General features: G+C 39.0%; 1 protein-coding gene and 1 non-coding gene across 2 annotated transcripts; one reads left to right on the top strand and one right to left on the bottom strand.

Annotated features, from left to right (window-relative positions):
• Positions 1-4,402: 4,402 nt before the first annotated feature.
• STRBP (spermatid perinuclear RNA binding protein) lies at positions 4,403-68,610 on the bottom strand. The gene is made up of 17 exons (XM_068986647.1): positions 68,533-68,610; positions 65,983-66,203; positions 61,203-61,368; positions 57,585-57,729; positions 49,216-49,307; positions 48,593-48,688; positions 47,261-47,372; positions 46,501-46,598; positions 46,196-46,307; positions 31,803-31,895; positions 30,994-31,193; positions 23,664-23,822; positions 18,012-18,146; positions 17,661-17,801; positions 14,694-14,817; positions 10,424-10,468; positions 4,403-4,506 (listed from the first exon to the last, which is right to left on the bottom strand). Exons 1-17 carry the CDS (start codon positions 68,533-68,535, stop codon positions 4,502-4,504), a joined length of 1,947 nt encoding a protein of 648 aa, XP_068842748.1. The 5' UTR covers positions 68,536-68,610; the 3' UTR covers positions 4,403-4,501.
• A 42,520-nt stretch (positions 68,611-111,130) lies between these two features.
• On the top strand, positions 111,131-111,237 carry LOC138093337 (U6 spliceosomal RNA). Its single transcript, XR_011146070.1, has one exon. It is a non-coding gene; the product is annotated as a U6 spliceosomal RNA (small nuclear RNA).
• The last annotated feature ends 10,659 nt before the right edge of the window (positions 111,238-121,896 follow it).

Genomic DNA, 121,896 nt, shown 5'->3' with positions numbered 1-121,896 from the left:
CACCTCAGCCTTCCAATCTATCTTTCCAGTTTGTTGATCTTTTCCAGTCACTCTAAAAGAAAATAGCCCTATTTTCAGCCAGGATACTGGTCTAAAATGACCTCAAGTTAAGGCTTAGACTCCCAGCACAGATCCAAGGGTTGGCCTGAGCCTGTGAGCTCCAAAGACCCTATGACAGTGAGGCCCCTGGCTTGGCTTGTGTTCAGGCCCTGTAGAGGCTCCACATGGCCCTGCCTCGCTGCCCACACACCACCTTCCTGTCACCCAGCGTGCTTTCTGCAGAAAAAGGCACTGGCACTTAAAGCATCTGGGTTTCATGCTTGACTCTAGCCCTTCACTCTGAGCGTCAGTCTTTTTCACCTGTAAGATATACCACTTTGAAGAGGGCTGAGAAGTAAGAAAAATGTCCAAGTGCCTGGCACACACAAGATACCAATTTTAGCATCTTTCCCCCTGCTCTTTCTTCCATCCACTGCTGCCCAGAGGCCCCCCAGATGAACTGACCTGAGGGCTAACACTTGGGACATTCAGCTAACATGTGAATGCAGAGCTGTTCTTCCATATCCAGCTAACATGTGAATGCAGAGCTGTTCTTCCATATGGCACAAAAGGATCAAGGGAGGAGAAACTGAAGCAAAGCCTAGAGAAACCAGGCCCCTAGGCAGCGCTAAGAGAACACCCTCCCGGCAGTGGCTCATTCCCTCACCTCCTTGGGGCCATAAGCAGCGAAAAGATGACTCGGGACCACATCTCCAGCTAAGAGACGCTAATCTGACTCTCAAGCAGCCCGGGCAGATGGTGGCAATCCCCATGCTACCCACCACCAGAGACAGCGGGGTTCTGCCAAGAAAGACCCTCCTGAGAAGGGCCAAGTAATTAAGGTGTTACCTACTGATTGGTTAAGACAAGATGAAAGAAACAAAAGCCCGAGGCCTTCCCACAGAGTTTATTAATGAGGCATAGATACCACTCAACAGCCACAGCAGTGGAGTGGGGTCACTTCTGCCAAGACATCACTTACACAAATATTTCTTGAATTTAAGAAAGACCTCCTGACTATACTGCAAATCTATCTTATTGGCCTTTAGAAGTAACAGTTCTGTCGACACAGTTTTTGTAACCTCAGAGCATCACCAAACTCAGTCTGCATTCCCCACTCAGCTCACCTCCACCAGCAGAGAGGTGCGGCCACAACCTCCAGAGGCTCCCGAGGTTCAATGCAGACGTGTGTGAGCCAGAGACACAAAGATGCTCACCCTTTATTCAGTCCAGCCATCTATATCTATATATATATATTTCTTTTTTCTGAAAAGCAACTTCCCAGCTGTGTCCAGACAGATAAATGGGTAGGTGGACAGAGAGACAGATGTGTAACAGGCAGAAGGGAGGCCTTATGTGGTGACAAGCACAGGGCTTTTAAAGCCCAAAGTGTTGCAGGACACTGTAAAGAGAAGCTAGAATGCTGTTGAGAGCAGCGTCTGCGCCACCGGCCTGCTAAGCCTGCCTCCCAGTCTCCTTTCTCTTTTCTGTGCTTTATGATAACTTAGCTTCTACCTGCCAAATAAATGGTGAGCTCTGAATGTCAGATTCTGGGGCTAACTGTAGTCACACAGTTTTTTCTTACTAATGCAAAGACAGGGAACTTGGAATCAGCTGGCTGACATTGTAAGCTGAACCCCTTTGAAGTTCCAAGCTCACCTAAATCCCAAAGCAAGTATTACAAACTCCTGGCAGCAGACTGTCCAATGATTGACTACCACACAAAAACACAAGCATCTTTATCCAGCATGGATCTGCAGCCACCTCCCACGCCACGTCTCACCAAGTGTTTGCTCTGTGTCTATCTGACCCTAAGATGCTAGAAGTCCTCTCGCAAAGCCAGGGAGCACCCCAAACCTGTGTACACGAAGCAACCCACACAGTCCCATCTGAGCAGACCACGCACCTGCTTCTCCACTCCCTGTCAGCACAGCCTGGCCAACCACGGTAAAAACAGTCAACATTTACTGAGCACTTCCTATGTACCAGGTACTATTCAAAGCACTCTGTGTATTAACTCATTTAATTCCCAGACCCTACAGGAATTTGCTGGAGGGTGAGGAATATACTCTGGCCCAGAGTCCCACATGGTTTCTAGTCTCTATTTCTAGCTGTGCTGTAAAGCTTACATAACCTAATCTGCATTACAGTGCTATTTTAAAAAATCTCCAAAGATCACTGCCTCAAGCATCAATGGAAGCTGTTAGCTCTTACCTAAAATGATAATGTGGAAAAGGATATCTATTCTTACAACTAAGTCAACTTCAATCCTTGACTTAAAACAGACTTTCTGGAAGATGCTATTAGGAAAGGAAGGAACTTACATAAGAAGTACTAGCTCTGTAAATAACTGCTAGAGAGGAACAAATCAAAACTGAACTCACCTCAGCGGTAGGCAGTTTCTTGGCTCTGCAGGTGGTTACTCATTTACCACCCATCTCCCTTCTCGGCCTCCCAGTAACACTGAGAAATCTCTGGTCACTGAATGGCATGGCCTCACATGGTTACAAAGAAAAGTCTGCATACGACAGAAGCTTTCTTGTTCTGGGCAACCTCACAGGGACCACCCCCACCCCAGCACCACCACCAGGCAGGCAGTGGCATACGCTGAATAGGAGTTACTTCAGGAGGCCGTTCGCAGAGCAGGCGGTTCTCAGATGAGGACTCTAGACTGCTAGAAATCTAATTTTGGGGGGAAAGGGGAGCAAATCTCCTTAGTTCACTCCTCTCTCTCACTACTAAAGATTTACCTTCCCCTGCAGTTATTAACGAAATCCAAGACAGGGAAATAATAATGAATGACTGAATGTAAGAGTAAAATTCCCCTCATTTGTCACTGAAAAATGCTTAGTGTTTAAATTAACCACTATTATTCTTTGCTACACTATAAAAACTGCTTTAAAAGGACTGGGCTATTTGTTATTCATTTCACTCATTTATGTGAATAGAGGTCCATGAACATAAACCAGAGTAGATTTCAGGCTCTCAAAACTGTCAGGGAAATATTTTAAATGAATCAGTTTCCAAATAACATCCATTTCAATGATATCAGAGGGCGCATATTATTAAATAATTTACAAATAAACTATTAACTAAGTTAATTATCTCCTGACACTGCTATGTGTTGTCTCCCAACCTAGGAGATTTATAGTCAGCCCAACTCCACCAAAAAGAAACCCCCCAACCTAAAAGGTTCCAGTGGGTGGAGCCTGTGTCACCAGAATCCAGAGAAGAACCTAGCACGTAAGGTGCTCTCGGTTGCTTCTTCAGGACTGGAATGTTCTTGGTACTAGTCACCTAGGCCTCATACAACCTTTTATAGATGCCAAAGCCACATTCAACATACATACAGATTCTGTATGGGAAAAAAGTTGTCCCAGCAACCTTCAAAGTTAGTAGTAAAAAGAAAACTGCTACTTAGAGACAAATATAAAACATAAGCTTCATTTTAATCTATATATATATATATATGTATATATCAAATACAACCTTAGCACAGAACATCTAATACAAATGAAATGCATTTATGGAATACACTAAATGAAGCAAATCCTTTTCAAAATATTTGGCCTAACCTTCATATTTTGTAAATGAACCCCATGATGGTGAATAGGTGGGAAATAAATCATCTATCTAACCTGGAAAAGATGGAATTCCTTACATCTATTTGGTCTCTGCACACCAGGTATTTACTACTCTTGAGTCTTGACATACTTGGTTCTGGAAATACTTAGTTTAACTCAGTCAATTATATATTTTTCCATAGTTACCTTAATATTTTGGTTTTTTTCATTTTCTATTGCTTTTTTTTTATGGCTTCTTGCTGCTGTTGTATTAGGGCATACAACACAGATCAGAGATATTCCTTTCTCAGAGAACTCTCTGAGAAATTGGCACTTTGAGCCTCAGCTTCTGTTGCAGCTACACATAAATGGGTCCTGTGGCACTGCTACCAATCTTGCTGCTTACGAAATTCTAGCACTTTGGCTGAAAGAGTGCCCTGATGTTAAAATCTTCTTAGGTGAACACATCCCACCACCAAATTATTTTATTTAAACAGATAAGTGTGTGTAATTCGCACATGTTATATCATAATTTCTATACACATACACACACTTAAAAGTGAAATGTCTCTTGAATAGAAATTACAAGGGTATTATTAAAAAACAAAATGCTGAAAATAACTATTTTACATTTAGATCATAAAACATTCGAAAGTAATGTGATGACAGAAGACCCAGGAGATCAAATGCATCATATATGATTGTCATATATGCATGTTGTGTCCATTGGTTTTTAACTTTCTCTTTAATCAGAAAATAAAAGAGCTTACCTTTGTATACTGAGCCCACAGCTTACAGTCACTATATCTCAGCCTATTTTATACAAGTGATATGGCTACGAAGGTCCGAGGAGAACGAGAATAAAGTGAGATAAACGTGCTGAAAACTGCTTAAAAGTATTAACCTGAAATACACAGAGGGTCCAACACCAGTTTTAAAAATACATTAACGAGGTATTCCCAGCTCTTCAATTAATAACGGTGACTGACTGACTCATGATTTTCAAACATTTCACCCAAATTTTAAAAAAGAAGAAAAGGCTAATACCAGCAAAATCTATCAGTGGTTTGTTCCCCAGGTTAACAATTTGAGAGCCTACAAACGACTCAAGGAGCCCTCGCGCCCCCGCACCATGCACTGCATCTAGTCAGCGTGAGGTATGTTGGGAATCTACTGGACCAATTACCTTGCACAAGACATGGGGGACACCCGCAGCCTCAAGAAACACGGCTGCAGGCCACCTCCCTGGCTGGGTGCCAGCCCCCATGCAAAGAAATATGGCTTCAAGGAGGACCCCTATCTCTGAGGAATTATAATAGCGCTAACTGACACAGTCAGGAATGCAACTATTCAGTTTATGTGCTAAAAAAGTTTAAAAACTGTCAGAAGATAGCACAGCTCATACACTAATTCTAAGTTCTACACTGGTCTGTAGACTCCCTGACAAAAGACTAGGCTAGGAGGGGTTAAGTATATCCAGGTATTGCTAGGTTTCCAAAGGAAAAGTTTTCAAACAGACACCGTGGCTTTGAATAAAGTATTGCTCTTCTTTAAAATGCTCAGTCACTGCTTTCCAAAAGGAGGTGTCAAGAGTGCTGTGTCTGAAAGCTGGAAAGCCTCAGGGGGTCACATTGCTCTTAAGATCAAGACATAGAAATTGCCATTTCAAGCCAGACAACCTGATGGTTCTAGAAGTCAGAGAAGAAATCTTGAGGGCCCAAGTGAATAATAAATGGTGCGACGCTCAGAGGCTGGCAATAGGGGCTGTCAATGAAAAAACCACCTACAGTGGAGAAAAGAGCAGAGAAGCAAAACTTGGTGTTAATGTCACAGAATTTGGTGAAGCCAAAAGCTTCATTTATATTTCTCTGCTCTTTCAGCTGTAAGTGGAATTTTCATTACAAAATGAAGGGGTGGGAAGGGCAAAGGGGGGTGGGGGTGGGGGGAGGACACTTAATCCATTACAAAATTTAAACAGTTCAACTTGCATGGTTACCACTTCTAACAAAGGACTGACAGCTCGATTATTTTAAGTAAAGCAGAGAAATGTCAAAGTTTGCAGCAACTGGGTAGGTTTACAAAACATGGTTAGTAACTTCCAACAAACAACAAATTAAAAAAAAAAAAAAAGACTTGGTAGAAACCATTTGAAATGACTGCCATCATGGTGGAAAAGAGCACAGCTCCCTTTGCACCGTTACAGAGGGGTTGAGTTGCGTTACAAGTCAGCTACTTTGAAAGAATTTTCTAAAGAGAAATCTCCAGAGAGATTCCAACTTGGAATGCAAATTTGACAATCAATTTCAAATAACAATACAGCTGCAGCTGCCAATTAATAGTATTCCATAAACAAAGAGGGCTGTTGTAAATACTTAATTAAGAAAAACTGGACACTACCAGCCATGCTTTTTCTTCTCAGTGATGGCTCTGTTTCATCCATAGGTCAGCAAAACAAATCAATGAAACATGAGAACTCCCAGCGGAGATGGGCCCTCTAGTGTAGGTCTAGCCACTAATGCACAGGATGAGAATGTAAGTTCACAGCTACTTCCGCAAGTGATGAGGTTTTATTAAAGTATCACCCACCACTGATACAGACAAAAGGTCAAGGAGCTGAAGGAACAGACAAGCTGTGGTGTAAAAATCATGTATGTGATTAAGTAACACTAACATTTATTTTCAACTGCCTCTTTCATGCTTGTTTAGTGGTCCCAGAGAAACTGGGTACATAAATTTGCCATATTTTGAAGCCCACTCTCAGCGATGAGCACTATTCAGCTCCAAAAGACAGAAATGAAGAAAGAAGAGGAAAGCTAATTCAAACTAAAAATGGACAATTTTAAGACACAGCAACTTGTAGATATCAACACAGGACCACAATGTTGCCTTCATGGGGGTGAGTACCTTAATGAGACCATTACCTTCTAGTAACATCATAGGCTTCCAAAGGAGGTGAGAATGCAAGTGGAAGACTTAGGTCTGCACCCTTTACAGCACAGCACAATGTTACCAACTGATCATTTTTCACCAGCTTAATCAGGTGTCTTAAAAATAAATGCTGACCCATGGCTGAAACCTGTCACTTTTCACAGCAGCACTCAACAAGAACTGGGACAATCGAAGAGCAAGTTTTTATGGGGACCCTGTTGCTGCTTTAGATTCTGATTAATTGAAGAGGATAAGAGACCCTTCAATGAATTCCAGAAAAATCGCTAATCTTCTATCTACATGAAAAAAGCCAGGGAGTGAACACAGTATCTTACAGAGTGAAGAAGGCCACAAGAACGAGAGGGTCATTGATGGATTAATTTATTATTTTTTAAAACTTGGAAATTCGGAAACTAAAATAATCACATTCCTCCTTCCCCATCTCTGGGTAGTGCCATCATTTTAATAAGCCATTGTCGGATAACAGAATAAACCTTTATCAGGGGGATGCCCTTGTACAGCAGGAGTACAAAGGGCTTACAAAGTAAATAGACGGGCTCAAACTAACAATTGTCTTTGCTTTGTTTTATCAGTTTACTTACAAATGAATGGGTTTCTAGGGCTAAGTTATTATTAGTTCTCAATTCTTTATAATTTGATACCAAAACATATCAAAAATAATAAGCTAAAACAATATTCAAACCCATATTTTATTGGCTTTAATTACACACTTCAGTATTTACAAAGTTAAAGTTTAAATGAAAAGTCTCTATTGTATTAAAAAAAAATAACTACAGCCCGAATTAAAGTGCCCTGGGGCAAATACAGATCAATCAGCTAAGCGTCAGTGACTGCGTCAGGAACCAGGCAGTACTCTGTGTTACAACAAAGCAGTTTATTTGTGATCAGTGTTTGAGACTCTATACATCCTTCACAAATTTAATTTTACATAATCTGATATTCCTCTTAAAACTTAAACTTTGAACTGCTAGACTTATTTCCCTAGAACAGAAGGGCTGGTATAAGTTATTTTCCGGAAATGAGGTACCGTTTCACAGAACTAGTTTCTTTTTTGTTTGTTTTCAAGTTTTAGAGAACTAAATTTGCATTTGTTAAAATCAAAAAGTAGGAAAAGATGTTCTTTACAAATAATTTTGATCAAGTATGTGTTCAAAGAAAGCAGGATAAAAAGGCTTTTTCGCTAACATTCTGTATGTACTGGGTTGTTGTTGGAATAGGAATTAGCTTCTGTCATTTGCTAAAAGAATGAGTAGTGGGGAACAGGATATGTTGGGAATTTCATAACGGGTAACAGAACCATTCTCTTGGGTAAACCTACAGAGAAAAGAAACGGAGAGGACTGCAAATAAGTTTAATAATCCAATAAAAATTTCAGGTTAAAAAAAAGAATCTTACAGAGATTATCATTAACCTTTTCCAGATTAGTCAGTCAACATGTACCATTATGAAAGAGGCCCACTAACTTTGAAATTACTCTTAATAGTGTGACAATATTTTCCACTCAAAATTAAGATGGCTACATCACAGGAAGAATGATATCTAAAAAGGGATTTCATTTGAGTGAGCTGCCATCAATTATAAAGCTCAAGAGCAATGCCATTGATTGATATTCTAAAGTGACTCTCAATTTGGCACATCACATATTACAGGAGAAACAGGGATTGTCAAGATTCAAACACAGTTATCTGTGCAGGCCTCAGCTCCCCAGAAAGACAGTTCCAACTGGAGTTGTGACCAGGTATTTATCTTAACGGCTACTGCCAATATTGGCATGGCAAATCTGGAAAGATTAATTACTTTCTAAATTTTGTAATTAATGAGTTCTTGTGGCCTCACAAACTTCTGCATACTCAAGCATGATTTGAAATCTGCTCCTTGTTTCTGTTCTAATGTTTAACCTATGGAGAAATCACAAAGCAGCAACAGCAGGTATCTGAGAGCACCAGATGATCAGAGGGAAACTACCCCACATGCAACAGCTTTACGAAGGCCAGAGACATGTTTACCTTACAGCCAAAATCAAGCATCGTTTTAGTAGGCTGGCATCACAGTAACACTTAAAAACCGTATCTTTTATGTGAAAAATGGGGGCATTAAATTTCACCAGCTTTGGAAGTCAGTTATATGACACATGGAAGAGAGAAGCCTTCTGAAGAGCGGGCTCGGAGTCCGCAGGGTGGAAGTTTAATGTTAGAAGAAAGGGAAGAACGAGAAAGAAATTAAAAAGATTGAGGAAAAACATGAATGTACCTTAAAGCCTAGATATGTAAGTGTTTTAAAGAAAAAAAGCTCTTGCAAACCTACACTAAAGAACATGGGTCTTACTATGTCTAAAAGAAAGGCACCGACTTAAGGACCTGCCCTAGAAGGCAGATGCTTTGGCTTTCATACAAGACATATCACAATGAGTCCAGTGAGTCAAAATGTATTTGGATAAACTGACCGGACCTAATTCACAGGAAGGAGAGGTGGTCGAGAGATGCAGAAGTTGGCTGAATGGTAAAAGCAAATGGCCAAATCAAAAGAAGCTAGAGAGTTTGAATTTAAAATAAATTCTAAAAGACAGCATATTCCTGAATGAGCCCCCAGTTCCTAACCCCCTCCCCGTATCTAAGAATAAGCAGAATACAGGGAGCCCCTGGCCATAGCTGAGTATGCCAATGGAGACAGGCAGGTAAGGCTGAAACTCCAGACTCTGTTCTCAACCTTAGAGAAAACCTACCCCAAATGTCAGTCTTCCAGCTTCCCCACATCTTCCAGGTTGTAAATGATCTATCTTAATGGGGAAAGTGCTCAAATTGTTCACTTTCTACTTATTTCTATAGTTATGAAATCAAATGAAGCTTCAATTTAGCAGTGTCTTAAAGACCCATAATTTCCATCTATGGGAAAGCTGATGTATGAAGAGAAAAAGCACAAGGAAAGGCCTGAGGCTCGTGTGAAGGACTAACACCACAAGTAGCAACACAGGCAAGGTCCTTCTCTTCCGTGTGCACGCATGCCCAGCCTAGGGTCCCACTGGGGCACACGCACTCATGTGTACACGCATGCTCTCACACACTCACGTAGGCACATACGCACTGGTGCTCTTTTTGCTCTAAGTGACAAACATTCTGCAGATGGCTGATTCTATACCATGTAGCACCCTAGATAGGAAAAATGTCTAAGAGAGCATATCACTGACTCCAAACCTACTGCCTCCATTGCCACATAAACCTCATTCAAAAGTTATCCAAAGGGCCACTGAGGTTCATTTCTGCATTTGCCTTTATTTTTATTTTTGAAGGGAGAAGAGATATTCCTATGACTTTCTCACATGTACTACACAGACTTTCTGCAGTAAGAACTTCGGTAACACTGCTGTGGATAACCCTGCATCACTCTCTGGGACCTGTTCCCTTCACCTCCACAGCAAAATTCACAACAAAGCATAACACTGCCAATGTGAAGTGAGTACGTCCTATCCCTAACTCAAATCACCTGCAGTTCATACAGTTTCTAACCAGAAACTTAAACGTGGCTCTGTAACTGGCAGGCAGCCAAGCTAGGAACTGGGTATGGCCCTTCAGTAGCCTTTGAATGGAGTGTAAGTTGGCTGTAAGAAGAACTACTTAGAATATTTAATTTCAATATGGTCAGAAACAGGCAATTAGAACAAGCAGTCCTTCAATCAGGCAAAGCAGAGAGAAGAGCAACTCCAACCAAACCAAGAACCACAAGGTTGTGGCATTTTCAAAGGGAATTTAAGTTGGGTCACTAGAATGAGTAGGTCTGAGATCCTCCAAGTCATTTAAAGAAACCCTAGATACAAACTGTGCTTTGGATTGCTGTGCAGAGGCTAAGAGGAGAAATCAGTAAGACAGTGTACATACCATAGGCAGGGGCAGCTGTGCTGTAGCCATAGGGTGTTCCATAGCCTGGTGCAAAGAAGGAGAAAGCAGGTCAGTCAGGACAAAGGGCAGTCAGCACTGGCCCGATTCACAAGGAACGTCGGGCCCGGCACCTTGGACCCTGCCTGAGGACTTCTTCCAGGTGTGGCTGAACAAGAACCCTTCCCAGGATGGCCCTAGTCCACCAATTCCTCCATGCCTAAGCAGATTGGAAGCTTTTTATTATGGCCTACTAGGTACTGACTACACTTACTTCTCACTACACTTACCACATTACATTGTATTTATCAATTCTACCTGCATTCCCCACTAGAATGGCAGAGACTCAAGTCTTATACATCTTTGTATCACCAGAACCTAGCAGAATGGCATGTAGTAACCACTCACTAAACATAATTTGTTCAACAAAACTATACTCAGAACCACTCAAATTACCAATTTCTCAAAGTTGGATAATAGAAATTTCCAAGTCTTTTTTTCAGAAAGCAGTAACAGAGTAGACTAAACCCTCAAATGCCAGTAAAGAGGCACACACATCAGGCTGCAGGCTTGAGGCCAAGTTCCATGCCTTGCTTATATCCCAATTCTGGGCCCCAGCACAGGGTCTCTCAATAAATGTTGCTAAAATTGACATTAGCATCTGGTGCCTATGAAAAAGGCTCATACTGTCAATATAAAACTTGTACAAAGAACAGTTTTTGAACCAATTAGTTCTACCACTAGTTTCTTCTATGTCCTTAGATATCCAACTTTTGAGCTGCCACTTTCATCTATAAAATGGGAAACCCTCCAAGCTACTTTATAGTTTTATAGGGATTAGAAATAGTATGTTAACAGAAACAATCTTTAACCTTTTAGTAAAATGACTTTAAAACATATAAATATTGAAACACTTGGGTAAATCTCTAGGAAAAACAGAATAAGGGCACAAAATCTACACAGGCCCTTCACATTGTACCCAAAACAAATCCAGCCTTTTTACCCTACAGCCCCTTTTCCTACAATCATTTCTGCTGCTAAAATAATTTTTTTTTCCATCTTCTTTAGCTGACCAACTGCAACTCATCCTCTAGGAATCACCTCCTCTGTGAAGTCCCCTAGGCTTGCGGTTCACTTGGCCCACCCCATACCATCGCTTGTTTTGTATTTCATGGTGCTTTCTGAAGTGTCCCATCCCAAGTGACCCCAAGCATTCCCTGGGGCAGACGCTAAATCTTAAGTCATCTTTGAATGCTCAGTTCCAAATCTCTTGAAAAAATAAAAAAAACTCTTGAGACAAAATATTCAAACACATGTTGAAAAAAAAAAGTAAACTGCTTTTGGGGACTAATTGAAACATTTTTATAAGAGATAAAATTTTTCACTTTTTAGTCTACACGTAAGTCATAAACCTAGGGGCTGTACAACTGAGTCTTTAGTGCTCACTACATCATATAATTCAAGAGGACAAAAGACAGCTGAAATAAGCAGTAGGAAATGAACAGTAGGAAAAGTATCAGAAGCCAAAAAAGAAGTTAATGCTTAAAAAAGAATGCTATATATCAAATTTATTCCAGGAAAAGGCAGTTGGTTGACAAAGGTTATAGTTTCAAAGGCTTTACTAAAACCTCCTTAAAGAGAGAAACTAGAACTGCTGAGCTGGCCAGTAGTTGCACCCCAATACAGACCACTGGCTTCTAATCCTGACTTCCCATCCTACTAAGCAAGGTGACTTTGAATTGCACGCACTGTTTAATATTTACCCTCTCAGAGCCTCAGTCTTCTGCAGAAACTGACAGCAGAGGAATGCATTTAAAAACGTATGTAAAAATACTACAGTCCCTGCTGCAAGGAATACGCTCTGCAAAAGGCATATAACCTATTCATAATCTAATCTGACCTCCTCTGAATGTTCTCTAGGCTATAAAAGAACTTCCTTTTGAAAGCCTTCAGGAGACAGGCCTTTCGCAGAGGTCAGGGCAATGATCTAAGAGAAGTTACTAGGATTCCCTCACAATCACTGCCACTAGTAGATGGTGGCTGGCCACCTGAGTGAGAACATCCCATGACCCAGTAGCTGGACACACCTGGACAAGCACATCACCAAAGGCAAGACAGTTCACCTCAAACTGCCTACTACTGTTTAATGAAAGCTGCTTCCTTTAACAAGACATTAAACAAGGCAAAAAAAAAAAAAATTTAATTTCCATAAAATAGTGAGATGTACAGAAAAAGGTCTTAATTTTGGACACACAAACTGTATCAAACTGTAACCATCCTCCTTCCTCCCCTGGTCCCACTGCCACTGGTTTTTCAGCCTCTGTCTCTTTCAATGGCACCACCTCCAGCCTACCTCCTCCAGCTGAAGATCCTGGAGGGACACTTGAAATCTTCCTCTGTTTCATTCTCCACAATAAACCAATCAATTGCTTCTCAAGTTGTTCCATCTGCTCACTTCCTGCCACCCATCTACTTCTCTACATCCATAGGATGTGCCTCCACTGCCTCCTATCTGGGCTCTGAGCTTACAAAAACCTTCTACTGTGTCTTGGCATGCCAACTTCTGCCCCTACAAGTCATTCTTCATACAACAGAGGGTGATTTTTACAAAGTCTGATCTAGTCACTTCTCTTAGAACCCTTCACGACTTCCCACTGCACTTAGGTTCTAAGACCAAAACCCAAACCAAGAAAGACCTCCAGGACTGGGACTGAACATCCAGCTTCAGCTCAAGTCCACCCTAGCCCCTCCCTGGGCTCTCCACACTACAGACTGGCCTCCTCCTCATTCTTCAAAGGAGCTGAGTGCCCTCCCACCAGCACCGCAGGGCGCTGGTGTGCTGCTCCCTCTGCAGGCAGCGCTCTCGGGCCTGAATCCGCACCAACTCCTACTCATTCTTCAAAGCTCAGTTCGAGTGTCACGTCTTCAGGAAAACCTTCGAGTCCCCAGCAGACTAGACCAGGTTTCCCTGTCACGTTCCCTCACAACACTGTACCTTTCTCCTTTATCACAGCAGCTCGGTCAGTCGTGAGCATTCCATTAGTATATCTCACCTTTATGCCAAACACTTCAGGAGAACAAAATGCCATGCCTGCTCTGTGTCAGAGCCGGCACACAATATTTGAATGAGAGAGTACATTCTTTATATGACACATTTTTGAGCTATGCCCCTAGTGGGATCAACTTCTAGAAGCTTAACTCCAAAGCCACATTATACACAAAACTTCCCAAAAAGCCTATTCTAATTCTTTCTTGGGGTGGCAGGGGTGGGGGGGTGAGGGGGGGAATAACCCAGAATCTAAGTGAACCTCTTATGATTGTCACACAGTTACGCAAAACATAATGCAAGACCCAATCTTTACGACAATTTATCTGATCAACAACTGCAAGAGGTTTACTTGTTAAGTTCAAAGTTCCATGTTTGCAAGATTACAGGAATTTAACTTCAACGAGACAGCTGTACAGCTACTGCTAAAATTATATAAAGATTGGAACAGAAGACAGAAAGAAGGCTTCTTTCCTCATCTTCCTCAAACCATGCTGTGAAATGGAAAGAATACCAACTTTGGAACTAGAAACTCTTATTACATTCAGATCTCTGCTCTGCTGTTTACAAGATGTCTCACACTGAGCTCACTGCCTTACCTCCCTAAACTGTAGTTTTTCCTCATCTGGAAAAAAACAGAAATAATTTCTACTTGAGGAAACACTGTGAAGACTAAAATCAAGTAACTGAAATCATTTATATGCAAGTATCTACTGTTTACTCAGCACTGAATAAGAAAGCTCCCCCTTTCCTTTTTATGTAATTCTCCAGCCCTCCATGATTCACCAGACACTGAGTTAAAGAAATGCTAACACGGTCAGGCTTCACCTCAATTGAGCAGCCTCTTACCAATCCAAAGGCTTTTCTCACCTGTGATATGCAACCTGTCATCTGTGTCCCTAATGAATACACCCTGCTCAGTATCCAAACTCCCCAGTGTGTGGAATATCTCTGAGCTTTCTCATTGTCAAAATATGTCCCCTCCACCAAGTGCAACATTCTTCGTCTGTCACCTCCCTCCAAAAGGCCTCTAGTCATTCAGCAGATTCCAGGAGAAAACCTAGTAACATTCTACAGACTCTCTTCTTGCAAATTTCAGTGCACACGCACCCTATACCTGTATTATGTTCCCAGAAACCCTGTGCAACCCTGGAAAATAAAGGAGACACTATTCTTGGAAACTGTGGCACAGAAAAGGAGGCAGACATCTCTCAGGTTGTACTATACCTGGAGCTATGTAGCCGGGAGCAGCTGTGGCCCCAACAAAAGCCCCCCTTGTTAGAGTTCCTCTTCCTCTGCCCCGAACAGCTTGGACTGCTGCGGACACAGCTGTATTCACAACACCCTTTGCCTGTTAAAAATAACACATTTCATTACTGAGAGAAATAAGATCATCTCATCAACCCTGTAACGTATATAACCTCTATGCAAAACTTGAGCCTGTACATGGCACAATCCATCTAAAGCTGTGATGACTTCAGCTTATCATCTGTAAAATGAAAATGACATATTACAGAGTTGGTCCAGAAAATATGCTGGCATACAGAAGTATGCTGGGCTTCCCTGGTGACTCAAACAGTAAAGAATCTCCCTGCAGGAAACCGAGGTTCGATCCCTGGCTCAGGAAGCTCCCCTGGAGAAGGAAATGAATGGCAATCCACTCCAGTATTCCTGCCTGGAGAATCCCATGGACAGAGGGTCGTGGAGGGCTGTAGTCCATGGGGTTGCAGCGTTGGACACAACTGAGCGACTAACACACACACACACACAGAAGTATGCAGATAAAGTGTTCTTTTCACTTGAAGTTTATCCAGAAACAGTTCATTTTCTACACACTTTCAGCAGACACATTACAGACACCCGATATCTAGGTTCAAAATCCACTGAATTCTCTTCCAACAAACAAAAAAACACAGCAAACCTCCTACAATTAGCTATGAACCTGAGTCAGGTTTAAAAAGAAAGAGGTGGGGAAGATTATGACAGGAAGACCAAAGATGTGGATGCCAGCCCCTGCTCCAAGTAGCTGAGACCTCAGGAAGCAGATTCCTCTGGCAGCAGGGGTGGGGGCTGCAGGGTGGGATTATGGGGGTGTGTGTGTGTGGGGGTGTGTGTGTGTGTATCACCTCTGAAGTCCCTTCTTGCTCTAAAATGCCACAGGACTCTGGTAAAGTCGCAGAATCTCTATGGCAGTCTCCCTGCTAACTGTAAAATGGGGATTATGACATCTACTTTGTTTTCCTTACTGAAGAGTAGAAAGAGCAACTGAGAAAACAGATATAAAACTGAAAAGTAGGCAAGGAGTAACAGTATACAGGAATGCAAAACCATTCCTTTCGGAAACTGAAATTTTAAGAAATAAGAAAACATCTAGATTTAAATTAAATATTATGTCTACTTTTTAATATAATAATGCAACAAAAACTCAAGCTCAGGAAACTTAAGGAACTAGTAACATTCCCTGCTATAACCAAGCTTCAGGGAAGGAGGTTCAGAGCCTCAAAAGCATTGCAGAGCAAGTCAGCAGCACTACACACAGTTTAAACAGTCAGTGCATATACACGTTCATGTCTCATTGAAAAATCCCCAGCTTTTTTCCTCCTAGGATAGCCTCTATCGCTAGTATGACTGAGTAGAAGACAGCTTCCAGGTCACATGTATCATGAACAGAGAACAGCCATCTTCCCTTCTGGCTGAGAAAAAAAATCCAACCCACAAATCCAAAATAGACTGCTTCTTGGCTGTCAAGCACATTGAACACATGAGTTTTATATCTTCTAGTATGGAAAATTTCTAAAAATGAGTGAACTTCAAGCAGACTTTTTTTTTTAAACACAGCTTAGTCAAATGCAGTCAGGAATTAGCAATCTGGCGGCAGCACAGTGACTCCACACAAATCAAACTCCTGTCTCCTAGAACCAAAGCTAACTACCTAATAAGTCATCTGCACACAGGCTTTATAAACACTAAAATTAACTGACCATATACAAGATGTATGCACAAGAAAAACACACCAAAACAAACAAGGTCACAATTATCTTTCTACTAATTTAGAACATCTTATAAAAGATTTTAGAAAAAGAAAATCCATTTATCCTTTCTCTACACATGTACCAATACAACTTAAATGCTTTATTTGTATTTCATCTCAGTAACAGTTTTGTTTATATTTTGAATTCTAGAATACAAGCAGTGTTTATTATAGTAAATACAAAAAATGTAAATGAACACAAAACATATTTCTAAGATGGATATCATATACAATGGGAGCATGACCACAGTCTTTGGAACGAGAAGAATCAGGTTTCAAAGGGAACCTTTACTGTCAGCTGTGTTACTACAAGCAGTGTCAATGCGTCCAAAGTGTTCTACTGTGATCTATTCTACTCTGTTAACAATGGACTTTGCATATGCATATTTAACACAGAATCTTAATCTATGCTTCCTTCTATTGGTCTAAAGATTTTTACTTGACTTTTCCCTATCACTTTTCCCTATCAATATATTCAGATATTATTATACCAGTATTCTCCACCAGAGAGAGAATGTGTCTTATAGTTAGTTACATGTCTCTTTTCCCCTCACAATCATGCACATGGTGTATGTCTAGAAAATATTTTTGAATATGTACATGAATGCATGGGAGAATCTGTTATTCAAAAGCGTGCAATTAGGAAGCCATCTTTTCTTACTGCGATCCTTGCTACAATCCTGGACCTTCTGCAGCTCTGACATTTCCAGTGTGAGTAATGAACAAAAGCAACACAGGGTCAATTTCTACTGTGCTGCCCTCAAAGAAACCCCAAACTAAACAATGTAAAAGGACAAAACTGGAAAGGAAATAGAAGAACAACTGCAGGATGGGATGAGAATAAGCCCAACACTCTCGGCAGCTTCCCTAAACAAACACAGGATCTCATTAGAGTCCCAGCCCTTCAACACTGCTTCAAGAGGACTTGAAGCCCCTAATATTTAAAGCCAACCATCTCGTTTTAACATAGGATTTGCCTGAAAGACCACAAAACAGGGGACCAGTAATCATATTTCTATTATGCATGATCAACCCAACAGAAAAAGTTGCCAAGTCCAAGCAAGAAAAATAAATAACTTCAGAAAAATCTCAAGTGGCACAAAGATATGAAAGGAGATTTCACTCTGGTGGTATCTTTCTAAGGTTTAATGCTTAACTCATACCTGAGGGATAATCTTCTTTTTCTTATTATTTGCTGCATTGGGTCCAGAAAACAGTTTCTCCAGGGCAGCTAAAGCTGCACTTGCCTTTGCCACTTTCTTATTTGGACCTGCACCTCTGAATTTTTGTCCATCCACTTCTACCTAAAATCAAGAACAACACTCTGCAGTTATCCCATGCAATTCCTCTGTGTAGTTTTAATTTAAATGTATCATAACACAGAAAACAAAAACACCAAAAGTCAAGAAGTGCCATAAGAACTGACTGAGTCTAAGTCTTTTTTTAAAAGTAAGCTCAGAACAACCTATGACTTTGAGGGGAAAAATAAGGTTGCCTTGTATCTAGGTACATACCTCCATCACAAAGCGTTTGTCATGGCTTCCACCTGTCTCCGAGATGAGTTCATACTTGAGACCTCTTCTTTTTTCATTGAGCTCCATGACAGGATTTTTGCCACTTGCTGTGAGAATAGGGCCCTGAGTTCTTACCTAAAAGGAGGTTCAACCAAGGAAGATTTTAAAGTATTAGATTTCTTATTAATACAAGTATACTATATCTCTACTGAAAAAGAGGCTCAAAAATCATACTTTAAAGCATTTGGGAGCTAAAATGCATGATTACTTCTACGTATGAATGACAAAACATCTCTAAAGGGACAGAAATCCTACATACAGTGAGCACTGTAGGAAGCCATCTTGCCAGCCTGTCATGGAAGCAAGGAGGTCTCCACAAAGCAGGATGCTAGAGCAGTGGAGCCTGGCCATTACCTGACACTCCAGGGTCTGATCTAGTGTGTTCAAGATCTAAGAACAAAACTATAAATGACTAACAATGTAGGTAGAAGAGTAAAGATTCACATTCAATGTTTTTTACCTTTAGGATTAGGCTTAAACAGCTCTCAATTTGGGAGATGGAAAGAAAATGTGCCTATACACCTCTCAGTCTCTAAAGAGATTCGAGGGAACCAACAGTAAAAACAGCAGGCTACAGACTATGAATTCAGAAATTAAAAAATAAAAGCAGTCATTCCCTGCCCTCAAGGATCTAGAGTACAGTGGGAGGGACTGATCTAATCACTATGAAATAATGAACACTCAATGGCACTCCACTCCAGTACTCTTGCCTGGAAAATCCCATGGACGGAGGAGCCTGGTGGGCTGCAGTCCATGGGGTCGCTAAGAGTCAGACACGACTGAGCGACATCACTTTCACTTTTCACTTTCATGCATTGGAAAAGGAAATGGCAACCCACTCCAGTGTTCTTGCCTGGAGAACCCCAGGGACGGGGGAGCCTGGTGGGCTGCCGTCTATGGGGTTGCACAGAGTCGGACACGACTGAAGTGACTTAACAACAGAGCAGGTGCATGTTATGGAAACATAGTACAAGTAATCATTTTCTAGGGCAAACAGCATAGCTTTCCTAGAAGTGAAAGTGAAAGTGAAGTCACTCAGTCGTGTCCAACTCTTTGCGACCCTGTGGACTGTAGCCTACCAGGCTCCTCTGTCCATGAGATTCTCCAGGCAAGAGTATTGGAGAGGGTCGCCATTTCCTTCTCCAGGGGATCTTCCCGACCCAGGGATCGAAGCCGGGTCTCCTGCATTGGAGTCAGACGCTTTAACCTCTGAGCCACCAGGGAAGCCCAGAAGTGACATACAAAACTGATCTTAAAAGCAGTACCAGACCATGGTAAGGAGGAAACATAGAAGGGCATTCTGGACAGAAGAAACAGCCATGCAGAAGTCCAAGAGAAGGAAAGAATGTTTCGGAAATGTAAATAAATTCTATTTGGCTATATTAAGGGAGTGAGGAGACAAAAACAGAACCAGATTAGAAACACCCTTGATGTAGCCAAGCCATAAAGGACTTCAAATGTCACGCAAATGAGCTTCAACCTTTTTATGGACACCAGGGAGCCATTGGAGGATTTAAATCTGAAAACCAGAGCCATTACTTTGCTGACAAAGGTCCGTATAGTCAAAGCTATGAGTTGGTTCATTTTCATATGCACTGTACTATCAACCACAGTACCAAGTACAGAATAGATGATAAGTAAGTCTGTATTTACTAGTAAATCCCTTTATCTTAAACTAATCCTCTTGGTATATCAATGAGATGTCTTTTTCTGATTTTATATTTGCCCATCTTTAATATAGTGGACAATAATGACAAATCTAGACAGTGTATTAAAAAGCAGAGACATCACTTTGCCCACAAGTGACATACAGTATAGTTTATGGTTCTTCCAGTAGTCACGTATGGACGTGAGAGCTGGACCATAAAGAAGGCTGAGCATCGAAGAATTGATGCTTTCAAACTATGGTGTTGGAGAGGACTCTTGAGAGTCCGTTGGACAGCAAGGAGATCAAACTAATCAATCCTAAAGGAAATCAATCCTGAATATTCATTGGAAGGACTGATGCTGAGGCTGAAAACCAATACTTCGGCCATCTGATGCGAAGAGCCAACTCACTGGAAAAGACACTGATGCTGGGAATGATAAAAGACAGGAGGAGAAGGGGACGAGAGAAGATGAAATGGTTAGACGGCATCACCTACTCGACAGATATGAGTCTGAGCAAGCTCTGGAAGATGGTGAAGGACAGGGAAGCCTGGCATACTGCAGTCTATGGGGTCTCAAAGAGAAAAATCATGATTAAATTAGAAAACAACTCTAGAGGTGGTAGAAAGAACTGACACAAAGATAAACTAGCAGTGAGGAAGAAAAGTAATTCATGTAAGAGTGCAAAGGTTAGGACTGAAAATAAATCACAAAATACCACATAACCACAATTTTAGAAAGACCCAATGATTGAGCACTTTTTGAGGTTAGAGATCATGTCTATAATTCTGCCACAGTAACTGCTCAAGAAATGGTGAACAACAAGTATATATAATAGGACTTTAATATATATAAACCTAATGGACAGCAAGATTCTCTTAAAATACTCTATGCTGATTTAATAAGTAGTTGATATTATCAAAGTGGAACACTGGACAATTTTAAAAGATAATATTAATAAACATTCCTGGATCATTTTGTTAAAAACATCATTTCTTGAAGAATTTTTAACAATCTATATTTTTTTAAGTTTCAAGGCAAATTTCCGGTCTCCGTCTTTTAAAGGTAATGAGTAATTTCTGAAACTATTCTATGTGGTAATCACTCTCTGTTTTCAAACCCGGAATTACTTTTTTAAAATATTGAATTTTTTTTTTATTTGGCTGTACTGGATCTTAGTTGCAGCATGCAAGATCTAGTTCCCTGAACAGGGGTTGAACCCAAGCCCCCTGCACTGGGAACGTGGAGTTTTAGCCACTGGACCAACAGGGAAGTCCCCTGAAATCACTTCTATAAAAATGAGTCAAGACAAAAATAAAAGTTTTCTCCCCTCTCCATTACTACATTTTACGGAAGCAAAGCAGAGATGGATTCACTACCAGAACTTCCACATACTCTCCTCCTGCTGCTGCTGCTGCTAAGTCACTTCAGGCGTGTCCAACTCTGTGTGACCCCATAGACAGCAGCCCACCAGGCTCCCCCATCCCTGGGATTCTCCAGGCAAGAACACTGGAGTGGGTTGCCATTTCCTTCTCCAATGCGTGAAAGTGTAAAGTGAAAGTGAAGTCGCTCAGTCATGTCCGACTCTTCACGACCCCATGGACTGCAGCCTACCAGGCTCCTCCATCCATGGGATTTTCCAGGCAAGGGTACTGGAGTGGGTCGCCAGTGCCTTCTCCGACATACTCTCTTAACTGCTGCTAATTCAGCCCACAATGCTCTGCTCTCTTAATTTCCTTTGAACTTAACAGTCTGAACCTTATAATTAATGAGCTCTTTTTCTCTTAGTGAGCTTCCCAGGTGTGCTGTGGTAAAGAAAGTAAGTCAAGTCAAGTCACTCAGTCGTGTCCAACTCTTTGCAACCCCATGGACTGTAGCCCACCAAGCTCCTCCGTCCATGGGATTCTCCAGGCAGGAATACTAGAGGTCACCATTTCCTTCTCCAGGGCATCTTCCCAACCCAGGGATCGAGCCCAGGTCTCCTTCATTGCAGGCAGACGCTTTAACCTCTGAGCCACCAGCGAAGCTGTGGTAAAGAACCCACCTACAAAGCAGGAGGCATAAGACACTTGGGTTCAATCCCTGGGTCAGGAAGATCTCCTGGAAGAGGGCATGGCAATCCATTCCAGTATTCTTGCTGGAGAATCCCATGAACAGAGGAGCCTGATGGGCTACAGTCCATGAGTCACAAAGAGTTGGACACGAGTATTTATAACACTGCCAGCAAACCATCTTTGCCTGCCTGTGACAACCACTTATGAATGACTGGTCCTCTCCAAAGGCAGGTGCCATGGCTTCTATCCACCACATCACAAGTGGAATCAGGAATGGCTTTCACAGGCCTCAGCCCTAATCCGTTCCCTCCATACAGGCCTACCTGGTACTTCTCAGACATCTACTTTCACAATTCCAGATCTCTGGTGGCCCAGACGGTAAAGAATCTGCCTGCTGTGCAGGAGACTGGGAGACCTGGGTTCAATCCCTGGGTCGGGAAGATCTCCTGTAGAAGGGAATAGCTACCCACTCTAGTATTCTTACCTAGAGAATTCCATGGACAGAGGAGCTTGGCAGGCTACAGTCCATGGGGGTCACAAAGAGTCGGACATCACTGAGTGGCTAACATTTTCACTTTCCTTGTCCCAGAATGTCTTCTTTCCATCTCTTCCCCACAGAGCAAAATCCTCTTCATTATCTCAAATCAAGCTCATATATTACTCTGATTTTACATGTGTGTATGTTTCATTTTGCAATCATGGCGCTTATCACATCATATCATAATAATGAATATATTTTGCCCTTCTATCCTCAGAATACTTTAAGGCTCTGGACACAATTTCTGTAGCATCTAGTAATATGCAGATACTAAAAGGAGTTTAGTCCCTCATAGCTCAGTGGGTAAAGAATCTGCCTGAAAAGCAGGTAGGAGACCTGGGTTTGATTCCTAGGTCGGGACGACCCTCTGGAGAAGGAAATGGCAACCCACTCCAGTATTCTTGCCTGGAGAATTCCATGAACAGAGAAGTCCGGCCATGGGGTCTCAAGAGTTGGACACGACTTAGCGACTAAACCACCACCAAAAGGAGTTTAGTACTAAGTCCCTGATAAATATTCATTCTTAGAAAAGACAAATTTTTTAAAAAATGTCATATAAGCTCTTGCTAAGTTAATTTTCCTTATGTAAAATGCTACAAGCAAGGGCCCCTTGAATGTCCAATTAAGCCATGTATCATTTCTACTTGGATTTTTGTAAAATTCTATTATCTGTGACAATGTGTCTTAGGTCAGGACTACTCAAGAGTCTGAGGAACAGGCTATGCCCTCTTTAGGGCTGGCCCAACTCAATGATGACCTGACCCCCACAGCTTAGAACAAATTTCAAATAATCCTAAATTTCCCTCATTAGCTTTTTTTTTTAAGTTTACATACATAAACACATTCATTCACTGATAGCCAAGCAGCTTGCAGGATCTTGGTTCCCCTACCAGAGACTGAACCTAGGTCCCTGTAGTGGAAGCATGGGGTACTATCCACTGGACTAGGGAATTCACTAGATCTTTTTGCTTTTCACACTTCAGTTATTTGTTTACATTCTTGATATACTGTAATTGTGAGATGCTGGACGTGATTCCCATGGCCAGCAAAAGAGAAACGCTAGTTAAATTAGGATACATCCGTACATTACAGTTATGCTTACAAATATTTTTAGAGTTAAGCGAAAAAAAACAAGATGTAAAACTGTATGAAAGTATCATTGCCTTCATAAAAAAATAACCAAAGAAAAAAGGCTGGATAGAAATAAACAAAAATATTAATAATGGCTGCCTCTTAAGTACATACACCTGTATATGCTTTTGATTATCTCACAGGTACTTTTCCAGACCTCTCAAATTTTTGACATTAAACATACATTATTTTTATTTCTGAGAAAAAAATATATAAGCATACCTCTAAGGTACTGGAGGTTTCAGTTGTAGAATTTCCAGTATTATTGCTTGAGTTTGAAGACACTGTTTCATTTTTGCCTTCGTTATCTGACTTTTCATCGGAACTCATACATTCAATATCTGCATCAAAGCCCGTTGGGTATCCCATTGCCTGCAGCACCTGTAAAAATTACATTAAGATTCAGTTTTATTCAAATACCAGACACCTCAGAGAATAGACGAAATACTGAGAACAACAGTTTCAAACCCAAAGCATTTGAATCCATGGAACACCTTGCAGGAAAAGCAAGATGTTGCTCATCTACAAATCCTTGGTTAAACAAGCTTTACCTACAAACAAATGGGTATCACCACAAAAAAATGGAGGAAACCTCCTCAGAGTAATTAGGTTTAAATAACAGATAACAGAAATGCAAACCTGAGGCTACTCCAAGTTCACTTAATTTGGAGATGAGGACTTCTCTGATGGCACAGTGAATAAGTATCTGCCTGCCAGTGTGGGGGACATGAGTTCCACTCACGGTCCAGGAAGATTCCATATGCCAAGGAGCAACTAGGCCTGGCATCACAACTACTGAGCCCGTGCACTGCAACCAATGAAGCCCACATACCTGGCTCCTGTGCTCCGTGAGAGAAGCCACCCGAGTGAGAAGCTTGCTCACTGAAATGAAGAGTAGCCCCCACTCACCACAACCAGAGAAAGTCCATGCAAAGCAACGAAGATGCTACACAACCAAAAATTAATAAAGTACATAAATAATTTGGAAATGAAAGATAGAGAAACAGAATAGCCAAATTCAGGCAATGAGGTGGCAGTAATTAAAAGTAGAGTGGCACACTATGAAAAGTACACTGGGCTAGAAAGGAAAAGATCTGATGGTCTAACCCTTTTCTCCTCTGATCCTCAATTTTCTAATTTGCAAAACAAAAGGCTAATTGACCTAAGTTTTATGACTCAATCCAATAGAGGAAATTACCACAGAAAGGAAATCAAGACATTTTCTTTACTTTGGAGCCAGTTTGCCTGTAGTTACGAAATTACAGCTGTAGCTTCCTACTATCATCCGTTCCTTTGGTTTTCAACTTAAACCATAATCAAGACTTGAAAGAAAAGATTCAGTCCTTGGGTTTATCCTCTTCTGCTAAGTGAACCAGGAACAAATCTAGGTGTCTATCTCCTTCCTGCCTATCAAGGAGTGATTACTCTATGGCTCCCTCCCATGTTTACTCTTGTGTATTTCCATTCATGTTTGGCACTTCTCATCTTTTTTAAAATAGTTTTCCAAACAGTGTATGTGTGTGCATGTGTGTGTTTGCAAGCCTTTTAAAACCTCCTTCCAGGTTAAACTGCTTTAGATGTTTGCAAAAGAATATGTTCACGAGCACTTTTATAAGCCTCTTTCAAACAGGCTGACACTGAATTATCAGTCACTGACTTAAAGGTCTGTACCAAAGTTAGGTTCCTAAAGATCCCTGTGTTTGTCTCAGCTTTTGAGTATGTTTTAAGTTGCTTGAGTGTAAAAGCGATGGCATATTTCTTTATTACCTGAACTATACCTAATAGCTTTCTTAAAAACCTGTAATGGTCGCCTCACAAATGAGAAAGAAGTCAAACAGCCTAGTCTTTATAAATGATGGCATCCTGTACAAAGGATTTTGCTAACATACATGAAATTACGCTAAACAAAAAATGGGCAGAAGTAGAATTCTAAATCAAGAGAACCTGAAATTAATTCACCCAGTTCATATGGAGAACTTGGCATTCTGTTGAACATCTCAAATTGTAAATAAATTTTCTGTATTCAATGGGAGTAAGGCCAAGAATACTTTAACATCGTAATTCTAAAAGGACTCAAATAGTACTTCACACTAAGTACACTAACATCACTTGGTTATATTCTCATCAATGTTTGTAAAGAAAACACCTTCTCTACTGCCCAAGTCCTGCAAATACACTCTCTCTGAGACATTCCATCTCTGAAAGAGCAGTTATTAGTCTGGAATTAATACCAGGTTAACTGAGGCTGCAAGTCAAAAGCCGTGAGTCCCAAAGAAATTTGATTTGTTTACTCCAATAAAAACTAAAGACGTGCAGTTTCTCCAAATTTAACACGGACAGTTAAAAGAGAATAATGTAAATTATTTAACACCACTTCTCTCTGCCTTTTTTTCACATATCACATTCGTTTTTGTAGCAACATACTTCAATACATTTATAAATATTTCATATAAACGGATAACCTCAAAGGATATTACAAATGTACTTACAACACAGCACAACAAAAACATTTTCAAATTACATCATATTTCTATGAACACATATTCTGAAATTATTAAATAGCATAAGCCACAAAAGTTAAAAAAAAAAGTGTGGAGTTCTTAAACTCTAGAACAATTTGTTTAGAATCAGTATTAAGGTCAAAAAAACTGTTATACAAAGAAAAGTGAGTTACAAAGAAAAGTGAGTTTCAAACGTCTGACAAACAAATCAAACCTAATAAATCAATTGAGCTGAAAATCACAAGATAAGGTGAATAGAAAATCCAGGGTAATCATGCCTGTTCTCTTCTGGCAGGGGGTTAAGGCTGAGACAGTCGATAGCCTCAAAGATGAGGGACCAAGAGTGAAAACATGAAACACCCTATCCATGGCTCTCCGCTCAGGAGAAAGCCATACGCACAGCTTACGATGGTAGAGAAGTGATGGCTCCAGAACTTCTGCAGAGGGTCTTTATTCCTTGTCCCCTTCACCTGATCTTTTGTCTACAATGACTAAGACTCTTTTCATGGAATATGGCTGATTATGTCCGTAAAGATGTTCTTTGTGAGGGACTGTCAGGAAAAACGAAGGGAAGACTGGCCATTAATCTTCATTACTTTAGGGTATGTGCTGCTAGGCAGCCAGGCTCCTTGAGCAAAACTGGTTTCTTCTTGTCTCATTTTGATTTCAGTGCTGTTCTTAACAGGTACAGAGGTTTACCAAGTTACTGAGTAAAGAATGCAAGAATTTTTATCTGGTGGGACCTACTTTTATAAACACGTTACATATAAAACACACTCCGAAATTCACTTATAACAGAATCTATAATGAGATATAACCTTTACAGAAGGCAATTTAGCAATATATGCCTGACATCTAATAAGAAATCCTAATCCTTTGCTAAAGACAAGAGAGAAAAGGAAAGATACACCCATGTGAATGCAAGTTCCAGAGAACAGCAAGGAGAAATAAGAAAGCCTTCCTCAGTGATCAGTGCAAAGAAATAGAGGAAAACAACAGAATGGGAAAGACTAGAGATCTCTTCAAGAAAATTAGAGATACCAAGGGAACAATCACGCAAAGATGAGCACAATAAAGGACAGAAATTGTATGACCCAACAGAAGCAGAAGATATTAAGAAGAGGTGACAAGAATACACAGAAGAACTATACAAAAAAGATCTTCATGACCCAGATAACCACAATGGTGTCATCACTCACCTAGAGCCAGACACCCTAGAATGCGAAGTCAAGTGGGCCTTAGGAAACATCACTACGAACAAAGCTAGCGGAGGAGATGGAATTCCACTTGAGCTATTTCAAATCCTGGAAGATGATGCTATGAAAGTGCTACATTCAATATGCCAGCAATTTGGAAAACTCAGCAGTTGGCCGGCCACAGGACTGGAAAAGGTCAGTTTTCATTCCAATCTCAAAGAAAGGCAATGTCAAAGAATGTTCAAACTATCACACAATTGCACTCAACTCACATGATAACAAAGTAATGTTCAAAATTCTCCAAGCCACGCTTCAACAGTATGTGAACCATGAACTTCTAGATGTTCAAGCTGGATTTCGAAAAGGCAGAGGAACCAGAGATTAAATTGCCAACATCCGTTGGATCATAGAAAAATAAGAGATTCAGAAAAACATCTGCTTTATTGATTACGCCAAAGCCTTTGACTGTGTGGATCACAACAAACTGTGGAAAATTCTTCAAAAGATGGGAATACCAGACCACCTTGTCTGCCTCCTGAGAAATATTTTATGCAGGTCAAGAAGCAACAGTTAGAACTGGACATGGAACAGCAGACTGGTTCCAAATTGGGAAAGGAGTACATCAAGGCTGTATATTGTCACCCTGTTTATTTAACTTCTATGCAGAGTACATCATGTGAAATGGTAGGGTGAATGAAGCACAAGCTAGAATCAAGACTGCCAAGAGAAATATCAATAACCTCAGATACCCAGATGACACCACACTTAAGGCAGAAAGCAAAGAATAAAGAGTCTCTTGATGAAATTGAAAGAGGAGAGTGAAAAGGTTGGCTTAAAACTCAACATTCAGAAAACTAAGATCATTTCACCCAGTCCCATCATGTCACAGTAAACAGATGGGGAAACAATGGAAACAGTAAAAGACTATATTTTGGGGCTCCAAAATCAATGCAGATGGTGACTGCAGCCATGAAATTAAAGTACACTTGCTCCTTGGGAAAAAAGCTGTGACCAACCTAGACAGTATATTAAAAAGCAGAGGCATTACTTTACCAACAAAGGTCCGTCTAGTCAAAGCTATGCTTTTTCCAGTAGTCATTTATGGATGTCAGAGTTGGACTATAAAGAAAGCTGAGCTCAAGAGAATTGATGCTTTTGAACTGTGGTATTGGAGAAGACTCTTGAGAGTCCCTTGGACTGCAAGGAGATCCAACCAGTCCATCCTAAAGGAAATCAGTCCTGAATATTCACTGGAAGGACTGATGCTGAAGCTGCAACTCCAATACTCTGGCCACCTGATACAAAGAAACCTACTCATTAGAAAAGACCCTGATGCTGGGAAAGATTGAAGGCAGGAGAAGAAGGGGACCACAGAAGATGAGATGATCGGATGGCATCACCAACACGATGGACATAAGTCTGAACAAGCTCCGGGAGTTGATGATGGACAGGGAAATGGGGTCGCAAAGAGTCGGACAGGACTGAGCTACTGAACTGAATACATGTTTAGCGAATTAACAGATCACTCAAATGTGCTTTCTTCTTATTTATTTTTGGCTCTGATGGGTCTTGGTTGCTGTGTGGGCTTTTCTCTAGTTGTGGTGAGTGGGAGCTACTCTCTAGCTATGGTGTGTGGCCCTCTCATTGCAGTGCTTTCTCTTATAGAACATGGGCGCTAAGGTTCGAGGGTTTCAGTAGTTGTGGCTTTCCAGCCCTAGAACCAGACTCTATAGTTGTGCCACATGGGTTTAGCAATGTTATAGCATCTTCCCAGATCAGGGATCACACCAGTGTCTCCTGCCTTGGCAGGCAGATTCTTTACCACTGAGCCACTAGGAAAGCCCTGTGCTTTCTTCTTAACCTAGCAATTCCATCTCTAGAATGTATCATAAAGGATAATCAGACTAGTTCACAAACATGAAAAGCAATCAACTCGATGCATCTAAATCTAAATGGATTAGTTACATTATGGCAGATTGATAATAATAAAATATTATACCATCACTAAAAATTAGAACAAACTTTGTTATTAAAAAAAAAACCTCATTATAAATTTTTAGATACACAAGAAAGCCATGGTCCTATTTTAAATATACATTTTTGTATACACAGTATGTTGGTGCCTCCACTCCTTATGTGAAACCCTTGGAGCCAGATTGTTTTCACAATTCCTAATGATGCAAAGTTTATAAAGCTAAAACAGTACATTCACCAAATATTTTCCAAATCCTCAGTGGATTCTCAGGTGCCACCCTATGTGTGTGCATCACTTAGGGAAATATTTTTCATTTTCAATACTTTTTTGGAATTATAATTTTAAAAACAAAAAGCTTAGAAAAATACATACCAAAATATTAATGGTTATTATGAGAACAAACAACACCTAAATCTTGTCATATTGCAAAATGTGCCACTCTACTAACTCCCCCAAATTTGACTAACTGAAATCTGCAATATGCCCACTAGCTTATATTACACGTTATTACAAGAAATAATCCACAGGCTATCACTGCATCAGAGATCCCTCTGAAAGACGTCACTGCTTCATGATATTGCTTTGATTCCTTTTTATGAAGACCTACCCAAGGGGAATGCCAAGCGACCTTTAGGCCAAAACAACTCTGACTCTCATAATCAACTGTCATAGACAAAGAACTGATACAGATATTTCACAAGCTTTCTGGTCAAATGTTAGAGAACTTATATTCAAATTTGTGACTCATTCTCAGCATACTTTACAACTATATTTTTAGTCTTATTCCTAAATTCCCTTTTCCCTCATTCTTAGTATTTTTTTTGTCTCGTTTTAAACTCATATTTCAACATACTTAAAAAGTACTCCCTTTTAAACAACATACCGTATTGTTCTATAATTTTACGGCTTAGCTGTTATTTTTCTGCATTATGCTTATTCCCACTTAACAAATAACTGACCTATGTGTCTATCCACTGTCTTTCTCCCCATCCTATCCTCATCAGAATGCAAGTTGCAGGAGGGTGGAGACTTTCTTTTGGTCACTGCTATATTCTTAGCATCTATGATAAATGTTTACATTTTCGTTACTAAACACCTGCAAACTGGAATGATTATGAAAACAGACCAATTATATCTTATGTCATACCGTTACATAACAGAACTTTTCTAAAGTTAAAAGTTATCTTCCATCTACATAATCTTTGACATTTTCATATTTCTCTGTAAGAGGCCAGATGTACTCATGGATAGAGTCTAGTATTTAGCAATTTTCTACAAACTTATATGCATAATTGACTGGTTCAATCCTGGATCTTATTCTTTATGGAAATTTCAAAATTCAGAAAAAGCACCAGATGCCAAAAAAAAAAAAAAAAATCATCAACTTATGATAGAAAAAAATCTGCAAATAGCAAAATATCCAATGACGGGAATGTTTAAACAAGTAACAGTGTATCTATTATAATCATTATAATAACACAGACATTAAAATACATTTATAAAGATTTTAGTAACATGGAAAAATACTGATGACATGTGAAATGAAAGAGGATTAAATTACATATACACTGTGAGCTCAACATAAAAGAATGAGACAAAAATACTGTTGTATATACTATATAAAATATTAATGAACTGCCTCAGAGATAAGCAATTGACATACATTTTCTTTACTTTTTTCTGTGTTTTGCAAATTTTGTATCATCAATACATATCATTTTATAATCAAAAAAGAATAGTTTTGTGATTCAGAGGTAACAGAAGTCTATACACTATTGTCATTAAACTCCTGAAAATTCTGTTAATTTACCATAGATAAACAAGCACATTATTTACAACATAAAATAACAAAGCACTGTTAAGTGAAATAAATACTCTACCTTCACTGCTACGTGAAGCTTCGCTGTTTTCTTGGATGGTCCTGAGGCTTCGTATGTTGTACCATCCACATCTACAGACATTGTGAAGACTGGGGCATGGACAGGGCCAGACTGAGATAAGAGCTTATACTGAAGCCCAGGCCTGATCTGATTCAGCCTCATTAGTGCATTCATAAGGTCTATTGCTTTACTATCCAGAACTGCAAGAGAAAGAGGAATGAGATCAGAAATTAAACCACTTGCTTTCATCTATGTTTTTGTAGGTTCCTAGTAACCACTATAAACTCAGGTTTTAAAAAAGCAAGAATTTCAAAATGCACATATAAATTCACTTCATAAGTAATTCTAAAATTACTGCTTAAATACTTAAGCCAACATCATTGCAAAAGTAACATGCATTAACATGTTTGCTGTTGTTTAGTTGCTAAGTCAATTCCAACTCTTGGTGACCCCAAGGATTGTAGCCTACGAGGTTCCCCTGTCCATGGGATTTCCCAGGCAAGAATACTGGAGTGGGTTGCCATTCCCTTCTTCAGGGGATCTCCTCACCCAGGGATCAAACTAGTGTCTCCTGCAATGGCAGGCAGATTCTTTACCCATCAGGGAAGCCCATGCATTACCATAGCTATTAATTAATTTTAGTTTGCCAATATTAATATATCTTAAGCAAATGGTACTTGAAAACAGAAGCTATTCATTTTCTTCAAACTTGAATTCAAATCAATCAAATTCTTCACTTTTTAATTTTTATTTTTCTGGGACATAAATCCTTTCTAGTTCACATCTACAAGAATAAAGATTTTACACACTTTTCCTTAAGTTTCGTTTCATCTTCTTATTGGGATCTTTATCATCCCCTAATCCATCTTCAAATGGCCTCTTCAGAGCTGAAGACCCAGCACCTAAAAAAAGGTACAAGAGATTATCAGTTAAAACAATGATTCCACTTACTCTGCTGCTGCTGCTGCTAAGTCGCTTCACTCGTTTCCAACTCTGTGTGACCCCATAGACGGCAGCCCACCAGGCTCCCCCGTCCCTGGGATTCTCCAGGCAAGAACACTGGAGTGGGTTGCCATGTCCTTCTCCAATGCATGAAAGTGAAAAGTGAAAGTGAAGATGCTCAGTCGTGTCCGACTCTTTGCTACCCCATGGACTGCAACCCACCAGGCTCCTCCACCCATCGGATTTTCCAGGCAAGAGTACTAGAGTGGGGTGCCATTGCCTTCTCCATCCATTTACTCTACCAAATGTGTTTAATATGTTCAGGAAGGAAAAATCTTAGGAATCACACAAGGACTATAAGACCCTTTCACCGATCAATTAAAATTATAGGGACTTCCCTAGTGGTCTACTGGTTAAGACTATGCTTCCAATGTAGGGGACATGGGTTTGACCCCTGATTAAGGAACAAAGATCCTACATGCCATATGGTGTGCCCAAAATATAAAAAATTTTTTAAATTTTAAAACATGTATGCGTTCAGTCCAATTCTGTCGTGTCCAACTCTTTGCAACCCCATGGACTGCAGCATGCCAGGCTTCCCTGTTGATCACCAACTCACGGAGCTTGCTCAAACTCCTGTCCATTGAGTGGGTGATGCCATCCAACCATCTCATCCTCTGTCCTTCCCTTCTCCTCCCGCCTCAATTCCTCCCAGCATCAGGGTCTTTTCCAATGAGTTGGTTCCTCACATCAGGTGGCCAAAGTATTGGAGCTACAGCTTTAGCATCAGTCCTTCCAATGAATATTCAGGACTGATCTCCTTTAGGATGGACTGGTTGGATCTCCTTGCAGTCCAAGGGACTCTCAAGAGTCTTCTCCAACAACACAGTTCAAAAGCATCAATTCTCTGGTGCTCAGCTTTCTTTATGGTCCAAATCTCACATCCAGACATGACTACTGGGAAAAAGCATAGCTTTGACTAGACAGACCTTTGTTGGCAAAGTAATGTCTCTGCTTTTTAATATGCTGTCTAGGTTGGTCATACCTTTTCTTCCAAGGAGCAAGCGTCTTTTAATTCCATGGCTGCAGCCACTATCTGCAGTAACTTTATAATCTTGTAATAGCAAAAACTATTAACTGAATCTTCATGAAACAATATTAACCCTTCTTATATTTATTTTTCCATTTATTCAAATATATTCATACAAATATCTATGCATATATTCACAACTGTATATGCATAAACAGTATATATCAAAATGTTAAAAGTAGTTATCTCTGGTAGTAAGATTTATTTTCACTTATGTCTTTTTAAATATTTCTCTAAGTTAACATTTATTATATAAATTTTTCAAGTCAACATGTTAAAATCTCATGCTTTTGGAAATCTGATTATTTCTCATACTACAAAATACTTCTGCCTGCCCATTCAAATTCCTATTCAAGATTTTATTTACAGTTCATCTCATTAAGTTTTCTTCAGCTTCTCTCTCATCTCAATTTTTTATATGTTTCTATGACAGCAGAAATATAAAGTGTCATATGGAGTCGTGTCATTGTCTATTTCATATATAGACACGTTGTGTTTCTTTAGTGCTCTAGGAAGGTCAAAGATATTTTCTGCTTACCTTGTATCTTATAAACTAACATAAGACTTAGAAACAACATAATGGGTATGGAACAAAAACTAAAAACTAATATTATCAATTTCTTAGATAAAGCAACTAGTTAATAACAGTGGGAGTCATAAAGGAGGAGCTTTATTGTCCAAAACAAAAACAATCAGAGAAAAGCTTATCAACCTGTCCAATTACCTTAAAAGACCTCTCTGTGTTTTCACCTTAAAAGCTGGTTGTCAGGTTTCCTAAAGAAAAGTTATGCTCAAAAGATTCATGCCCAAAAAAAAAAAAAATTCATGCCATAATGTTTCCAGATACTTCTTGGAGATAACTACATATTCTCTGATCATCAAGATTTATAATCTCTTCGGGTAAACACTGACTTCAGCATTTGCTTGAGTCAATACCTACTACTCAGGTCAATCAATCTTGATGTTCTCTCTTCAACAGAAGGCAGTATCTACTTATATATGCTTAGTATTGTATTTCATCTGCATTACATAAAACTGTATATATGCTAGTCTTCCAGAATGCAGTCTTCAAGAGACAAAGTTAAGAAGGAACAACGTCTATTCAATCACTCTCCCACTCATTAAGTTGCATTAAAAGCTGCTCTCTGATTGCCTGGAATTCACTAGCTGGCTTAAACGTACAGATCTGTTCCCTAAAATCTCCAGCTACATGAAGTTTGCATGGATTAAGCTTCATTCTACCATCCCTGCTACTGGACAAGGGCTGTAAAATCTGGAGCTAATCATAATAGTAACGGGTGTGGAGAGCATGCCTTACAAAAAAACACGCTGTTCTCAATACATACAGTACCTAGAAACAAGAAATGGTCATTTGAGAGGCAACAATTTTTAAAAACAACAGGTGGGGGGGTTCAGGTTGGGGAACACGCGTACACCCGTGGCAGGTTCATGTTGATGTATGGCAAAACCAATACAATATTGTAAAGTAATTAGCCTCCAATTAAAATAAATAAACTTATATTAAAAAATAAATAAATAATTTTTAAAAAATTAAAATACAAAAAAAAAACAACAGGTGAGGGCTTACCATATGCCTGGCACTGTTCTTAATACCTTATATGAATTAATTTATTTAATTCTCACAAGCATCCTATGAAGTCTGTACTTCATCATTCTCATTACAATTTCATTCATGTATTTATCCAGCAACAAATATTAATAGAGCATATTTCTATGTTCAGGATAACTTTAGATGCTAGACACCAAGAACAAAACAACTTCCCTGTTTTTAGAGAGCGTGTGCACACCTGGTGCCGGAGACTAAGCCCAGCATGTCATCTGGTCCCGAGCACAATGGAGAAAAGTTAAAGACTTACCGGAGAGCAGGCGCTGCTATTTTTTAACATGTGGTGCACATCAGAAAGGTATCACTTATAGATAAGGTAATTAACTGACAAAGACTTGAAGCAAAGAAAATTCAGCTGTTTGGGGAAAGAGCCCCAGGAAGAGAAAACTCCACTACAAACATCTTCCAGCAGGAACACACTAAGAAACAGCATAAAGGCCTGAGTGGTGGAGTGGCATGAACAACGATGGGTCCAGAGAACACGATGAGCAGGAGTAGAAGTTCTCAACCTTAACTGCCACTAACTCACCAGACGAACTTTTGGAAAATACAAAAGTTCCACTTCTAGTATGAGAAAGTAAGTCAATGGAAACAGACTTCCTGACAAGAGTAATTAGAAAAGCTGGACCCAACGCAGGATAAATATCTGCTTCTGTGCAATTATGAACTATGGAATCAAGGTCCAGGAGATGAAGGAAGCCTTGCGCTGGGGGCCACATTTCCTTTGGAGGTGTCTTCCACCCCCAGAAGAAGCCACTAAGAACTGAACAGAGCACTTCTTAAAAAACTTTTTTTATTATGGAAAATTTCAAACACTCACAAAAGTGTAAAGAGTAGTATAATAAATTTCCATGAATCCATCAATTAGCTTCAAGAATTATCAACATGTGGCCAATCTCATCTCATCTGTATCATTCTCTTGTCCTCTCTCCATTTTTGTTAAACAAAAGATTCTTGTTCGTTATTTATTTTAAATATAGCCATGTGTACATGTCAATTCCAAACTCTATAACAATCCCTCCCCTTCAGGTAATGGTAAGTTCTGAACAGAGTACTTTTTTTTTTTTTTCAGAGTACTTTTTAATAGCATCCAGGTCTCAGGGATCAAAAACTGAACCTCAAGGACCTCCAAAAGAGGAAGGCCTTGTGAATTTTCCATACTGTAGGGTGGCCCTCTCCAGTGCCATATGTGGGAAGTAAATGAAGTCAAAACAGTCTGCATTTCACAAGGATTGAGGCCCAGCTTCAAATCACCAAAATGCCCAGTTCCATTAGTATGATCCAGATTGCCAATTCCACTAGCCCAGAAAGATATATAAATCCTCCCTGAAGGACGGAATCATTATTCTAGTCTTTAAATTCTAAAATTTTTCAATTTACATCTCCAGGACTCAAAACAAAAACACATGGAAAGACAAGATATTCTAACAAAAATCATGAGAATCAGCAGAATATAGAAACAGATTCCCAAAACACACTGATGATGAAGCATTCTTTCAGAAACAAACTGTATTAAAGAGAACGATCGGACTTCTCAAAAAGAAAAGACATCAAGAAGAATTTCTGCCATAGTATCTAAAGCTAGAAAAGCTAAGATTCTAGAAATTAAAAACTGAAAGACCTACAATAGGAAACAGACAATCCATAATTGAGGGGAACTGACATACTTACCTCAATAATTAAGAATAAAGTTTTAAAAAATTATACTACATATGTATAAGATTTAAGCAACATAATGATCAAATATGACCTGACATGTAAAGAATATTCTGACTCTACCAACTGTAGACCTTACACACTGTTTCAAAGTGTGAATCATTTATAAAAACTGACCATGTGCTGAGCCATAAACTAACTTTCAAGAAATACCAAGTTCAGTTCAGTTGCTCGGTCGTATCTGACTCTTTGCATCCCCATGGACTGCAGCACACCAGGCATCCCTGTCCATCACCAACTCCCAAAGCTTTTCAAACTCATGTCCATGGAGTCGTTGATGCCATCCAACCATCTCATACTCTGTCATCCTCTACTCCTCCTGCCTTCAATCTTTCCCAGCATCAGGGTCTTTTCCAGTGAGTCAGTTCTTTGCATCAGGTGGCCAAAGTATTAGAATTTCAGCTTCAGTGTTAGTCCTTCCAATGAATATTCAGGACTGGTCTCCTTTAGGATTGACTGGTTTGATCTCCTGCAGTCCAAGGGACTCTCAAGAGTCTTCTCCAACAACATAGTTTGAAAGCATCAATTCTTCAGCACTCAGCTTTCTTTAGAGTCCAACTCTCACATCCTTACATGACTACTGGAAAAACCATAGCTTTGACTAGACGTACCTTTGTCAGCAAAGTAATGTCTCTGTTTTTTAATACACTGTTTAAGTTGGTCACAGCTTTTCTTCCAAGGAGCAAGCGTCTTTCAATTTCATAGCTGGAGTCAACATGTACAATGACTTTGGAGCCCCCCCAAAAAATAAAGTCTCTCACTGTATCCATTGTTTCCCCATCCATTTGCCATGACATGATGGGGCCAGATGCCATGAACTTAGTTTTTTGAATGCTTAATTTTAAGCCAGCTTTTTCACTCTCCTCTTTCACTTTCATTAAGAGGCTCTTCAGTCCCTCTTCGATTTCTGCCATAAGGGTGGTGTCATCTGCATATCTAAGGTTATTGATATTTCCCCCAGCAATCTTGATTCCAGCTTGTGCTTCATCCAGCCTGCCATTTCACATGATGTACTCTGCAAAGAAGTTAAATAAGCAGGGTGACAATACACAGCCTTGACATATTCCTTTCCCAGTTTGGAACCAGTTCGTTGTCCCATGCCCAGTTCTAACTGTTGCTTCCTTACCTGCATACAGATTTCTCAGGGGGTAGACAAGGTAGTCTGGTATTCCAATCTCTTGAAGAATTTTCCACAGTTTGTTGTGATCCACACAGTCAAACGCTTTGGTATAGTCATTAAAGCAGAAGTAGATGTTTTTCAGAAACTCTCTTTTCTGTTTTGATGATCCAATGGATGTTGGCAATTTGATATCTGGTTCCTCTGTCTTTTCTAAATCCAGCTTGAATATCTGGAAGTTCTTGGTTCACGAACTGCTGAAGCGTAGCTTGGAGAATTTTGAGCATTACTTTGTTAGTATGTGAAATGAGTACAACTGTACAGTAGTTTGAACATTCTTTGGGACTGGAAGAAAAACTGACCTTTTCCAGTTCTGTGACTACTGCTGAGATTTCCAGATCTGCTGGCATACTGAGTACAGCACTTTCACAACATCAGCTTTCAGGATTTGAAATAGCTCAACTGGAATTGCCTCACCTCCACTAGCTTTGTTTGCAGTGATGCCTCCTAAAGCCCACTTGACCTCACACTCCAAGATGCCTGGTTCCAGGTGAGTGATGAAACCTCTGTAGTTGTCTGGGTCACGATCTTTTTGGTACAGTTCTTCTGTGTATTCTTGCTACCTCTTCTTAATATCTTCTGCTTCTGTTAGGTCCATACCATTTCTGTCCTCTATTGTGCCCATCTTTACATGAAGTGTTCCCCTGGTATCTCTAATTTCTTGAAGAGATCTCTAGTCTTTCCCATTCTATTGTTTTCCTCTATTTCTTTGCATTGATCGCTGAGAAAAGCTTTCTTATCTCTCCTTGCTATTCTTTGGAATTCTGCATTCAGATGGGTATATCTTTCCTTTTCTCCTTTGCCTTTCACTTCTCTTCTATCCACAGCTATTTATAAGGCCTCCTCAGATAACCATTTTGCCTTCTTGCATTTCTTTTCCTTGAGGATGGTCTTGCTCACTGCCTCCTATACAACATCACAAACCTCTGTCTATAGTTCTCCAGGCAGTCTATCAGATCTAATCCCTTGAATTTACTTGTCACTTCCTCTGTATAGTTTTAAGGGATTTGATTTAGGTCATACCTGAATGGTCTAGTGGTTTTCCCTACTTTCTTCAATTTCGGTCTGAATTTGGCAATAAGGAGTTCATGATCTGAGCCACAGTCAGCTCCCGGTCTTATTTTTGCTGACTATATAGAGTTTCATCATCTTCTGCCACAAAGAATATAATCAATCTGATTTCAATGTTGACCATCAGGTGATGTCCATGTGTAGAGTCGTCTCTTGTGTTGCTGGAACAGGATGTTTGTTATGACCAGTGTGTTCTCTTGGCAAAACTCTTAGCCTTTGCCCTGTTTCATTTTGTACTCCAAGGCCAAACTTGACGGGGGGACAGAGCAAGGGAATCACACAAAGCATGTTCTCATGTCACAGTAAAAATAGAGATTAACTAGAAAAATCTTCATTTGTCTGGAAATTAAGTGATGACATTTAAATGGCTTATGTGTCAAAAAAATGGTAACAAGGGAAAATTAAAAAATAGTTTTAGCCAACTGATAATGAAAATACTAATGTAAAAAGAGTACAATGCACATAAATCTGGGCATAAAGGAAAACAGTCTTAATCGTGTATATGATAATATAAGAGGCTAAACACTAATAATGTATTCACCTCAAAATTTTTCTTAAAAGAACAGCAAATTAAACCCAAAGGACATAGTAAGGAAGAACAAAGGATAAGAACAGAAAGCAATGAAATAAAATACAAGCATATGCCAGGAGATGATCAACAAACACAAAAGCTGATTTCTTTTTAAAAACTGACAAATCTGTAGTGAGAATGATCAGGAAAAAAAGAAGGTACAAAAATGTATAAAAGGGCATCAATATTGCAGACACTAAGAAGAGGATCTTATAAACTACATTATATTTAAATTTAGATGAAATGAACAAATTCCTAGACAAACACAATTTACCAAAACTCTCATAAGAAGATAACCTAATACACATTAAGGAAATTAGATCCTTAAGTTAAAACCTTTCCACATAGAAAATCTCATACCCAAATGGTTTCACTGGTAGATTCTTCCAAATATTTAAGGAAAAAATAACATCAATATTACATAATCTCTTCCAAGGAACAGAAAAAGAAGGACAGAATCTTCTCAACTAATTTTAAGAGGCCCGCAAAACCTTAGAGCCAAAATTGGACAAAACATTACAACAAAGGGAAACTGTCGATTAATCTGACACACAAAAACCTGTGTTTCTATGATCTGCTCACAAAAACCCCCACAAGGTTGTTCATAGCATCTTTATTTGTAATTGTCAAAAACTAGAGACAAACAATTAAGAAGAGGTGGCAAGAATACATGGAAGAACTGTACAAAAACGATCTTCAAGACCAAGATAATCACGATGGTGTGATCACTGACCTAGAGCCAGACATCCTGGAATGTGAAGTCAAGTGGGTCTTAGAAAGCATAGTCACTACGAACAAAGCTAGTGGAGGTGATGGAATTCCACTTGAGCTATTTCAAATCCTGGAAGATGATGCTGTGAAAGTGCTGCACTCAATATGCCAGCACATTTGGAAAACTCAGCAGTGGCCACAGGACTGGAAAAGGTCAGTTTTCATTCCAATCCCAAAGAAAGGCAATGCCAAAGAATGCTCAAGCTACTGCACAATTGCACTCATCTTACACGCTGGTAAAGTAATGCTCAAAATTCTAGAAGCCAGGCTTCAGCAATACGTGAACTGTGAACTTCCTGATGTTCAAGCTGGTTTTATAATAGGCAGAGGAACCAGAGATCAAATTGCCAACATCCGCTGGATCATGGAAAAAGCAAGAGAGTTCCAGAAAAACATCTATTTCTGCTTTACTAACTATGCCAAAGCCTTTGACTGTGTGGATCACAAGAAACTGGAAAATTCTGAAGGAGATGGGAATACCAGACCACCTAACCTGCCTCTTGAGAAACCTATATGCAGGTCAGGAAGCAACAGTTAGAACTGGACATAGAACAACAGACTAGTTCCAAATAGGAAAAGGAGTACGTCAAGGCTGTATACTATCACCCTGCTTATTTAACTTATATGCAGAGTATATCATGAGAAACGCTGGGCTGGAGGAAGCACAAGCTGGACTCAAGATTGCTGGGAGAAATATCAATAATCTCAGATATGCAGATGACACCACCCTTATGGGAGAAACTGACGAGGAACTCAAAAGCCTCTTGATGAAAGTGAAAGCGGAGAGTGAAAAAGTTTGCTTAAAGCTCAACATTCAGAAAACGAAGTTCATGGCATCTGATCCCATCACTTCATGGGAAATAGATGGGGAAACAGTAGACTTTATTTTTTGGGGCTCCAAAATCACTGCAGATGGCGACTGCAGCCATGAAATTTAAAGACGCTAACTCCTTGGAAGAAAAAGTTATGACCAACCTAGTTAGTAGATTGAAAAGCAGAGACATTACTTTGCCAACAAAGGTCCGTCTAGTCAAGGCTATGGTTTTTCCTGTGGTCATGTATGGATGTGAGAGTTGGGACTGTGAAGAAAGCTGAGTGCTGAAGAATTGATGCTTTTGAACTGTGGTGTTGGAGAAGACTCTTGAGAGTCCCTTGGACTGCAAGGAAATCCAACCAGTCCATTCTCAAGGAGATCAGCCCTGGGATTTCTTTGGAAGGAATGATGCTAAAGCTGAAACTCCAGTACTTTGGCCACCTCATGGGAAGAGTTGACTCATTGGAAAAGACTCTGATGCTGGGAGGGGTTAGGGGTAGGAGGAAAAGGGGACGACAGAGGATGAGATGGCTGGATGGCATCACTGACTCAATGGACGTGAGTCTGAGTGAACTCAGAGAGTTGGTGATGGACAGGGAGGCCTGGCGTGCTGCGATCCATGGGGTGTCAAAGAGTCGGACACGACTGAGCGACTGAACTGAACTGAACTGAGAGACAAACAAAATGTCCTACAATAGGTACATGACTTAACCAAACTCTGGTTCATCTGTGGCACAGAATCCTACTTAACAGTAAAAAGGAATAAACTATTGACATGTGACAACAACTTGGATGGGTCACAAAAGTATCATGCTAAGTGGGGAGATGAGGATCTCAAAAAATCACATAATGATAACTTCATTGATATAAAATTCTTGAAGTAACAAAATTACAGAGATGGAGAAAAATCAGTAGTTTCCAAGGCTTGAGGGCTTTCCCCTGTGGCTCAGCTGGTAAAGAATCCGCCTGCAATGTGGGAGACCTGGGTTCGATCCCTGGGCTGGGAAGATTCCCTTGAGAAGGGAAAGGCTACCCACTCCTACTTGCAAAGAGACACGACTGAGTGACTTTCACTCCAAGGCTTGCGGATGGCTGAAGGAAGAGGTGTGGTATTGCTCTAAATGGGCCGCATACACGAGTTCTCCGTGATGAAATCGTCTGTGTCTTGACTGCCATGGGGGTTACACAAATCTACACATGTGATAAAGTGGCATAAAACCTATATCCACATTGTATAAATGTCAATTTCTTGGTTTCCATATTCTCCTATAGTTACATAAGATGTAATGACTGGGAGAAACCAGGTGAAGGTTCCATGGGACATCTCTGTACAATCTTAGCAATTTCCTATGAATCTGTAATTATAGATAATAAGGGGAACAACAAAAAGAAAACTGCTGCTTAATTGAGAACAGATAAGATGGGCAAGAAGACCAGGCACAGAAGACAGACAATAACAAAGGCAAGAAATCACAAGTGCAACTTAGGCCAGGACGGCAGCAGTGAAGAAGTTAAAGAGCTGAATACCAGACACACTTTTAAAGTAAAACAGCCAGGTTTGCTGATGATGTGCATGTGGGTGAAAGAAAGAGAAGATTCAAGGGTGAAGGTTTTTGGCCTGAGAACGGAGATGGGTAGTTTCCAACATCTGGGATGGTGATAATTACGGGAAACAGGTGAGAAGGAGAGTAAGGACAGGACATCTGAAGTGTGAGTTGTCTTGAGATATCCATGTGGAAACACTGAGACATTTAGATAAGGAGGGCTGAGGTCAAGGGCTGGGAGTCTAGAGTGAAAACGTAAACTTGGGAATCTGCAGTGAATAGAAGGTATTTCAAGACAAGAAACTAGATGACGTCTCTGAAAGAGTCTAAACAGGGGTAAATAAAGAAAAATGGTCTGAGGTCTGCACCCAGGACACTTTACTATTCGAAATCAGGAAGATAAGAAAAAACAAAGACAGCTGAGGAAAGAACAGTGGTGTAAAGATCCATGACAAAGTAATGACCCGGAACTCAAATGAAAAATAGTACTTCATGTCAGACAATAGCAAATGTTGTTGAGGATATAAAACAACAGGAATTCTCATACACTTCTGGTAGGAATATAAATTGCTATGTGTACCACTTCCTAGATCATATACTGGTCCACAGTAATTCCTGCATCTGTACTCTAGAAGGCATATATAAGTAAGCTCCCAGCAACAATGTGGGTGGCTGCCAAAAAATAAAAAGAAGCCTAATGTCCTTCCAAAGTACAATGGCTAAGCTACAGCATATTCATAATGGACACTGTATAAGTATAAAATGAACTATGACTGTATGCAGTAACATGAAAGTATCCCAAACAACACTGGATAGAAAGACGCCAGTCACGGAAGATTAAATTCAGTAGGATTTTACTTCTATAAAGTTCTAGGCAATTGCCAATTAAATTACGAAAGCATACAAAAGTGGAAAAGCTTTAAAGAAAATCAAGAATATTACCAAAAATCAGTAGTTCAAGGAGCAGGAAAGTGATGTGTTAGGATAAATAAATGTTTCTGAGAAGCTGATAACGTTCTGTTTCTTAACTAGGATGATGATTATATGGAATTTTTAAATAATTACTTTTTTAATGACACAACTGAGAGACTGAACTGATCTTATACTTTTCTATATATAACTAATTATAGCAGAGAAAGTGTTCACCTGTGTCCAGTGTTGCTGAAAAGGTCACAGGAGAGATTCAGAGAGATGAGGAAGAAAGTTTGGTTAGAATTAAGCTTTCAAGAAAGTGAGGAAAAGGAAAAAGAAACAACAGGCCACTCTTTCCAAAAGTACTCCTGTAAAAGGGAGCAGCTTCTTCCTGTTGGAGAAAGTTGCAGAACCAAGGGGGAGTTTAGCTTTGTTTTTCAAATGAGAGACGTTAGAGTAGGTTTTCATGCTGATGAGAATGGTTCAGCAGAAAAGGAGGAATTCATGCTGGTGAGAAAAGAAAGAACTGCTAGGATGATGTCCATCTATAGGCAAAAGGGGATGTGATATAGTGAATGAGTAGAAAAGCTGGGCTTTTCCCAGTCAAGGGAAGGAAAGTTAAGTGCAAGGGGACTTCAAGCAAACAAGGTCATCAGTTGAGAAGGAGGGCTGGGGAGAAAAGTGTAATGTGACAGAAGATGTTCGACACCTGTCTAGGAAAACTGGAGAACTCTAGAACTTACAAGAGAATTGCCAGCCAACACAAATAGTCTACTTAAGGTTAATGTCTGAAACTTAAAGCAAAAAGAGTTAAGATGTCCAAGTATGTTTTTCTTCAATGATGTCTAACAACCTGGCGTAGGGAAAGAGTTGGATTTCAACTAGAGTTGCTGGGAAGACAGGGTCAACAAAGAAGGTATATGCTAGGGAGTGATCATAATGACAGACCACATGACTATAAGCAGAGACGTGACAGAAGTGAGAACATGAGGAAGGTGAAGCACTGTGAGAAGTTAACAGAATCAATGATGAGTATCAAGAATTGGAGCAGAGTACTAGACATTATGGCAACTAGAGGCAGTTACAATGTGGGAGTTTTGAGAATGAATTAGGGAGAGGGCACAAGCATATATACTGAAGACAAGATCTAGGATATGTCCTCAAAATGCACACCTGAGACAAAGTAGAAAATATTGGTTAGAGAGGATGTCAAGGAATTAAGAAGTCAGAATTCTAAAGAAAAAAATCATCTAGATGCATATTGAAATCACCAAGAATTCTAAGAATAAAGTTTAAAAGCCAGGTGCTAAAAACATGAAAGCATGAAAAACAATGCAGCTCACATCTGGAGGCAACAGCCTTGACTCCCTCACCTTATGGCCAAGCCATGCAGCTAGTAACTGATAGGACTCAAATGGAAACACCAACTGTCTGGTTCTACTTTAAGCTATAAATTAACAGACCAGCAGTTCCCAAACTCTTGAGAACTTTAACTCTAAAGTTAAAAGAAGTCTAAGTCACATAACAATAAACTTTTACTATCCAGTAAAAGACAAAACATAAAACCAGAAGAACTACTACGAATTCAGTGACTAAAATAAAATTTTTCATTATTAACTCTAAGAATCGGCAAATATATATGAAATTTCTATTGAGTCATTCAATCTAGAGACATGGTTATGTGAATCTCTTTCAAAAATGCTGCTGAGTGAGCACTCTCTGCAAGAAAATGGCTATCATTCCACATTTATTGAGAATTGGTTTGTAATAGCTCTGTGGTGAGCTCTGGAGGATTCCTTACCCCTGAGGAATTTACAACAGAAGGCAGTGATGCTCAAACTTTTCAGTCTCAGAACCACTTTATCCTCTTAAAAAATTATTGAGCACCCAAAGAACTTTGTTTTGTGCGTAGTGTCAATCAACAGTTAGCATATTAGAAATTAAGACAAAAATTTTAATACAAAAAATTCATTAGCATCATAGTGACGATGCCATCACAAGTCATATGCAGCTTCTTAGAAAACTGTAAACATAAAAGAGCAGAAATGGGTAAAAAAAAAAAGCTTTAATGTTATTATGAAATAATTTTGACTTGGTAGACTCCCTGAAAAGTGTTTAGACATACTGGAATTCTGTTCTTTGAATAAACAAATTGGGCCACTGCACTATTTTTATGATAAAAAAATTATCAGAATACCATCATTCGTGGTAGGTGGGATGCCACAGGTGAAAATAACTGGTGTTAAACATCCCACCTTCTAGTATAATAGCAGAGAGAGGGAGGAAAAGAGGGAGGGAGGTTTTTTGTGGCATAATGAGAATAAGAAGATTCACATTTGAGTATCTACTGTTTCCAAGCACTGAGCTGGGCATATAATCTGACAATAGCTAATAAAGTGGGAGTAATACCCACAAGGCAAGAGATGAACTAATTGCTCAAGGCCTAAAGCTAGTGAGCAGGGGCACTGTGAGGGGAACCAGGTCATACTGACCCTAAACCTGTGCTCTTTCTGCTGAAACTCTGGTTCACACAGACTACAACAAATGGAAGACAGTTCTGGATTTTCCAATATATTTTTCTCCTATATTATGCTTATGTTTTCTCTTTCTTGGTTACATAACACTTCCAAGCAAGACAAGATCATCAAACTGATGACATGACATCTCCCCCTAGCTTGTGACTTTTCTCTTCACTTCAGACCAAGGGTTCTCAGAGTGCCGTCCCTATGTCTATGCAGTAATGCAATCTGATCAACAATAGCCAAATGAGTTTGTCATTAGAAAGAAAAAATGAAAGCAAGTTGATGTCACTGATGGGACAGAAGAAAATGAAGAAAAGCAGTAAAGGCTCTTATATATGACTTGGGTTAAAAACTTAAAATGCTCTCAGCTCTAACAAGAGAAACATTTCATGACCATCTCCATCACTGCCCACATGCAACCCCAATACAAAATATTTATACTCACCTTCTTTATCAGTAACTGACCAGGAATATTTCTGAAAAGGCTTACTAGATGGAAGGGGGTCCATCTCCAGCACTTTATAAATCTGACCAAAGGCTGATAGTCTGAGTGCATGCTAAAGAAAAAAAGATTATATTTATTAAAATTTTTCATTCATAAAGCCCTTAGAACATCTAGCTAAAAACACATTCATCAAATGCTATTATTATGATGACAAAAGTCCCCAACAGAAGGCAAGAAAAAAAGTTTTTAAATAAATTACATGATATTCCTTCTAAGAGACCACAGTCATAGGGCCCATCTCCTACCTGTGCACTGTGGGTAATATCTTCTTTTTGCTGGATGGTCATATAGCTCAGAGCATCTGTTGGATCTCGCTCACAAGGATCATGAAGACCAGGACCCCCTTTGGCAAAGGCAAAAAAAAAAAAACCAGTACCATTCAGAATTGAACTTAGAATTCAATAAACTAACACAAAATAGAGAGAAAGAAAAGAATGGAGAGGAAAAAGAAAAGAAATAAAAAACAAAACCTAAAAGAACAAGGTTAAAAGTCTGCTGAATTAAATGGAGTAAAATGGACACTTATTTTCAATATGTTAGCATTTAAATGTCCTTATTTTACTAGAAGTCATTTGTATATCTAAGGTCAAAATTGGGTCTTAACTCTAAGAATTTAGAAACAGCATGATGAATCACCCCAAATCTTTTAAGGGATTATATATGGGAAAAAAAGACCAAATTTAATTTTTCCAAATTAAACACCAGACTGCAAACATAATGAACGTCATACATTTTAACTTAACCATTTTCAAATTCAGAGTTCTGGGTAAAGCAACTTCATAGCAGACACAATATCTTATTAGTACCTTTTATGTTAGTACATACAAAACATAAATTACAATTATTGAAAGAGAGTTTTATGACACCTCTAGTTGAAAAAATTCAAAGCAAAACAACTCCTACACATCATTTTCCTATGTAGAGGACAAACTTAGCACATAATAGAAAACTAAATTTAAATGAAATTGTTCTGATTCTTCTGCCTCCAGAGTTTGAAACCCTTACCAGGAAGTAGAATTCCAGATGCCAAACACTCCATTACTCGTCTCAAGGCCTCCCCAGCGCCCAAAGGTCTATTACAAGTACCTATAGACTTTTCACATATAAGCTCTAGTGGCTAGAAGATATTAAATTACAAATTAGTACATGCACCAAGTGTTAAAAGGTTTCCAGTTAAATGTGAGCTGACATTTCTATCTACTATGGAGGCCAAAAAGGTTAAAGTCCGTTTAACATTTAGGGCCCAATTAGCTTTTCCCACTTGATTATCAAGTTTTACCCCAGCCAGAGTGCTTAAATCAACCATTTTTGAGAGTACATATTCAGAAGACTTTTTGCTACAAAAAGTTTATTTTCAGTTACCCTGAAAGGATTACTAAACAAACTGCAGTCATCTAACTTAACAAAGATTTAACAAGCCTTCATGTAGGTTAGTAATGGCCAATAAATAATCAGTGTTCAAACCCAGCCCACCTATCTCCCACTTTACCTAGGATGGACTCAAACCACAATAAGACTTCATTCCAGACATCCTGCCCCAAGTAGTACAACTGGAATTAAAAAAGGACCAAATCTCCATACTGAATAAACTAAAAGGTTCATGATGTCAATATCAAAGTAATAATTGTTAAATTAATCTAAAATAACCCTTTATAACTTTACTTGTTTCATAATGTTCTTTATTGGATCAAGAATAATAATTTCCAAATTAATTAAGTTTGGCAACATACATTTTAAACTACGGTTAACTGTACTATTCACCTAACTTTAATTACTAGTATGAACTTATTTTTAAATGTCTGTACTCAAAAGAGAAAGGAAAGGAAGGTATGGGAACCTTATACTGGTATACCAGATAATTTCTATTTTAAACGGAAGTAGCACTGAAAGAGAGATGTGCCAGTCAAGCATGCTTTTCCAGGCAGTAGGTGAATAACAATCAACCATCAGTGGAGAATGAAAGTGCAGGAAGACACTCACTTTTAACAGGTAAAGAACCTTTTGTCAGAAAAAATATCTCAGTCTCTATAATGTGAATATGATGAAGTAAAAGAGACATTTTTCACATATAAGCTCTAGTGGCTAGAAGATATTAAATTACTTATTTAATTTACATATTTTACAAATTAATGTAAATTTGTAAATGTAAATGTATGTATAATACAAATTAAATTCATAAAAAAGAAATCATGTAAAAATCCCTATATTTTTTTCCCCAGAACAAAAATAGATAAAGGCACACCTTAGCTAACTCAGAATACAGTAACATATAATTTCTATAGGATTTCCTCTGACTATACTTTCAGAATTTGCTTTTAATCATATTTAAGTACTTACCCATCCTTTTAATGGTGCCCATGTGGGGACTCTGTTGCACAAATCACGGAGAATGCGGAGGACAATTACACATGACTTTAATCCATTTGCCCTTGCCTAAAACAAACAAAATGATTCCAATATCCCTGTTGAAATCCATTCTTCATTTTAAGGACACTGATCATGGACAGGTTCTTTAAAATGAATACTAATTGGTCAATCATTCATAAGTTGTCAAGCAAACCAAAAAATCAAGTTATTAAAAGTAGTAAAATTATGGTTTAGAAAGGCAGAGTTTAAAGTAAAGGAAGTATATTAGAATTGGCTTCATAGCCTCATGGCAACTCCATTTTCAGGCAACTGTCTGACTTTTTAGCTTTTCTCACCCATGTCTGCATTTATAAGCTATCGTTTGAAATTCAGAGTACTAAATCCAAAAGGATTATATGACAATTAAACATCATTAACTATAGTAGAAGCTATAGTGGGCACTTCACCTAAATTAAATCATTTACTCCTACAATAACCCTAAGAGGTAGAGCGCACCCCATTTTATATATTACACAGAAACCATTAAGTGGCAGGTGTTCCAAATGAAACCTGCAAAAGGTTACCGTAACAATAAGAGATAACAAAAAGCCAACCTGAAACCATTTGGCATGTCGAAGAGACGCCAAGGCATTCAGGCATTTCTGCCTGTCCAATAAGTCCGGAGGATCTTTCATCGCAACCTTTTCTAATGGGAAAATGGGATAAAGAGAGACAGATACAATTTGACCAAGGGCTTCCTGTCAAATTACCAAACAATAAAAATAAAAAGAACAGCAGCATATGAGTGAACTAATAAGATTCCCAGAAGATTTCAGGTTTTGGCTTTGTTGCTTTCTTTTTAGATTATGTGCACTATCATTACTTAGGTAAATCATCAATAGAGCCATTCTGCGCACAAGTACAACAGGAGCACAAAGGCATTCGCTCAGTCAGTAAACAAACCAATGATCACTGCTACATACAATCTGGGATCTTATTAAGCATGTATATAACATCACAGGGCACAAAATAGGTACATAGCACTTTTCCTTTGACAAGGTACAAAGAGTGGAAATCTGGGACCAATAGCAATAACAACTTTTCTTTATAGAAGAAGGGATTTTAATCACTAATCAGTTCTTAAGGAAAATTAGGGCTTAGATCATCAATTTGAGATATACTAACAATACACTGAGCACGGCAATTTTATTTTAGAACAAAATTAACTCATCCAACAAGATAACCATTAATAGAAACTTTACCCCACTGATAAGAACTCTTCCAGTATAACCATGGAGTTCTCTATTTCTTCTTTAAACCAAAATTATTAAAACTAAAATATGAAATATGGTGAAATACATTTCAAGTTTTGCATACCTTTTTTTTTTTTTCCAAAAAGTGGCAAAGAATACTATTGAAGTACAACTATCTGACTTGCCTTAACATTTCAGAGTTGGATTGGATGGCCAAGAGCAGCAAAATTAAGAACTCAAACATGTGATTAGTGACAAATATTCATATTTGAGAAGATGTCACAAGATACTAAATCCATGTTTAGATAGCCAAATTTATTTCCTCTTAGCTGCTAAAAAGTGGGTTTTTAAACTTTTGAAGAATCGGTGCATTAATTTAAATGCATATAACATACAAATGTTTCTTTGAGAAGTCTTTGTCTAATCCAATTAAGTCATATTTACCTTCCTCTTTTAAGAACTCAGAGAGCCCACCAACACTTCCTGGTACAATCAGACAGTCACAATCTCAGTAGTATGTTTATGTGGGCTTTCTTTATTGGCTTCAACATGTCAAGGCTGAAGTGCTACACACTTATTTTCTGACCAGGTGAGCCCTACAGCAGATACTTGCATTGTTTCACATTACTATCTGCCAACAAATTCACAATACAGGGTCTCATTTCATTACCCCTTTTTCCTCATAAAATGGAAAGCCTCAGAAAGAAATGATAATGTGCTTTTATTTATAAACATAAGCAAACACACTATAGGTATTTACTTCATAGGCGATCTAGTTCCTGTCTTTGCGTAATTCTTTTTAATGACACAAAACATAGAAGTAGTTCATTTTCGTGTTGACATGTCAAAATGTTTAACTGTGGTCAATACAAGCATCTGTGTAAAGCTCACATACAAAGCAGAACTACTATAAATGAACAGTTAGAATCTCTTAAAAGTTAGACATGACAAAGGTTGACTGACTGCTAAATAACATAACCTCAAGAAAAGGAATAGACCATGCTTATTTTTTAGGACTTTAAAGCGAACTATGTTTCATTCTGTCATTGGATCAAGTAAGAGTATCAGGAAGGGCCAGAGGGCAGGAGGGCAGCAGGGGGCAAGGCAAGATCAGTGGAAGGGGGAGGGATCAGAGGAAGCTTGGGTAGGAGAAGACAAGGCAAAAGAATTCCGTTTGAACTTTCTGATGCTACTGTCTGGTGAACAGAGCTTATAATTAACATTTGCTCATCACCACACAGAGTTTTATAGGGGAAAAATGGCAAAAGTGTTTAGATAAATTCTTATTCCCAAAGTCAAATTATATTCATTAATTCTTATTTTAAAAAACTAGTGACATCAGCTTGCTACAGACAGTCAACATTTGGAGGCAGTAGATTCTACTAAAGAGATGAAAAGGGACAGGCAATGAACAGAAGACGTGACTGAATTCCCTTTAACATCACCATCAGAATGGCCATGTTTCTTCATGCTCTGATAGTCAAAAAGTCAAAAGATCCAAAATGTTTCAATATTCATGAGGTGAGAACAGTAGAGTGGATGTAACAATTCATCTCATTTTACCTTCTTCAAAGCTTATTTTAAAACTATATAAATGTATGCGGCACTGTAGTGCTACTTGTAAGCCTTGCTTGCCTATTTCTTTTACATAATTAGTAACAGTTTAATATATTCTCATTCATTAAAAAATGTGGCAATCACAGAATTGCTGCTGGAAAAACACTGCACTTCTCAAAGTAGAACCTCAAATTTAACATTTCTGTATAAACTTTAACACAGGTGTTTCAGTTTTGTGGAGAAACAAAGCATTTCTAATAAAAAAGGCATCTTGGTGTCTTTAAATCAGAAACAATGCAACTATGAACCATTTCATTTTTTTCCTATAGTGACCAGTAAAACAGATTAAAAAAAAAAAAGCATAGGAGATAGTAACAAAAATGCCAAAAGCAAAGAAAAACAGCTTTTAAAAAATTCATTGCTCAATAACCTGGCATCAGAGCACGAAGGTACATAAAACATTCTAAACAATGGAAGCACTGAAAGGAAGTCTATTATGCCTAACTTTTATTTGGTTAGGGGTTAGATCTGTGACCAGAAACACACCGTCCTGCAGGAAATGTTGGTCAGTTTCTCTCCATCCCTTACATGCAAGCTAACTCTTTGCCTGTTCACAAAAACACTAGCCCACAGATGGGGCAGGGAAAAGCCAGAACATGACTACGTTAAATAGAATTTATGTGTCTGGAACCTGGGTTCTTCAAAGGTAAAATAATCAAGCTGGGTTATCATGAAGACCTCCCTGACATTTCAAAGTTGGAATGAAGCTGAGCTACTGATTCCATACTGACAGAATTTCCAAGGTAGCCTGAAGATATCCGGGCAGTCCTCCTCTCAATTCCTTGAGGCTGTGTGGAGAGCAGACATTATGCTTCAAGTCACTATCCATGAGAAACCTCAGGCTACAATAATATGAACAGGTAAATGTAGCATGAAGGTAAAACAGAGCACTGTTACCCTAGTTTATGACAGACACATCACTAGATATGACTTTTCTGCAATGCCTCAGTAGGCAGTGGGCCACGGGAAAGATAGTGGCTACAGGTTTACACAGGACAAAGCAGGTCAAGCAGCTGGGGAAGGCAGCAGAATCAAGAGAGCAGCATTGTTAGAAATCCTAGTTGTGACCTTTGGACTAGTCTTCCACATAACAGGAGTAGTTGCACAGGAAGTTCACACTGGCAACTAAGGGGCGCTTGGGCAACTTTTGTGTGACACCCTGAGAATCTCCCCTAATATTGAGCACTGCAGTTTATGTCAGCCTAAGTTATCACAAGTGCCTTTGAAGTTTCCCTATCCACTTGGTTTCAAAGTATGGCAAATACAGTAAGCATCTGGATTTATCGCCCTCATACCAAATATACTTCTGGTTTAAAATCACAAGCACCAAAAGCAGCTTAGACCATGTGACGCTCAGAAAAACTAAGTCAGCTAAGATCTCCTACGATCATCCTAGATAGTCACTGGACTTGAGAGTCAGAAGAGATGGGTGAAACATCAGACCTTTCTTCATTTATAAAACAGGACAATTATCTACTTCATGGCTGCTGCTGCTGCTGAGTCACTTCAGTCGTGTCCAACTCTGTGCGACCCCATAGACGGCAGCCCACCAGGCTCCGCCGTCCCTGGGATTCTCCAGGCTAGAACACTGGAGTGGGTTGCCATTTCCTTTTCCAATGCAGGAAAGTGAAGTTGCTCAGTCATGTCCAACTCTTTGTGACCCCATGGGCTGCAGCCTACCAGGCTCCTCTGTCCATGGGATTTGCCAGGCAAGAGTACTGGAGTGGGGTGCCACTGCCTTCTCCACCTCATGGCTATTGAGAGTTAAATCATATATGAGAAAGTGCTTATAACACATAAGTTATAAAATACCTTAGCAAAGCAAAATCTTTAATATATATATATATTACTTGAATTCTGAGATGTCCATTGTTAATGCTTCTTACACACCAAATAGTTCTACTTGATCAGATAATATGCTAGCTACAAAAATTAATTTAACAGGTTTTGTTTTAATTGCCTAAGTATTAGGTACCACTCAAGCTGCTACGGATAAAGGACACAGGTAGGGAAAAAGACGTCTGCCTCAATGAATCATAAACTTTACATTAATAATAAATTAGCTCATTACTAGCACTGTAGCAAATATAGTATACTGATTCCAGTACTACACATCAATGGGTATTTAACAGTTTAACTCTGTTTACGTTTACTACTTCAAACCCGTTATTACACATTATTCTCACTGTAAATTCAAGGTACTTTGAGTAGATGACTTTGTGCTGTGACTTTCTGTTTACTAAACTACGTAACTACCACTGTTTACTAATCAATCACTTTGTGCTGGGTATTGTACAGGTCATATTATTATATAAATTCTCTCAAACAACTTTCTAAAATATTCATTACCCACATTTTGAAGTGAAGAAATATGCCCAAGGCACACAGTAATACTTAATGGAGTTAAGGGTCAAACACTTGGCTGCCACCAAGGTCTGTGTTCTTTTTCCTATGCCTTCTTTAGCAGGAAGCATGTAGTAATGCATGTATGTGTGCATGTTAGGTCACTTCAGTGTGTCCAAGTCTTTGGGACTCCATGGACTGTAGCCTGCCAAAGTCCTCTGTCCATGGGATTCTCTAGGCAAGAATACTAGAGTAGGTTGCCATGCCCTCCTCCAGAGGATGTTCCCGACCCAGGGATCTAACCCACATCTCTATGTGTCTTCTGCACTGGCAGGATGTCTGCACCATTAGCGCCACTGGGAAGCCCCATATAGTTATACAGAATGGTTATTCTACAGGGCCTTCATGTAAAGGGTTAGAATACAGAAAGAAGGCTGACAGCACAGGTGGACTCTTACCTGTGAAACAGTAAACAATACCAAAGAAATTTACTATAGTCTGGCCACTGAAAATCTAAACAGCAATGTGAAATGAGTAATTAACTAGAGCCACTTCTGCAGAGATACACGGAGAAGAAAAGCGTGGTCCTCTCATCAGATTCAGTCCTCCAGTTCTGCCTGCTCTCGGACATTTTTCCTCTTTGATTTTACCCAAATATGTCACAAGGGAAAGGAAATACATGAGGTGTATACTGTGAACTGCCTATTCGTTCTGTGGGAGAAGAGAAGTTGAGATTCTGCAGGAAAATCTCTCCCCAAAAAGTATGTACAATGCAAATTTTTTTAAACTTTGAGAAAGAAAATGAGTGCATATTTTTTTAAAGAGATTTCTCTCAAACTTAGAAATTCCTGGAACCCAAATGAATCTGTACTTTCACCCTGTGCAGCTGAAAAGAACTGCATCAAGGCAAGAGGAGTTATCTGGCGTGGTGAAAGAAATCCTATGGAACTGTACAGCCCAGATCTTAAACGCTTACACTGGATCCTCAGTTACCCAATAACACACGAAACTGCTAACACAGATCTAAAAACTTCGACAAAGTCCAAATTAGACAAAACGAGCAAATTATGAGAGGTAACAGGTGAGTTGGCAGGGCTGTGAGGTTAAGGAAAACAGCAAAGCAAATCTTGCTGCCATTCAAAAGGAGAGGAAGTAACGTGTAAAATATTAGATTCAAGCTGATTCTTTCATCTTATCTGATCCCATGCAATTATGTTAACATCAGCTGATAAAGACTGAGCTTATAAAGAGGTCTTGGAGTCCTTTAATAACCCGAACACCTTGAACAGACTATGACTCTCCTGCTCCACTGCAAATTCCATTCTGCAATAACTAGTCTTCTAGTAAGGGTACAACATACTAAGATCTGTTTTCAGGTCCTCTGACCCTAGTTATAAAGGCAACAGACTAAGCTTAGAGTTATCACTGAAACATTAAAATCCCATGTAAGTGTACATAACCATGGAGGGAAAGAAGCCTGTAGTTCTCAATACTTTCAAAGTAATGGGAGAGATGTCTCCAGCTGCAAGCAAACATTATTTAGTATTTGGCAACTTCAAATCTAGACAAATTTAGCCTCTGGCAACTTCAGTCATCTTCTCATCTCTCTATACTCAAAGAATTTTTAATAATATCTAAAACTACACTTAGAAATGGTTAGTTTTACACTAGAGGGTCAAGTAGAACACAGCTTACCAGAATTAACAGAATTATCTTGATACTTCAGAAATCATTTTATAGTTCTACAATTAATGGAGAACTGTAACGCTGCTAAAGAAATTAAGCCATTTAAGCTCAACATTCAGAAAACGAAGATCATGGCATCCGGTCCCATCACTTCATGGGAAATAGATGGGGAAACAGTGGAAACAGTGTCAGACTTTATTTTTTTGGGCTCCAAAATCACTGCAGATGGTGATTGCAATCATGAAATTAAAAGACGCTTACTCCTTGGAAGAAAAGTTATGACCAACCTAGATAGCATTTTCAAAAGCAGAGACATTACTTTGCCAACTAAGGTCCATCTAGTCAAGGCTATGGTTTTTCCTGTGGTCATGTATGGATGTGACAGTTGGACTGTGAAGAAGGCTGAGCGCCAAAGAATTGATGCTTTTGAACTGTGGTGTTGGAGAAGACTCTTGAGAGTCCCTTGGACTGCAAGGAGATCCAACCAGTCCATTCTCAAGGAGATCAGTCCTGGGATTTCTTTGGAAGGAATGATGCTAAAGTTGAAACTCCAGTACTGTGGCCACCTGATGCTAAGAGTTGACTCATTGGGAAAGACTCTGATGCTGGGAGGGATTGGGGGCAGGAGGAGAAGGGGACGACAGAGGATGAGATGGCTGGATGGCATCACTGACTCGATGGACATGAGTCTGAGTGAACTCTGGGAGTTGGTGATGGACAGGGAGGCCTGGTGTGCTGCGATTCGTGGGGTCGCAAAGAGTCGGACACGACTGAGTGACTGAACTGAACTGAACTGAAGGTTGGTTCTTCAGAGGTGTTAGAGATACTATATACAGTCCAAAAGAAAAAGTACAGGGATAAACCCAATTACAGAGTGGATGTACTTTAATTTTAAACTATGATTCATAAATGTACCTAGTTTATATCTGTTGGGTATGGTATAGCTGATTTTAGTACCCAAAAGACTTCTTTAAAAAGAAAGTCTATCACTTTTACTTTAAGAAATCCTATGAGTCATGCCTGCAAAACTTGAAATTCTAACATCTCTGGTAAAATGCGTCTTTTTCTTCCTTTATCATCAACTTCAAATAAATTAAGAAACTGACCAATACTTCTTGCTGCACTGGTATTTCAGGTAGGGGAGTAAGCAATGGAACTTGCTGAATATCTAGTGATGAAAAACAGCAACAGGGAGTCCTCGATGGCCCAGTTAGGCCACATTGCCTCTAAACTGTCATAACAGAGAGAGGCTAGTTGGTCAAAGGTCTGACAGAGGAGAAATAGCACATGGCAAGTTTCCAGAGATAGGACTAAGAGGCAGAAACAAGCTGATGTGAAAGGATAAAAATACTAAAAAAGAAACCCAGCTCCAACAGTACTTCTTAAAACGAAATAGATTTCTCACTCCACTTTTATTTGATGGCATTGCTATGCAGACATTCTTTTTAACTTCAGAAGTCAGATTAAAATAAAATTCCCACATATATAAAATCCTAAATGTTAACAGGATCACATACCTCCTAAAAAAAAATTTTTACTAAAGATTATTTAAACCCCCCCCCCAATTTATCTCTCTTATGTGACAAAACACTTAGGCAATTAGATAAAGCATAACTCTTAAAACGTTATGGAGTTACTACAAGTAAATTTGAAAACAGTACTGTTTTGAATCACATTTAACCCTAAAATCAGACCTAATAACCAAGCTACCCAGAACAGGTGAGCTGATACCAACAGCAATGCAAAACTAAACAAAATAAAACAGAACACTGAAACAGTATAAAAATTAAAATGGATTTAAAACCAACATAAGCACAGGTTTTTCTGAATTAACATATTTTATGTTTTGAATATAAACATTTTTGCAAAATACAGAGACTGTGTAGGAATAAATTACTTAAAATACTAGGAGTGGCATAAAACAAAAGACAGATTACTTCTTAAATCCACTGGACATAATTAGTGCAGCATTTAAGAGAGGTCTTATGTGAACAAAAGAAATATATATTTATATATACACATCTATGTCTCTCTATATATACATATACATATATATATATATATATATATATACACATGTGTACCTCCATCCTTCTTCTCCAATTCGTCTCTAATTAGAGGAGAAGTGAGTATCACCTTCAAAGTTAGCGTGGGTTCTTTTGTATTCCGAATTATAATAGATGCCTCATCTACACATTGTTCCACTTGGTATTTCTCTTCTGTGAGTTTCTGAAAGTCACCAAGATTTCAAAAACAGCCAATTAATTAAAATTTCAAAAAGTGAATGATTCCCCTCTTAGTCTTGGTTTTCAAAAGTTACTAACGATTAGTTTTTACTGTTCTGAAAGAGTAACTAATCTTTAACTAGTTCTTCAGGGTGGAAGTAACATTTCTCTCTCCCAACTTACTGACGAATCCTCTTTCTCCATCCCTCAAAAAGCAATCATCCATTCAATTATTAAACAACATTTAAAATCATTCTTTCTAATATTTGAAAGTGAAAGTTACCAAAAGCATCATTATACAACAAAAGGTAAATTATTGCTCTTGAAATTATTACAAAGGACTTATATAGAATAATAAGTTGCTGGGAATGCTCTCTAAATACCTTTTTTGATAGGACAACCTAAACAGGAACTCCTACTTGCTAATAAAGATTTATAAATATAAGATTACCTAATCTTTTATGTAAGATTATCTAGATTTTTAAAGAAAATCAAGTAAGAATGAATGAAAATGGATCTCTGCACAATCACTCATCAGTAAAAAGGTTAATATAAACAAGTAACTAACTTCCCTTCTCTAACAAGAGGTGTCAGAGATCATTCCAGTGAGATTCTCTGGGACAAGTCATCTGACATCCACACAGAAATGTTCACTGCTTCTTTTAACAAACAATTATACAAAAAATTATCACCAACTAGGATTGCTTTTAAGTATACATTAAATATATAGTTTAGTAAGTTACACAGGACCTTTATTGGTGGTAAAATTTAATATATATTACCTAACATAAATAGTTGAACAGAAACACTACTGGGTCTCTCTACTCATCAACTGTGCATTAAAGGGACTCAAAGTCATTTATATAAGAACAGCATTTTACCATTAAACATCCAAAAAAAGATAGAAAACTGAAAATTCGTTATCCTAATTTTGAACAGAGTAAACCACAAAAGGGAAAGGCCACATAGTGGCTGGAAAAACCAGAACTAGAGTATAGAGAAAAAGCAGAAAACTGCTCACATTCACTCTGCATAAGAGCAGTAAAGATGTCTCAGAGAAAAAGCAAAGTCAGTTTTCAACCATACATGCAGATCACTCTTTAAGACCCATCCAAAGTAATGAAATATGATATGAGTGTTGGGCTAGACTAATTCTAAGTGACTCTGGTTTTGGTCATCCTTCTCCTTCCTCTGCTCAAGGAAGTTCTAAAACCACCATAGAAAAGAGTACACAGAGAAAAGGTCTGATACAATCCCAATTAATTAAGGTACCCTGATAACTCAAAGTTTTGCTATGATAAGTGCTCAGGGAAAAGGTTTTTAATTCACAAGGAAATAAGTTCGTATAGTATCAGAGATCAGTTTTCCAAACAAACACCAAGAAAAAAGGGGTAGGCAGGGAATAAATGCAAAAATCCCATTTAAAATGATTTTCTAAAACATTTTTATATTAATAATAAGATGTCTATGCTTGTGTGTACACATGAAGGCATAGTAAATATGTGTACATGTATATAAATTAATATAAAGTGGGTATACAATTACATCCCCATTTATTTGGGTACCTCCACCCAAACAGCTACTGTCATAGATCCAAACCATCACACAAAGCAGCTGGTTTCACTGCTGGATAACTCTATTGCCTATGTTAAAATCAGGTATGTTTCTTAAAATGCCCACCACTGGTCTTAAGAGTGCAGGCCACTTTTGCCTTCTCCAAGAAGCTCTTCAAAGATCTGAAGATACTTATATCTTTTTTCACCTTCTCTAGGTTAAAAAGCCCTAGTCTCTTCAAATTTGAAACCGTTTACACAGTCTGCATTCTCTCCCAGGCCCTTCCCTCAAACACTTGCCAGCCTGACAAAAAGTTTAAAACTGTGGTGCCCAGAAAGAGAAAATACAGAGTTCACACAGTTGTGAACTACACAGAGAAAGCTCTATTAGTACAACTGAAGCTCCAATTTCCTGCATCTTCAATACTGAGAAATACAACAGATCTTCAATTTCTTATAGCACTGATTCTCAACCCTTTTTCCATCCTGACACATCTGAAAATATGACCACTCTTATATAAAACAGAACTCAGTAAAGAGAACAGAAAAGAGGGTGAGATGGTTGGAAAAGCCTCCATATGTCCAACTCTTTGCTTATTACTCTAGTACAGATTTAAGAATAACAATGTTCACTACAATAAAAGCAGAAATAAAGATTAAACTTTAAAATAATATAAAAATAATGGAAAAAAGATGGATTTTACATTAACATTCTAGTAACAAAAAGTATAGTCAGAAACCCGTTACTGAACTTTCTTTACTGTACTCCACGTTGCTTACCACTCTCCCTTCTCAAATGATCACACAACGATTTAAAAAGTCCTTAATCTTTTATATCTTTCTTTAAAAGAAATGAATTTAACCCTTGAAAGAACAGAAACTTTCCTTCAATCAGAACTGAAAATGGAAAAATCAAATATATTTGGTCAGTCACTTAGAAAGTGTTAAGATCTAAAAATGATTTTTTTGAAAAAGTGCTCCAGAAATTAATACAGGAGAATGTGTCAACACAAATTTGAGTTTCAGGAACGGCAGATTAAAGTCAGGAAGATGGTTCTGAAAATCAGTTGGTGAATATGAAAGAAAATGATCCAGTAACAAAGCTAATAAAGACAAATTTAGAATTCATTTTACTTTGAGGGGAAAAAAGGTCTCCACAGAAGAAATACAAATAAAGGAAACCAACTACAAAAAAGAGCGCATTCAACAACTCACAGTTCAACCTTGCGTACTGATACCTATTTATGCAACATGGATTGAAGGACTAACTGATATAAAATCGTCAAAAAGATATAATCTAATTATACCAAAGGTAACATATCTGAAAATGAAAGGCGATCACCGTTTTCAACTAACCCTTGGAGCAGGCTGGTAGAGCAGGTCCTAAAGTGACCACAGCCCTGGACCAACCAGTTGCCTTCAGCCCTGAGGAGCCCTCAGCCTCCAGCAGCATCCTCCAGGAAACATGACAACAGTAAAATTTTCTAAATGCATCCCAATGTGAAAAAGGCTTGAAAACAAGGAATTAATAGTGAATTTCTATTAACAGAATGAATGAATGAAATAAAATTAACAGAGTTGTCAATTTAAAAAATTAGCATCTATCAAAGTTTCCAGTTGTCCAGGCTCTTTTTGTTCTTTTCCACCCTGTATCAAACCTTCTCGATAGTTTTATAACGTTGAGAGGCCTACTCTGGAAAACATGAAGACTTTCAGCAAGATACGTCTGAAAAATTTAAGATTGTACTTTGAATGCTAATCACCAGAAGTTTGCCTTAGATGTGATGGATGATGCACAGACCCAGAGTAGCCGTCTGTACCTACCTTTTACGTTATCAATTTCTTTTTATTAAATTAATGAAGATCACTACCTATTTTTACCTTTTCACAAATTCTCCTAGAGGTACAATTAAACTGTACTCACCTGAATCTGAATAGGAAGATTATCTTTGACTGTATTTAACAGGGTCTCTGTGGGTTTGTCTTTGCACATTAAAACCAGCTCCAAGTCCATATCATCTTTAATCAGCAAACCTTTTGCAACCAGGCCAATCCTCATTACACCACACAATGTCCGACCACCTTGATCCCTAAAAATAAAAGTCTGAATGATTACTTTCACAGCCTACTTCTGAACTATAACTTAATCATCACTTGGTTTTCTGGATATCCATAGGAACTGATAAGGGAGAACATAAATCCAGATATCCAAAATTCCACAAAAGTAAGTCTCAGATTTAAGGCTCATAAACTACCTTATACAAAGAATCAATAGGGAGACTGTTTCAAATGATAGATCTCTCAATTCTTTATTAAATCTATATTGCTCAGGAAAATCCAAAAATACTGTATCCCCTTAAATATCTTTTCAATTATTCAAATTCCCTCCTTTTATCTTTTAATTAGCAACTAAAGAATTGTGAGAAACATGAACACCGTGGTATAATAAGAAAGAGCATCAGAGTGGAAATGAAAAGACCTGACCTCTGCTCCTAGCAGTGCCTTCTGGCTCAGTATCTATAACTGTAAAATGGCTATTGGCTGGGTACGCCTTAGCTCTCTCCTTGTAGCTGTAGCATTCTAGGAATCCATAAAAGTTTATGGGGAAAGCAGAATAATGTGATAGAAGTGAAGAGCTGAGGAACCCAAAGACGATCTGCCAACACACACATTCTAAATCCAGTGGTAACCAGAAGAACGAACATTCAAAGACTATCAAGTCATGAATGATGCGTAAGAGTAACATTAATATCTATCCTTAATTTTAATAACTAAAGTTTATTAGTTCATCCCCTCAATTACAAATGAAAATGTAACTAAACTCAATGGTCATTCAACAAGTAAGCAACTGTTTGAATATGGAGAACATACTCCAAATTCTCCTGCTTCAGAGGCTCACACTGCAGATTAAGTACAAAAGCTGTTTAAAACCTGCTTAAGAAGGTAGACAAGTGTGACATCTGAGAACAAACTGTGTGCCACAAATCTCATTTAGACCTAACAAAGAGCCTGCATTTGAAAGACAAGGAATGAGAATCTCAAAACTGGTGATTAATTGTTCAAGTTCACAGAGAGTAAAATGGTGCTGCAGTCCATGGGGTTGCACAGAGTTGGACATGACTGAACAAGTGAACAAGACTCAAACTCAAGTTGATTTGACCACAACACTCAAGCTCTTTACATTATTATGACTGCATCATAATTTCAGAAAAGAGAAAGGTCAAAATTAAAGACTTCAAGCAAGGCAAACTTCAAGAGTGACTTCAGCAGAGTCATGATTTGGTTAAAGAGAAAAAGAAGGTCATTCTAGCTGAGGGCAAACAGTCAGCAAAGTTGAGCCCAAGTTAGCAGAGATGGAGAATGAACTGGAGAAAAGAGAAACAGAACAAGGGCAATGGAAACAAGACAGGAAATCATAAATAACTCTGCCAGGGCTCAGTGCCTAGCACACCTGAGAGAGTCAATAAACATTAAAGCAGTGAAAAATTATAAGGGTGGTACAAGTATAAAAAGAAATAAAAATCATTTTGAAGCAAGTAAACCAAATATAGGGCATTATTTGATATTAAGAATAGAGTCTGTCATCTTTGATTATTTTTTCCTCTGTATTCCTATTCTTTCATCTTTCTCCCAAACCTAGTAATAGTTTATAAATTCTCCCCTCATAATCACTCTCCAACCCCTGCCTTCAAACTAGCTTCTTTTCAGGCTCTTACTACCTCTCACCTAATTCCTAGCATCTCATCTACTGTATACAGTATGTTACAACCAGAACAGTCTTCCAAAGGCACAACAAGGACGGAACTCTGCCTGCCTCTTTCCTGGTGTCCCACTGAACACTTAGACATGGGCTTATTGGGAAGCAATTTAGGAATCAGCATGACTTCCCGTTTCGAACCCTGATCTGCCACTTACTATATGACACTGGACAAATTATAAATTACTTGACTCTCTGAGTCTATTTCTTCATTTGTTTAAAAAAAAACAACGGAGTAATACCTTCCTCAGAGTGGTACTGAGAATATCATTTATTAATAATTAGCATAAGTAATAAACTTAGCCCAGAGCTGGCATATATTAATAGCTCAATAAAAAATATCTATTATTCTTTAAACACTCCTAATACTTTTTCCCAATACTTTTTCACACCTAGATCCTTGCTGAGATTTATTTTTTCTTCTACTTTCACTGCCTGACAAAACCCTACTCACTCTCTGGAGAGCCAACTGCAAACGCTACCTCCTTGTGAAGATTTTTCTGATCCCCAAATCCCGTACCTAGTCTTTCCCTGCTCTGTACTTTCACATTTTGGTCATGGATAATCAAAGTGAAGATGTAAAGAAAAGTGGATTTCAGTCCGACAGACTTGAATGTGAATCCTGACTCCACCACACATTCAGTGACGTTAAACAAGGTAAATTTGTTATTGATTCTGAGTCACTCTTTCTTCACAACCAAATATGAAGCACTGGAAATTTAAGTAAAATGGGGGTGGAGGGCAGGCAACAGTAATAGACACTAGCAGATTTGTTGTAAAATAATGTGAAAAGTAATCTAATACAGTAATTGGCACTCAATGAATAGTAGATGTTATTAACTAGCCCTTATTAGCTTGCTTATTACATTCTATACCATAACTATGATATACTTAGGCTTACCATGTAGAAGACAGCAAGACTGAGCAGAGAAACCAAGTTTTAATTCAATTCTAAATTTTAATAATGAATTTGAATATGAGGTATTATAAAGCAAGTGACTCCAATACAGGGAATTAATTTAAATTAAGCTAAATACTTAATATTTCTAAAATACATATAGTGGGAACCTGTGAGTCCGTTTATAAAGAGGTAAAACACAAGCACACAGGTAAAAGCTGTCTAACAGTGCCTGGCAATAGAAGGTGCTTAATAAATACAAGCAAGCCCTCCCTGTCTCTGGGCCCTCTGCAGTGCTTAGCACACATCAGGAGCATAATCCGTGTCTATGACCACAACAGCTCTGTCTGGAAGCCATGCCTGCCTCTGTTTTATATAAAATAGGGACACAATCATTCTATACCTTAAGCTCTACCACACGGGAAGAATCACCCAAGGGCTCAACTCAGGAATGTTTCACAAACTGGAAACACTTTACAGAGTCCACACAACACTATTTAAAAATTCAAACAAAGTATACAGTACATCATGTTTTAAACACCTTGACAACTCAGCAACCTGATCCAGTTCACCAAGTGTCTACTGGAGCACTTTCCAAGAGTCTGTTCAGCCTTGACAGCAAAGAGATGCATTTAAAAGGACTGACTTCGCTGAAATATACTTAGAAATAGTAAAAACAGCAAATCATAGAAGTTTTACCACAATAAATGGTATAAACACATTCCGACATGCAACTTAAACACGGAATGCATGAATTCCCTAGTGATCCAGTTGTTAAGACTCTGCACTTTCACTGCCGTGGCCCAGATTCAATTCCTGGTTTGAGAACTAAGATTACACAAGCCCTGCGGTGTGGCCAATCAATCAGTTAATCTATAAATAAGGAATTTATGACTATTTAACTTGTGCGGGGACTGAGATACAAAGAGCTTCATTATTGGATGATACTACTAATTACCAATGAACTGTATATTTGAGAGTATCTTTTTTAAACTTATCATATGCAAGAAAAAATGAATTATTGCCAAGAAACTTCAAGCTGACAAATCTATAGCTAATGTATATATTACCTATAATAAGTTAACAAAGTCAAGAAAATATAATCTTCAGCTAAAAACGGATACTGATTTTCTTTCATCTGAAGATGGAAAGGTTACACTATCTTTCAGTTAAAGAAATCGATTTATCAATATTTTCTCACTCTTTAACTACTTACTATCACACTGATTTAGAACTGAAAGGCTGAGAAAAAAATTCTGTAACTTGTATCCTCAATTTACCAATTGTAGTCAAAGTAATGTTCTTAATCCTATTAATACAATGCAGTCAAATGAGCTTCATCTTTCAAAGTAAACTGTATTCTTACTCCAATCATAGTGACATTGCTCAAAACAGTAACTCTAAGTTTAGCAAGGCATAAATAGTTTCCTCGTTCTCACTCAGCTTTATCTCACTCACAACTCACTTTCGGTGCAGCACTGGAAGCACTGCTGTAATAGCTGAAGGGTCTGGCTCCCATTAGGCCATTCATTCAATACCCAATGAGCATGTACTACATGCAAGACACTACATTGGATCCTGGGAGTCAACAAGGAAGATACAGTCAAAAATACCTTTGGAGGACATTCTCCTGCACTCTTTCTTCTACATCAGGATTTTTAAACACCTGAAAAAATGACATTTTACGATTTCCCCAGAGATTTAAAAAAAAAAAAAGTGTTTGTTTCTGAATTTAGGAAACTAAACCAACACATGAAAAAAATGACATATCACAATCTAAAACAGAGGGTTTTTTTTAAAGGGCTTATATCCGTTTTTAAAGGGATCCTGAACATCTCTCTCCCGTTTCTCTGATCTAATCATTACTCCTCTTCTACTGTCCCTTCAAATTTAACTCAGAAAAATTCCACATTTACTTCCTTGTTTACAGTCATATAAATGAGAAAACCCAAAGACCACCGCATACCAAGTGTAACCCAGTGGGATGGGATCCTGGACTTTTCTAGGCACTACAAGTAAAGTGTCATACAAAGGTCAGGTCATACTTACTTGGAATAGGTGTCTACAGCCTCTTCCTTCTTTACTTCTGTCTCACCCTCTGCTTTTGTGCCTTTACTTGTTTCATCCAGCCAATCTGAGACATGTTTAAGAGCACACTCAACAGTAGATACCATATTCTGAACAGCTTCAAGTTCCTCCGGAGATGGATAAATTGTCGAATGTTTCACCATTACATGGCGATCATCATTAGCAAAAGATCTGATAGATCTCTGTCAGAAGATGAAAGAAAACTATTACTTTGAGAAAAGAAATGGTACCTGAAAAGGATGACTTACAAATATATATTTTAGTCAGGTCACAGCTAATAACTATTGTGATTAGCTATGTCAAACTGCTGTGAAACAGTTAACATTGAAACAACAAAAAACTGCTTAAGAAAGGAAGTAAAAACCCACCCTACTGAACGCCATGCCAGAAAACCTTAAATCATTCATTCACGTTTTAGAAAAGTTCACACATATCACATTCAGTATTACGTATATTTCACCTTTTAGCTGAACAGATGTGTTTTCAATATCACATCAAAAAAGGTCATCCATATCACACATCACTGGCAAGAAACAGACACTTCCTAGTTTCAGCAGAGTATCTAGAAATGCATACAGGTGACTCATGATACCCAGTCATTCCTTTCCAAACTGCTGAATACTTCTGTACTTTGAAAAATTGAGATATTGTAATATAATAATATAAAATACAAAGTTCTATGTGAACAAGACAGTAAAACTATGGGCCACATCAGAATATTACTTACTTTTTGGCATTCAAACCTTTGGTGTGATGCTTTTATTTTTAAAATAGATTAGTAGGAGATATTCCAGCTTCCAAAATGGGGGAAATAAATAGTGTAAAAGAATTAATTTCCCAAACTAATACAAATATATACACATTCTCAAACAAAATTCCCTCAAGATAGATTCATTTTAATACTTCACAAAAATAATTTTAAAGCTCATGGGGATAGGGGAGGGATCAATGACAGCATTAAGAACTATTCTACAAAGGTGGATGGGTGGTACCATTATGCTAAAATAAAACATCAAAAATTTTAAAAGCAATAATTAAAATGACATGCTGGCCCAGAAATCAGTGGAGCAGATTAGCACCTAGAAATAGAATGAATTTCATGAAATTTTAATAGAGTAGATCCTTCACACTCATGAGTCACACATCCAAAAACCTTTGAATATCTCCAAATTTACAAATACCATGAAGACACTTGTACCACTACACAGCAAAATGAACAAGCTACATTTAAAATGAATAAACTAGGAAAAGAATTTTCACCAACTATGACAAGTGATATATATAACGTATTTAAGCAGTAAGAATATCTAGACTGCAACAGATAAATAAGCTGAAGAGGCAAATAATTCATTTCATATGGGAAGAAATATATAGTGTCATTCATCACAGCTCACCATAAAACTAAATGACAGAGAAAATCCATCCCAAGTTAACATTTTTCCCCACCATTCACAATTAAAATATTAGTAGAGTTCCTTCTTTAGAGAGCAAGTCAATTAAGTTGCTAGAACAAATTTTTTTTTTAATAAAATCTTTCTTAAAGAAATACCTCCAGACTTGCTAAACAACATATTTCAAAAATACAGATGATTAATATTTTGTGCTTTTCCCCACACTTATCTTTTTTTAAGCCTTTTCTCACTAACACTTAGTGGGGGTTTGGGGGGGGTGGGCAGGGGAAATCACATATCCTTCAGAACCAAAATAGGAGGCAAAAAATTTCAGCATATTTTACCAATTAAAAAATTAATTCAATTTAAGTATGAACTTTCCACAAAAACTAAGGTTTCTAGGATATTCAGTTCAGTATCCTCAATATTTGACCTTATTATTTTAAAATCAAAAGAAAGTGAAAATGAAGTCGCTCAGTCATGTCCAACTCTTTGCGACCCTGTGGACTATAGCCCACCAGGCTCCGCAGTCCATGGGATTCTCCAGGCAGGAATACTGGAGTGGGTTGCCATTTCCTTCTCCAGGGGATCTTCCTGACCCAGGGATCGAACCCAGGTCTCCCGCGTTGCAGACAGACGCTTTAACCTCTGAGCACGTGAAAAAAAAGGTGTCTTTTTTCAGTTAAATACACACACATTTTACAAACTGCAAAACCTTCAAATCATTACTTAAAGAACTAGTTCAGAACTTTAACACTGAGCTTCAGGTAGAACACTAGAGAAAAATTACATAATTTCAAGTTCAAGGTCACCTTAGCCATTTGTATCAGTTTGCTAATACCAGTTTTATTAAAAACAATATTATTTATGAGCATTCCCTCCTTTGTATTTAATAATTTATGGACTGCAGGCTCATGGGGCTCCATCTTGTGGTTTAAAGGGCTCGTAATAAATCTGAACTCATTCGCTTTGCTTAAATAGTAGAATGGCATCTTCAGCTGATGCACTGGAGCCAAAAATTAACACCACTGTTTTTACTTGCCTTCACTGTTCATAGTTTCAACTTTAAATCACTGAGCTCTTTGGTAACTAAATTAAGGAATTATAAATGATAACCTACCATGGTTTTCTATAGTATTTTAGCTTCTTCTTCCGATCCTTTCCCCTCTTTCTTGTCGTCTTCACTAGACACTGCTTTGTGTGACAGTACCTCCTCATAAGCCTGAGTCCCCTGATGGCTCAGAGTCAATATGGCAAAGATATCTGAAGGCTTGTTCTTTAGAGTACACTTGCAAGAGAAAAAGAAAAACAACTTTTCAAAAATGCTTATTTATGATTAGTTTCATATCAGAGGGTGAAACCCATAAACATATTACTGAATAAAACAGAACAATCTTTGGAGTGGAAAATTACTTATTTTAAACAAAAGCTAAAACATCCTTTGAAGGCCTGGGCCCAAGAGCCTAAGTGATATGACCAGAGAATTAACTTTTTTGGTAGCCACAAAGTGGCACACAACTGACTTGTATTCAATGAGATGAATACATTAACAAACACAGATTCAGTAAAGAAATACAACCAGAAAATGTACTACTACTATTGGTGGGGAAAATGTTGCAATTAACCATGAGATTTTCAACAGAAATTGGCATCAGTCAGGCCTATCTGAAAAGTAGATAAGGACACCTGGAAATGTAACACCTTTGCTTGTAACCAAGAGGCTTTTCCATTTGACACTGCCATCAGACTTACAATATATGCTGGAACAATGTCTCTTCTTTAATCATTTCAGGCCTAAAATTCAGCATGCTTTTTTGGCTCTCCTCTCCTAACTCCCTAGAGACCTTACTGCCCTCTCAACCTATATGCAGTGCTATGCTGAATATTCACTCAATCCGTATTTCATTACCCATGAATGGCTGTCACCAGAATCCCACGCATATTTCTGCCCAGAGGCCTAAGACTCATTCTATTACCCCTATGTTCCACTTTTATAAGATTTTATTCCAGGTAAGGTAAAAATAAGCTTTTCTGAACACTGCTGAGGTCCTTATATACAAGCCAGCTGTAAAAAAAAGAAAGAAAGAAAGAGAAACTAGAGACTATTAAAATAGAACATATACATTACATGACTATCAGGAGAAATACACACCACAAGACATAAACACCCACAAGAAACAGGTTCCTCTTCATCTCAGTGTTGTGTGTTGTGTATTCAGCCGTGTCTGACTCCTTGCAACCCCATGGACTGTAGCCCACCAGGCTCCTTTGCCCACGGAATTTTCCAGGCAAGAATACTTCCTTTAAATTTTCCCTTAAACAAGGAAATCCCCTTTTTACTTTTATCTACAATAATTTCTTAACAGCTACTTTCTTAAAGAAGAAAAGATCCTTTTTGAATTTTTAGGACCAGCAAAGTTAAAGGTGACATTTAACTCTACCCAATACTACGCCTAAATGCAACACAATTCACATCTTATAACCAACTTCCCTGACTCTGACTTACAAAATCCACCTGAAATAAGCCAGTGAAGATTGAGTTTTTTAAGTTACATAACAACTAGTTATGGAAAGATTGAGGGTAGGAGGAGAAGGGGACAACAGGATGAGATGACATCATCAACTCAATGGACATGAGTTTGAACAAACTCTGGGAGATAGTGAAGGACAGGGAAGCCCAGCATGCTGCTGTGCATAGGGTCGCAAAGAGTCAGACATGACTAAGTGACTGAACAAAAATAGATGGAACTTAGATTACTCCATATATCAAATCAAAGTAAAGAGGGAACATACATATACTGCAAATCACAGGGTCCTTTTACACAACAAAGTTACGACACAAACTAAAACGTGATGAATGGTAAGAGACATTTCAAAGACCACCCCTGTCAACAGAATTTTATCTTTTGTATAAAGATCAAACTATACTATTTAGAGTTTTTTGCATTTCCTATTTCCAACCTTACTCCATTCTAGAGGATTCAACCATTCAGTACTTGGCTGTGAATCCTGCAGCCAAAGACTGCTGTACATTTACATAAGAACTGAAAACAAAATCCACAAGCTGCTCTCTATAAAAAGGTAAAATCACTAAGTCAAATGTATTATGAAAGTTGGTTGAAAACAGAAAAAGAGAGAAGAATGCTAAGTAAAAGTTGATGTAGTGGGACTTGCCTGGTGGTCTAGTGGTTTAAGAATCAACCTTGCAAAGGAGGGGATGCAGGTTTGGTCCCTGGTCAGGGAACTAAGATCTCACATACAATGGAGCAACTAAGCCAGAGTTCTGCAAGTACTGAGCCTGGGTGTTCTGCCCATGTGCCACAACGAAGAACAAATGCAACCAAAAAAAATATTTAAAAAAAAAAAAAAAAGCTGACATAGTGGAGAAATTATGGATCACCAACAGCACTTTTCAGTCATAAGTATGGAGAGTAAACACCCTACCCAAACATCAAGCTCTGGGCCCATGTTTGCCACTATTATTCAACATCGTTTTAGAAATCCTAGCCACAGCTATCAGAGAAGAAAAAGAAATAAAGATAATTCAAATTGGAAAGGAACAAGTAGACCTGTCACTATCTGCAGATGGCATGGTACTATACATGGAAAAGCCTACACACATCACCAGAAAACTATTTTGTTGTTCAGCCACTCAGTCATGTACAGCTAGCTGCAACCCCATGGACTGCAGCAACACCAGGCCTCCCTGTCCTTCACCATCTCCCGGGGCTTGCTCAAACTCATGTCCATTGAGTCAGTGATGACATCCAACCATCTTTTTGTCTATTGTCCCCTTCTCCTCCTGCCTCAGGGTCTTTTCCAATGAGTCAACTCTCCACATCAGGTGGCCAAAATACTGGAGCTTCAGCCTCAGCATTAGTCCTTCCAATGAATATTCAGGGTTCATTTCCTTTAGGATAGACTGGTTTCATCTCTGCGCAGTCCAAGGGATTCAACAGTCTTCTCCAACACCGCAGTTCAAAAGCATCAATTCTTCTGCACTCAGCCTTCTTTATGGTCCAACTCTCAACTCCAAACATGACTACTGGAAAAACCATAGACTTGACTATATGTGACCTTTGTGGGCAAAGTGATGTCTCTGTGTTTTAATACACTGTCTAGGTTTGTCATTATTGTTCACTATATTAAAGATGGGCAAATAGAAAATAAGAAAAAGGCACCTCACTGATACACCAGGAGGATTAGTTTATGATAAAGAGATTTACTAGTAAATACATATTTATCATCTATTCTGTACTTGGTACTGTGCTTGATAGTACAGGGCATACAAAAATGAACCAATTCAGATACATTAAAAGAAGAGTAAAAACATATAAATTCATTAATTCTTCCAAATCCCTTCAAATAAACTTTTCCTACATGGTGGCATTAAGTTTCTGTACAATACTAACTTGAAAAAAAACACTGAATTTCAGTATTTTCCTCTGGAAATTTCCTTTTATTTTCTATATTAAAAAGGCACATATGAGAAAGCTAAACTGGAAAACCCATAAATTACATACACCTACTCCAAAAATCCAGCTTTTCATTCCTACCTGGAAACACCTATCATGATGGAAAAGTTTAATCCCACCACATCATTTGAAGCCTTGCAACACTGGACACAGGCAAAAAGGTCTCTACTCAACTAATGGTATAAACAAAGATGGCAGGAGAGCTGCACTCCTAACATAAGATGCACTGTGCAAGCCGGCTAGGTCAATCAGAAAGCTTTCTGAACACTTACTATCAGTGAGCAGAATGGAAAAGATGTTATCAAGTAACCCGTTCAAGGAAGTGGTAACTAGAAAACATATCTCCTCACTGAAGGCACACACACTAGCCCTTCCCCATTCCTGACAACAGGGACAGAATGACAGAGCTGTATCCACCAGTCAGATGACTCATTTGGTTAAAGAACCAATAATTCAGTGCATCTCAACAAGTCTTCATTGAACATCTGTAATAAGCCAGCCACTGCTCTAGGTGCTTAGACTGGATCAGTGAACAAAACAGACAAAAATTCCCACTCTTCCAAGTTCAGAGTGGGGGAAACAATCAAAAAACAATAAATGTAAAAATAAGTAATCTAAACAGTATGTGAGAAAGTGTGAGGTCCTATGGGGAAGAAAGGAGGGGACAGCACAAATACATGCAGATACTACACAGAGGAGGGTAGGATTATGGTTGGTCTTCATTGAGAAGCTGATGCCTTGACGGGAAAAGGGCATGAGCCATGCAGAGATCTCAGGAATGAGTATTCCTGGCAGGGGAAAAACAATGTACCTGGTCAGATGGAGACACAACAAGGAGACCACTGTGGCTGGAAGGCTGAAGCAGGGCGAGTGAGGAGAGAAGGGCAGTGAGGACTGTGGGTAGAAGTAAGGGACCAGACCACACAGGGCAGAAGCTGGCAAACTTTTTCTTTAAAGGACCGGATAAAAAGTACATTAGGCTTTGGAACCAGAAGGTCTCTACTACTCAACTCTGCCTCTGCAGTGCACATGTAGCCATAAGACAGTATGCAAACTACTGGGTGTGGCTGTATTCCAATTCAACTTTTACTTATTTATAGGCACTGAAACTTCAACTTCATCTAATGTTCATTTCACAAAATACCAGTTTTTTAACCATTTAAAAACATAAAAATCAACTCTTAGCCCACAGCTCATGCAAAAACAGGCAATGGATCAAAGTGGTCCCAGGGCCATAGTTTGTCAACTCCTAATACAGGAGGTCTTTAAGGATTACGGCTTCTACTGAGTGAGACGCACTTAGACTGCTTTGAATAGAGAAGTGACAATATCTGACTACGTCTTAAAAAGATCACAATGACTGCTATGTTGAAATACATAGTAAAGAGGGCAAGGGTGGAAGGAAGGGTGTATCACTAAGAGTTTAGCAATCAGAGTATGGATACTTTCTGAAGGGAAAGATGGCAGGTCTTCTTAGTAGAATGGATGTGGAGTGGGTGTGAAATGGAGGCCTCAGGACTGACTTCTAGGTTTTTGGTTTGAACAACTGAGTTATGGAAGGTGAATGCAGAGGAGGTTTTGGGATGAAGATCAGGAATTCAGTTTTGGACATGTTGAATTTGAGATAATTATTAGATAGCCAAGTAGGTAACAGGATATGAACCTAGAGTTGAGAAGAGAGGTCTAGATCAGGATACAAATTTGGTGCTTTTCAGCATATAGGTAGTATGTAAAGCCACAAGATCACCAAAGGATGATGATTAATGAACACGGAAAAGGAAAAAGAGGCACAACTAGAGTCAGCAAAGTGGCCTGAGAGATAGGAAAATAAAGACTGTGCTGTTCTGAAAGTCAAGTAAAGAAAACATAAATGAAGCAAGCTCCTGATGATATAGCATAAGAATGGAAATCCTGGGGCTCAATCTTTCTTTTACTACTAAGGATGTTTATAATTCAAAGATTTGGAAGTCTTGTACACTACCATGTATCACTTTCAGTTCAGTCGCTCAGTCGTGTCCGACTCTTTGCGACCCCATGAACCGCACCAAGCCAGGGCTCCCTGTCCGTCACCAACTCCCGGAATCCACGCAAACCCATGTCCATTGAGTCCGTGATGCCATCCAACCATCTCACCCTCTGTTGTCCCCTTCTCCTCCTGCCCTCAATCTTTCAAAGCATCAGGGTCTCTTCAAATGAGTCAGCTCTTCGCATCAGGTGGCTGAAGTATTGGAGTTTCAGCTTGAAAATTAGCCCTACCAATAAACACCCAGGACCAATCTCCTTTAGGATGGACTGGTTGGATCGCCTTGCAGTCCAAGGGACTCTCAAGAGTCTTCTCCAACACCACAGTTCAAAAGCATCAATTCTTCGGCACTCAGCTTTCTTTATAGTCCAACTCTCACATCCATACATGACCACCGGAAAAACCATAGCCTTGACTAGACAGACCTTTGCTGACAAAGTGTCTCTGCTTTTGAATGCTGTCTAGGTTGGTCATAACGTTCCTTCCAAGGAGTAAGCGTCTTTTAATTTCATGGCTGCAGTCACCATCTGCAGTGATTTTGGAGCCCCAAAAAATAAAGCCAGCCACTGTTTCCCCTGTTTCCCCATCTATTTCCCATGAAGTGATGGGACCAGATGCCATGATCTTCGTTTTCTGAATGTTGAGCTTTAAGCAAACTTTTTCACTCTCCTCTTTCACTTTCATCAAGACGCTCTTTAGTTCTTCTTCACTTTCTGCCATAAAAGTGGTGTCATCTGCATATCTGAGGTTACTGAAATTTCTCCTGGCAATCTTGAGTCCAGCTTGTGCTTCATCCAGCCCAGCGTTTCTCATGATGTACTCTGCATATAAGTTAAATGGTGTGACAATACACAGCCTTTACATTCTCCTTTTCCTATTTGGAATCAGTCTGTTGTTCCATGTCCAGTTCTAACTGTTGCTTCCTGACCTGCATACAGGTTTCTCAAGAGGCAGGTCAGGTGGTCTGGTATTCCCATCTCTTTCAGAATTTTCCACAGTTTCTTGTGATCTACACAGTCAAAGGCTTTGGCATAGTCAATAAAGCAGAAATAGATGTTTTTCGGGAACTCTCTTCCTTTTTCGATGACCCAGCAGATGTTGGCAATTTGATCTCTATTGTGTATAGTTTTGCCATGTTTTACTATTTACAAGAATTAATCCCCTCCTAAACTATTCTATCCCTGCTTCAGCCCATCTTTGGTGAAAACTCTGAGAATATCAAGCTCTCCTTTAAAACCTTCAATGACTACTCATTAGCTAAACAACTGCTATCCACTGAGATGATGGGTGTCACCAAGGCCCTTCATAATACAACACAAATGCAATTCTGTCCCTGTCATTTCTCATCATTATAGTTCCACCCAAAAAGAAAATAATGAATCTTCCCCAGAATACCATGCAATGTGCTAACACTAAGCTTCACATTAACCCTTTCCCTTATCTAGACTGCAACCTCTGCTCCACCATGATCTGTCCTTGTTCTAGTCATCAAATGTCCATCCCAAATCTACCCTTCCAGGAAGCCTTACTTAATACTTGAGGTTAATATATCTTCCTTGAGTCATCCAGTCCTTTTTCAACTTCCTTTATGACACTTCTCTTACTCAGTTTTCATTATTTTTATCATAAGCTCCTTAATGAAATTACTTACCTTTATCTCCACAGCATCCAGTACCATGCCCTGCACTCAGGAGAGGCTCAATAAAAATTTGAATTTAACCCTAGATTTCTCTTTCCTTAGAGAGAGCCATAACTTAGAAGCCTCCATTTGAAAGGTCACCTTCTCTTCCCACACATCTGCATGGCTGTCATCATTATAGTGACTTACAGGGAATTTCAGACTCTTCTTCCATAAGCACAATTTCTACTATTTATTTGACTTATTTCACCCATCTTAGATTAATCCCCCAAACACTCTCCCACTCCTTCAGGACTTTATTAGTACTTAACTCACCTCTAACTTCAGGCATAATTTTTCGTAAGTTCCATAACCAGATAAATAAATGATCCTTCTAAAATTCTGGACTCTCCATTGCTTCTACTCCATTCCTCCAATGTTCTCATCTCCTTTCCTACCCCAGGCACCCACTCCCCACAAGGGCCCACAAGCTACTAACCCCAGCACTTTTCAGTCCCTCCACCCTTTGCATGCCCTCATTTTTGTCTTTATCTAACTGAAGTTACACAGTCCATCATTTATCACTCACTTTCACCAGCAATCCCCTTTGTTATCCTATCCTGGCAAAATCCCAACCCTTTTAACTATACCCCACCAGTAACACTGGAAATTGGGGCGGGGCGGGGGGCAGGGGCAGGGGCGGATCACACAATAGTGTTCTTTTTTTCTTCCAAATTCATGATCTAACCTTTAAAGGAATAACCAACAGTTTCCAATCCAAGCAGGAGTGGTACTGCAACCTTCAGGGATTTACAAATGTGAGGTAAAGTGTTCTGGCTGTCACAAGGTAGAACCCTGGCATTTGCTAAACATCCTGCAATATCCAAGGAGACTCAATGAAAACAAATATTTACTTCCCACTTTCCTAAGTATAACTTCACATCTTCTTTCATCTCTTCACATCTATATCTTCTTCCCAAATCCTCAGATTCCTTCCGCTTCCTTTACTGTTGTTCTTCAGTCACTAAGTTGTGTCCAACTCTTTGCGACCCCATGGACTGCAGCCTGCCAGGCTCCTCTGTCCGTGGAATTTTCAGGCAAGAACACTAAAACAGATTGCCATTTCCTACTCTAGGGATTTTTTTCCACCTAGGAATTGAACCCACATCTCTTGCATCTCCTGCATTAACAGGTGGAGTCTTTACCACTGCACCACCTGGGAAGCCCACAACAGAACATTATTCAGCCAAAAAAAGAATGAAATAATGCTGTTTGCAGCAACACTGATGGACCTAGAGATTATCCTATTAAGAGAAGTCAGACAGGCAAAGACAAATATCGTATAATATCACTTCTGTGTGAAATCTAAAAAAATGATACAAATGAACTTACTGCAAAACAGATACAGATTCACTTACTTAGAAAACAAACTTATAGTTACCAAAGGAGAAAGGTTAGGGGGAGGAATAAATTACAAGGTTGGGATTAATATATACATACTGTTTATAAAATAGATAATCAACAAGGATCTACTGTATAGCACAGGGCCTATATGAAAAAAGAATTTGAAGGATATATGTATATGCATAACTGGATCACTTTACTGTACACCTGAAACACAACATTGTAAATCAACTATATTCCATTATAAAATTAAAAGTTTTCTTTTAATTAGATCATGTCATTTCTCTGCTCAGAACCTTCCAATGGCTTCTGGTTTCTGAGTAAACATCTAATGAGTGAAAGTGAAAGTGAAGTCGCTCAGTCATGTCCGACTTTTTGCAACCCCATGGACTGCAGCATACCAGGCTCCACCGTCCATGGGATTTTCCAGGCCAGAATACTGGAGTGGGCTGCCATTTCCTTGTCCAGGGGATCTTCCCAACCCAGGGATCGAACCCCGGTCTCCTGCATTGCAGACAAGACACTTTACTGTCTGAGCCACCAGGGAAGCCCCAAACATCTAATAATGGCCTACAAATCTCCAATAATCTGATTCCCATTAACTTCTTGGTCTCATCCCCCCATCCAACTGTTTGTGACCCCATGGACTGTAGCCTCCAAGGGATCCTCTGTCCATGGGATTCTCCTGGCAAGAATACTGGAGTGGGTTGTCATATCTCCTCCAGGGCATTTTCCCAACCCAGGGATTGAACCCATGTCTCCTGCATTGGTGGGCTGGTTCTTTACTGCTGGGCCCTTGGGGAAGCCCTCCCATAACAATGTCTATGGCCAAATCTAGATCTTCCTATAGCAAAAGCTGATAAGACAAATCTACAGGGGTGACAGAACTTGGAGGTTGAGTTCTGCCAGGTTAGAGAAATTTGGGCAACACCTTAGACTTTCCATAGATACCCCAACACAAGTATTACTTGCCTTTTTATTTAAAATTGTAATGTTTCTGAGGAGTATTGCCTCCTGTAATGCTTTGGGACCTTTCTAACAGTGACAGTGGCTTTAGCTTACACACTCTGATACTTTGAAAGTCTTTGGTTGTTCCCCTAGTCAAATTCTATGTAAGAATATGTCTCATTCCACTTAAAAAAAAAAAAAAAATTTTCTTGATGAGGGAGCTTCCTAGGGTCATATGTCCAATGTCAGTATTTAGTTTAAATTGAAAAAGTTGTTAATCCCCAAAGGCTATAGTTAGAGCTAAGGTACTTTCCTGTTTAAGAGGACCAAGCAAGATTCCTTTTGTTTCTGAATATTTTAAATTTAAACAGTATTTTGAATTTACAAAATAAATTTACATTTCATGCATACAGACAAAATAGAATGTTAACAAAAAAAACTGTATACTTACCATACACAGCTTTTCTTACATATTAATGTTTTGCCAAATTTGCTTCAGATTGTTCTTCTCAGAAATAGTATCTCAGATAAGTACTGTGTGTGTATCCCTCCCTGATTCCTCTTTTCCCAGGGATAACTACTCTTGAATTTTTTGTGTGTTGTGTTGGATGTTTATACTGAAAGAAGTGTGTGTGTTTCTATCTATAAATTATATGGAATATTTTATACATTTTCAAGATTAAATAAAAGTGATCCTTTTGTACTTATTATTCTGCAACTTTAACCTTTTCACTCAACCTTGTTTTGAATTTAGATGGTAAAATGTATCACCGTAGTTCATTTACTGTATAGTTTATATCTTCATTTTCTTGCTGATGGACATTTAGGTTCCCAGTATTTTGCAATTATGAAAAATGCTGTAGTGAGTATTGTTGCTGGAGAATCCCATGGACAGAGGAGCCTGGCAGGCTACAGTCTATGGGGTCGCAAAGAGTCAGACACGACTGAGCGACTTCCCTACTGTGTTTTATGTATTGGAGTTTCTCAGAACGTATTGTTGCTTGTAGTATATCCACATTTTTTACTATCAATTATTACTGAATTGCTTCCTTCACTGGTTTTATCTTTTTATAATTTTACCTGCTTTGGTTTGCACAGTTACATTGTGGATTCTCTAAAGCAGACATGGTTGTTATATTGAAGAAAATATGACATATGACAATCTCATTTTACTACAGATAAGTTGAAATTTATTTGTTTAGATTCTTGATAAATTTTTTCCTGTTTAAAAACCTTATTACAGAAATGTTCAAACCTCTGCAACTGGAGAGAACCCCTGTGAAGTACAGAGAAAATATCTGTCATCAGTTTTCAGTAATTATTAACATATGGCCTGCCTTACTTACTTCACTCTCCCTCATCCCCTCAACTACATTATTTTAGAAAAGATTCCAGATTTTCACTTAATTTCATCTGTAAATACTTTACTATATACACTAATCTCTGTATAGAATATATCTACCACTCTCCCAAAAGAAACCCACACTTCATTATCAACCCCCAGAAATAATTCCATAATGTTATCAGCTTTTCAGCATTCAGATTTTTCAATTATGTTTTTTTAGTTTTAGCTACACTATTTGTATTTATTTATTTTTAACTGAAGGATAACTGCTTTACAATATTATATTGGTTTCTACCAAATATCAACATGAATCTGCACTATTTGATTACACTGTGAAAATATATACTTTTAAGGAATACATTTAAGCAGTGTCACATAAAATATACTTGCAGATTTCCAGTTTATCATGGAATCATGTTTTAAACAGATGGTACCTAAAAAGTAATCTAGGTGTAGTCTAACCCTTTTACTTTTGTGAATGAAAGCATTGAGGCTCAGAGAGGTTGAAATTTATTTAAAATTGGACAGCTTACTGTAGCAGAGCTGGAATTAGAAGGCACGTCTTCTGACCCCAAATCCATTGCTCTTACACTGATTACACTGTGTTGCCTGTCTCATGTTTTTCATCAGTTTTCTAAATCTAGCATTTTAGTATTTTTTCCAGTGGCTTTTCATAAATATTAGACTACTGTATTGTCTGTGCAGTACTAATCTTGTGATTTACAACAGGTTGTATTTTAAAAGGAGTTTGTGAAAGGGCTGAATTATAATATCAACAGTTGTGCCAAAGATATTGAGCTGTTCTGAAAAGCTGCTTGTCTTTTCTGACCTAGATACACAGTTTCCAACTGTGGCAGAGTATGCCAGAAAAGGAGAATGAGTGCTAGCAAGAGGCTGGAAATTAAATTGTTATATTATTGAGGAATCTGATATATTTCTTCATTTTCAGCACTGTTGTATATGGAAAATTTTCTGTATTGACGTAAGTTAATACTTGAATTTATGCAGTTTTTGACATTTAAGACTTATTATTTTGCTAAGGTGAAAACAAAATGACTTCTTTTGTTTTAAAATTGGTGTGTTTTTTTTTAAGCATTACTCCTTATTTATAACTAGATTGCAGGTTCTGAAATCATTTTGCAAACCTAACTAAGGGAAATACTCTTGTCCATTCTGTCTCCAGATACGGTTTCTTTGTGATGCTCTGTTCTGTAGAATAACAAAAAGTCTTTTGAAAACCAAACACAGTGTCTGAACCTTGTTTATTAACAAGGTGCTGGTTTACACTAAAGTGTGCTGTTTTGGGCACAGTAGGGCAGAGAATACTGCTTACTGGCACATTCATTCCCCCGCACCCCTTTGTTTTTTGATCGGAGTTGTCCCAAGATCTGTAAATTCTAAAGATACTCTGATGACCATCTATCACAGCTGCTTAGTGAGAAGACAATAAATAGGTAATGTGGCACATATAGTTCAGCCTTTACTTCATGTTTGATCATGATTTAAAGAACTAGATCTTTTAAAGATCACTCTGCAAAATGAAATATATACCTGCTCTTTAGACGTAGTACTATGAATTGCAAAGTTGCTAGAGACCCATCCCAAATTCTAGGGACAGCTCTAACAATGTGTGATCACAGACAATATTTAACGTCATTTAATGTGTTTGTATATTTGTGCTTTAGCATTTTAGAAGTTTATAAAAAAAATTTATACCATTGTATTTTTTCACTAATTTTCAGGGCTGTTGTAAGAATAGAATGTGATGGTGTATGAGAAAATATTTTGAGAAATTCATTTGCGTTTCTCCTTGGGTGCCAGAACTGCTCTATATGTCCAAAACAAAGATTAAGCAAAGTAAAGATACCAAATGCCAGTAGTAAACCCTATACGGAGACAACAGATCAGAGGTGTTTTGGAGGAGGTGTTGCTATTTTATATAGGGTAATCAGAGTTGGGCTCATAATGAGGTGACATTTGAGCAGGCACCTAAAGAAGCAGAGGAATTGTGTGGATGTCAGGGATAAACTATTCATAGCTAGGCTTCAAGGGTGGGGATTGTGTGCACTGTTTGAGAAACAGCAAGGATAGTGGTGTGGATGGAACATAGTGAGTGAAGAGGGGAATAATGGCCACATCACTTGGTCACAACAGTTGGCCACAACAGAGCACACACACACATATTCTAATATGCTCCTCATTCTGCTTTCACTTTTCTAAACTATCTTCTTCCTTCACTGTTATTCTATCATTGCAATCTCAGGACTTTACATGTCAGCTTTAACATAAACAGATATTGGCATATGAAATGAAAAAAAGGCAGAGGATTCCTTAAAAACACTAAAGTGTTGACTACAAAATATGAGTATATTAAAATCTAGAAATTCTGTTCATCAAAAAAAAAGACACCCCAAAGAAAGTTGAAAGAATTAGCTACAAAACTGGAAAGACTTCTGGAAAACATACATCCAACAGAAGTATCAAAAATATAGAAAGATGACTTAAAATCCAAAAGAAAAGCACAGACAACACAGAAGAGAGGGGAGAAAAAAGTCATAACCTTTTCACAAGGTGGGGAAACCACAAGACCAATAAAAATGAAAACCACTTTATATCCACTAAAGCTGTAAAAACTAAGTCTGGCAATATTAAGTGTTGAAAAGGAAATATATCCATAAAGTCTTTTATAGATAGATGGGAAAAAATGTTTGGCATAATTTCCACAAATCAAATAATCCCATACTCAGAGATTTGACTCCTAGGGAAACACAAAGAGAAACTTATACATATACAGAGACAAGACATGCACATTAACAAAACTGTGCAAAAAAGCAAAATCCTGGAAAACATGCAAAATGCCCATTCACAGAAGAATAAATGAATACACTATGGTATATTCATGCATTGGATTGTTATTCAGCAATGTGAAGGAACTATAGAGACATACAGCAATATGGATAAACCTCAGCAATGCAATATTAAGTAAAAATACTATGTCCCAAATGGCTAAATATAGAGTATCTTTTTTGTAAAATTAAAACCAAATAAAAAGATACACTATCTAAGAATCTATAAAGATATGATAAAGCTATACACAAAACCAGAAACAAGGGGATGGTGAATACAGAATTCAAGCTGAGAATGCTATCGCGGAAAGGCACTGGGATAGGGGTACCTGGGAGAACCAATGAAGGGAGACTTCATAGAGAGAACCTTTGAAGTCGGATGTAGGTTATTAAGGATTAACTTTTGTTCTGACGGTGGGTTCACAGAAGCTTATTAAATTTTAAAAAATAATACAAAAACAGGAACTTCCCTTGGTGGTACAGTGGATGAGAATCCACCTACCAAAGCAGGAGACACTGGTTTGATCCCTGCTCCAGGGAAACTCCACCTGCCACAGGGGAACTAAGCCCATGCGCCACAACTACTGAACCCTCAGTCTAGAGCCTGAGCTGCACCTACTGCAGCTACACCTAGAGCCCGTCTCTGCTGCAAGGAAGCCACTGCAGTGGGAAGCCCACGCACTGCAACTAAGACTAGCAGAGTAGCGTCCACTCGCCACAACTAGAGAAAAGACGACGCACGCAGCAACAATGACCCAGTGCAGCCAAAAACAGATATATTTTCTAAAAAATAATAATACAAAAACAGACTATCCATTGGCAAATGAGAGCATGTCATAAACAAGGTTTATGTCTAATCCATTAACCAATTCGGTGCATTTATCCAATTTTTAAAAAAGCTTCTTAGCCTATGTTAAATTTTTTACTAAATTGAGTTTTGATCTTCCTAATTGGCGTGTAATTTTTTTTATTTACGTCAAATCCACTCAAGTGCAAACACTTACTAAACTGTTTTCCTCATGTGGATAATAAAAAATATGAATTTCTGATATAGTATCCTAAGTTTTTCTGTCTATTACTATGGATAAGTCACGTAACTACGCCCTGACTCACGGTGTACTCAGCACAACATGCACTTGTGAAACTGCAATGTACTAAGTGCTTTTAGTTTGTCACATACTGGAAAGGGAACAAAAACGTCCATGATCCACAGAAAATATCCGTACTTTTCACAGGATGACTTCTTTCTCACCTACCTCTTAAAATATAGATGCCAACTAAAAAGAGTCTTCTTACTCATAAATGGCACTTTCAAGTTATCCTCAGTAATTTTATCCAACCTATCATACAGAAAAAGACAGGTAAAATGCAAAATTTCTTCCTTAACAGAGATTTTCTCAGTTATCACAAAACTTAAAATTAGGGTTTTCATAATAACTCAACAACTTAATAAACAAATGCATATGTATATATTTAATACTTCAAGAAAGAATAAGAGTATAAAGATAACTTGTTCTACTTAACCTCTACTCTGGCATGCTGCAGGCCATGGGGTCACAGTCAAATACAACTGAGCAGCTGAACTGAACTGAGCCTCTGCTCTACATTTTCTAATTTCCAATTAATATGGTATTTACGGAACAATATATTCACCTACCTCTGACAGAGGTTCACAAAGACAGTATATAAATAACTGATAAACACTCATGAACAAATGATATTCAGATGTAAAAAGCATCCCCTCATATAAATTTCCAATAGGAAACAAACCTTAAACTTCTAAAATGATGTATTTTGTTATTAGCTGAAAAGGTTTACAGTGTTCAACCATCTGAGTAATATTAAGCAGAGAGAGAGACAGAGACACACAAAAAGGAAAAACCAAGTAACGCAACAGAAGTAGTGATGTGAAAAATGAATTCAGTTGTTCTGTGAAGTGTTGTTATTCATTCATCCAAACACTCCCAGATCTCCTACATTTTTGCAAGATGAAGTCTTCACATCACTATCAAAGATATTATCCTTAAATAAGCAGGATAAGAACATAAAAAGCAACACTGAATTAGGAATATTTCCCACTGGCATCACTAGGCAAATAAGACACTAATTAATGAATAAAGTTGCATCTTAATACACATTCCCCTACAACATTATACAAAGCAACTTTAATTGAAGTATAGTTGATTTACAAAGTTGTGTTAATTTCTGGTGTACAGCAGAGTGATTTAATTATTCATATATACTTTTCATATTCTCATTATAGGTTATTACAAGATACTGAATATAGTGCCTGGGCTATACAACAGGACCTTATTTATTTTATACATAGTAGTTTGCACAAAGCAAGTCTTATAAAGCATTACACAAAGTAAATTCAGCATCACAGATAATCCTGTGTGGTTCAAAGTCTCATCATTTGACAGATGGAAAACAGAAGGCTCAAATTAAATAACACTGACAAGGTCATGTCAGTGACAAAACACAACTCAAGTCTGCTGAACGACTTCTATTCACAGGAAACTAAAGAGAAAGAAGCAAAGTGTAAGTCAGGAGACCAGGGCCAGAATGCTGGAATGGCCACTAACAGCATAAAGGCCTCTCCTCGGTCCTGTGGATTCTGTTTCCTGAAATCCTCTTGCCCTAACTCCCCTACATGCCTCACGAGGCTACTGTTAGGATCAACTGACTAACAGTTGTGGAAGCTGCACTCTGTAAAGTACAGAGTTATATAAAGAGGAAAGATTATCCTTCCAACCTAATGACAATGAGTCCTGAACTCAAGGGACAGCAATGCAATACCATGAGCTTGTGACTGCTGTTCTGTTGGGGTTTTCTGGTTTGTTTGGGGTTTTTTTGCAACAAATTCTGCAAATCACAAAATCTAAATCACAATAATTCAATGTGTGATTCATAAATGGAAAAATACAACTAGGCTCATTTATTAAAACTTGGTATTTTATCAAGTCAGGAGAATGGAAAAGACAAAATTTTCTCTGCCTGAAAAGACTTCCCCACCAATCCTTATCAGTGTTAATGATGATGCCACGGTAATAACAGCAAGAACTTTATGTATGCCAAGCACTTGGTTAAGCATCTTAAATGCATTACTTCATTGAATCCTCAAAAGTCTCTAATGGAAACATGATCATATCAGTTTTACAGAGGAAACAATAGTCCAAAGGAGTGAAATAACTAATATGTGATCAAGCACTAGTCAGTGGCAAAGCCAGGACTGGCCAGACCACCGATCTACAGAACTGGAGCTCTTTGTGGTTCACTCTGCTATAAATCATCTGCCAAAAAGGCCCACTGATCTCAAATGCCACCTCTCCAGGAAGGTGTCCTTCATCCCAAACAAAGTGTAAAACTAATACTCCCTCATATGCATCTGTGTTTGTGTGTGTGTGTGCATATGCACTCAGTCATGTCCAACTCTTTGCAAACTCATGGACTGTAGTCCCCCAGACTCCTCTGTCCATGGGATTTCCGAAACAAGAATACTAGAGCCAGTTGCCATTTCCTTCTCAGGGGATCTTCCCAACTCAGAGATCAAACCCGTGTCTCTTGTGTCTCCTTCACTGGCAGACACATTCTTTACCACTGGCACCACCACTGGCATGACCTGGGAAGCCTGCCATATACATACATATATATAAATATACATACACACAGCTATACTCACACACATATAAAAAAATAAGCATGTAACTCATCTGAGTCTTGGCTTCCTCATCCTTGAAGAACTATAGGCTTCAACAAGACTTGTTTTGAAACTAAACAATAATGTCTTTAAAGTGCTTAACAGAGACATGAAGTTATTTGGAATCCAATAGGGTAAGTGACAGAGCTAAGATATGAATTCACATTTATTTATGCTTAGTAACTTATGTTATTAAGCCAGTTGCCTGATTCCAAAGCTTAGTGCTCTTGGTACTATTCATTAGCTCCCCCAATCTCTGAGCCTCTCAGATACTAAGTTTGAAGGCTGGAGTGGGTTAAATTATGCCAATCCCATCTGCTATTCGGTCAACAAATATTTATTGTAACCAAATTTTTAGAACTCAATACATACACTGCTGACAATGTTCTACAACTCTAAGAACCAAAGGCCCTCAGCTTCCAAGAGTGATCCTGGACTCTCGTCTTCCAGAGCACAAAGAAGATCTAGTCCCCAAACTCCATAACACTGACAGAAAGAAAGGATCTCTGAAATCTGATTTCCCACCTCTCTGCTAGAAATATCAACCAACCCCACTGAGTAACCTATTTTCAGAAATAAGATGCTGAACTCTTGGAATGAAATTTTTAAAATACCATCCCTAACTTCTTAAAGCCTCTACTCTCACTATGCATTCAGCTTAAACAGCACCTTGTGCAGGAAACCCTCCCCGATCTTGACCTCCACCTCTACTCCTTCTCAATCCTTTGCCAAGCCTGGACTGATTACACTGCACCACATTACAGCAGTTTTACCTCCTGGCTCACCATTTGGCTATTTTGTAACTATACGTTCCTTGAAGGCAGATATCCTCTGCTGTATTCCTAGAGTATATCATAGTGCTGGATAGTAAGGTCTCAAACATTTGTCAATGAATAAATGACTAATGACCCAATTATGATTCTCAGTACTTCTGGTGGGGCATATGAACAGCTTCCCATCATTCTCCATAGCTGCAGCACAGCAAGACTGCTCATTTAAAACAGACAACTTGCCATAGGGCTGTCTCTCTATCAGGCTCTAGGCAAGCAGCTACTAAGACCACAGCTACTATGCACCCTTTGGTTGCTAAGAATTAAATCCAAGCTCTTAAGAGTGTGTTTCAACTGAAATGTTGACCCTTATTCATCCCAGGTGCTTCATTCCCAGATAATTCATTTAAGGAACTATTCATATAAATTATAGGGGCTTGCCTCATAGCTCAGATGGTAAAGAATCTGCCAGCAATGCACAAGATCTGGGCTCAAACACTGCTACTATATCATACACAATTACATGACCAATCCTCTAAAATCATCACCTTGACAGTTAAGCCTCAATTTTTGATCCCCTATGTGCCACACATTGTACAAAGGCACTAATCATACACTTTAATATTTATATCAGCCCTACAAGGTAAAAAGCATATGATCAGTCTCCATTTTAAGGTTGAGGAACTGAGACTGAGACGGTTAAGCAAATTGTCCAACAGTATCAAAAGGCAAATCTACAGTTTAAACTCAAATCTATTAGGTGCACCCAAATCCATGGGTCCCTAAACTAAACCAACCTCAAGTAAAAGATAACCTGCTTTATGTGCTTCACAAGGTATTGTCAACCAATGAAAAATTAAGCTAAGAAGTCTGGAAGATACAAGTGCAGGTAGGCTCTCCATCCCCTATTATATATAGATATGAACTCACCCCCAAAGACAAAAGGCACTTCAAAAATCAAAACTCTCATGATGAATAAAAGTTATATAATTCTAAATGACACTGTCATGAGAAAATTTAAGTCACTGTTACAAGGTGGCCTTTTTGAAAAAGTTATTCAAATGACAGACCAGAAGGATAAAATGAACATCTGTTAACAGGGTGGTTAAAGGTTAGGGAACTAGACCAGAGAAAGAAGAGAGGAAAAAAAGTCTCTTAGTCCAAAAATAACAGACCACATGCAATATTAGTCCTTTGCCAACTTATAAGAAACACAAAGAGTAAGGAAAATATAACAGTCTTTACAGGCATTTTTTCTTTATAAAAAATTGTCAATTAAAAAGGTTCAAATCATTGGCAATTAGACCACAAAATATGTGAAATACAATCTAAAACACAGCACCTTGTATGCAGTTCCCCTAGACTTACAGCACCTATCAGCACAAGTACAATAATTTTTCTAATGAAATCATTCCAATCAATGCATCTGTTGTTGTCATTTAGCTGTTCAGTCGTGTCCAACTCTTTAGCGACTCCTTGGACTGAAGCCCTACAGGGTCCTCTACCCATGGGATTTTCCAGGTAAAAATACCGAAGTGGATTGCCATTTCCTCCTCCAAGCGATCCTTCCCATCCAGGGATTGAACCTGCATCTCCTGCACTGGCAGGCAGATTCTTATCCACTGAGTCACTAGTGAAACTCAATCAACACATAGCAACATTAATCGTTTATAATAAAGTCACTAGATAAAGTTCAGTTCAGTCGCTCAGTTGTGTCCGACTCTTTGCCACCCCATGAATCGCAGCACACCAGGCCTCCCTGTCCATCACTAACTCCGGGAGTTCACTCAGACTCAAGTCGATCAAGTCAGTGATGCCATCCAGCCATCTCATCCTCGGTCGTCCCCTTCTCCTTCTGCCCCCAATCCCTCCCAGCATCAGGGGCTTTTCCAGTAATTCAACTCTTCGCATGAGGTGGCCAAAGTATTGGTAGTTTCAGCTTCAGCGTCAGACCTTCCAATGAACACCCAGGACTGGTCTCCTTTAGGATGGACTGGTTGGATCGCCTTTCAGTCCAAGGGACTCTCAAGAGTCTTCTCCAACACCACAGTTCAAAAGCATCAATTCTTCAGCACTCAGCTTTCTTCACAGTCCAACTCTCACATCCAAACATGACTGCAGGAAAAACCATAGCCTTGACTAGACGGACCTTTATTGGCAAAGCAATGTCTCTGCTTTTGAATATGCTGTCTAGGTTGGTCATAACGTTCCTTCCAAGAAGTATCTTTTAATTTCATGGCTGCAGTCACCATCTGCAGTGATTTTGGAGCCCAAAACAATAGAGTCTGACACTGTTTCCCCATCTATTTCCCATGAAGTGATGGGACCAGATGCCATAATCTTCGTTTTCTGAATGTTGAGCTTTAAGCCAACTTTTTCACTCTCCTCTTTCACTTTCAAGAGGCTCTTTAGCTCCTCTTCACTTTCTGCCATAAGGGTGGTGTCATCTGCACATCTGAGGTTATTAATATTTCTCCCGGCAATCTTGAGTCCAGATTGTGCTTCTTCCAGACCAGCGTTTCTCATGATGTACCCTGCATTTAAGTTAAAATAAGCAGGGTGACAATATACAGCCTTGATGTACTCCTTTTCCTATTTGGAACCAGTCTGTTGTTCCATGTCCAGTTCTAACTGTTGCTTCCTGACCTGCATACAGATTTCTCAAGAGGCAGGTCAGGTGGTCTGGTATTCCCATCTCTCTCAGAATTTTCCACAGTTTCTTGTGATCCACACGGTCAAACGCTTTGGCATAGTCAATAAAGCAGAAATAGACGTTTTTCTGGAACTCTCTTGCTTTTTCGATGATCCACTGGATGTTGGCAATTTGATCTCTGATAAGACGGTAGGTGTTGCAAGAGGGCATCAGAGGGCAGACACACTGAAACCATAATCACAGAAAACTAGCCTATCTGATCACACGGACCACAACCTTGTCTAAATCAATGAAACTAAGCCATGCCGTGTAGGGCCACCCAAGACGACGGATCATAGTGGAGAGCTCTGACAGATGTGGTCCACTGGAGAAGGGAATGGCAAACCGCTTCAGTATTCTTGCCTTGAGAACCCCATAAACAGTATGAAAAGGCAAAATGATAGGATACTGAAAGAGGAACTCCCCAGGTCAGTAAGTGCCCAGTATGCTACTGGAGATCAGTGGAGAAATAACTCCAAAAACAATGAAGGGATGGAGCCAAAGCAAAAACAATACCCAGCTGTGGATGTGACTGGTGATAGAAGCAAGGTCCGATGTTGTAAAGAGCAATATTGCATAGGAACCTGGAATGTCAGGTCCATGAATCAAGGCAAATTGGAAGTGGTCAAACAGGAGATGGCAAGAGTGAACATCGACATTCTAGGAATCAGCGAACTAAAATGGACTGGAATGGGTGAATTTAACTCAGATGACCATTATATCTACTACTGTGGGCAAGAATCCCTTAGAAGAAATAGAGTAGCCATCATGGTCAACAAAAAAGTCCGAAATGCAGTACTTGGATGCAATCTCAAAAAAGACAGAATGATCTCTGTTCGTTTCCAAGGCAAACCATTCAATATCACGGTAATCCAAGCCTATGCCCCAACCAGTAACGCTGAGGAAGCTCATGTTGAACGGCTCTACAAAGACCTACAAGACCTTTTAGAATTAATACCCAAAAAAGATGTCCTTTTCATTATAGGGGACTGGAATGCAAAAGTAGGAAGTCAAGAAACACCTGGTTTAACAGGCAAATTTGGCCTTGGAGTACAGAATGAAGCAGGGCAAAGGCTAATAGAGTTTTGCCAAGAGAACACACTGGTCATAGCAAACACCCTCTTCCAACAACACAAGAAAAGATCCTACACATGAACATCACCAGATGGTTAACACCGAAATCAGATTGATTATATTCTTTGCAGCCAAAGATGGAGAAGCTCAATACGGTCAGCAAAAACAAGACCAGGAGCTGACTGTGGCTCAAATCATGAACTCCTTATTGCCAAATTCAGACTTAAATTGAAGAAAGTAGGGAAAACCACTAGACTATTCAGGTATGACCTAAATCAAATCCCTCATGATTATACAGTGGAAGTGAGAAATAGATTTAAGGGACTAGATCTGACAGACAGAGTGCCTGATGAACTATGGATGGAAGTTCGTGACACTGTACAGAAGACAGGGATCAAGACCATCCCCATGGAAAATAAATGCAAAAAAGCAAAATGGCTGTCTGAGGAGGCCTTACAAATAGCTGTGAAAAGAAGAGAAACAAAAAGCAAAGGAAAAAAGGAAAGATATAAGCATCTGAACGCAGAGTTCTAAAGAATAACAAGGAGAGATAAGAAAGCCTTCCTCAGTGATCAATGCAAAGAAATAGAGGAAAAGAACAGAATGGGAAAAACTAGAGATCTCTTCAAGACAATTAGAGATACCAAGGGAACATTTCATGCAAAGATGGGCTCAATAAAGGACAGAAATGGTATGGACCTCACAGAAGCAGAAGATATTAAGAAGAGGTGGCGAGAATACACAGAAGAACTGTACAAAAAAGCTCTTCATGACCCGGATAATCACGATGGTGTGATCACTCACTTAGAGCCAGACATCCTGGAATGTGAAGTCAAGTGGGCCTTAGGAAGCATCACTACAAACAAAGCTAGTGGAGGTGATGGAATTCCAGTGGAGCTATTTCAAATCCTAAAAGATGATGCTGTGAAAGTGCTGCACTCAATATACCAGCAAATTTGGAAAACTCAGCAGTGGCCATAGGACTGGAAAAGGTCAGTTTTCATTCCAATTCCAAAGAAAGGCAATGCCAAAGAATGCTCAAACTACCACACAATTGCACTCATCATACATGCCAGCAAAGCAATGCTCAAAATTCTCCAAGCCAGGCTTCAGCAATACGTCAACCATGAACTTCCAGATGTTCAAGTTGGTTTTATAAAAGGCAGAGGAACCAGAGATAAAGTTAAGCCTCACTTAAAATTACAATTAGCTACTTGTTGGGTTATCATCACTGAAGACTTCTGATTTAATGCTAAACTATTCTAACCTTAAAAGAAATATGGAAGTAGTTTCCAGTCTTAAATTATTTCCCATTCTCTTTTATGACAATAATTGAAGACACTGGCACTTTACTATTGCAAATCCACACTACTTCTCTGATACATGTTTGCTTTTCTTCTTCTTAAAGATTAATGAGCCTTCACTTAAATACATTTCTAGTCTGTCAGTCCTGATGCTTGAATGGCTTTATAATTTCCCTTGGAATAAAATTTTAACAGAGAAGGCAGTTTTTTATTCTTTACACCTGTGGCAGAAGCTTACTTAGCACCCTCACGTTGCACACAATTTCCTGAAAAAACTAAGTCAAACAGATAATGCTTCTAAGTTTAGCAACAAGCACAATTCCTGTATCTTTCTTATGGTATCTTTATAGCTTCTTTCTATGGTATACTGTTTCATCGGAGGTTTAACTAACACTGTCTCCTCTCCTCTATTCTGAATAAAGATTCTTAATATAGAATGTTTTCTTCACTCTCATTTTTAGTGACAAAATGAATTAACTGAGGAGTGGATTAGGAATGATATACATGTAATCAAAAATGATACAATGGGGAAATTACCTATGTGAATCATATAGTTCATCTACATACACAGATATAATTTTAAAGGTTTTATGTTCTCTATATCTAGGTGCATGCATGCTCCATCACTCAGTCATATCCAACTGGACTGTAGCCCACCCGCCAGACTCCTCTGTTCATGGAATTTTCCAGGCAAGATTACTGGAATGGGTTGCCATTTCCTACACCAGGGGATCTTCCTGACCCAGAGACAGAACCCGGGTCTCTTGCACTGGCAGGTGGATTCTTTACCACTGTACCACCTGGGAAGCTCCTATATCTAGAAGCAGAGGTATAAAAACATAACTTAATAGTATTTATCCTGGGGAATTCTCTGGTAGTCCAGTGGTTAAGACTCTGTGCTTCCACTACAGGTGGAGCAGATTCAGCCCCTAGTTGGGAAAGTAAGATCCTGCATGCCATGTGAGGTGGCCAAAAAAATTATTAATAATATTTATCCTATACACATTCTACTGATGACTAGAACTGTGATTAACCCTGTGCTAGGCACTGGTTACTAACATGCATAATTTCATTTAATAATAACAATATTAATAAAATCACACTTAAAACTTAAATCATGTTTACTGTGTTTCAACTACTGTTCTAATAAATACATTGCACATATTTATTTAATCCTCAGGACAACCCTATGAAGTGCTATTATTCTTTCGAATTCACAGGAAACTAAGGCTTTAAAAAGTTAACTTATTCACAAGTGTAAGTGAGGAAGTGACAGAGCCATAACTGAAATTTAGGTTAGAACTTGGAATCAAGCCAATCTCTTATCCTGTAATAATATTTTCTACTTTCCTTGTATTACTCCACCCCAAACAACTCTTCAAAGATTCTCTGTGACCTAAAAGATAAAGAACAGGAATTTACAGCTCTCCATAATGAGGCACCACTTTACATATAACCTTATCTCCAACAATATTTATAAACTTCAGCTAGAGTCAAGTCAACCTTACTGCCATCTCCCAAATCCATCATTCAGCCCCCAAGCCTTTTTTCATGTGATTTACCCCTGATTAAAGCAGCCTCTACAATCTCTACCCTCAACATAGTCTACCCTCTGCCCAGAGTTCAGACAAAGTTCCACCCCCTTCACAGGACCTGACACCTGAGTGAATTGTGAAATTCCCTTTGCATAAAATCTTGCAGTAATTATTGCAAGCTATCATCATTTCAGCTATTAATCATTTACTATCTCACACTGCAAACTGAATGTTTTGGGTATACTTTTCTATAAACTGAGGATCAGAAATATGTCTCAAAACTCTGGTATTCACCTTCATTCGTCACATAGTATTAGACATGTAACAGAAACACAATAAATACCACTGAAGAGGTAAATATGTACTTTTATTTAGTGAGAGGCGGTAAGACAAAGTGGGAAAAGTACAGATGTGGACACTCAACAGACCTGGATTTTAATCTTACTATTTTCTAGCTGTTTGACGCTGGCAAGTTATCCTGAGTTTCTAGTCTCTTCTAGTTTCATCTCACAGGGTTGCTATAAAACTTAAAATGAGAGGGGGAAAAAAGACAGACCACCTTCAAAGGAGAGACAGACTGACAGCTCTCAATATCTATAATGGAAACCGGAAAACAGAGGGAAGTATCTTCAGTGGGCTAAAAGAAAATAACTTCCAATACAGAATTCTATACCCAGGGAATGTATTCTTCAGGGATGAATCCAAATAAAGGTACTTTCAAAAAAACAGAGAGACTTTGCTACCAGCAGACCTATACTAAAAGTAATTCTACAGGCTGTTCTTCAAGCAGAAAGCAAATTATCATAGATACAAGTCCAGAGATCCAGACATGAAAGGAGCAAAGAAAGTGATAAATATATGGGTAAACCCAAATGAGTATCAACCATTACTAACTTGTGGGGCTTTAATATATGAAGCATACAGCTACGATATCATATAAACTGAGATGAGGGTAAAGAAAGTTCAAATGTTCTAAGATGAATACATTGCCAGGATAAAGGGTTCAGTTCAGTTCAGTCTCTCAGTTGTGTCCGATTCTTTGCAACCCCATGGACTAGGTGCACGCCAGGCCTCCGAGTCCATCACCAACTCCCGGCATCCACCCAAACCCATGTCCGTTGAGTCGGTGATGCCATCCAAGCATCTCATCCTCTGTCATCCCCTTCTCCTCCTGCCTTCATCTTTACCAGCATCAGGGTCTTTTCCAGTGAGTCAGTTCTTCACACCAGGGGGCCAAAGTACTGGAGCTTCAGTACTTCCAATGAATATTCAGGACTGATTTCCTTTAGGATGGACTGGTTGGATCTCCTTGCAGTTCAAGAGACTCTCAAGAGCCTTCTCCAACACCCATAGTTCAAAAGCATCAATTCTTCGAAGCTCAGCTTTCTTTATAGTCCAACTCTCACATCCACACATGACTACTGGAAAAACCATAGCTTTGACTAGATGGACCTTTGTTGGCAAAGTAATGTCTCTGCTTTTTAATATACTGTCTAGGCTGGTCATAGCTTTTCTTCCAAGAAGCAAGCATCTTTTAATTTCATGGCTGCAGTCACCATCTGCAGTGATTTTTGAACCCAAAAAATAAAGTCTGTCACTGTTTCCACAGTTTCCCCATCTATTTGCCATGAAGTGATGGGACCAGATGCCATGATCTTAGTTTTCTGAATGTTGAGTTTTAAGCCAACTTTTTCACTCTCCTCTTAATGGTATCAATTAACAACAAGCTCTAAGAAGTCAAAGATGTAAGACTGAATTTTCTAAGAAAATCACGAAAAGAACTGGGGGAAATAAAAAAAACAAACACTGTATAACTTCCAGAGTAACCAGGGAGAAAATGACTTCTAAAAATATGACAGACCTCATCTTTCTGTTTTTCATGTCAGTGTCTTTTTTTAGAAGTTCAGGCCAAATGTCTTATCAAGTACCACATATTACAATCTCTCTGATTATTTCCTCATTTCTGGCAATAACACAACCAGAGGTGACGCTATGTACTTCCTACTGCACCAAGCAAAGGAGAAACTGATGTCACCTCAGTGATCTTAAGTTTAATCACTTGGTTAAGGTGGTGAACGCCATACTGTAAGATTGTTTTCCCTTTTGTAGCAGTTTCCCTTCCTGGCCAATGTAATTAGTCTCCCACCTTAGCCAAAGAAGACTTTGCTCTCTCCCCCTTCCCTTTCCCCTCTGTGGTATGAGCCTTCAAAGAGAAGAAACTTCAAGCCACTTTATAAATGTTTTATTTTTGATTTTTGACACAGAGAGGAAAAAAAACAAAGCTGCCAGTGCAAAAGAACAACACAGAAGAGAAGGCGGACAAGTCACTCTGGAGACACTATGCTGCTGCTGCTGCTGCTGCTGCTGCTGCTAAGTCGCTTTGGTCGTGTCCGATCCTGTGCGACCCCAGAGTCAGTCAAAATTCCAAATGGACTGAAACTGGCAGAAGGGGAATTTCCTCTCTCTCATACATCATACTCTACAACATATATTTTAAAAATTCTGAGAAAAAAAAAGAAAAAGAAAAAAAAATTCTGACCTACTGTATAGCACAGGGAACTATACTCAGTACCTTTTAAAAACCTATAATAGAAAAAAAAAACCTATAATGGAAAATAATCTAAAAAGAATAGGTATGCATAACTAAATCATCTTGCTATACATGTGAAACTAACAAAGCATTGTAAATCAACTATATTTCAATTTAAAAAAAATTTTAAGAAAAAGAACCCAATCTGAACGTTAAAAAAAAAAATTTTAACTGAGAGCCACATAATAAATCATACAGAAAATAAGGGGAAAAAATCTCACTTTTTTATATTAGTTCTAATGTTTATAAGAAGATGTGAGTTCCATTTATGAAGATACTAAGAACTAAGAGATAAAGCTAACCAAATAAACACCAACCCATGCTTTGTCTAATCTGTGTCCAATCACAGGCCCAAATCTTTTCTTGTAACTGTTCTCTAAGAGCAGAACACATCAGAAAAACACAATTCTTCATTCACAGAACAAAATAGCTTTCATTAATTCCTTCCAAGTCCAGGAACCAAAAAGGGCTATTTATTAACTACAGAACCCAATCAGATTCCACCTGACTTAATTCTACACTATCACCACTGTTTCCAATGTACCATTATTCGTTGCTAATTCAGAAAACTAAGATCATCGCATCCGGTCCCATCACTTCATGGCAAATAGATGGGGAAACTGTGGAAACAGTGGCTGACTTTATTTTTCTGGGCTCCAAAATCATTGCAGATGGTGACTGCAGCCATGAAATTAAAAGATGCTTACTCCTTGGAAGGAACGTTATGACCAACCTAGACAGCATATTAAAAAGCAGAGACATCATCACTTTTTCAACAAAGGTCCATCTAGTCAAGGCTATGGTTTTTCCAGTAGTCATGTATGGATGTGAGAGTTGAACTATCAAGAAACCAGAGCACCAAAGAATTGATGCTTTTGAACTAGGGGTGTTGGAGAAGACTTTTGAGAGTCCCTTGGACTGCAAGGAGATCCAACCAGTCCATCCTAAGGGAGATCAGTCCTGGGTGTTCACTGGAAGGACTGATGCTGAAGCTGAAATTCCAATACTTTGGCCACCTGATGAGAAGAGCTGACTCATCTGAAAAGACCCTGATGCTGGGAGGGATTGAGAGCAGGAGGAGAAGGGGATGACAGAGGACGAGATGGTTGGATGGCATCACCGACTCAATGGACATAGGTTTGGGTGGACTCCGGGAGTTGGTGATGGACAGGGAGGCCTGGCGTGCTGTGGTTCATGGGGTTGCACAGAGTCGGACAAGACTGAGCAACTGAACTGAACTGAATTCCAGTCAGATCACTGAATTCTTTCCCTCCCAAAAAAATGCCAAGATTTTTCTGGCCCACAGACATATTTTTTCATTTAATTTTTTTTTTTAATTATTTGTCTGCACCAGGTCTTAGTTCCAGCATGAAGGATCTTTAATTGTGGCATGCAGAATCTAGTTCCCTGAACAGGAATCTAACTGGTGTCCCCTGCAATGGGACCACAGAGTCTCTGCCACTGGACTATTGGGTAAGTGTACCTACAGACATATTCTTTATTCACGTTTTTTATGCAACTTTCACTGATCTTTCAATATGTATATTCGATATTCTGTACTTAATACTAAGACAGAAAAATAAAACATGGAATCTCACAGCAATGAGTTAATAATATAATAGAAGCATAACTGATTAGGTAGAATTAAGCAAATATTACACTGGGCTAAAAAAGTCTTAAAAGGACATGTCAAGAAGATAGATGTGACAAAATAAAACTCACATGTGCTGCTAATAGGAGTACAGAGTGGGAAAACTTTCTGGCCTTCTCTACTAAAGCTGAACATACACAGAACCCATGACCCAGTAACTTCACTCCATATTACACACCCACAGAAATGTGCACATATGTAAACCAAAGGACATGTGCAAGAATGTTCATGTCCATAGCAATATTTATATGCATTAATCAAAAACTGGAAGTAACCCATATGTCCATCAACAGACTATTATATCCATACAATGGGACAATGTGAAGCCAACTCCTGCCATGCACAAGAACATCGCTGAAGCTCACAAATACTTACAGAAATTACACACAAAAAATAGAACATACAGCTTTGGCTGCATAAAGTGTGAAAACAGGCAAACTAGTCAAAGTTAGGATAGTGGTTACCCAGATGGGGCAGGGAGGTAGAAGGAAGTGGGCAGTTTCCAGGAGGACAATGAGAGATTTCTGGGGTGTTGGTAATGTTCTATTTCTTCTTCTGGATGTTAAAAGGATGAATTCACGAAAATTCATCGACCTGTATATACTTGTGATTTATGTACTTATTACACCTCAATTAGAGTTTACCTAAAAGTTTACCTAAAAAAGACAGCTGGGGAAAGAAGTAGGGAGAGAAGTAGATTGCATATTTAACTTATATGCAGAGTACATTATGAGAAACACTGGACTGGAAGAAACACAAGCTGGAATCAAGACTGCCGGGAGAAATATCAATAACCACTCAGCAGTGGCCACAGGACTGGAAAAGGTCAGTTTTCATTCCAATTCCAAAGAAAGGCAATGCAAAAGAATGCTCAAACTACCGCACAATTGCACTCATCTCACATGCTAGTAAAGTAATGCTCAAAATTCTCCAAGCCAGGCTTCAGCAATACGTGAACCGTGAACTCCCTGATGTTCAAGCTGGTTTTAGAAAAGGTAGAGGAAGCAGAGATCAAATTGCCAACATCCGCTGGATCATCGAAAAAGCAAGAGAGTTCCAGAGAAACATTTATTTCTGCTTTATTGACTATGCCAAAGCCTTTGACTGTGTGGATCACAAGCAACTGTGGAAAATTCTGAAAGAGATGGGAATACCAGACCACCTAACCTGCCTCTTGAGAAATCTGTATGCAGGTCAGGAAGCAACAGTTAGAACTGGACATGGAACAACAGACTGGTTCCAAATAGGAAAAGGAGTACGTCAAGGCTGTATATTGTCACTCTGCTTATTTAACCTATATGCAGAGTACATCATGAGAAACACTGGACTGGAAGAAGCACAAGCTGGAATCAAGATTGCTGGGAGAAATATCAATACCTCAGATATGCAGATGACACCACCCTTGTGGCAGAAAGTGAAGAGGAGCTAAAGAGCCTCTTAATGAAAGTCAAAGAGGAGAGTGAAAAAGTCGGCTTCAAGCTCAACATTCAGAAAATGAAGATCATGGCATCCGGTCCCATCACTTCATGGGAAATAGATGGGGAAACAGTGGAAACAGTGTCAGACTTTATTTTGGGGGGCTCCAAAATCATTGCAGATGGTGACTGCAGCCATGAAATTAAAAGACGCTTACTCCTTGGAAGAAAAGTTATCACCAACCTAGATAGTATATTCAAAAGCAGAGACATTACTTTGCCGACTAAGGTCCATCTAGTCAAGGCTATGGTTTTGCCTGTGGTCATGTATGGATGTGAGAGTTGGACTGTGAAGAAGGCTGAGCGCCAAAGAATTGATGCTTTTGAACTGTGGTGTTGGAGAAGACTCTTGAGAGTCCCTTGGACTGCAAGATCCAACCAGTCCATTCTGAAGGAGATCAACGCTGGGATTTCTTTGGAAGGAATGATGCTGAAACTGAAACTCCAGTACTTTGGCCACCTGATGCGAAGAGTTGACTCACTGGAAAAGACTCTGATGCTGGGAGGGATTGGGGGCAGGAGGAGAAGGGGATGGCGGAGGATGAGATGTCTGGATGGCATCACTGACTCGATCGACTTGAGTCTGAGTGAACTCCGGGAGTTGGTGATGGATAGGGACCTGGCGTGCTGCGATTCATGGGGTCGCAAAGAGTCGGACACGACTGAGCAACTGAACTGAACTGAACTGAAGTAGGAAGCACCTATTAAGTTCTAGAAACTGTATGCAAATTATCTAATCTAGTTTGCTTATGTGTGTCATTACTTTTAGCAGCCCCACATCTGAACCCTCTCTCCATATTTAGGGAATCTCCCACCTGATTAGACAGAGCCCACCTTAAGAAGGTGATGCAAAAATAGTGACTCAAAGAAACTGATTCCTCAAAGAATCCACTCTCACAAGTGCTAGCATCAGAGCAGCTTCATCTGGCTTCTAGAGACTGCAGTTCTACTTATAGAGTCCAGCACCCCCAAAAGTGCTGGCAGCTAAAACCCCTGTATCTGTGCCTGGGATACACAACTTCAGAGCCAGTCTCTCCATCCCTCCAAGAGATTTTATGGGCCACCTAAAAATATTTTATTCATAAGTTCCCTGCCATTTGCCAAGTCACTTCAGCCATGTCCAACTCTTTGAGACCCTATGAACTGTAGCCCACCAGGCTCCTCTCTGTCCATGGGATTCTCCAGGCAAGAATACTGGAGGTGGGTTGCCACTCCCTCCTCCAGGGGATCTTCCCAACCCAGGGATTGAACCCACATTTCTTATGTCTCCTGCACTGGCAGGCGGGTTCTTTACCACTAGCACCACCTGGGAAGCTCCAGAAGTTCCCTTGTCAGAGTCAACTTCTATTGTTTGGAACTATGGGTTCTGACGAACAGATTCTCAACTGATAAAAGTGAAAAAAGATTCAACACTCTGAAAAACAGTTTGATACTTTTCATAAAGTTAAAAGTCACTTACCATACAGCCCGGGCTTCCCTGGTGGCTCAGCAGTAAAGAATCTGCAGGAACCACAAGAGATACGGGTTGGATCCCTGGGCCGGGAAGATTTCCTCAAAGAGGAAATGGCAACCCATGCCAGTATTCTTGCCTGGAAAATTCCCATGGACAGTGGAGCCTGGTGGGCTACAGTCTCTGGGGTTGCAAAGAGTTGGACACAACTGAAGCAACTTAGCCCACACGCTCACACCATACAGCCCAGCAATCCCACTTCCAGGTACTTACCAATGAAGACTTATGTCCACCACTACCACCACCCAAAAAAAAAGATATATATATGTAGATTTAGCACAGATATAGATATATATATGATACATCAGAGGATGTGTCAGAGGATGTGTCAGAGGATGAGATGGCAGGATGGCATCACCAAAGCAATGGACATGAACTTGGGCAAACTTTGGGAGATGGTGAAGGAACTGGAGGCCCGGCATGCTTGCAGTTCATGGGGTTGCAAAGAGTCGGACACAACTGGGCAATTAAACAATAAATGATACATGAAAACATCTATAGCAGTTCTACTTGTAATGACCAAACATTAGAAACCAAAAAATTCACCAACTGGTGAATGAATAAACAAACTGCAGTACAACCATTCACCGGAATTCACTGGAATACTGTTCAGCAGTAAAAAGATATCAACTCCTATGCTTGTATGTGCAATCTAAAATATGAGACAAATGAATTTATCTATGAAACCAAAACAGACTCACAGATAATAGAGAACAGACTTGTGACTGTCAAAGGGGGTGAGTATAGACTGGGAGTTTAGGATTAGCAAGTGCAAACTATTATATATAGGATGGATAAGCAATAATGAACTGGGCATCCCTGGTGGCTCACTGCCAAAGAATCTGCCTGTCAATGCAGGAAACGTGGGTTCATTCCCTGGGGAAGATACCTTGGAGAAGGAAATGGCAACCCAGTATTCTTGCCTGGGAAATCCCATGGACAGAGAAGTATGGCAGGCTACAGGTTCATGGGGGGGGTCACAAAAGCCAGACACAGCTTAGTGACTAAACAAAGCAACAAGGTCCTACTATATATATAGCACAGGGAACTATATTCAATATCCTACAACAAACCATAATGGAAAAGCGTGTGTGTGTGTGTGCATGTGTGCGTGTGTGCGTGTAACTGAGTTACTTTGCTATATAGCAGAAATTAACAACACTGTAAATCAACCATTATTCTTCAATAAAATAAATTTTAAGAAAAATCAACTCCTTGGTTCAAGATGGCAAAGCAGAAGGATGTGAGCTCATCTCCTCCTGCGCGAGTGCCAAAATTGCAACTACCTGTTGAAATACCATCAACAGGAAGATGCTGGAACCCACCAAAAGAGATACCCTATGTCCAAGGACAAAAAAGCAGCCACAGCAAGACGGTAGGAGGGGCAAAATCACGATAAAATCAAATCCCATAACCATCGGGTGGGTGACCCACAGACTGGAGAACAATAATACCAAAGAAGTTTTCACACTATTGTGAAGGTTCTGAACCCTGCATCAGACTTCCCAGCCTGGGGATCCGACAAAGCAACTGGGAATCCCCAGGGTATCTGGCCTTGAGGAAACAGTGGGATATGATTATAGGCCTTCCAGAGGACTGAGGGAGATAGAGACTCCGGTCTTGGAAGGCAAAAACAAAATTTTGTACACACCAAGACACAGAGGAGAGAAGCAGTGACCTCACAGGAGACTGAACCAAAACTACCTGCTAGTGTTGAAGGGCCTCCTGTGGAGGATGGGTCGGCAGGGGCTCACCACAGGGAAAGGCGCACCGGAAGGTCCCTCTTGGCATAAACCCTCTTGGAGTCTGCCATCAACCCTACCATAGACCTGGCAGACCCCAGGGCTCAGGCCAAACAACTACCAGGGAGGGAGTGAAAACCCACCCATCAGCAGATAATTGGATTAAAGCTTTATTGAGCAAGGTCCTGCCCACCAGAGCAAGACCCAGTTTTTGCCATCCCTCCCACCAAGAAGCTTACATAAGCCTCTCAGCCTCAGCCATGAGAGGACAGACAGAAGAAGACGCACAGTCTCACAGCAACTAAAACAAAAACCATATTACAGAAAGTTAATCACGATGAAAAAGAAGAAAGTTATATCCCCGATGAAGGAACAAGATAAAATCCCAGAAAAACAACTAAATGAAGTGAAGATAGGCAACCTCCCAGAAAAAGAATTCAGAATAATAATAGTGAAGATGATCCAAGATCTTGGGAAAAGAATGGAGGCAAAGATTTAGAAGATGCAAGAAATGTTTACCAAAGATCTAGAGGAACTAAAGAACAAACAAACAGAGATGACTAATACACTAGAAGGAATCCACAGCAGAAGAGCTGAGGCAGAAACACAGATAAATGACCTGGAGGACAGAATGGTAGAAATGACTGCCACAGAACAGAATACAGGAAAAAGAATGAAAAGAAATGAAGACAGCCTAAGAGACCTCTGGGACAACATTACACACACCAATATTCTCATGACAGGGATCCCAGAAGGAGAAGAGAGAAAAGGACCTGAGAAAATATTTGAAGAGATAAAAGCTGAAAACTTCGCAAACATGGGAAAGGAAATAGTCAAATCCAGGAAGCACGGAGTCTCCCAGGAAGGATGAGCCCAAGGAGGAACACACCAAGACACATAGTAATCAAAAATGAAAAACAGATAAAATATTAAAAGAAACAAGGAAAAAATGGCACGTGACATACAAGGGAACTCCCATCAGGCTATCAGCTGATTTCTCAACAGAAACTCTACAAGCCAGAAGGGAATGGCATGATATATTTCAAGTGATGAAAGGGAAGAACCTACAACCAAGAATACTCCACCCAGCAAGACTCTCCTTCAGATTTGATGGAGAAATCAAAAGCTTTCCAGATAAGCAAAAATTAAGAGAATTGAGAACCACCAAACCAGCTTTACAACACATGCTAAAGGAACTTCTCTAGGCAGGAAACACAAGAGACGGAAAAGACCTATAGAAAACCCAAAATAATTTAAAAAATGGTAATAGGATCATGTTTATCAATAATTACCTTAAATGTAAGTGGATTAAATACACCAACCAAAAAAAATACAGACTAGGTAGATGAAAACATGTGCATGTATGCACTTCCACTTACCGCATCACTTTGCTTGACACTCTCCCCCCAAATTGTATGGAATTATTTTCTATTATTAAGTTAATCATGTCCTCATTATGGCTTCCAATTATAATTTATCTTTTAATTTTTGTCTGGCTATTGATTGTGAAAACTGATAAACATCTTTCATTATGGTGATTATGTAACTATTGCTCACTTAATACCATTGTATCATGATTGATCCATAGAAAAACAAATACAACTCTATATCACCAAAAATAGGATGTAATAAAACCACAAAACCTGTTATCACTTTTGAAAATCCAGATCCATATCAGAATTACCTTGGAAGTTTTTGGAAAATACACATACTCAGGTACTGCTCTTTTTCTCCAGATATGTTTCTAATGAGCTTCCCTGGTGGCTCAGAGGTTAAAGCGTCTGCCTGCAATGTGGGAGACCCGGGTTCGATCCCTGGGTCAGGAAGATCCCCTGGAGAAGGAAATGGCAACCCACTCCAGTATTCTTGCCTGGAGAATCCCAGGGAGAGAGGATCCTGGTAGACTACAGTCCACAGGGCCCCAAAGAGTTCTAATGAGCAGTCATATTTAAAAAACAACTGGATTATATGTAACCTTTTATCTATTTTGTTTCAATTTTTCTATTCCATATTCAGTGCTCCCATCTCATTTAGTTTATGTTCTCCAATTTCTCCATCTTTTTCTTTATGTTCTTTCTCAAGGCTTTATCAAGGGCTGTAGAAAAGCTTTCATATGCATTATATAAATATGTATAATATATATTTTAGAAGCTTTAAGGACTTTTGCCTAACTAAAAAAAATTGACATTTTGATTCCACTTGTTTGACTTAGTATGAACAGAATGCTAGATTTCTAATTAAAAAATAGATATGCAACAAGCAACACAGGTTTACTGCATAGCATAGGGAACTACAGTCAATATCTTGTAATAACCTATGATGGAAATATCAAAACTAATATTATGTGTCTGTATAACTAAATCACCTTGCTGTGCATCTGAATTATTCTAAGTCAACTATACTTCAATAAAAAATATATATATATATATATATATATATATATTTTAAAAATCAACTCCTGAAATATGCAGTAACATGTATGAACCTCAAAAGCATTAGGCTAAATGAAAGAGACTCAAAAGGAGTCATACTTGGAACTTTCCCTAGTGGTCTAGTCATTAAGAATCCACACTTCCACTGCAGCAAGCACAGGTTCAATCCCTGGTCAAGGAACCCTAGTTCCTCACATGCCACTCAGCACATCCAAAGCAAAAAAAAAGGAGGCATACTTAAATGATTCCAAGTATATGACATTCTGGAAAAAACATAACTATACAGGGACAGAAATTAGATCAGGCTGTCAGGGGCATTAGATGAAGGAAGGGAACTGACTGCAAAGGAACTTAAGGAACTTCTTGCAGCGACGGAAAACATTTTATATCTTGATTGTGGTGGTGGCTACATGGCTGAAACAGTCTGTCAAAATTCATAGACCTGTATACCCAAAAAGGATGAATTTTACTCTATGTAAAAAGTGAAGGTATTAGTCACTCAGTCAAGTCTGACTCTCTGTGACCCCATGGACTGTAGCCCACCTGGCTCCTCTGTCCAAGGATTCTCCAGGCAAGAATTCCCTTCTCCAGGGTATCTTGCTAACACAGGGATCGAATCAAAATTTTCAACACCTGTCTCAGACACTACCTTCCCCATAAAGCTATCCATTTTTTGCTCATTCCACAAGTATTTTTTGAATGGCTAGAACGTGCCATCCCCTGTTCTAAACACTTAAGACATAACCTAAACAAAACAAAAATCACTTCCCTCATGGAGCTACAGCCTAGCAGAGGGGTTGGGAGGGAAAGCACTATATCATTTGTTGTTCAGTCTCTAAGTCGTGTCTGACTCCCTGCGACCCTATAAACTGCAGTACACCAGGCTTCCCTATCCTTCACTATCTCCTAGAGTTTGCTCAAATCCATGACCATTGAGTTGGTGATGCAATCCAACCATCTCATCCTCTGCCACCCCCTTCTTTTGCCTTCAACCTTTCCCAGCATCAGGGTCTTGGATTTCCAATGAGTCAACTCTTCGTATCAGGTGGCCAAAGGATCAGAGCTTCAGCAACAGTCCGTGCAATTAATATTCAGGACTGATTTCCTTTAGGATTGACTGGATTAATCTCCTTGCTGTCCAAGGGACTCTCAAGTCTTCTCCACCACCACAGTTCAAAAGCATCAATTCTTCAGCGCTCAGCCTTCTTTATGGTCCAACTCGCACATCCAAACATGACTACTGGAAAAACCATAGCTAGGACTACACAGACCTTTTCCAGCATAGTGATGTCTCTGCTTTTTAATACGCTGTCTAGGTTTGTCACAGCTTTCCTTCAAAGGAGCAAGCATCTTTTAATTTCATGGCTGGCATTCACTGTCCACAGTGATTTTGGAGTGCAAGAAAATAAAACCTTTCACTGTTTCCATTGTTTCCCCATCTATTTGCCATGAAGTGATGGGACCAAATGCCATGTTCTTAGTTTTTTGAACGCTGAGTTTTAAGCCAGCTTTTTCACCCTCCTCTTCCACCTTCATCAAGAGGCTCTTTAGTTCCTCTTCACTTTTTGCCATTAGAATGTTATCATCTGCATATGAGGTTGTTGGTGTTCCTCCTGGAAATATTGATTCCACCTGATTCATCCAGCCCAGCACTGAAAGTCCAACTCTTTGTGACCCCATGGACTGTAGCCTGCCAGGTTCCTCTGTCCATGGAATTCTCCAGCCCAGAATACTGGAGTGGGTAGCCATTCCCTTCTCCAAGGGATCTTCCCAACCCAGGGATCAAAACCAGGTCTCCCACGTCACAGGCAGATTCTTTACCGTCTGAGCCACCAGGGAAGCCCCCAGCCCAGCATTGGTCATCTCAATGTATCATAAACATCCTGTATAACTCAATAATGTAGTCAATGTCACAGTCAAGTGCTATGCAAATAAAAAAAGAGCAGAGTAAGAGGAGCCCAGAGTGTAGGAAACGCAAGTTACAGATTTAAAAATTAAAGTTAGTTAACTGACATGATAAATTTTGAGCAGATTTGAAAGTGAAGAATATTTCAAGCAGAAGGAGCCACAAATGCAAAGACCCTGCATCTAAAACATGTCTGACCTGCTGGAAAACTAGCAAGGAGGTGAACAGAGTGATCAGAGAGAACAACGGTGAATGAGGCCGGAAAAGTAATAGGGTTAGATGACATAGGGCCTTGTTTGGCTATCACTCTTGGACTCCAAGGAGAGCCAACGCAGATCCTAAAGGAAATCAGTCCTGAATATTCGTTGGAAGGACTGATGCTAAGGATTAAACTCCAATGTTTTGGCCACCTGATGCAAAGAACTGACTTACTGGAAAAAATCCTGATCCTGGTAAAGATTGAAGGCGGGAGGAGAAGGGGATGACATAGGATGAGATGGTTGGGATGGGATCATCAACTCGATGGACATAAGTCTGAGTAAACTCCAGGAGTTAGTGATGGACAGGGAAACCTGGCATGCTGCAGTCCATGGGGTTGCAAAGAGTCAGACACAACTGAGCAACTGAACTGAACTGAGTGAAACAGGGAGCCAAAGTAGGGTTTGGACAGTAAATGATGATCTGACATATTCCAGAAGGATTCTTCTGGCTATTGTATTCAACTAGACTGCTGGAGGCAAAAGTACATACAGCTGAGGGTCTGACAGGATTAGGACTCTTTCTACAAAGATCCAGGGGAGAGATGATGATGGGAACAAGATGGCGGCCAACAGGGGAGGCGGGGAGAAGTGTTCCAACTCTGCATGTACTTTGAAGGTAAGACCAATAAGACTTCCTAGCAGACTGGATGTGGCATGTGAGAAAGGAGGAATAAAATTAATGCCAAGGTTTTTTGCCCTGAAAAAATTAAGGATGAAATTATCTTCATCAAAGACAGGGAGATCTGGAGGTGGAGCATATTATAAAGAGAAGAGAAGGGGTTTGGCTTTAGACATGTTCCATTTAAGATGTTTACCAGACAACCCAGTGAGGTTGAGTAGATAGTTGGGTATTTGGCTCTTAGGTACAAAAAAAGAGATATCAACATAAAAGCCAGGATAAGAGAGTATTAAAAGATATAGAAGTACTGATACGATCCCCAGGGGAAACTCCTATTCTAAGAAGTAGGGAGAAAGAAGAAAATAATAAAAGAAACTAAGAAGGGCTGACCAATAAAATGGGGGAGGGAGGGGCGGGTAGGTATGAACGTGCGGCATTCTGGAAGCCAAAAGTAAAAAAAAGTGTACCAAGGAGCAATAAGTGATCATCTGTGTCAAATGCTATTTATACGTCAAACACAATGATGACTAACAACGTACTTTGAAATTCTGGTACTTTTATGTTATCGATGATGACCTTGTCAAAGGCAGCTTCAGTCAAGAAGGAGGGGAAAAGCCTAACTGAATCAAGCTGGCTTAAGTGAGAATAAAATGGAGAAACTGGAACCCTCATACACTGCTGGTGGGAATGTAAAATGCAGTCCTTTTGGAAAACGGTCAGACAGTTCCTCAAAATGTTAAACATAAGGTTATCATATGACCAGCACTTCTCCTCCAAGGTATGCACCCAAGAAAACTGAAAGCACATTCTCACAAAACCTGAATATAAATGTGTATGATCAGCATATTTCATAAGACCCAAAAAGTGGAAACAACCCAAATGTCCAAAACCTGAAAGATTAACAAAACGTGGAACTCACCCACGGAATGGAATGTCATTCAGCCATAAAAAGGAATGTAGTGTTACAACACGGTAAACCTTGAAAACAGGCTAAGTAAAAGAAGACAGACACAAAAGGTCACATATTGTTTGGTTCCCTTTATGTGAAATTTCCAGAAGAGGCAGATCCACAGAGACATAGGCAGATTCCAAGAGAACAAGCAGAGCTACAGACTGAGGAACAGAGTGAGTGACTGCGAAGGGATACACGGTTTTTTATGGGATGATGAAAATGTTCTGTAGACAGTAGTGATAGATGCACAACTCTGAATATACTAAAAAACCACTGAACTGTACACTTATGGTGGTGAATTTTATAGTATGTGAATTATATCTCAATAAAAGAACAACAGAGGAAGAGAGAGAATCAGTTAAGTTCAGTTTAGTCGCTCAGTCATGTCTGACTCTTTGCAACCCCATGGACTGGTGCACGCCAGACCTCCCTGTCCATCACCAACTCCCGGAGTTTACTCAAACTCATGTCCATTGAGTTGGTGATGCCATCCAACCATCTCACCCTGTGTCATCCCCTTCTCGTTCCGCCTTCAATCTTTCCCAGCATCAGGGTCTTTTCAGATGAGTCAGCTCTTCGCATCAGGTGGCCAAAGTACTGGAGTTTCAGCTTCAGCATCAGTTCTTCCAATGAACACCCAGGACTGATTTCCTTTAGGATGGACTGGTTGGATCTCCTTGCAGTCCAAGGGACTCTCAAGAGTCTTCTCCAACACCACAGTTCAAAAGCATCAGTTCTTCGGTGCTTAGCTTTCTTTATAGTCCAACTCTCACATCCATAAATGACTACTGGAAAAACCATAGCCTTGACGAGACGGACCTTTATTGGCAAAGTAATGCCTCTGCTATTTAATATGCTGTCTAGGTTGGTCATAAATTTTCTTCCAAGGAGGAAGCATCTTTTTATTTCATGACTGCAGTCATCATCTGCAGTGACTTTGAAGCCCAAAAAAATTAAGTGTGCCACTGTTTCTCCATCCCTCTGCCATGAAGTGATGGGACTGGATGCCATGATCTTTGTTTTCTGAATGTTGAGCTTTAAGCCAACTTTTTCGCTCTCCTCTTTCACTTTCTTCAAGAGGCTCTTTAGTTCTTCTTCACCTTCTGCCATAAGGGTGGTGTCATCTGCATATCTGAGGTTATTGATATTTCTCCCGGCAATCTTGATTCCAGTTTGTGCTTCTTCCAGCCCACTGTTTCTCATGATGTACTCTGCATATAAGTTAAATAAGCATGGTGACAATAAACAGCCTTGACCTACTCCTTTTCCTATTTGGAACCAGTGTGTTGTTTCAGACTGAGAGAGAATGGGAGGGAAGAAATTAGAAACATTGAGTAGAGACAACTTTCTAAAGTTCTGCTACAAAGGAGAGCAAATATATAGGACAGTACCTGGCAATGAAGGTAGGGTCAAGACAAGTATTTTTTAAACTGGGGGTATTTGAAATAACATGCTTTATACACTGATGAATGACCTAATAGACAGTAAAACAGTGATATAGGGAATTGGCTGGCGGCCGTGATTCTTGGAGTAATATTCTTGAGTAGTTCAAAGCGGGTGGTATTCGGCATACAATTAAAGATGCACAGATAGTTCATCCATGTTAACAGGAGGGAAGGCAGAATGCACAGGCACAGAGCGCTTCAGTCTTCCTAGTGAAGTAGGAAGTTTCTTAGGAAACAAGGTCATCAGTTGAATGGGAGAGATGTTATACCTTTAAAGAGAAAGGTGATGGTACAAAAGAGCTGTCTGAAAGAGTGATAGAGCCAACACACTAGGTACATACATGACTGTCTGGCAGTATTAAGGACCCCCTCAGGTTCAAGGGCATGAACTTAAGATTAGTCAGCACAGCTGTGGGAGTGTGCATGTGGACACATATGTACACACATGCATTTTCCAGCTATGTTCAGATGCACAAGTATAAAGTAGAAGAGTCAGCTTAACCAGGATTACAAATTTTGCCAAGTATGACAAAGCAAGAAGGGCGTGGTAATTGAGGGTATATGAAGAGTTTGTAAAATGACTGGCTATGGAATTTACACTGGGTGAGGGAGGAAATGAGAATGTCAAGAAGGTAAAAGACAATGAAAAAAGTGGTAGGATCATGGGCCTGAGGTCTACGGAAAACAAAATCACTAGAGGAAGAGAGTTCAAGGAACTAGAGGCTGGTGAGTGAGAATAATCATCTATGGGTTAGGTCATACCTAAATGCTCAAACCCAAGAAATCATTCCAGTTTCTGAACAGTAAAGAAATTCTTGTAATTATCAAATAATTTTGCATCCTGCTGCCTTTTATATGCCATCCAAAATGGAAATACTGGCACACCTGGTGCAAGTCCCTACATTTTCATCTATATTTAGTAACTTACATAAATTTACCCCTGGCATATTTCAGGTACTAATAAATACTTAGTGATGGATACAGGACCCTGATCCTGACCCTGAGTTACAAAGCTATGTAGTGAAGGAAAGAAAAGACAAATGAGTGAGCAATGTCCTTACCATATCACATGTAACAGAGACAATTTCGCAGCATTTACAGCTGTCTGCCTTTCAGACTACATCACACAAACAATTAACATTTACCAATCATTGTCCTTCATATTTACTATTCAAAGACACTGCAGCTGATGAGGCAATTTTCTATGTTTGGCTGCAAAGCCTATACATTATTAATAATTAAAATTAGAGAAGACACAGCCATTTCATCAAAAGAAATCTGTTTTAAAACTGTTTACCTGAAACAGCTTGCATCTTCGACATGTTTTTCTTTAGGAACACATGTACATTGTCATTTTAACCAAATACATTCTTTTTTAACTTCAGGTAATAATGGGGGCAAAGTGCTCACTTCGGCAGCACATATACTAAAATTGGAACGATACAGATAAGATTAGCATGGTCCCTGTGCAAGGATGACACGCAAATTCATGAAACGTTCCCTAATTTTATAAAATTAATTCTAATCCAAATAATAATAATAATAATGGGGGGAAAGCACAAGGCTTAAGAATTATGTCCTGAAACTTACAAGGCTTAAGAATTATGTCCTGAAACTTCCCTGGTGGTCCAGTGGTTAAGACTCCACGCTTCCACTGCTGGGGGCCCAGGTTCCATGCCTGGTCCACGAATTAAGATTCTGCATGCTGCACAGTGCAGCCAAAAAAAACAACAACAAAAATAATCATCCCCCCCAAATATAAACCTATTTTGAATTCTAAAGCAATTACAAAATCCTCTCTGCTCAACTCTATCTCTTCATCACAGAATGTAGGAAATGAGCATCAGAGTAAGAAGCACAGGAAGCTCTGTAAACTAGACCTTGTGCCCTCATACCAACAAGGACCAATTTAATTGGTCTGGGGTGGGATGTAGGTTACCAATAATTTTTTTTAACTCTCCAGAAAATCCTAACATACAAACAGGAAAACGAACTACAGACCTAATCTAATCCTTTCATCGGCAGCCCATACTTCAAATTTCATGTCCAGCTTACTGCTTTCTACATATCTCCATCTGGAAGGTTGCATGCACACCCCAAACGCAAATGTCCACAGCATCTTTTTCCCAAAGCATATTTTTTGTGTTTCCTTTTGTTCTGTAACATTTCTGATTATGAAATATAACTTAAATGCACAAAAATGCACAAAACATATAAGTACAATTTAACAGTTCTAAAAAAGTACACCTGTGATTATCAGCCAGATTAAGAAATAGACAACCAACAGTGAGCACCTCAGTATCCTATATATCTTATCTTGGCTGGTATCCCAACTCATCCAACCAACATCAGAATAGGGGTCACCGTCGTAAGATTTCTCCTTCTCCCAATCTTCAATAAACCCCCAAGTACTGAAGATTTTACCGCCTAAATATATCTCCTGTTCTTTTTCACTGCCATTTTCTTAGTCCAGGCTCTCATGAGTTTGAACTTGTCTCCAGTTTAACCAATGAAATGATATCTTAAAATAAATCTGATTGTTACCTACTCTTGCTGGCTTCCCATATTTTAGCAAGATAAGATTCTCCTCTGAACTGGCCCTGATCTATATCTAAATATCTATCTACCTACCTACCTATTTCTCTCCTTCTCGCTTTCCCATCGCTATGGAACTTGACCCACTTCAAAACTTATACTGCAGATATACTAACATGCTTACAATTTCCTAAACACACTAGGCCATTTTCTGTCTTTCTATCTGTTCTTCTGCAGCACACATCCTTCTTTCCCACTGCTGAACTTGAATTTATCTTTCAGACCCAACCCACCCACCAATTTCTTCAGGAAGTGGTGTCGGACCACCACTCTATCCCTAAATAGTGATTCATTCTCCCTCCATGCTATTTCTGTACCCTGTTCTTGTCTATAGAATCATTTATCACACTCGTACTTAGAAACAATTTTCAGTGGCAGCCTCCTTTCAACAGCCCCACACCTGCTCCAGGAACTGTCCTTTCTCCATCCACAAAGGCAGGCTTCCAACAGGAGATCCAAACTTCAAAACCTGCCCTCAAGCATAGCTGAACCGGACTGGGCCAATCAGACTCCAGCCTGGGCCAATCAGACTCCCTCCCAGGAGCCTGGAATTCAAATTAAAATAGAAAATTGGTATCTCTGTGTGGCTGAGAACTATTAGTTTTGAAAGAAAGGCTATGGGACTTCCCTACTGGCTAAGACTCCACAACACAAGGGGCCAGAGTTAGACACCTGGTTAGGGAACTAGATTCCACATGCTGCAACGAAGACTTAGCATCACCAAACAAATAAATATTTTTTAAAAAGAAAGAAAGAAACATTATGGAAGCAGCCATATTCTAACCATATGTACTGCTGCTAAGTCGCTTCAGTAGTGTCCAACTCTGTGCAACTCCATAGACAGCAGCTCACTAAGCTCCGCCGTCCCTGGGATTCTCCAGGCAAGAACACTGGAGTGGGTTGCCATTTCCTTCTCCAAAGCATGAAAGTGAAAAGTGAAAGTGAACTCGCTCGTGCCGACTCTTAGCGACCAAATGGACTGCAGCCTTCCAGGCTCCTTCGTCCATGGGATTTTCCAGGCAAGAGTACTGGAGTGGGTTGTCATTGCCTTCTTTATAGTCCAACTTTCACATCCATACATGACCACTGGAAAAACCATAGCCTTGACTAGACAGACCTTTGTTGGGTGCTCATTAATTAGTATCATCCATGGCAGACTGAAGAGCTGTGCATTTTTTCATATGTAAATTTTAATTTTTAAAAAAGTGTAACAAGTTTGAACTCCAGCTAATTATAATTAACACGTATGTCAGTGTTTAGAAATAAACTGTAAGAATGTCTGCAACTTATTTTGTAATACATCAAAAAAAAAGATTGATCGATAATGGGATAAATAGATGGATAAACATGTAAAGCAAATAAAAGAAAATGTTAATTGCTGGGGTTGAGCTAATTGTAGAATATGTAGGAGTTAGTTCACTGTATAATTCTTTCAAATCTTTTGCATGTTTAAACTTTAATAATAAAACACTTAGAGAAAAATGTACCAGCAATACATCTACACTGACTTATATGGACAAGGTCCACACACATAACTGATTGTACTACTCTCTGCCTTAAAATGAAATTTCAAAGGACTTTAACAGATACACTAGATAACTCAACGACTTCCTTTCACTGATTAAGAAATTTTAAAACCATTTGTCTTTCCAGTTCACATGCGTTTTATAATGACAGCTGCTGCTGCTAAGTCACTTCAATTGCGTCCGACTGTGTGTGACCCTACAGACAGCAGCCCACCAGGCTCCCCCATCCCTGGGATTCTCCAGGCAAGAACACTCAAGTGGGTTGCCATTTCCTTCTCCAATGCATGAAAGTGAAAGTGAAAGTGAAGTCGCTCAGTTGTGTCCAACCCTCAGCGACCCCATGGACTGCAGCCTACCAGGCTCCTCCATCCATGGGATTTTCCAGACAGGAGTACTGCAGTGGGGTGCAGTTAGGCACAATTAAAATGTAAAACCAAATACTTCTAATTTCATACTTCTAAACTCCTTTAAAACTAGTTTTAGAAAACATAATAAAGTTAGATGGGGAAAATTCAAATCACGTTTTCTACTATCAAGACCATTCATCAAAACAAAAGAGCTGGCAGCTTTATACTGTAAACCTCCCCTTGACAAGACAGAAAAATACACTAGGAGAATAAGAAGATAAGAATCACAAAATCACAAACTGCTGAAACTGGTCAAAAAGACTAACACAAGACTGTTATTTGTCAAAAAGAAAATTAAGACCCAAAGAGGGGATATATCTTGCCTGATGATGATGTGAAAGTCGTTCAGTCATGTCCAACTCTTCATGACCCCATAGAATATACAACCCATGGAATTCTCCAGGCCAGAATACTGGAGTGAGTAGCTATTCCCTTCTCCAGGGGATCTTCCCTACCCAGGGGTTGAAGCCAGGTCTCCCACTTTGCAGGCAGATTAACAAGCTGAGCCACCAGGGAAGCACCATCTTGCCTGAGGTCACCAACAACTTTTTAGGAAGGCTCAGACTCAAACCCTGGACTCATGACTAAAGTCCAGTGCCCTTTCCATCCTCTCCTGTGGTTCTATATCTCTCTTTTTTTTTGGGGGGGTGGGGGGAGTAATATTACATAGGGCTTCCTTGGTAGTTCAGTGCTAAAGAATCCACCTACCAATGTAGGAGATGCAGGTTCAATCCTGGAGAAGGAAATGGCAACCCACTCCAGTATTCCTGTGTGGGAAATCTCATGGACAGAAGAGCCTGGTGGGCTACAATCCATGGGGTAACAAGAGTCAGACTTAGCAACTAAACAATAAAATATTACATGAAGTGCCTCATCTCAGCTTAAATATTTAATATTTTTCAACTGTTTAATTTTTTTAATTTTTTTGTACCAGGTGTCAAATTCTAAATACAAGTGAATACAGGAATCACATTACAACCGAGATTCAAATGACATACCTTATCATTCACTGTAACTAAACTTCATTAAAACAGCCTGAAAGTGCTGTTCTACTGTTTTAGGTAAATAAAGATGCACTGATAGAATTTTAGCAGTAAATGTGCCTGCATTCCTCGTATGTAGAAGTCCAAAAGTTAACATGTACTTCCCCAAAAATGAGTAACTTAAAGCTACAAAAGCTGGAGAATAAGCCTTAATTCAGTCTATTTTTTGGTCCTTTTTTTTTTTTTTAATTCAGAGTGTATTTTAGAGTATGTTTACTAAAATAATGGATTACAGATCTGGATAACTGTATTTATTCTTGCAAAAGCATTCAAGAAATGCTAGTCTGTGTTGTATAAAGAGTGTGGTTAGGCTTCAGTGAATTATGATACAATTACTGTATTTCTACTGAGATTTCGTCAGACAACTGAAAATCAAAGCAAAGCCTAGACTCCTAAGATACAACTTCAGCAGAATACACTGTCATCCCACAGAGCCATAGGTGACCAGTCAGATGCAAACAAAATAGTGTTTCTTTTCCTATCTCTGTTTCACAGCAAAACAAAAGCTGTAAGAAATGCTAAAAGGGTAGCTCTCTATATGCAAAATAAATTTAAATCATGTTACTTCTATTTAATAAAAGACACTTCTGAAATAATTTAGGAATAGAACGCTCAACAAGACAAGAGTTCCAAGAAAAATAACCAAAAATAAGTCAACCAGAATGAGCTTGCTGTCTGTTATATTAAAATGGGGTTATGTAGAAGTATCCAGCTTACTCTCTGATTAATAATCCATCTGCACAAACACTTAACATTCTGCCAATAGTCCACAGCTTTCAATCCCTAAATCAGATTTCCACAGTGCTGTTGCTGAAAACACCTCACCAAGAACACCTCAACATTGATGAAACACTCAAAATACTACAGAAGGGCATCATACTTCTAGTATGTCAGTAAGGAAGGACCCCTCTGCTACAAAGCAGAATATGTTCCCAATTTCTTGAGCAGCATGTACTAACATGGTTTTTTACCACATGGTAAGCACAGAAAAATTATCTGTGAAATTACATAGATAAGCACTGTATTTCAAAAAGAATATATTTTTCCTACTGAGAGAAAATGTAACTGCTGCAATTATTTTGTTTCTTAACTTCCTTTACTCATTTTACATATCATTTTATCTACCAAAAGCAAGGCTATAAAATGTAACCTCTAAACAGAGTAAAACCTCTTGTATTTCATTAACTGACATACCTGAAATATGATGTCATTTACAAATGTAATGATGACAGTGAAGCAATGCAAGTTCTTGAACTTTCTGAATCTTCAAAATAAGACAAAATCATGCCAGTAATTTGTTAGTATATTATATTGGACATCAGTAATACTATATTGGACATATTGTTAAGGAAAGATACATTTAAGAGCAGTGATAATAGTAAGCATAAAAAATGCTGAATAGACTTTCTGCCCAAAAAATTGTGTGTTATACAATCTGCACTTTGATGCCATGAGATCTGCATGTAAAAGTCCCAGCTCTACAACTTCTTAGCTGGTTTCCTTGAAGTTATCTCATTTGCAATGGGAATACCACTACTTGGCTTTATCTGTTGATCGTTACCTCACAGAGCTGGTACAAGAAGCAAGAACTGAATGTGTATAGTCACACTTTGTAAACATAACACTGGGTTGCTCTGGCATTCCTACTGAGATCTACACCATTACAGCTGTGGAGGAGGCAGCTAACTATCCACCAAAAGTCACTGTTTCTTCCAAAGTAAGAGAGTTGTAGGGGGGACAAGGTTCGCAACTCTTCACATTCTGTAGCTGAAAATGAACTCCTCCCAAGAACATTTCAACACTGATGAAATAACTCAAAATACTACAGAATGGCATCCTACCACCCAGTCAGCAAGAGAAAGGACATGACATTTCCCAATCCCTCTGCAGCTAGATAAGGCAATGAGACTAAGCCCTCAGCAACCAAAGTGAGCAGAAATTGTACTTGCAACTTCCACGTCTCTTAGAGAATGTGTCCAACAACCATGGAAGCCAGGTACTAAAGATGGTAGGATCCCCATCAGCCTTAATGCCTGAGCTCCCTAAATGCCTTTTATGGAGAGCCACAGGCTAAGGCGGAGAAGGCAGTGGCACCCCACTCCAGTACTCTTGTCTGGAAAACCCCATGGACAGAGGAGCCTGGTGGGCTGCAGTCCATGGGGTCGCTAAGAGTCGGACCCAACTAAGCGACTTCCCTTTCACTTTTCACTTTCATGCATTGGAGAAGGAAATGGCAATCCACTCCAGTGTTCTTGCCTGGAGAATCCCAGGGACGGCAGAGCCTGGTGGGCTGCTGTCTGTGGGGTCGCACAGAGTTGGACACGACTGAAGCGACTTAGCAGCAACAGCAGCAACAGGCTGAGGTGGACACCTGCTCTGGGCTATTATGCACAGGATTTAGGCATTCTAGCTGATGTATTTCAGGGCTCTAATTCAGCAGCTGGCGTTACTTAACTATAATAGCCAACCCTTCACACAAGATAATGTGTACAACTTAAAAATCCCTAACAGGAACTTAACAAGATTCCAACATCTTCCCACAAAGTTAACACATGAAAGATAAAATTCCCAATATAAGAGTTTCCCAGAAGGACATTAACTGAGAAGACTGTTAGAAGTTTTAAAGGTAAGAGAACTGGTCCTGAAATCAGACTACCTAGGTTCAAATCCCTGTTCTATCACTTGCTAACTGTGTAACCCTGGATGGAAATTAACCTCTCTGTCTCACATGTAAAGTGAGAATAAAAACAGTTCTCACCTTATTATGTTGTTGTGATGTTTAAATGAAAAAAAAAAAATTTCATGCTTAGCAGAAAGCATGGCATAAGAGCACTCAGTAAATGTTAGCTTTTATTATTAAAACTATAAAAATCATGATTCTGTAAAATTTCACTGAGCTGATCACATACCAATAGGAAAGTTACTGGAATCCTATCAAGATTCTCTATAGTCTAGTTACTAGCGCAAAGTATTCTAGTAGATATGCAGTTAAACCTAGATTCCCTGAAAGGCAAATTAAGAAGAGTTTACTCTCAGTATTCAAGAAAGACCGCTGCATTCAAGAAGCATGACCTAGGGTCTGGTCATTTGCAAACCACTACAGTGACCAAGAGAGAACAGTGCATTGTAGTAAAACAACCTAATTTCAGGACAGGCTGTACAGCACTCTAATGGCATTGCTTTTCTAAAACAGAAAGAGTCATCCTAGCATCCCAAATAGGCCCAAGGATTTATAAACAGTTGAGAAACAATCTTAACATGTGAAGGGAGATTACCAAGGAAACTTCAGAAATTTGTCTTGCCTTTGGAACAATAATCTTATAGCGTAGAGTTTTATGATTTATACACCTACAAGAGAAAATCCATAACAGACTTTAAACCTAGGTGTATCATAAAAGCAATTCCATATTTTTAAAAAACACTCCAAAAATAAATTCTACACTGTAATACCATCTGGAGAGAAGGCACAAGTTCAATAAATTTACAAGGAGAAAGGTAAACTCAATTATAACATTACACAAGTTTTAGAATGAGAATCTTTTAAGTGTTACTAATGATTTCCTCAGCAGTGGCAGTAACATTTATGCTTTGGTATCCCTAAATATAAATACATTTAAGTAAATAAAACAAAAGAAAATAAAATATTGGGTTGGCCAAAAACTTTGTTCGAGTTTTTATGTAAGATAACAGAAAAGCCCAAATAACTTTTTAGCCAACCCAATAAAATAAAAGCCTTACAGAACGCCTACCCTGCCCTCCCTGCCTATCCAAATCCTTTTTTCCAGGGCCACATTTACTCACACTGCTCCAGCGAGGTCTAGTGAAAGACATTTACCCTCTCACCTCTTTTATTTGTACCTGTAGCATAAATTTAGACTCCAGGGCATTGAATACCTTGCATTCATATGAGTATAACTTAACACCAAGAGCAAAAACTCCTGAAGGGCAGAGATGGTCATCCTGTTTTGCTACGCCTGTTTTACTCAGCCTGAGCTGACTAAGAATGATTAACACCTACAATTCACTGAATGCCTCACACTGAGCTAGGCACTCTAAATATTTTTAATGGAAAGTTATAAAAGATTTGATAAATACAAATTACTAAATAACATCTGATTTTATGAAACATGCTGCTGCTAAGCCGCGTCAGTCATGTCCGATTCTGTGCAACTCCATAGACGGCAGCCCATCAGGCTCCTCTGTCCCTGGGATTCTCCAGGCAAGAACACTGGAGTGGGTCGCCATTTCCTTCTCCAACGCATGAAAGTGGAAAGTGAAAGGGAAGTCGCTGAGTCGGGTCCGACTCTTAGCGACCCCATGGACTGCAGCCTTCCAGGCTCTTCTGTCCATGGGAGCTTCCAGACAAGAGTACTGGAGTCGGGTGCCAGTGCCTTCTCCGATATGTTAATGAGTATCTGCAAACATGTCATCTAACAACAGAACTAGTGCAACCTCGTAACAGTGGAAGCAACCCATACAGTCTTCATCTTCACAGCAGCCCTATGAGAAAGCACGGGAGACACAGGCTCAAAGACCCAACCAAAGTCACAAAGCTATTAAACGTCAGAGCCAGCATTCAAACCAGGTCTTCTGACTAAGATGCCAATTCTCTTTCCACCATATCTATTCTGTTACTTGGATTTAGTCTTCTCCTCTGCCTGCCTAAGTTCTTCTATTACTCTTTAAGCTTTAACTCCTCCAAGAAATCCTCTCCAACTACCACAGGTTACACTTTTTTCACTTCTCTTTTCATCAAAGTTCAATGAAAGAAAAGTTTATATTTTACACCTCCTTTGTTGTTGCCCCCAGTTTTAGCACAACACCCGGAGCAGTTACTTAATTGCTGTGTGTGTGTGTGTGTGTGTGTGTGTGTGTGTGCGCGCGCGCGCGTGCAGTTACTTAATTGCTATATGTGTGTGTGTGTGTGTGAATATATTTGCCACATATCTGAAATGTCTAGAACACTGCCTGGCCCACAACAGATATTCACAAGGGTGTGGGGTAAATACGTCTATGAATACATTAACAATTACTTCCATTCCCATTACTCTATTAATGGTTTTTTTTAGCACCAAAGTGGGGAGGGGGGCTTAAAAAGTTAACATTTTGCTAGCTATAAACAAATCTCTCCATCCAACTGAAGTAGAATACCTTTTCTACAATAAACTCCTTACCCAGGTTTACAAAGTCTCAGCTGATCTGGCCCCTGCCTACCTCACCAAACACTCGTCTGTATCTCACTCTCCAGCTCTTCCTCTCTCCCCCTCCTGGTTACATTCCAATCACTCTGTCCCCCTTTTTGGCTCCTCCCACATACCAACTGTGTCCCTGCACTGCACTAGCAGTCCTCTCTGGCTGGCAGAGTCTTCCAGCCAAAGAGACTCTTTCTTAACCTTCAGATCTAACTATAAACGAGATCTCTTCAGAGGCCTTCCCTGATCATCCAGTTAAGTAGCCACCCCCATCACTCTATCTTAATATCAACCTATATTTTAATTATCTGGCTAGCACTTAATGGTGTATTTCTTGATTATATATTTTCTACTTCAACACAGGAACATAAGGGCAACAAAAGTAGGGACCCTGCCTGTCTTATTTACCACTGTATTCCAATGTCTAGAACACTGCCTGGCCCACAACAGCTATTCACAAGGGTGTGGAGTAAATACGTCTATGAATACATTAACAATTACTTCCATTCCCATTACTCTATTAATGGTTTTTTTAGCACCAAAGTGGGGAGGGGGGCTTAAAAAGTAAATATTTTGCTAGCTATAAACAAATCTCTCCGTCTAACTGAAGTAGAATACCTTTTCTACAGAATTCCTTCTCTCTAATCTCATTCCAATCTCTAACCTCATTCTCATCTCAAACCAATGGTAAAGATGCACCATAGTAAAGCTACCAATTTCCCCAAAATTGATCCAGTGATTCAATGAAATTCCTATCAAGATTTTCCTTACACAAACTTATTCTAAAATGGCAAGTCACGAGATCTAGAATTGCTAAAACAATTTTGAAAAAGAATAAAAGATGAAGAGTCACTCCCCATCCAAGTTAAAGACTTACTATACTGCTACAGTAATCAAGCCTGCTGGTACCAGCAAAAGAGTACACTTAGATCAATGGAACAGAATAGAGACCCAGAATTAGAATCGTACAAAACTTGGCCCAACTGGATTTTGAAAAAGGTGCAAAAGTAATTCAATGAAGGAAGGATAGCCTTTTCAACCAATGATGCTGAAGGACTTGGACATTAATAGTCCAAAAAAAAAAGAAGCAAACAAAAGAAAAAAAAAAACAAAACTTTGACCTAAATCTCATAGCTAACATAAAAACTAATTCAAACAGATCACAGACTTAAATGTAATACTACAGAAAATCTTCATAACACAGAGCTGGATCTACAGTTCTCAGACTTGACATTCTCACACTTGACACCGAAAACAAGACCCATAAAAAGAAACCTGATAAACTGGACCTCATCAAAGTTAAAACCTTTTCTTCTATGAAATCCAATTAAGATTTTTAAAAAAGAAAAAAGTTAAAAACAAAGAGAAAATATCTGCAAACCATATATCCAATAAAAGACTTCTG

This window comes from Capricornis sumatraensis, chromosome 1 (assembly GCF_032405125.1).
Source record: "Capricornis sumatraensis isolate serow.1 chromosome 1, serow.2, whole genome shotgun sequence".
NCBI lineage: Eukaryota > Metazoa > Chordata > Mammalia > Artiodactyla > Bovidae > Capricornis > Capricornis sumatraensis.
This window is presented reverse-complemented; position numbering and strand designations above follow the sequence as displayed.

Excerpts from the sequence above, each read along its gene's own strand:
- STRBP (XM_068986647.1), bottom strand. Across the intron at positions 61,369-65,982 it reads GCTGTAGACACCTATTCCAA|GGATCAAGGTGGTCGGACAT; the intron begins GTAAGTATGACC and ends TTTTATTTTTAG. Across the intron at positions 23,823-30,993 it reads AGCTTCACGTAGCAGTGAAG|GTGCTGCAGGCAATGGGATA; the intron begins GTAGAGTATTTA and ends TAATTTTTACAG.